The sequence below is a fragment of the Myzus persicae genome, unplaced genomic scaffold (genome assembly GCF_001856785.1).
Source record: "Myzus persicae strain clone G006 unplaced genomic scaffold, MPER_G0061.0, whole genome shotgun sequence".
Classification (NCBI taxonomy): Eukaryota; Metazoa; Arthropoda; class Insecta; order Hemiptera; family Aphididae; genus Myzus; species Myzus persicae.
The window spans coordinates 254,689-365,559 of NW_019100493.1; the positions used below are offsets into that span (position 1 = coordinate 254,689).

Genomic DNA, 110,871 nt, shown 5'->3' on the forward strand with positions numbered 1-110,871 from the left:
CAATAATGAACACTTTACAAGTTTAATATGGGAACATAATATTATTATACACTCCTGTACCTCATCAAAAAAATAGTAGTCACTCAACGAAGAATAGCGTATTCTGTATATTTTTCAAGCTTGAACCTACCTACTTACTTAAGTTCTTTTATAATGTTGATTTTACAAAATAAATACATTATGCAGTTAAGACAGATATTTTATTTCATAATAAAATGGATATTAATTGGTTTTTTTTTTTATCAAACTTTTTTCAGATGTGACATTATAACATTTTATGCGTAACATATAATATATGATATAGTATACGTATCTCGATCTCTCGATTACATAAAAAAAAAATATATTTTGTATTATGATTAAAGGAGAATTTCCTGTTCATATTATATTATAACCTGTCTAAATCATACTTTAGAATTGTTTGATTGTTATGACATGTACCTATAATTTATAAAATATTTATGCATTTCGTAGTTTGGTATAATAGCAATAATTGAGAGTACCTATAAATAATATTAAGTTTATTATAATAATTATAATATGTAGGTACATCATAAAGACGGTTTCTCTCGAATATTTAGGTACCCACTAATTTAAATTGGTGGTGTGGTGAAAACTTCATTATCCCAACTCTTTAAATTAGTAAATATTCGGGACATGCCTTACATACTATAATTACTAAAAGCGTTATCTACAGTTAGAACTATCTACTGTAATAAATTCTAAATAATATAAAAATGTCTCTTATTGCTAAAACTGTGTACATATAATTAGGATGAAAAGTATTAGTGTAGTAATATTATTTTTGTTTGATTTTATATAGTTTCAAATTTCAAATATAACGCATAATAATTATATATATATAATATACATAAAAAAAATGAGTACAGTAAATTGTATTACGAATGAAGCACATTGTAGTGATATTTTTAATAAGGAAATTATAGTTTACGGCTAATTTTGATTATATGTCATTAAGATATCGAACGATAATGTTGTCCTAATTAAAATTTGAAACCGACGGATGATAATTAGTTGATTGACAACCATCTGCTTGTGTGAACAGACACATCAAAGTTATTACTAGTTTGAACTAGTAATAATTTAGTATAAACAATTCATCATTTTGTATTATATCTAGGCAATTTATGAATTACACACTTGATTAGTGATTTTCTTATAAACACGAAAGACCAACATAAGTATTTAAAATATCGTAAAAATTGATACCTAATTAAAATTAACATTATTTTATTTTTACTAAGCATTTAAATGTCTACTGTTGTGGAGGAGGGGGCAAGTATATCAAGATTAGCTTATCCTTGAGTTATAAAATACTAATTAGTCATTAATTTTTATATTATTATTTATTTTATAAAGATAATCGTTACTTTTTATCAAAAGTGTTTTTAACCATTTTATTTCAATAAATAAATTATGCCCGATTAAAAAAACAAAAAGTATAAATTATTTTGATTACGCCTAAATCCTTAACAGCGAATATATTAAAAAGAAATCCAGCAAAATCATAGGAAACGGTTAATGTTATAAAATGTATTATTTTTAAAGGATTATATAGTATAATATACCTTTAGCGAACGAGTCTTATTCGTAGAATATTGTAGAACACGATTTATGATATTTTTTGAGTGACGGATGGTTAAAAATTAAAAACTAAATATACCGCGGGCCCATAAACTATTAAAAATATTTCGGGATATGACTACCGATGGCTTGATTTAAGATATTATTCTTACTCCTTATTTGAAATTCCTGAGCACGTCCTGGTACGAAAAATTAATTTATTATGGGACGTGGTATTTTAGTAGGTACCTATACTAGCGGCAGGACGTACTACTCGCCAACGTATATGTATCGTAGGAATACGATTCGTAGACGTGGAAATTTAAAACGATATTATACTGTTATGTTCTCGTACCTCAGTTAAAAGTAAAAATAATTATTCAGAAAATATTATCTAACTAATATCCCGGGATGCACGAAATCCAGTATTGTCCTATACGTGATCGCATTTAATAGTACATTTAATGACCTTATTATTTATACATATTATTATTATTATTATCATCATTATTTTATGATCTGCCAGGGAATAATGTTATGAACACATAATAAATAGGTAATACGTAGAAAAAAACGATAACCACAAATTTCGATTACTTTAATGTTTGAAATTTTGTATAGGCTGCAACATATAGCGATGCGAATGGGTTGGAAGAGGAACACGGAGTGGTTCAAAAGTGTCATTGAGGTTAACCGATCATAGGAATATATATGTTATATATATAGTATATTACCTATATAGATTATAGATATATACAGATATGCCTACTTTGTAATCTCCGATATAATAGAAATAATGAGTACCCACCTAATACCGTGGATTTATTATGTAATACCAACGAATTACGATGTATTCTGCTGACCGTATGATGTGTTTGAGCAATCGGTGATGAATGATGGTAAATATTACCTATACGCGTACACATATAATCGCTTATGCTGGATGACAAATTTTGTGGGGAATAAAATAGATATTATAGACATTAAAGATTATCGACGACCTACACTTATCGCGGATGATATGGATGAAATAAAAATCTGATAATATTATGTAAAAATCAATATGCGTTCATTCATTATAATATATTCGCATTTTGAGATTGTATCTTAATCTTAACTTATACATAATGTCTAGCATAGACGTTCATAAATATTATAATTATTACGTGTTCACAACACGTAATTGTGTGTTAGAGAAAACTATTTCGAAACGATTTCGCTACCTATGTATAGTCAATAACTTATCACTGTTTTCCGTTTTGATTGTATGCGCATACAGGTACCTGTAACGTTAAGAAGAGTTAAGACTGAAAATAGATAATTTCACACATCGTAATGCATGAATGTTGAAGTTTATTTTATTCAGACGAAGTGGTGTACTCGTGTAGTCGTGTGTATGTTGGTTTTTGGTTATGGGGTATTGGGGTGGAAGAATATCTGATTATGAAACAAATAAGAAGTTGAAGAATACTAAACAGGCATAACAGAACTTAATAGGAGTTCGAAACATGTATTAGAAAATTTAGAAAATTAGTATTATTATTACACAGTAAAGTTGCATATAATGGATTTTCATTCAACAACATTTTTTAACAAAATTGTTTTGGGAACCGTATCAGTTTTTTACAAAATTAATTAAATTATATTCAACGAATTTCTCTATAATATATGAATTATTTTTGTTGCCCAAGAGATTGTATAATATACGAGAGTTTCATTGTATTACCCTTATATATGTTACTAGGAAAACAATATAATATAGTAATAATTGTACAATGATAACCAGTGGCGGCGTACACAGTGTGTGTGTGGGAGGGGGGAGGGGAGTGTATGGTGGGGTATGGGTGTTCAACTACTCCCCCTTTAAGATTTTTTTTATTTTATGCTTAGACGTATAAAAATTAATAAAATAAAAAAATATTTTGAATAAACATAATTTAAATATAATAAAATTATATAATTTTTATAATATTTTTATGTACATTTTATTATTTTACAACGACGTGTGGGGGATATTTCAAAAATAATTAAATATTCTAATTTAATCTAAGGGTTAGTTTGGTCAATAATTAGTCTAACCCGAGATTAAATCATTTTTGCATGCCATTTTTACAAATATGTAAGACCACAGCTGAATTGATTATTTCTTTTTGAGGTGCCCGGTGCTGGCTATTTATTAAGGAGCAAATTATTAGCAACCTAATTTACATATCGTTTTGGCGTCGCACCGTATTGTGAGTATGTAATAGTGTACATGGTTATTAGTGTGAGTTCGAAGGTATATAAACATTGCTGGCAGGTGTCATTAACTTACAAATAAAAAAATATTTAGTTGTTCGTTTTGGACGTTTCGGCGGACAAAAATGACTTCAAGGGAATATAAATAATTCGTTGAAAACTGAATAGTTTCAAGTAATTTTATTTGAATTAATAAACAGCAATATTACATTAAACAGTTCACATTAAACTCAGATATTTCATCTCATTTTGAATAATGGTATAAAATATTTTGTAAAAAAAGCTGAAAATTATCATTTTTTTTAAAGACTTATTATTAAGCTATTGAGATTAACATATTGAAAACAAAAGTTCGATGCGGGCTGTAAAATATTTTGCTATATCAATTCAAAAAAAAAAAAAATTTGGTTGATTCTACAGGGCAGGATCATTATCCCCCTTAAGTGTGTTTTTGAAGACAAAAATCACATTAACACCGGTCGCCTTAACTTTACAGGTCATACTATAATGTTGTATTAACCTGTTAAATATTTATAGTACTTATTCATGTGCCTATAGCTTTGAATAATTAAATTCTTTGTTTTATTCTATTTTGAGATTATTTTTTTCTTTATGAAGTTTAGGTTTTTATGATATTGCCTTTACGTCCAACGCAGTGTTTTAAAATTCAAATTAATTTTCTTAGGGGATGATTTTACACTGGAGAAATGTGTAGTTATAGGTAATATTAGACTGTTACGAGTATTTGAGTTAATACAGTCAATTCAAATTAAACTCGGATGTATAAAAGAATATACCTAATACTTAATAGTGTATTATAGTGTCGATTTCAATTTTATCAAATTTACTTACGATAATCAGTATGACATAGATGAACACTATGTTTGCATCTCATGTGCTAAAAGTAAATATTAATTGTGACTTGAGGCATTGCAGGGTAATGTCAGTCAAACATTAAAATATTTAAAAGCACGTTGTGTACTCGTGTCTTAATATTGTATAATTTTATACTCTCATTTCATATAGAATTTTAAATTGTTTACTGTTCTTTGTGCACGTGCTATGAGCCAAATTCCCCTTCATAAATATTTTGAAACTACGTTGACACAAGAATAATCATTAGCGACATGAGCCTATAATATAGGCTCTAGTACCTCTGTCCTCTTGACAGAGGTGTTTAACTTACACTTTCATAATATTCTCTGATTAAAATAGTTTTTAACGAATTTTCGTAATATTTCGTTGCTTTTATAATATCATTAAAAAAAGTTGTCATACTTCAATTACATAGCTGATCATTTATTCAATTGACTTAGGTTTATAATTAAATTATAAAATTCATTAATAGATATTTCATAATTAATGGTTGTGAGATAAAATTTAAGTAGGTATTTTCAAGCTTAAAAACTTATTACACATATTATAATAAATTATTAGATTAGATTTTTTATTAATATAACTGGATACGTAAAAAAAACGTTTCATGTAGACCGTAGATAGATTACAAAATAACAAATTTATATACATATTTGGTTTAAAATATTATATAGTTTTTTTATTGTTCCGTAAACACAGTTTTTTTGTGACACATTTTATTTTTCAAGAGTTTTTCAAAAGACATGAGTTATTCACTCGAATAATACAATGTATTTTTTTTATGTAGGTACTTTTTCTTCAATTATTTTAATTTTGAACAAAGTGAAAGGATTTATTCATTGTATTTTAATGGTATATTTTTTCTAACCTAAACGTTTAAGATTTTTGTTTACAATGATTTGTATCTATCTCATACATGCGACATAATAATATATGATATTACCTATTTCCCGCAGTCATCAAATAGGATAGCCACACGGTAACATTTAAGTACATTAAAATAATAAATTATGCATTTGACTTAACTGTAACTTAAATCTTATAAGTATTCAAGAACGAATGATTAAAATTGGCCAACGATTCACCTGATGATTAAATTTAATTCGATCAAATATTATAATTTACCTTATTTAAAAAGAAAAAAAATTTAGAAGTATTTTAAGGAGTCGTTAGCATGTATCAAATACCAATGACATTTATTGTGTTCAGCTGTTCTAAGACAATAATGACGGAAAAGGCTCACTTTGGACATTCCATTTATTATCTTTGGGCTTATAAAAAACTGAATAGGCACACTATTTTATACTTGAATATCGAATATAATAATTTAGTGTTAATAATAAAATAATTTAAATATTTTCAGTTGAGTATATCTACCCTGTCTTGTCTTGACGCTTTCTTGAAAATTTTTAAGCTTAAGTCGTCTTTTGAAATGCATAACTAACATAAAATAATACTGTAGTCGTTTTAATTTGAAGCTTAAAAAAAAATATTAAGGGCATGTTTTGATTTTTTGAGAGATTAACTTAGTATTAATTATTTTTGTTTCAAAGTGTACAAAAAGTTTTCGATCATAATAATTGTTGTTGAAGTATTTAAACAAACAGTTTTGTTTTCACGTTTATAATTATTTTTAATTGACGGGATGCTGGTAGGTACATAATATAGTGCAGATTTGAATTATCCGAACGTCCACGTACCACTATTCATGTCTTTCCCGTCAAGTCTCAAGTGTGACTCACGTCATCCGCGGCTTAATATGTAAAGACTTTACTATTATGTATACGGGTAGGTACTTTCAAAGTTGAAACCGTATACAATATCGGCGGATGGATTCCTGTCCAGAAGGACCAAACTTGAAACTATATATATATATGTACATATATACACCGAAGAAAAACACCCGTCGCGGCGCCTTCCTCTCTCACTTTCCCTCAGACTTCTCGGAAGAGTCAGCAAGTCGGCTATAGGTATATATTGTTATGTGTTTAGTTGTATATACATACACACAGAAGGTCACACACTTGCGTCCGTCTGCGGCTATATCCATTACTAGTATCGTTTTCCCTCGGCCTTTGCGCGCGCATTACCCACACAACAATACGGAATTTATTCGAAACATTTTTATTATTTTTTTTTTTCCCCGGGGTTAGATTTTGACGTCACGGATATGCCATATTGTCTCGGCGAATAATGCACTATAGTCTTACGCCGCCACACACATTCGCACACCTATAATAATGCACACGCACACACACCCACACACGCACACACACACGTACACACACACGCACGCCGACTAGGATCTGATACACAATTACACTAGATGTGCACCGGTGTAGTAGTACAGTGGCTCCGGTGAGGGGCAGAGCTGGGGCGGCGACGACAGGGCGGCAAACGGTTTACTCCTGGCAAAACCTCTTGTCAGATTCAGGATCGATCCTCCTCCCCACCTTGGACGCCCTCTGGTCGTCATGACCCAAAGTAACCGTCGCCGCCGCCACCGGGGGACGCGTTCATACGTCACCACCGTCTCCTGCTTTTTCGGCCGATTCATGTGCCGCCTGGCTACCGTGTGATCTGGCCGCGTGTTCATCCGCCGCCGCCGGACCGGTCACGATCGTCTCCCCTCGGATGCGAGCTCTTTTTCGTCCGCACGCAGAGTGCCACCGTCAAGTACGTATTTTTTTCCACATTGATTATCACATTTTTTTGCCTCATTTTTCGATTGATGTGTCATCATCACCATTATAATATTATGGTGTTCCATCGTTACTCTAATTTTTTTAGAACACGACTACGAAATTTTAAGCACGTGCTCGTAGACGATATTTTTGACTCGGTGGTTTCATATGCCTGCAAGTTTAATGATAATATGTTCTAATTGCAATTATAACACCTATGATATTATTACCTATACGGCTATACGTACCTATAATTTTTTTCTAAATATTTATTTATTGTTCAAAAAATGACAATTTCCACATACAAGCAATAATATAAATACATTGATTAATTAAATCGTATAAAACGTATTAAATCTGGAAGAAAATAAAGGCACACATCAGAACATTTTTTTTTTCGTAAGTAATTTATTGGTCGAACCTTTTAAACTAAAGTTCACTCCATCCCGATAGAATATATTTATATATAATGCGTATTTAATTGATTTTATGGTTATTGGTCACTCATTAATATTTAATGGTAAATGATTAGACACACATAGTAAGAAAATATAAATTAATAGATTAAATTACGTAGTTTAAGTAAATCATTGCATACACATACTACATTAATAAATCATAGTGTTAAAGCTAAAAATTATTTTTCGAATTTGATGTGAAATTAAGAATTACTATTTTATATTATAAGTCAGTTATATAATAGAAGTTTGTTTAAAACTGTTGTTCTATGTAAACAAAAGTTTACGAATCGTCTTGACTTATAGGTACATTATATCCTTTGTGTTAAAAAGTTATTGTTTGAAAGCATTTTGACCGAGAACCGAGAAAATTGATGAAAAAACTACCTTTCATTGGAATTTGACATATAGTATCTTGGAAGAGTGCTGTTTTGAATTTAAATTTCATCATCTGTGCTTGTTTGGAATATATTCTTAGAATATGGAGAAACTTCGTCAAATTTCTTAGGATTGGTGTTATTAGTGTTAGCATGTAAAGGAATCATCAGACCAACTATATGGTATTTAGATACATTAAAATCGTCTGATCCACACGATTATTTTAGTACAGAATCATATGTATGATAATAATATTAAATATATTTGGAAATATTTTATTTTTTAATCAAATTCAATATTATGTCCCCTAATTGCAGTATTAGACCGGATAATGTATTTATTTTTACAGTAGAACTAAATATTTTATCAAAATATTATATACTTAAATAAATAACTTATAATGAATATGTTGAAGTATAAAACTATATAAAATTAAAACAACATTTTTTTTTAAATATTCCTATTTGATAATCAGTCAATAAACTTATGAAATCAATAGTGATCCATGAAATGTATACAATTTGTTGTTTGTTTAAAGTTTGAAAAAAAGTTAAGATTAAATTAGCTATTGTACGTGTAAAATAATATTAGTAGTGATTATAATATTAATACTTAAATGTTTTTATTTTCAACCGATATTTGTAAAATCATTCAGATACTAAATTGTAGTCCCAACAATTTATTTTAAATGAAATGTAACTAAGATATAAATAACGAAATGGTACATATTATTATATTAAAAATTATATTTCTAATAATTTTTTAATTAAAATAATTATATATAAGAAAAAAAAAAACTACATAATGTTTTGTACTGGGATTCCATAAATACCTGCTACTAAGAATATTGAAGTGATCCTATTTTATATATTCATTATTTAATATGTATTAATTTATGTTAATTAATTAATTTAAACTTAAATTAAATATACAGAGAACTCTGAATTATTGTAAATTGTAATTAATCTAGTAATGTTTTGGATTAGAAATAAAATTTGTTTTTTTCGTCTGAGGGCACTTTTTATGATAGATAAATACAGCTGACTTCAAAATGAAGTTTTTGGCAGCAAATTAGATTTAGTTTTTACTTTGATTTTTGGTGTAGGGGATGGGGGAAGAGGTCAAAATAATCAATTTCACAGTGCTTATAAAAAATATACTCGTAAACCAATATATTTGTTCCAATCTGAATGTAATATACACAATTATTAAGTTATTGAAAATATTATTAATTTATAGTTATCATTAAAATGCATGCAGTAAAAAATACAGATAATAAGTTCCAAAATTAAAACGTTGGAGAAACCTAAAAGTTTAATCAGCTTCAAATTAATTACAACACTTGGAAACTCTTGTACTTTGCCCGTAGCAAAATTACTCTTAACCGAAGTTTTCTGACCGTATTTGGGTCATTAAACAAACACCATTTGGTTGTTATGTCCGTTGAAAAAGAAATATTGTACATGTGGTAAATGGATTTTGTATGTCTAATAATTAAAAACACTTATTAATTATGCTATTTTTACTAAGAAATAATTAATAAATGTTGCAATTCGTGTTAATTTTAGATTTATAATGAAACCTTGTGATGTATTGGTTTGAATGGTTCTTTTATTGTTGAATATATATCCTATTCTCTAGATGTTCTTTCAACTTTGTTCCAAAAAATATTATTATTTTCTTTTGATACTTTTATATTTTGCATTGAATACCATAACGAATAATTAAGTAATTTTTTTTCAAATTGAAATGCACAACATTGCCTATCCGGTTTTTAGCGTTAATATGAGAAAAATGTAGTTGTAAGATTGCATTTTTCAAATATTTTATTGAACACCAAAATAAAAAATTATAAAAACTTTGATATAGTTTCAAAATAAAAAAACTGTGGAGAGTTATAACACTATTTTGCTAAATATTAATTTGTGGTAATTCATAGTAATTTTAACGAACATTCGTTGGATATTAAAATAAAATTTATACATACAACAATTATAATATAAATGCTGCCAGAAAATTGGTTAGGGTTTAGTTTGCCTGAGAAAGTGCTAGCCGGAAAAAAATACATCATCGTAAGACTCGTGCCGCCCAGAGTTTAAAATAAGCGGAATTCGAGACGTAATTAATTAATTAAATATACACTTTCTTCTTAATACTTTTTATACTTTTCTGATGGTAAAATATTTTACTGTATTTCAGTAAGTAGTAAGTACAGTACCTAAATACTATGGTGCTTAATTGTAATTTTATTACCATAGATTTTTAGCACATCGCTCAACCTATTCCAAGTGGTTAAAATGATAACATCGGATATTGCTTTACTGCTTTAGTCTATTATAGTACGGTCTACCGACCGGATTTTAGTGCTATATTGCAAAACCGAACCCTATTAACCAGTCCAGTGCTTCACTGTAGGTATTATAGTTCTATAAATAAACTAGAATACGGTTAGTTTTTTTATTAATTTATACACACCGTACTTCAATTATTATTTTCAAATATAAGGGCGAATTAGTAAACGCAAAACGATGTTACGCGTAAATTGAATAACATAATACAAAGCAGTTGCAGGGTATGCATTATGGAATTCTAAATTAATATTTTTCGTTTTCAGGAATCATGAAAATCACTAGATATTTTTCATTAGTTATTTAATATCTTTTTTAATAAATTTCACATTCCAAAACAAAAAATATATTAGTTTACAAACAATAATAATTGTTTTATTTATATCTCCGTGGCTTTTGGTTGAAATCGGAAATCGTATCGCATATATTATCAGGTATTATAGTGAGGCCATGGTATCATAAAATTTAATTGATTTTTAAAACTGTGTGAATGGATAATAGTACATCGGTGTAACGATCTATAGATAAATATTGTATAGGTACATTAAACATTTTCTCCTGTAGCTGAATCATTATAAAATATTATATATTTTTTCCAATTTTACATTCGATTATTAAATATTTTATACTTAGATTAGCTCACAGATAATTAAACATGAGTTTAAATTAGATTAGTTAAAATGACATATGTGGATGGTTATAGTGTTTGCTGGAATTGAATTTTTGAATAATTGTAAATTTTAGTGTAGGGTATGCTTTTAAATATTCATTTTCTATCCCAAAATTTGTGTTGCTGACAGATAATTTATTATAATTTATGACAGTATTATATCATGTGATATATTTACAAATGTTGATAGAGCTCTTGTTTTATGAAAACATGAGTTATTCATTTTTAACATAAAACTTCATTATTTTTCTGGAACATTTCTCATATCTATTCAATAACAACGTATTATTTTTATTTTGTTGGTGTTATTTGTTACAAATTGATTACAAACTTTTTTTTATTTCCATTATATGCACACATATGCTATAAATCAAAATTAATGTTGTAGAATGTCTTAATGCTGTTAATTCTAGTAGGTATAATAATAATATGTATAATGAATGTTAGCACTTTTGTTTAAAAATTGTTGTTTTCAAATTTGGTGTCTATATTTCTCGTGGACAGATATCTTTCTTGATAAATTATTATTAATTTAATGTGTTAATCTAAGCATAATAGTATCTAGAATCTACAGAACATTATAGGTCACATATGTGTTAAATAGCTTGCAATAGTTAAAAACCGAATAATTGAGTTGTAAAAATAAACAAAATGACTTGTCGAATATGGTCAGTGAAGTGATTTTAACGTTTTACCAAATTACAATAATCTTTGCACCAAGACAGAGATACCGAAATTTTTTTTTTCGATGGGCCACCCAATAATAGGAACTCATATTAATCAAAAAAATGATAATTTTAATATTTTAGAAATGATTGTTTTTTTTTAAAGAAATATTTTATTTTAACTTATACATTTTCTGTGGGCTAGGTTAGGTTGATGCCTCATTGCATTTTGATATCGATATAAAATCGTCAAATCGAGAAGTCTCACAGAAGCTATTCACTATGTTGACTATATTTTTCTAAATTTCTCGTTGAAAAGATGATACTATTTGAATTCTTCAAAAATTCCTTAGATATGGATCATGTTATTATAAGTCATTTTCAGGTTTTTTTTAAAATGTATGTGTTCAATAACTGAACACTGTTCATATTTAATATTTTTCGAGAATTAATGCAGCATAAATTCTAATAGAGATTTAATATAACTGCAATTATTAGTTTTTTCATTACTATTTACTTAATATGTATTGATGTATATTTCCCCACATTATTAGGAATTTAGGATTTACTAGGTATTTAAATTATATTACGATTGTCAAATATATCATGACGTACATTATTAAGTGTATGCCATTGCCATTGCCCATCATATTATATTCTACAGAAAACTAACCAGAAATCATCCTTCCCAAACACAACTATTTCTACTATATCTATCAACGTACTTCCACACAGATGAATAACATTGTTGAGTTATGTTCAATGGATTGATTATTATTTTATGAATTATCTTAGACGTTAAATAAATTGTAGAGAATGTTCTTGATTGTAATATTATAACATGTCATTCTATATAACCGATGATTATATTCGTGAATGAATTATTTTAATGAGAAAAAAAGTTAATTTGTGAATGTAAAATAAGATCAATTAATAAAGCTCGTCAATTATATAAGTCTAAATCTTTCTAAAGTATTTATTGCGCTTAGTAGTGCAACAAAGTGTCATTTAAGTACATGTGTGTGTGGGAATTATGGCACTATACCTTGGCCGTCGAAGCTTTATCTTCACCAATATAATATTCAGTAATAGGTAGGTAGGTGTTAGGTATACATGTTTCTATATTATCGATTGGTGATTTACTATAGCTGTATCGAACTCAATAATGACAATTATACTACTCAGTCTGGAACATGTTTCTTATGTATTTTATAATAATTATAAATTCTGTTTACGATAGATTGATACAAATTTTAATCTGAAAGATGTTGATATTCTTATTAGTTATTTACGTCAAGAATTTATGACGTAATTTCGTGATGCATTCATTAATAATATGAATACTAAATAGACATTTCATTTTGAAACTTTAATGCTGCATAAATAATTTACAGCAACAATATTTTACATAATAAATAGGTAAAGTTGTTTACGTTGTATAACATAGATTTTACATTCATAGTGCAGTGCAGTTATAGGTAGGTAGGTATCTATAATATCTAACATCCTATAGTTTTATATTATATGTGCATTATAGTGTGCATGCTGCACGTTCTGCAGTAGAGTATAAACTCTATGTCATTAACATAAAATAAATATTAAGATGATAAGTACCTACATGAACTAAGATTCTTAGTTCTTGGTACCTATTATAGAACAATTTAATACAATTTTTAATATCCACACGCAGTTCGATTAGTAAGTACTAAGTTGGTACAATGTGATATTTTAAATTTATTGACACTTATTGTTATATAATCATTAACTGTAATGTATTCAGTGTGATACTACACAATATAATATTTCGTATTTCTGTTATGATTCTTCTTTTGATTAAATTTTTTGGCAGTCGGCCACTATTATAGAGTTTTATTATGAGTAATACGTAAGATTATTATTTCGCGTTTTAACAATCGATTCAGAACTTGATTTTCAGAAGATGGTGTTAGCCACTGAAGTTCGAACGACACTGTATGTATACTCGATAAATAATAAAATAATACTATGGATTTAGCAATGTAGGGCATACCTAATATTGTTGTCATAAAACTATTGTTGTAGAACTATAGAAACAATGCAGTTTAATATGTATTATAATAATATGTTCATTATATACGTATAGTATTGCATATTAAATTACTTGAATTAACTTAATAAACATGTTTCCAAAAATTTTTCAAAATATAAATAATTTAGGTAAACATAATTATTATGATTATAATATTTACAAATTTTTTTTATTTTGGATTATGTTAAAAAGGTTATTTTATTTTATTGTTTGATTGATTAGTATAGATACAACCTGGCTTATGTCAACGATATTATTTACATAAAAATGTATTATAAAATATAAATACACTTTATAAATATACTTTATTCGGTTGTGTATGGAGTAAGTTTTTTTTATTTAGGAAAATTTTAAATCTGTATTTAATAACACGATAAGTTAAAAATGACGGATACAAACACATACATAATAAAAAACGACACATGAAACAAAAGACGAGGGAAATCATCCAACGATGGAACTCTCCAGTAATTTCTTAAACCTTTAATGGAGTAAGTTAAGAGCTTAATTACTATTATCATGATTAACATATCTTGATAACTATGTATTCATCCATAATTATTAATTATATTGATGTACATGAAGTTCCTTTTTTCTTAAGTCAACAAGTCATAAGTGTAACGAATCATTAACGATACTTTATCACTATGATATAATTACAAAAATTATATTATAATAAATAATAATCATCTATATTACATATTTCTATAAATTAATATTAAGTATGAATCTAATACCAAAAGAATAAAATTCATTTATTAACAAAATACTTAGTAGTTAATCTCAAATAATAACATTTTATTTCTAGATAGTATTACCTATTTGTTAGTAATAACCATTTAAAATGTAAAGAAAATGTAAAATCTACAGGTCTTTATGATTACTTACATAATACATCAGAAAAATGTATGAACAATTAAAAAATGTTACGTAAAGTTAAGTTTTAATTTTTAGTTTTTAGGCACTTATATATTTATAATTTACATTACATGTTGAGTAAATATTTTCTAATCAATAAATCAAACGGCGTTCTGGGGCTTAAATTCCCTTGATTAAAAGAGAAACAATTTTTGAGAAGTTTTCCGAATATCTCGAATCGTTCGTCTCGGAGTCCCCACAGACGTTGTCTTTAATTTCGAGATCCAAACCTTTCGCTATGAACGCATTAATCTTTTACTCTAGAGATCAGAATTATGGGTCGAAATAGATTAAAAAAATAAAAATAAAAATTGTGACGCACTTGCTTAGAAGATATCTTTACGATACCTGAAGACCTAATTGTTTAATCCATCTATTTTGATTCGACCGTCCAGTAATATTTTAACATCATAGGTAATTATTCTCAAACATTGTGATCTTAGTTAACTAACCGACCCGAAGTGTCCAAAACGATCGTCTGCTATATAATCTTAATGATTAACCATTGTAGTTCGTATACGTATGATAATTTAAGATTTATGTTATGTAATCTTAGGGAAATAATTGTTCAAAATAATGAAGTTAAATAATATTTTACAGATAGTTTTACCTTATAATCGAACGACGTCTCTATCGCGATTCATCTACATAAATATATGATAAGCACTTATAATTGAAATGGAATACCTACTATTCGCTCAATTTGTGACCGATAGCTTGACTATCAATACGTTGATCGAAAAATCAGACGAAAGTTCCTAAACTATTTTTAACATTAACATAGCTATTTTCAGAAGTACCTACATAATCCATCACCGATTTTAAGCAGAGCATATAATATTTTCTTCTAAATTTTGATAGCCTCGTATCCAAACTCCCATGGTCGGTTGAAGTCTTTTGGCATGCTTCCAAACTTTTGATTTTATTATACACTTTTTTGTAATATCGGCACGTGTGCCATTTTAGGTACCACTGGTAACGCTTGCCTGAAATCACCGCGGTATTTTCTTTTAATCGTTCTCCCTTACAAGATCTGTTACGTCAAACCTAATTTCAGACATACCTACGTATACTCGAATTTATTAGTCGTGTGTTCCTTTGAGAGGCACTTTCCAAATTTATAGTCCAATTTAAATCCATCCTGAAGTTTTTAAATTAAATCCGGTCGAACCTACATACAAAGAATTTTATGAATTAGTACTTATACGTGTCTTATCTAGAAGATATTAAAGTAATTATTATTGTACTTAAAAACACTTTTAGCAAAATTATATTTGAGGACTTTTTGCGATTTCTTTTAAAAAATAATGGAATTTGTATCATAATTAAATAAAATCAACAACATAAATACATTCAGATTATATGAAACGTGAAATTGTTGATGCATTAGCATAGTCTTTAACCCCTAAGGGTGTTTAAAGGCTTGAAATATTAACTATTACATAAAGGATTCATCGGATATTTATTTTTTAGTCTTATTCAAAAAATAATCCAGAGATTATACAGTTCCATTAATTTAAAAGTATTATCTAATTAAATTTGTTCAATCAATATTTTAACTTTGGTAGAACTTTTGTGTAACTTTTGTTAACCCAATAAGTATTTTCTGAAACAAATATTATTTTACTTTATACTTTCACTTTCTTCAACGACTTGGCCATTAGTGTTCCATACAAGTATATTATTTTAGTTAAATATTATTTATACCTTTAAAATATTTTTAACTTTTTAAGTCATGTGGATGAAAAATAAAAGAATAAACTGAATATTGTAAAAAAAATTACATACCTTTATGAAGTTGGAAGTGATTATTAGTTATATACTTGTATTACATTACAATACAAATAATAAATACACATGGAATGAATGGTTCGCATAATAAAAATAAATGTAAATAAAGCAGTTTAATAAATTAATCATTTTTATAATATTATAACTTTGTTTGTATAACTTTTATCTCTGATAAACTGGAGTGCTCTCACTTCATGTTTACAATGGCCTTGAATGGTCTTTGCTTACATTTTTTTGAAAATATTTATAATTACTTTATGCTTAATATTATAAGCCAGCTACAATTTGTTTTTCCGGCAGCATGAAAAACTTTAAAATATAATATTTAAGTAAAACATGGTGAAAATAAGTGTACGCGTGCTCTAAAACTATGGCTCTTTTTGGAATGCATTTTTGGCATTATGCATAATATATTATACACCGTATTGGTTGTTTTTCGACCACTAAAGCTTTTCAAACAACTAGGTACTGTAACTCCATGAAGTACGTCATCAAATATATATTATTTATATGGCAAAATGGCAAGCTATTTTACACTTTTAAATCAACTAAAAAAAAATCACAATACAAAAAACTCTACTACAGTCTAGCCGGGAAATCGATTTGTTCAGTATGTAATTGGAATAATTCTATCCAATATTAATTAGTCAATCGGCTAACCGATAATATATATTGTCCTTGTATGGCCTAAAAATAAATGTATTCAAAGAATTTTTTATAAAAAATGTTTTATCCTGCTATAGAGACATCGGTCGCGGACGGGGGGCGGGGGCAAAATTTCGTCTGAATTAGTTCACTTTTGACGCTGCTCAATAGTGCTGTATAATTATCATTACGCATTTGTATGCTTACAGCCTTTAGTTATACGATTAATACGATTTAAAATGTTTAGTTCTCATTATTTTCATATGATAAAATAAATTCGTATGTAATTCCGCACTTGCATAATTTTTTCAGAAAATAAATTCTTGGTAGTTTTGTAGATACTTGCTCATTTGGTTTTTGACGTATTAGATGTGTTACAACTTTACCTAATTAATATCATTATATTTAGTTGAAAACATGACCTCAAAAAAAAAATTATATAACCAATACTACACGCTTTGTTTCGCTTAGATCTAAAATTAATATTGCCAAAGTCAATGACTTAATTCAGTTGGTAAATGGTTCATTCCCAGTTCTCCGGCGACTGGGGGACAGCGGAGTTAGAATTTTAGTTTGGATTAATTTAATAATAATTTGGAGGGAATATAAAATATAGCTTTTAGTATTCTAGGAATTGTGTTATTGGAATTATATAACTATATGAATGTAAAACTATTAGTTATTTGTTAACATTTAAGCGATTTGGTTCAACTTAAATAATTCAGTTCATAAGTACTCTATATTGCTTAAATTTACGTAAGATCGTTTTTTAAGTTTTGATATGTATGAAGAAAAATTGAAACCGAAAGCAGGATATTGCACGTTGTACAATGATTTCAATTTTTAAGCTATAATAAATTCGTAGGAAAAATAAATTTTGTTCAATTTATCATGTAGATAATTTAATGAAATGATTATCATGTAGATAATTTAATGAAATGATTATCATGTAGATAATTTAATGAAATGATTATCATGAATAAACCTAACTGACCTACGTGAACAGCTTAGAACGTATTTGTTTTATTATAACATCAAAAATATTTCGGAATTGAACGAAAGTTTATAATCAGTAAGCAGAAATTGTATTGTGGATTTTTCTAACTAAATTTCTTTTTCATTACCTAATTACCTATTTAATAATTTTTTTGAATGGCATTGCTCTTGGTAGTTAAAATTCTTCAAAAGTCCCATTTATGCAGTTATCTACCAATACGTTTTAAAATACAAGATCTGTATATTTCGTTAAATCGCATTTGTAGTAATCTTAGTCAAGTTCTACAATACTAGTATTATAAGACTTAAAACGTTGTACAATTTTGTTTATTACATTCCGAATATTTTCAATAAATGTAGAAAACATTTATTCATATTTTTATTTTAACCACCGAAATTTTAAATTTGAAAATTGTATGTAAATTTTTCTATTCTTTTGTAATATTAAAAGTTCCGAGATCTTTTAAAATTTAAAATTATAATATAACACTGAATTATGCCAAAACACTAGTGAAGCAAGTTGAGTGCCCGTCACCTACGATTCTTCTGTATTGTTTTAGTAACTTTTTTGTTTTTAGATCTCATGTGTTTATAGAACAACGCATGTGTTTAATAAGTACAATCGCCCGTATTGTTCTATTCGTACAAAAGTTTTCTGTTAATATGAATAAAACGAAAAGTCAAAACAAATAAATAAATACATGTATATCACATGCTCAATGTGTATATGAACTTTGTTGAACACATAATATGGAGACTATGCAAAACTTCTAAGTAGAATATGATAAACTTGGAAAAAGTTGCTTTCTAACATGTATAATTCAAATTTCAATTGAATTAAAATTTGAATCAATTACATATTATTATGAACTATCTATTTCCAAAATGACCGTATTTTCGTAGGAATGTGATCTTATTCCACGCTGTTGCCAATGTTTCTATACAAGCCAGGTTACGCTGTTTTTACCTCTTCCACCCATAAAAAGAACATTCTAATTAAACGATAATAAACAATGTGTCTAATTAACTGCGCTGACTGTGATATAATTTAGATGTATACACAGATGGGTAGTTAGTTAGACAAACAGATAGGTACATCTACTATATTATTAGGTACGATATTATTTACATTGATTGTCGTTATAAACAAATATTTGAATACCCACGATTGCTACTTACGAAGACTTAAATTATTTGAACAGCGTATAGTCGAAGGGTTACCCAGTAATATTTTTGAAGCGCCACTTTGTTATTTTAATCTATACATATATGATCTAACATTATTTATAATTCATAAAATGTATACATTTACATAATACCTACGGTATTTATACATTTTTGGTTTAAATTTGGATTTTATTTTTTGACGTGAAAAACTCATAATTGATTTGGATTTTAAAATAAATTTTTCGAACTGTTTCTTATTAAATATTTAAACTTTAGAACAGTTCTTAACCGACTGGACGAACTATATTGGAACTGTTATTTGTTGCACAAGATTAGAAACGATGGGTGGAACCTATTTCGGCCTAAGTGAACCTTTTCTTTTTCGGCCAGTGTAACCGCTTAGGGCCAGTAAACTATTCTGGTCACCAATGTAAAATTTAAAAAATAAAAAAAACAAATTAAAAAAAAGCACACATTGTACCTACTTATGTTGATTTTTGTTTTTATTCATTTATTACATACATATCAGTTATGTAAAAATGTAATTTTTTAAGTTAAGTATTAATTTTTTAGTATTCATATTATGTGATTAATAATTTAATTAAAGTTATACCTAAAAAATTTACTTATGTTATATCTGAATTACCGTACTTGAGCCCTTATGGCGTTTGTTTGTATCTCAATAAATAACAATAAATAATAAAAATAATGATAATAATAGTATATAAATAATTCCCTCTTCCAGAGTAGGATATCCTCTCCGCACATAAAATAAATACATTTTGTTATGCAAAAAAAAATTGTAGTTTTTTTTTATAAAATTTTTATGAAGGAATATTATAGAGAATAAATGTCCTAGATTCATAAAGCTTAAAGTTAAAAAAAATATATTCATACAATTAATACCCAAGTGCGATTATTGTATTAAAATAAACACCCGCAGTCGCTTAACACGAGATTACTATACTCTGCTGTGCGTACCACACACTGAAAATCACTCTGCAAGATGAGTAACTTATAAATAAATGGAAATATATCAAACCGAGTACAGAAAGTCCTATACATTACACAAGCATAATATTTTAGAAAAATGATAACCGTATAGCAAACGTCTACATCTAAGATGAGTGACATCATTTTGACGATAAATTAACACCCGATAGGTCAATAATACAATTTTATATTGGTGACTGAAATAGTGCGTAGTTCGAGATGGTACAGGCTGAAAATGGTAAACCTGATGACCGAAAAAGGTACCATCCCAAAGTTTTGTACGGATTTAAATGCAAATTGTATTTTTTTTTTAATGTTCTGAAACATCGCTCTCCAAGCAAAAATTCGTTTTATCCATCAAAAAGAACTCCAATTTTGAATTTTTTTAAGATTTTTTAATTTTTAGAGCATTTTTTGGAGTTCTTAGCGCACTTGTTAAACTCCGAGTACGTTTTACTTATATTACCTCATAAGAATGGATAGGTACAGAGTTTTATAACAACTTAATTTGACCGATAAAAAGAAAAAAAATGAAATAGTTGTTATTTATTTTGTTCAGTCTTATTATTTTTATCACGTATGTTCTTACCAATGTACCAGAGAAATGCAGCGAAGGCTGCGCAACAGTCTGACAAACGACATTTTTGTCCCATGCAAGTAGATAATATACTATATAAATTATAAACCATGGTAGGTACGTAAATGGGTCGTTTTTTTCACGTCTTGTACCAATCGCAACAACGTCAAAGATCGTAAATTTAAATGTTTGAAACAGATTTTTTAGCTTAAATCATTTTTATTTAACTTCAAGTTAAAAACATTTTTTAAGGTTTTCAAATATTACAAATTTTTGTACTGAATAGTATTTTTAAAATCATTTTTCTCGTTTTTTAGGACATACAATTTTAAGTACCTAATTTTAGGTACCTCATCGAATGAAAACATGGAACCTAGTTTGATAAAAATACATACAAATTATATAACATGATGAAATTATTTCAGAATGTGGACATCAATGTAATATAATTGATTGCATTAATTCATATAGTTAATTCAAATCTTATAAAATACTTTATACTCATAGCTAGTTGGACAAAAACATGTTAATATCAAGTACTTTGTATCGTTACTTTTGATAGATGTACTTTTTGTTACAATTTAATACATTTCAATCAATATTGTTTTCATAAAAAGTCATATCTATCCTGGATAATATTCTGTTCAAATACCTAAATATTTTAATATAATGAAGGTAGGTAACTATTGTTATGTTACATTTTTGTTACTTGCATATTTATTTTCTAATGTTATTATAGGTACTATTATAGAATATTTTCCAATGCAACTTAAAATTTGACAGTTTTAAAATAATAATTACTTGACATATTTTGTTGTAAGTACCTGATTAATATCTCTACAACTCGAATAAGTACAGAAATGCAAAAATTCAATAGTTAGAAATGATATCCAAAATATATCTTGTATTTATATTTTGTTGGGGTGAAATAAGTAATAGGTAACGTTAATCACAACAAATAGTAGGTAAGTATATACCAAAATATAAAGATAATGTTCTAACAGATATCAGATCACATACATTCATACAATTAATTATTGATACGATAAAGCATTTTTAAAACAATATATGTAGGTACGTACTCTAGATCGATATTTTTTTTTTGTATAAGATTGCCAAAACATTTGATCATACATTTTATCTGGCAGTTACTGATTTAAGCCATGACTCATAAAAACATGTCAACATCAAAACCCTTTATCATTAAGACATTTTATTAAATATCTGGTACAACATTAATAATATTGTAGTTCAGTTTTATAATAGCATCAATATTGAAATCGTTTTATCTTCATTTTAAGAATGGTACTCTAAGAATGAAGGTTACTTTATTAAAAAACCGTAATTCAATTATTAGGGCTAGAGTTGAACAAAATCGATTTAATATAATGTGTACTTTTATATAATGATATTTTACGTTGTAGGCATGAGTACAATTTTAATTTAAAAATAATCTGAATTGTAAGTATTTGAAGTAAAAACACATTTTGTAGGATTAATGTTTTATTTAAAAGTTTGTTATTATTATAAATTAAAATACGGTTATGACATAAATATAAATAAATATCACTGTTTATATGGAGTTGCAAAACGTAAACTATAAACATATATCGTACGAATATGTTAAGAGAATAACTAATAAGTTATATTAGACAATTTTACTAAGGATTATGACATTCTGATGTTTATATTATGAAATTAAATAAACCATAAATTATATTTTTAATATTTGTTTATGTGTGATTTTAGATCCTAATTATCGTTCGTAATTTATTTTATTTTGGTTAAAAAGAAAGATCTTTAATGTTTACTCATATATGTAAGGGTGTGGAGGGGGAGGGTAGAGATTGTGTTTTTAAATTAAATAAGAGGTTAAAAAGTTAAAAAGTTAGAAATTCAGTTTATTGAATAACTTTCTGGCACATAATCTGTTTTTATGTTTTGTAATAATTAATTAATTACCTAACGTTCATTCAAAAGGACTTTTGTTTTTATTTTTATTGTTAAATTTATCTGTAGTGATAAGAAAGTAAATACTAAACATTTTCTTAGAATACATAGCATTGCCAAAATAATATACTATAAATTTACTATAGAAACTTATACTTTTAAATCTTCCAACACAAGTTATACTTAAGTGTATTTAAGATTTTGATCAAAGAGAGGTATGTGTAGGTCACATACAAATATGTGTTTTTTTTTCATTTACATATTTTTTGTGTATGACATAGAAAATTTGCTTCAGTTTTCAATATTTGAGATGGTTTCTGAAAGAAAATCTGGTCTAGTTGTATTAGTAAAAAGTAGGAAACTCCCTTACTATTCTCTCAATTATTAAGAAAATCTAAACTAGTAAAAACACGTCAAAATCACAAAATTGTGGTTGTTTTATACTCGTTGAACTGTTCAGTAATATTTATCAATATTATAACAATGCTTAATTAGTAGGTAGTACCGAACATTACTTTTATTTATTTCAATTCAATTTAAAGTGATTTACTGCATTTTACGACATAAAAATACCAAAGACAAAGCATAATTAAAGTATTTTTTTTTTATAATTGACCATACGTATCAAATATAAAATATTCCTTCATTATATGAAATTTGTAATATAAACAATAATTAAAAATAAGGTGTATGCACCTACTTTGTTTGGCAGTGATAAATCCTTCCTAAAATAACTTTAAGTACATCAAAGGAACTTACAAATTTAGTAATTTAATAACTGTATGGACGAGTACAGCCTCAAAGATTTAGTCATTACTTTTTATACCACTCACCAAATATATTATTTAACTTTTTCGTACATTTTTTTTATTATTAAACTTCCAACATTTAACAACGTTTAATAATTATTGTAAACCTGCCCTAATCACTAGCCGAAATACTCCACAATCACCTTCTCAATCCATAACTAACATCATCCAATTCATCACAATCGCCAATCTTCAAACGAAAATTTAGAATAAGTACACATAATAATATGTTACCGATTTAAATTATTTGTAAACCCAATTATTGCTCATGTCATCGAGGGCTTGTATCAATAATAAAAATAAAAAAATAATAATGAATATAAATCGTTATTAATTAATTTGTTTTAGTAGATATATGTATAATAATGCATATTCTAATGATTTATAGACTAGAATATAAACAATGATACAATAGTTCGAATAAAGGCTTATACTTATATTAAAAAAATGTTCGTAGTAGGTACTAATATATAATTATAATATCTTCATTACTCATTATTATTTATTATTCATACGAGTATTTAGAAAACTGTATTACATTTTGAAATAGAATATAATTGTAATCAAATAATTAAAAATTCTTATTACCTAGATTGTCTAGAATTAACTGATAGTTTGATCTTAACATAAAATACTAATATATTTGTACATAAGCTTAACTCTATAGTAAGCTTAAGTTTCTGACTTAAATGTACACATTAGGTAGATATTACAATAGTATTATTAAATGTAACTTAAGTAGCATAATAAATATAGGACCGAATATCAGTACATTTTTTGAGTGAATGATAAAAATAAAAATACTTAGAATTGACTGTATTGCTTTCGTTGCTATGTTATACATTATAATAGACAATATAAAAAACTTCAAAAATGTATCGTCTAAAAATATAAATTGTAAGTTATAACGTATGATTAAAATTATCTTTAGTAAAAAAAAATAAATCCTATTTGTTTTATTGATGTATCTTTCTGATAAAGTACCTAATATAAACAAAACATTAGCATTTTATAGAAAGACTTGACTATATCATCCTTTACATAATCACATCCCTAACCTCATTATGGCAGCTGAAAGGTTAGAAAAGCTATATGTGACAATGACCCAAAACTATCTTGATTAACAAAAAGGGATTGTATTCAGTGTTAACTTATAATTCAAATTAAGTGAAATATAGTAAAACTAATAATAGCGTCGTTGATCATATACATGTACAACCAGTAACAGCGAGCATTATCATTATTAGTTTTTAAACTAAAAACGTAATTTAAGTTTAAGTTTGTTATTATTCAAATTTTTGCTTTTTGCACTGGGTTTGTTTGGTAAACATTTTTCAGCCAAGAAAATGTTTATAAATTAACTTATATTTTTCCTAAAAAATTCGTTGATAATTTAAAACCAAATTAAGAATACAACATTTTATTCAACGAGTCATCATCATAATATAATAATAGTTATACATTTTTTTGGTATAGATTATTATTTATTTTATAATATAAAGTATTATGGGCAAAGTTTCGTAGATTATCACTATTATTTTTATTTTCGACATCTCATTCAAATTTATCGACATAATTTCTAAAATTATATTTTAGTATTTTGAATTTAACAAGAGCTGCTTAAATTTATTCAGTTTTAAAATAAAATCTCTAATTTTTTCTTATTTTATAGCTTGATATACATTTTGTAGACGAATTACTGACGGAATAGTGACAACATATTTAGTGGGTACCTATATGGCAACCGCTCTTCCAGTGAAATGTAAATAGCTTCAATATATTATTATGTATTTAATCTGAATACGAAACTTAAACACCAAAGTCAATAGAAATTTAACACACATTAGTACTTACATTACTTAACTTCTAAGTATCTATTGGTTAATGTTTGCTAGTATTTTATTAAAATTGAAAAGAATTTTCCAGTAAGTCCATTTTCATATTTAAAAATCAAAACTAGAATTGGTTATTTATTCGGTAGGTTCTTCAAGTGCTGTAATATATTATGGTAATTAGGCAGATAGATTTAATAATATTGTAATTGCATTTCACTGTCCTACTGTGTTGTATAGTCTATCAAGTTTGGTTAAAAATATTAGAATTATATAAAATATAAGCCGATTTTAGTTTTAAACTTATTGTTCCTTTATTTCATGTCCCTATGTACGTTATTCACACGTTTGAACTGTCATCTTTTAAAATATCGAGACTTTAATAGGTACATTTGAGATGTTTTGCCATCTAAACTCTGAAGTAATTACATCAGTTTTCCGGGTTGTTATAAACACTGTTTTGTAAATAAGTTTTTTTTTGTTTCTAATAGTTTAAAGGATAAATGTTTTAAACATAAACATATTTTAGTTGACATTTTACAAACTTTTTATTCGCTAAATGTATTTTACAAAGATATGTATCTCCGAGTAATATATATATAGTCAAGCTCATCCTAATTAAGTTCTATTACGTTTTTTTAATGTTTATATATTATGTTTTATAATATCACTCCTTTAGCTCTATAAAATATTTTAACTCTTTCGTTGCTGTATAAATGTATCAATAAGATGCTGATATAACAATGATAATATTATTCATCGATTGACCCATAAAATGTGTCAACCTTAACGTCTTAATTTGACAGTAGAATCACTGCCCTCGAGGTAAACATTATAACTTGGTTAGGTACCCAATTCATGTTTCGATACAGTAACTATCTCTAAAAAAAACTGTATAACAAATATCTATGTCCGCAAACCGAACATTTTTACAGCTCAATTAGTATTTTAAGGATGTACAAAAATAAAAATTAGTACTCCCTCCAAACCAGAAATATTGCTATCGCCGTTTTTCGACTTGGCGGAATCATCAAAAGCACCATTTCTCGATATCGATGAAATTAAAATTAAAACTATACATTTAGTTAAATTTTAAGACATTTTTGATATGATTTTGTAAACAGCTTATTTTTAAATTTTTAAGAAAAGCGTTTAATTTTCTATGATTTGTTATAACACAAAATAAAAAAATGTTAAAAGCAATTCTATAAAAATATCAAAAGCATGAATAAACAAGTAACCTATATTACTCTCAAGTCTGAACCTTCGAGGGATTTACAGATGTCTCACGGTGTGATGACAAGCAATTGTTTATTTTGCCAACCAACAATTTAATTAATTTTTGACAGTTATTGAACGTTTTTGAAAACTACAATTATGGGTAGCGATAATTTGCTCACCAATTGTTATTAAAATTTTCATATTATTTATTAGGCAATATAAAAAGTTCAAACCATTATATTTTTATATTTCGTGTCTATAACTGATTGATAACTTGATAAACGATTTATGAATGATTTCCGATTATTTTGCGCTTATTTCAAACACATAATTACAGTCAAACCTCTAAATACAGGACATTTCAGTCGCAGAAATTTTGTTGACTATAATTCTATAATTTATTTTGTAATTTAGGTTCCCTTATTTTTTCTTGGACTTGTCATGTAAATTTATAATAATAATAGACAAATTATATTGTTTGCAAAAAAACAAATTATCTGAAATGTATAAATGTTTATACAATTATTTGCCCCTCATATTATTTTGAAAAGATTTTTTTTATTATTATTAAGTTTAAGAATTTAACTTGTTTGGTAAGTATATTTACTTCATATATTTACTAAATAATTACAATTTATTGTAGAGCAAGCGATACGATTTCCACACTACATATTACACAGTTGCAATTTAAATAATAGTAATTCGTGGGCTATTAGTTTTTAATTTATTTTCCATTGCTGTCAGTAGTTTTTGGATGTGGTTAAAAGAAGAGAACAAATTAACATCGTCGAAGGGGGTGTAAAAAGTTCTCAAATAACTCGAATAAATACAGAATACTGATGCTGAACAAAATAGGCAATATTTTTTCTCTTTATATTAATGTGACATCTAAATTGATTAAACATTTTATGTACATAATAATATATATTTTTTATTGAATTTTAATGTACAACCTAATAAATTGCATTACATTTTAACTTTGTTATTTAAATAGGTCTACGGTTAACCACAGAACAGTTTAAAAAAATAATACATAAAAAACACGTTTCATTGTTAAATATGTTATAGCTTACCGCAGGACTACACGTTTTACTGCCGGCAGTATCAGTTAATGGAAACATTATTTTTAAGTTTATATTTTTTAGTAATATTTTTATGAACTAAAATTAGCTTACAAACAACTGAAATAAGTCAAATAATCAGGCACATGTCCATAATTAAGAATTGCATAATATTTTATATTTATATTTATATTGATGCAGTTTTATATTATAATATACACAATATTACCTTATTATTTCCAGTATAATTAAAACTTTTAAATTATATTTTATTTTTATTACAACCAAATATTTTAAATTTAATAAAATCTAAAGTATAGCTTGAAATAATAATTAAAACAAAGAATGATTCATTGTATAGTGTTATAGAGTATTTAGTGAAAAATAAGTAGAAGGTGCCAAGTGTTTTTTTTTTTTAGGTACTTACCCATTTAATTGCTGCTGTCTTTTCTTTGTGATTTTATAAAATCATTATATAAATAATACACAAAAATAGTTCAGTGTACATATCGTTAGTGTCATTGTGTTGTAAATTATTTTTTTAGAGTCGCTGTATGGTCTTAACATGATCCCAAGGCTTTTTGATGAATTGGACCTTTTGGAATTGAGGACGGGTAGATTAATGATGTTCTAAATTTCAAGAGAGTTTCAAGTTTTTACGACTGTGTTTGTGACATTTTTGTCGTTTGTGGAATGGGCAGATCTGACACATTTAGTTGTTGAGGTTAGTAACTATTAGTTAGTAGTTAGTTGTATTTTATACCAATCATATAATATTGTAATATAGTTTTGAATCGATTTGTATCAATATTTTCAATGTAGCAGGGGATGTTCAAATAATAAATAAAAAAATATTTGTTTTCAATAATAGAATTATTAATCAACAACGTATTTTGTTTACATTATTATATAAATATTATGTAGATATCATTATAAATTATTAAATTAAAAAAACAAACAAATATCTTCATGAAAATATTTTAGTACTTATGTTTTACTGATTTCATTGTCAATATTGAATTCACTTTTTACATTATTCTTGTCGAAGCTACAAGACGTTAGTGATTAAAACTAAAAAAATTGCTTTGTAAAGTTTGTTGTTTCAGGTCAATGGTTATTTATATTAACAAATTCATCTTGTAGCTCGGATACTTCATAAAAAAAAAACCAATTCGTATATTCTGATTTTTATTTTTGGTTTAAAATAATGTTATATCTCAAGTTTTAAGGTGGTTTACGTCCCGACATTAAATTCTGATTGATATTTTTTAAATTTGAAAACAAAATCTATTTAATATGATTTTTGAATTGCTAGTGTTATTTTAAGAAATTAAAAAAGTTATTGTTTAATGTTTATAACCGAAGGCTTACAATTTTTATTCACGGGAGCCTGTACAGCTTTAAATTCAAATTTATTTAAGTTTTCTTTTATTTAAATTGCTTGTTGTTAGTTCTAAAATTGTGTAAACTTAGGTCAATTTGTTGGTAAGGTCAATTAAAAATTCAGACAAGATTGTTAATCGGTGAACTACATTTATTTCATTCCTAATTTTAAATTATAATACACTTTTTAAAAAATAGAAACAATATGGGATCTGAGCATGATAAATTTAAAAACTGTCTAATTTCTGTAAATTTGTCCCGAAAAGTCTAATAAATCGATTTGAAATGTTAACCTAACATAATATGATATATATTTAAAAAATGCTATCATTTAATGTTTAGTATTAAAACATTGATTACAATTTCTCGAAAATTTGAGTTTTAGGTATATTCTTGTCTGAATAATATAATATAAAGAACCACACTTATGTTTGTAAGAGGCTGTTTCTTTTGTATTAGTATGTATTTTATGCATCTTGATGTCTTCCACTGTAATATTCATGAATCGCTTACTTAAGTGATTATGTCTCGATGGAAAACCATTCACCATTCACTCTAACTTGAACTTTGTTCATTGTTTTAAATTATCAAGTGACTTTATGCGCTTCCTAAGAAAATCTAAGAGTTGGCTTAGTGTACAGTGCAAAGTATTAGTAATACTTCAATTATTATTTTAACTAAAAATAAATTTCTTTATTCTCTTTATGTATCGGCCTAACTGTTAATAGTATGATAATACAATAACTCATTTTAATTTTCATCGTAAGTCTTTGATTGTTTCTACTAAGTTAATAATATATACTTGATATTACAACAATAAGCTTTATTTAAGGTTTAATAACAGAAAAAAAAAGAAGCATTTAATCCATTGTTTTTTTTTCTTAGAATACATACAAATTCTGTACATGTTACACTTGGAAATTATTATTTTCTTTTTATTCTGAGAATACAAAATTCTTCAACGAATCTATATTAAATAATCTATTTTAAATATAAATTTGTTTGAAAATCAGTCAAAAACTATGGTGTTTTCCATTTTCACAAGTAAATATATTTTCAAAACATTTTCAATCAACTATATTAGATTATCGTATTCGATGATATAAATGTACTTGTCATAAGCAACTAGAATTGAGTCAGTTAACTGTCAATATATTATTGATGAAAACGTGCAATTAATTTAAAAAAACTTCCTTTGCGGATTTCGTTTGAAATTTGGACAAAAATTATATACATAGTTTTATATGACGTATATTTTTAACTTGGTATTTTTCGGGACAATAAAGATTTTTGAAAAACTGCTGAAGTAAACTACGATGAAAAATAATTAACTAAAAATTTTTCTGCGTTTCAATATATAAATCATGAAATAAAATGTTATAATATGCTTCTATACTTTAAATGTAATATAATTTATTACATTCATTTGAAATTGTTATGTTTGAACCAAATTCCATTTTTAATGATTTGAACGTTATTCGTTCTTTTGATTTTAAGTCACAGACGGTATTCACCAACTATTTATTTTACTCAAATATAAGTATCTCGCTATGAATGATGAAATGAATGATTTTTATTTTCATAGTATTATTTATAGTATAATATTTCTCAGGAGCTTTTATTTTTATCATTAAACGGAATAATATATTATTATTATTCACTAATATTTAATTGTATGTGTGGGATTTTCGTCTGTTTGAGTGATTATTTGCAGTCACAAAGTAAGTGTTGTATTTTTAGTTTACCAATTTTTAATGAGCAAACTACTATACCGAGCAAGTGCAATCACATGCTGCAGTATTAATTGAATATTGCATAAGTACATACAAAGCTACAAATGTAATATTTAATTTATTTACTAATACTATTTGTCAAACCATAAATTGTATTTTCACACTTTTCATTAGTTTCTAGATAGGTTTAAAACAAGAGTGTTTCAACTAACCAAACGGGGTTCAATAAAATTACATTATATATTAATTTCTACTATAATGTAGGCGATCAAATAAAGATAATTTAAAATTTTTACAACAGACAGTTATTACTTAAATCAGATTTTCTGAAGATTTAAGTCTTGTGCAAATATCAAGTTTGAATTATACCAAGATGGCTAGAACTAGCTAGGTCTCAAGTTCTTATATAAAATACTTATAAATAACGCAAAAAATAAAATGTACACAATATCCATAGATAAAGATATCAGATAATATGTGAAAATGAAAAAAAAAATGTAATTTATTGATTGTCAATAATACTATACTATGTAATATACATGTATTAAATCAATAATATTTTTAAAATTTTAGGCCAAAATATAGTTAAAAATTGCCTAGAAGTTCGCTTTTACAACGATATATAATGGGCTCAGTAACACATCAAGGACTAATGGCTATGATTTCTAGCACTAAATTCTCTATTTCACTCAAAACATAAAAACTTCCACGTTTCACCAATTCTTTTTGACGAAAAATAAAAGTTCTGTTTTAAAGTTTTTAAGAACCAAATAGATTTGGACTGAGAAATAATACAATGTTCGAAGAAGATTGGGAATTCAAATTGACAACGCAATTATCATCCTGTTTAATTGTTCAGTTATAATATAGTCAGTTAATAAAAAGGCACACAAAGGAATAAAAGACTAAAAATGGTTCTCTATATTATCTATGTAATAGAGTAGGTAGATCCTATACATATAGCGAACTAAATTTAAGAGTTTACTATATTATACCTACGTACATAATACCTCGAGGAAAGAATATTAATATTAATTTAAGTTATTAGAAGATGAAGGGTTTGGTTCAACATATTATAAATGATTTAGATTTATTATTATTAAATTCATAAAGTTGCAGGCTAATACTTATTTTAAAATAAACTCTATTTTTTTGAACAATTACAATAATATATTGAAATAAAATCGCATACATAGCATTTCAATTTAATGAATCTTTTCTCTCGTTTTTTCTTTTGCTAAGAAACTAATATGCGAAAACTACATCATAGTGTTTCTATATACTAAGTACTTTAATACAAAACAGTAAGTATATTTTGAAGGCTTGGTTAAAAAAATTATGGAACATTTTTCATTGAAATCAGAAATCAATGTTCATATTTTACAAGTACATCAATATTTTCATTAAAATCATGTTACCTTAAGTAATTGAAATAAAAGTATAAAATCAAAACAAAAAAAAATTGTATTTCATAACCTACATAAAAGCGACATAACACAATAAATACGAAAATTCGAACAAATTCTTATAAAATGAATAAACTACCTGTTTTAGAACTGTTATTTTTTTTTTATACAGAAGTTAAACTAATCTAAAAACTTCAACCATAGATACTATACCTATAATATATATTTTAAGTTGTGGTATTATGTTGAACAATTAATTGAATTAAGAAAAATATTCAGCGGTAGGCATGTTTTATCTTTCAAAGCAATGAAAAATCGTTGTATTAGAAAAATGATTTATAGAGAAATTATGTTTTAGCTGATTTCCAAAGGTGTTAAAGTTATGTAGTATTTTCAAATTCTGAGTTAATTTGAAATAGTAAACATTGCCGCAAGTGGAAAGGAACATTAGTTTATAAGCCTACTATAATTTATAAGAATAATATTAACAGGTTTCAAATCATAGTCATAATTAATGTTATAATATTGTCTTTTAACTCACAATTTATCAATATCTAGATCTCAAATTGATTTTATTTCTCAAAAATATATGTTTATACTTCCTAAAATTAAAATGCTATAATATTTTAATTAATATTGTCTAATAACTCGACGCTCTGTTTCACATGATAATGGCAATACAATGTTATTATGTAGGTGTAGACCTAAGCTTAATACCAACACAGTGGTGCTCTATGACCATGGCCCATAATTGATTTTCAAGTTTGGTATTGTATAGAAACATATCAGCTGAGAACAACTGTAGTAAAATTGTGTCCATACATCCCCTCAATCGAAAACATATAGTTTCGGATATTATACACTAGTCAATCACACATTTTTTTTTGTGTTTATTAAACGTCTTGCATTACAGTTTTAATCAAGTCACAATTATACATAATTATACATTATAGTAAAATAATATCATTAACTATGGTATCTATTTGTATTAGTTTAGAAACGTATAAAGGCGATATTAAGTAAACCCTAGACTTATGAGAAATGTTGTGATGAGTGACATGTGTCATGAGTGAAACCTCTAAATACCGGTCACTCTCGGTCACTGAAATTTCGTCCACTATTCAGAGGTTTAAGTTCGTAGAAAGTGTTTAGATTTTTGCCATAAAAACTTCTACCATTTTGATGTGTCTGCTATTTAAAAGTGTCCGTCATTGTATTATATTGAATATAAATATATGAACAAATATTTAACCATCTTTTTATTTTTTACATATTATTTTATTATTATAAATTCGGTAGTGTACGTTAGAACAATACGTATTGATACAGGTATGTGAACTGTATTTATTTGACAGATTTTTACTATGATAAACGAAGCCATCATCAGCTATAAATTCAATAAAAAATTTATTTTAGTCATATAAATAGTACATCTAATGTTATGGGTAAAATACAAAAAATCGTTATTTTTATTTTAAAATAATTATTTCATTATTAATAAATAATCAATTACATTGTTGTTTATGTTTTTAATTAATTTCTTGCTCGTTAGTGTGACAGAATTATTTCAGACAGACCTAGAGTAATGGAATTAAGGAATTCACTTCAGACAATTTATATTTTCTTAAAACAGTTAAGAAACCTTTTTTGGGTTTATATTTAACATTAAAACAAAGGCATAAACATATCTAAGCACACATTCACGACATTCCTGAATACTGGTGACAGCGTAGAACCTTCCGAGTTGAAGGATCTTAATTTTCGGAACGCACAAGAATACACAAGAATTCTAAAAATGATAAAGAAAATATCCAAAATATAGAATGAAATACTATTAGAAATAATGATTATTATTTTCGTTAAAACATTTAGATTTTTATGAACCTACCAATATACCTACCTATACACAGGGATATATTATTTTGCGGCAAGGGAAACTTCAAAATATACAATATCAACAGTTTATAATTTTATTTTTATGATCAATATTTTTTCTACTCGTTTGTTGTTTTATTATATTACCTACACGAAAGGTCTATTTTTTTCAGTAGGCATCGTGAGCAATCGATTTACAACTACCTACGACAACGATGGTCTATATACCACGATTTATTAAATTATTGAATGTGGCCCAGCAGCCGGTATATAAGTGAATTCCGTCGAACGTTAACGTCGTAACGGTAATTATTGATGGTATCCTCGTGCAGTATTATATGTTGCAAGTATGTAAATGTGGTCGTTTGGAATGGAAACCGATAATTTTTGGGATACTTGGCAGTCGTTATGGTGGATATAGTGCCACGGTGGATATATGCCCCAATAAGCCCCGAGCGCGTTAGTCTTAAGACAATGGATATTGCGTATTATAGTTAGGTATTCACTGAAATGTAGAGAATATCTAGGGTCGCCCATGAACTCCAAATTTCCCTCGTAAATATATTACTGATAATTTTCAGTCATAATAATAATATCTAAGCTAATATTGCCTTAGTGGTTTAATGTTTATATTTTCGTAAACAAAGAGTTTATCTTTGTCTGTGTAGAATAAATAGGCACTACCTACCTATGTTCATAATAATTAGATATTATATGGTCGTCGGTACAGTTATGAAATATTATACGATAGGCCCCAAATCTTCGGGTGTTTAGACGAATGCAATACGATTTATTTTTCCCAGTTATTGTTTGGTAGATTATTCGCTTAAATTATGGTTGTCACGTTTAAAATACATTAGCACCTGGACAAGAAAAGCTGAAAACCCAAAATCGAGCCATTCTCGAGCATGTCTGTATAATATTATGAGTGCAATCGCCATAAATGTGGCCGTAGTCTTGTACAATACATAAAAAAAAAATACAATTTGAATATTTCGTTGCCCATGAAGTGCGATAAAATAAACAAATAAAATAAAAATCACGTTTGTATGAATTTTAAATCATTATATTTTATGCCAATATAGCGTAGTCACCACGTCTCATCGTGGATAATTTCTTTGAATTTTTTTTCTTCGATTACACCAACTAAAACTCGAACGACAAATTAAAAACAACCAAAACCTAGATCACTATACGACTGTAAAGGGCAATCCCTCTGATTTCACCTTTGGCATGGAAAACTTTGTTAAATGTGTTTCATACTTTAAACCATTATACACATAGGTAATAAACTTTTGTTCATAATAATATATAACATAACGTTCGTATGGTTGATATTTAGCCAGTTTTTTTTGTTCTATTGCCAAATGTGCAATACACCTGAATTTACAATACATTTTATCCGCTATAGTTTTCAGCGAAAACCATGACTGTTTGTTCATTTACAAGTTAACTGAAAGTTTAACGTGATTTATCGCAATTGTTTTATAGGTTCAATTTTAAATTCCCCACGGTGTAGTGAAGAAGCTATTGATTTAATGAATTATGATATAATATTTAATTTACAAAATCTAGGGACTGCAGTACTAGTAGTAAATGTGTAGGCGCATCAATTACCAAATATCCGTGTACTGTAATAAACCAATATCATAAACTGTAAATCAGAGAAAAAAAGTTTGTATTATCTGTTATATAATTTGGAATGAAACTGTACAATAATATATTTTATAATATTATTATTGAATTTTAATCAAAATAATGGTTTCAAAAACCATTACGAATAGTATTGAAGTTGTAATGATTAATTAATAATAATATGTGATATTGGAGTAAAGCGTTACAAAACTGATGGGTCTAAAAAAAAAGCTCGATCCGCCTATCGACTTTTTTTAAATACTGAGATTATGTTATGACACAGCAGTAAATAACTATACAAAACTTGTAAGTAATGTTAATTAAAAAGTAATTAAAAAGTTGATGTGATATTTTCTACAGTTTATTTGTTAAAGTTGTTTAAATTATTACTAATTATTGATGATTAAAATAATTATTTTTATCAATTTGTAATTTTTTATAAATTGGTTGCGACTTTAATCATTTATATTATTGCAGGTATTCATTAATTATAAAAGTAAAAATATTATTATCAAATTGTGTAATTTGAGCATAACTATTTGTTATTTATTTTTTATTACACTCCTCAACTACTAAGATTATTGAAGTTTCAAAGTATGCATTACAATTAAAATGTACATTTAGTTTTGTTTTTACATTTTTTTTAAACTTAATTCTCAATAATATACGTTAGTCATAAATGAATAGAATTAACTGTCGGTTAAATAGTAGAACATGCATTTGAAAATAAAATAAAAATATCACAGGTAGTTTTATCTTTGGGTTTTTAATGACATTTAATATACTTAATAGAAATAATATACGATGTATCGATATCCGTAATTTTAAGGATTTACGTTTATTTTTCAATCCAACGTTTTAGGTTACCAGATACCAAATCCTTTATCTGATGCATCGAAAGCAAGTTTTAGAAACTAAATTTGGTGCCAAAACCGTTGTTAAATGACGTGTTACTACTCTAAGGTTCACATTCCTATTTTTGTTTTTTGACAAGTATACATAAACATAATGGAACTAATAATTCTGGAACTAATCGACACGTTTTTCTGATTTTATTTTTCTCTGAAATTCCTGTATCCGTAAGGCAATAAATTAAGTTCCTGAAAAGAAAAGTTGGTAATTATGATATTTTTTTCTTCGGTCATTGCGGGCACAATCTACGAATGGTCGTCTCAGCCATTTTCTCTGAATCCGTCTCCACAGCCCAATATTGTCGATTGCGTGGCAGTTATTGCAATTTTTTTTCCACATTTTCTATCCAGGAGTAGGTCCGTCGAGCCCAAACTCCAGAATGCAGACTTCAAAAGTGCTATTTGGTCAACTAATGACTGTACAGAAACATTTTGTTTCCGTGACAACTTTTTTCACAAAAAAAAAAAAGTGACAAAACCGTGTGAAGTTTTCAAACCGAACAACAACGGTGGTCTCGGCGTCCCGCAAACTAAGCACACAAAATCTCGAAGTCCGGGTCCGGAAACGAAAAAAGTTATGATGGAAACAAAGTGTTCATTTAGACAATCGACAAAACAGTATATATAATTAATTTTGAGTCGAAATTTCCGGACTGGGGCACTTACGTATATCAGTGGGACTCACTGGGACTACATTTTGGACTCGAATCTCGACGTGCAGTGTTTTCTTGTCACCGTTCGCCGAATTTGTATTGTATATTATAACTAGCCATGTAGACATATGTACCTAGCATATATTTTTGAGTATTATAATATATACAGAGTGGGGCAGTGATACGGTCGGTATCTAAACATACAGGGTAAATCACCCGTTTCACTGACCCACGCTGTATAGGTATACGTGTGTTGTGCAGTGGTGAAACGAGTCTTGACCACTTCCGGCCCGACGATTCGGATTACGCGCCGAGCTTGCACCTATATATATATTTATTTTTTTTGCACAGGAATAGCCGGTTACGTACTTCCGATTTGACTGCGTCCGTTTTTTCCATCACCCGTCACTTAGAAGCGAATGAAATTCTAATATTCTATTTATATTTCATATGATATCCAAACGTTTTGGTTATTCCGATTATCGTCAAAGGATTTTTGGCTAATTGGCCATGATTTTTTACGCTGGTGTGTCCATCATCATAATATTATAAGCCAACGTTAGGGAAAATAGATTATTTATAAACTATTAAAACAAATATTTGCAATTATTTAAGTGTTTACTGTGTACAATCATTGCATAATACATACCAGCCTATATTTAATACACACAGACTTCAGCACTAATTAACCAGATCAAGACTCATAATATCCAATTAAAAGTATCAAAAATAGTGTTTTATATGGCCAAGCAAAAAGATATTTAATAATTCACCGTCGGTTTGAAATATTAAAATTTTTATGCTAGCGAGTTAAATTATTATAACGAGGGCAATGTCGCATAATATAAACATTTTTTTAATCAGTCCAAACGGGTTTTGCCAATTTTTTCTATGTACATGGTATTTTATCTTGTACCTTTTTAACTTATAAGCTACCTGAATCAAAATGTTTAAGTCCAGTTGAAACCACGTTGCAGGTACACGATTCAATTTCTCATTTTTACGACTTTGTTGTACAAATACGATATAACTTTTACAACTTGTAAAAAAAAACATTAAACCAAATTTAATATGTAACCTACACATCGTAGATAACAGTGCATAGAGAAGGAAGTAGCTATTAAAGAATTTTGTTTATACTTTTTACATAAAATAAATGAGTTAAAGAACATTACATTGAATAAAATAGTCTACATTCCCACAAGCTACTACCTAAACTATAGGGTGTTTCAAAAAGAATATCATCGCAATGTGCAAGCAAAGTTGCTCATCATTTTTGAATTTTTACTTACCCCGTTCAAAATGTCCTGAAGTACATTAGAAACACTGGAAGAAACCAAGTTTACTCCGAGTAATTTTTAATTACATTCCAGTTTATATATGATAGTATAATTTGTTATAACCTGTAACTGCATATTGCTGTTATAAATGGATCAGGACGAAGTGGATACATGAATTTATAAATAGTCACATCACATTTTATTCATGAACACTAATTGATGAATTATGTTTACGTCAATCTAAGTTCAACTAGGCAGACTTTTTTTTTTTCAAAGGGATAATTTATCACTTATTTTAAATTGTATTAATTAATAAAACCGTATAGGCACATATATTGCCCTTAGGTGAAACTAACAAAGCCAGCCGAACCTCGATCTTTGCATCTCTTTTTCTTTGTAGACTCTGAGCGGAACAATTAATGTATTTTAAAATATATTTTCTTCATCATAATATGTGTGAAAAACACTATACTTACCCATATTTAATTTTATGCCATTAAATATATCAATATTATTATAACGTATTAACATCATTGTCATGCGGCACTTAATATATTATTTGCATTGTACGTGTACAATAATACAATTATACAAATTATAATAATAAACCATCGATCATAAATAGTATTTATGATATATTTAATGACATACAGCGGAATATAGGTTGGTATAGTTTTTTCACACATTTTATGGCGAAGAAGTTTTATTTTAAAACACATTTCTCGTCCCGTTCAGGGTCTGCAAAGGAAGAGATGCGGAGATCGAGGTTTGTCTCGTTTGGATAGTGTATGTACCTATACACACGGTCGTATTGAATAATAAATTTACAATTAGTGATAAATTATTCCTTTAAAAAAAAAAAAATATCTACCTCGTTGAACAAAGATTGGCGTGTATATAACTCATAAAGTGTTCATGAATAAAATGTGCATACTATTTATAATCAATGGTACCCAATACTTAAATATCGTACAATTGTGCTTCAAGAGTCTTTTTTCAAGAGTCTTTTAAATTAAACGTCCATTCATATAAATTATGAGTGGGTACCTACGTGGTTACAATGGTTACGTAGTTAGTAATCATACGATTGCAAGCGTGATATCGCAGTAAAGTCTAACTCAATTTTAACTTGTATGCGTGTTATATCTGGATTTCGTACAATTAACTAATTAAATATAATATTTATCATAAGCTTAAGGCGCTGCATTTGATATAGGACAATAATAATAAATGTGGTATGGCCAAAGTAACATTATATAATATTGTCAATGTTTAATGCATAAAAGATAAAACCTATGTACTTATTTAGTATATTATCTTCATAGCGGACACGACAAAAATGAGTTTAATTGCGACCCTGGTTCCGACTTACTTTATTCTGCCATCGATTCGCGGTAGCTTAAAATGTATATGTGCGTTACTATATTCATAGCTTTTAATCGTTTTCGTCGGTATCATTATTTAGAAAAAGGGAAGCTCTTGCAGGTCATAAATTATCTTGGTCACTATGCGTTTGCCCAATTGTTAGTGATCATTCGGCTGTTTAACGGTTATTGACGTCTTTAGGTTTCTTGTGTCATTAATCTTGTGGCTCCTCAAGTTCGTTGACCTTTTTTTTAATCTTATTTTTCAATAATTATTTAAGTGACTATTAATTGTTTCCGAAATGATTAATTTAGTTTTGCAACATCATAGTTTGTTATAAAAATATTAAATCGATTTCAATAGATCTGTTTTCAATTTCATAACATTTAATCAAGTATAAGGCTCACCTAAGTACGATTGAAGTGTGTTTTCATGATGATTTTGGAAAATTTGATTCAATTTTTAACACAGATTAGTTTCTGGTAAAATGTTTGATATATTGTATAATTTAGGTAAAAATAAAAGTTCCATAGTAACTTACACAATTATTCGGAAAATCTAACGAAAAATAGTGGGAAAATTCTTGAATATTTACGCAACACTAGCTTTTGACAAAATTGAACGATTTCTTTTTCCTCTTCTTTTTGTTATAATTATTCAGAAAGGAATAATTGTGTAGACCTACACTTTTCATTTTCATTAGAATTTCATAATAGCATTTTATAGAAATGGTATAATTTTAGAAATATCTTACCACGTTTTGAGTTATTTGTAAACATTTAAATTGTTGACTTTTTTTTCAACAATTATTTAATTGTATACAATCTTTCGTTTCTTTTTCAAAAATCTTAACCATTTATTACATGGTTGCTTCTAAGCGTTTTCTTATGCCAGTTGAAAAATATTGAATAGCCACCGTTTTGACAATACTAAATATTCAAAAGTAAAATAACGATTTTTTTTAAATTGTTTTAATTTTTACTTAACTTGAAACAACTCACTATAACTTTTTCCATCATTTTCTGTAGGTGCAACAAAATGAAATTTTTAGACCAACTTAGAGCTATTAATACTAAAAAACTTATTTACACAATTTCACGTTATGTCTTTATTGACTAATAAAGTAATAAGTTATGACTTATGTGCAATGTTTTTATCAAAAATCATATCAACCAATCGAATCGAGGAAATACTAATAATTATAAGATAGATTATTATAAGATAAAACCGCCCCCCTCGCTCCGATTAGCGTTTTTTTGTTTCCAATGATTCACGGTTCTATAAAACATGAAATATAGTCCGATTTCTGGGTGTAAATTAGATTTATATACTTTGTGAGCATAATGAGATACACTTGAAACCTACTTACAGCAATGCTAGTTCCCACTTAATGTTTTTATATATTGAGTTTGTATGCCTATTATTTATTCGTTGAGAAATGCACTGAAATGTGAATGCTCTATTAGGCGTCTGTAACAAACTTCAAGAATCCAATGGGCCTAAATTGCTAATGGACTCTAGGTACCTATACTAACGTTGTTTATATTATTTCATACAATATTAATGTAAATAGTAATGATTCGATGTGACGTAAACTTTTGAAGTCATTTAAATGGTTTTAAAACGTGAAACATATTCTGATTATAAATTAGATAGTACTTTATGCACATATAAATGTGGGAGGTGAATGCAAAACATTTTGTTACATCAAAGTTACTTGTCTGTCTCTATTTTTACACTCTCTAAGTTGTTAGTTTTACGGTTTGAGTCGCTTCCACTTTTATTTCATTTATAATATAAGTTTGTTTTCGTTTTTCTCTCGATTGCTTTACTACACTACTCTAGTATACATTAACATTACAAATTTCAAAGGATCAAAGCTTCTTGAAAAATATTAAATTACATTTCGACGGATTTTACACATGCCTATTTGACTAATTTACAAATGTATAATTTAGGTACCTACATGGATCATAATAAATTATAGACGACTGTTGGGATCATAATAATATAGGTACATGTAGGTACAGTCGAAAAGTGTTTGAAAGACTCTGTAAGATATAAAAATAGTTCTAAACGAAATGATAATTAAATTATTACTGCAGTTCAATTAATCATATAAAACAATAGCAATGTGTACCTACCTATTATTTATGGACCAATTCCAATTTCTGCATATTGTCGGAAATACATATACAGGTATAAGAGGACTTGACCTATTTGCATTCTTATAGACTCATTGTAACAATGGTAGGTACAACTAAAATAATAATTGTTAAATTCAAACAAACATAAATTATTTGGTTCATTATTTGCATAGATTATTTTTCTACCAGCTGTAGGGTTAATAAATAGTAGTTCTTCGTTTTTAGAGCCGACAAGCCTAAGCAATTTTTATTTTTATTAAATAAATTATTTCTATATAATATCGATATCAATACTGTTTACTTTGTCTCCGTATAACTTTCTTTAGATATATTTACGACATTTCAACTACTTAAAAGTATTTCAAAAACAAATTCTTTTTATCTTAAATGTATGAAAATCGTGAAAGTGAGTGGAGAAGAAATCTAGTGTTGAGTTCAAGACTTGCTTTGTTTGCCTTCAGTATGGATTTATTATCATGAGAATTGTTTCGTATAGTTGATTTCGTGGAAACGGAGTTTTGTACACAGCAAAGAAAATAAATACAAATTAAAAATGTAATACTGATGTTTTATTTATTTTTTTTAAACATAGCTAATCAATATTTCTATAAATGGTATATGTACTGATTTCAATATGATTTACTTTGAACTTATTTTGTTGTTTAAAATAAATAATACACATTTTTTTTTAACAGACAAATGATAAACTACGTACCTAATTGATTTTAAACCCACTAGAAAATGGTTCCTATCTGTTAATGTTTCTTGAGAGTAATTTATTTTTTATTTTCGGGATTATTTAAAAATATTGTATTAGGCAACAAATGTTCTTAATTTTAAGTATTTACTCGAACAAAAATGTAAACTAAAAGAGTAAATAACAGTTATTTACAGTTTGCAGCCAATACCTAATTATAATATTTTTTATGTCATTCTTTGTACTCACTACTCAGGGTATATCAAATGTATGTTTGTTTTCTCAAAACAATGTTTGAAATAATTTTAAAGGAGGTACTTTTGAATTGTAACTAAAATAATTTTTATTTGTAAGGCAATACCAGCAAGTATCATTTTAAATTTGTTACTTCTATTGTAATCATATAAATGTTTATTTCTCGGAAACATATTTAAGTATATTAATTTTTAAATTGTAGATATAATGTATACTGAATATACTATATACTGTATTATATACGAACCGCACAAACTCCAAAACATCAAAACATTAATCAAATATTTTTAATGGTAGATGAAATAAAAATTATTTTGGTAGGTTATTTTTATCTTTTAAATTGTATTTATATTTTCAGATCGTTACATTAAACGACCAATTGTTATATCAAAAATGGAATCAGATAAAATACATTGCATAGAATAAATCGGCGGACGTCGTTCAATATTTTTTTCAAAAAATAATTATCTTCGCCGTAATCAATTCCAATTTAAGGTAACCACTAACCATACAAAATATATTTTGATTATTATCTTTTTTATGCAAATCATAAAATATACAATCACCTAAATTTGAATAATTGAGCATGCCGTTTTCATATTTATTTTAATTAATTAGGAATAAAAAAATCTGTATATTTTATGTTTTATATGCGTTAGAACTTGATTTATATATTTATGAAAACATCAAAATTGAATATTCTAGCATGGAATTACTATTGATTTGAAAATAATTTTATAAATTCATAGGTATAAATTTTGTGTTATTAGAGTTAAGTATTCTGTAAAATTGAAAAATAATTATCTTTTGGGTTAATCTAAATTAATATTTTAAATCGATAATCTAAAAATTTACTTTAAAATCAAGAAATAAAATTATTCTTTGGAGGTTTCTGTTATAAAATATTTATAAATTATATAACTGTGTAATTTAAGATGAAATAATGCTGTACAATGATACACATAATATAGTTATCATATAAGATATCATGATTAATTGTAGATAGTTTAACTTGTAAACAATAATATATGGCTTAATTTTTAATGTTAATTAGACATTGTGTACAAGACATTTATGAGTTTGATAAATGCCAGTATACATCATTAAACTAATTCAGTATATTGTCAAAACTTTAACAATAATCAATTTAATTTGTTACGAGTAATCCAAACATAATTCGTGTTGGATATTGTTTGATTAAACGTTTAATGACTAGAATGAAAACATTGGATACCTACCTTTCTATTAATTAAATCAAATATTTTAATTATTTTGTTTAACATTTATATTATTAAAATTATATGGATTCATATGGAATTTAAATTAAATAGAGAAAATCTTAAACGTTTCAATAGGAACAAAAAAAAAAAGAATGTATGTATATATTTTAACTATTTTACAATCGAGCTGTGAAAATGTTATATCTATGATATTTAATATGAGTAATAAATTACAACTTAAATAGGTATGTTTGGACTGTTTGGTATTTCAATATTACAATTTAGATAAATTAGTAGAAAAATTACATTAGGTAGCTTCAAAGATACTAAATACCAAATAGAGTTTTATGGGGATTATATCTGAACTATAGATGCGTTTTGAACTCTTCGACGCACGTCCAACTTAATTTATTATATCAATCTAACTCATGGTAATATGTTGTCAATCGAATCTATTTTAATAGAATAAATAAACTTCCGTTAACCTAAAGTTTCTCTTTCTCCATAGGTACTAAAACAAGTTTCATTCTTCATTGTAAACAAACTTCATATTCATGAATTGTATTTTCTTTAGAGCATATTCATGTTCTCCTAGTTTGATTAATTGGTAACTGAACATTAATTTTAAGATACAGTTGATCAACAATGACATGTTGCGAAATTGTAAAATAATATCTTGTAATAAATAATATATTGTATTGATTATTGACAGTATAATTCAAAACGTGCCAAGAATTCATTACAATTTTTTTTTTAACTACCTATTAAACACTATTTAAAAATAATATTTCGCATCATATTTTATTTCCACACCTTACAATACTTACATCATCGTATTCATTTATGTGTGTATTTTTTTAAACTCGTTTAAACCATACTAATTTTGATTTCCATTTGTTTTCAACCTGATATTTACAAATAACTGTTACATACATAATACACACCTACAAGACAAGCCTGTCAAAATAGTATTCATATTATAACAACGCAGTTCTTATGGTCATAAAATAAAAATTAGTCCAATAATTATTGCCTATAGCTACCAAGACATACACAAAACAAGAAATAGGCTTTGTTTTATACTATTTTTATTTAATTTAGAATATTTTTGTTGGATATAAAATGTATTACGATAAAAAAATGCTCAAAATATAAAATAGACGTCCACGAGTTCAATAGTTTGAACATACAAAAATTCAGTTTGAAGAAGGTAAAATTTTCATCAATTTTAAAATCCCTTCGTATATTTTTTAACCCTTGGTTTTTGGTCACGTATTTTGTCTGTCATTTATTGAGCTGTATTTGGACTTTTAATAAATATTTAAGGTAAAAACTATTTTTTACTCTCAATCTGCGTGACCTGCTAGATTATCTGAACATAAGGCTTTTAGTTTTTGTCTATTTTGATGTTGTCAATACCTACTAAAAAGGTTTTGAGGCAGATTATGTAACATATATTGAATCTATAGACTTATTTTATGTCTTTGAATATGAAAAATTGCCATATTATAATAGAGTTTAAAAATATAATGCACAGTATATCATCGTAGTTTATTTCTCATAGGTAGTTGAATTTATAAGTATAATACGTACAAAGTATTATGAACAACATATTATATTATGAATTACTTTATGAATGATTTTGGTTACCTATCTCACACATTTTACATTATTGTTTTATAATTATTGTCTGAGAGAATAATAAAAGAAAAAATAATATTATAAGTATAATGCAATAAGTATAGAGGTACAAATAAAAAAAATTTAGATTTACTTGAAACTTTATTTTTAATTAAAACTAATTATGTTAATAATATATAACTTCATTAAAATGTATTGAATATAATATTAAGATACTTATAAGTTATAACAAATTCAAGCATTTTAATAGGAAGCTTGAAATGACAGGTGTTAATTTATTCCATTGTAAACTTTTTTTTAGAAATTTAATCGGTGTTTTTTTCCAACAATTTTACAAAGAAAACTAAGATTCTATTTTTTGTGTTAGGTATTTTACACTATAAAATACTTTCAAACTCAATAGCAGGTATTTTTTTTATTTAGAACTGACATCTGACGTATCCTTGAATACGGTTTGTATATCTCCGTTTCAATTTGAATACATTTTTATTATTTTGTAGATGACAGAGATCCTTTTATGACACTTAACGAATTATTTCATGCAATTTGTATTTGTGTGTATTATTATTTTTATTATTGTAAGTCCACTTCTAAATTATATAGTTTGGTATGAGTAGTATTTTTTACAAGCAGAAAAAAATATCTTTACAGTAATTTTGTTAACATTTGCCTTAAATATTTTTATTGTCTCGTACACTGTATAGTAAAATTGTATTGTCTAAGTCTGAATTATTACAAAATGAAAAATAGAAATATCAACTAATTTTTATAATAATACACTTAAATTATATAAATCTTTTGAAGCATATAGTTTTGTCATCATTTAGTAAAGTAAATATTTATATCTTTATGTATTAAATAATATTCAACATATTTTTTATTTTTTTATCATAAACTAACAATATTGTATTATAAATTATAGTTGATGTATAGGTAAATATTAAGGTATTATTTAAGATATTTCTAAATATGTTCAATCTATTGTAAATAATAAATTAAAATGTAATGTATTGTAAATAATAATTTTAAATGTGAAATCAAACGGTATGAAATCTTATATAATATATCTGAAAAAAAATTATCACCGCATAATTAAAAATTAATTAATAAGCCTTTTCAATTTCAATTCAATAATTTAATATAATAAGAGTAATGTAAAAATGCCTGCTGCGTCGGATATAAAAACCCATAGTAATGATAACTAAAGAAATACATAGAGAATTTTTTTATAAACTATATATTATGAATGGCTTAAACTCAATAAATGTTGGACCTTGTCCTGTCAGGTCGTTTAACTAAAAGCGCAAATGGTTTAAGCAATTACAATTGAAATAACAAATGTTGTACTCATCGTTAATGCTCCAAAAAAAGCATGTTTTCTGCGTATGAAATGTATTTAAACTTTTATGTTAAATTGAATGATGTATATTTTATTTTAATATTATGTACCAAAATCATTACTATGTTTTAAAACAACATACATTTGAAATTTGAAAAGCAATGTAATATAAACATAAGTACATACTTAGATTTTTTAAAGAATCAGGATATAATTTTATTTTTCCATATAATTTTAAATAAGTACAATCTTAAGTACCTACCTAGAAGTAGATAAAGTTTATTTATATTATTCTACTGAATCTTACTTATCAATACACTTTTCCTTTAAAGCAATTTTTCACAACGTCGGAGTTAACACTTGATACTTATGGATGTATGAATAATACATTGTTTGTACATTAATGCAATTATACCCAATGTTCTTATTAGTATTTACAGGTACATTTCACAATAACTAATACTTGTTATATAATCCATTTTGTAAAATAAATGACAATTTTTTATAAATGTGGACAATAATTGGTGGTGCTGTAGTTGTAGCAGAGGTACTAGGACACCATGCATTTAAGACCTCCAAAAAATAACATTTTAACCAAATAACATCTGTTGTTTAAAAAAAGACTGAGTTTTGCTTAATGATATTTATATTCATTATTTTTTTTTATAATTTTTCTGAAATAAAACTCTGGACACGATACTGGACTAAACAATTATATTATATACATCAACAAGATCATAATTCATAAGTTCCTGTAACCATCATATTAGGTATGATGAATTTTATAATATTTTATGGTAGGTACGAGGTACCTACCTATTACAAAAAATATAATATGTGTCTTTTTTGTTACTGTTAAATTGTATTTCGTTTATTCTTTTAGTTGAAGTTACTACTAGATAGTGAAGTTCGACAATAAGTGTTAATTCCCATGAGTTGAGTAAAATATGTCAAATAATATTATTTATTTTAATATTAAGCTTAAAAAAAATAACAATCTTAAAATTTAATAATATATGACAATTTTATTTAAAATTAAGACAATATTAAATCTTTATAAGGTACTTACCTATTAATTATAATATTGTCTAAAAGTAAGCCAATGGTATGTTATACTGCAGTAACGTTTATTTCATTGCTTAATTTATAAATTATTACTTAAAGTAAACTTGAAAAACCTTCCATAAAACTTGCAGTAGTTAGAATATTAAGTATTGAATAATTATTAATGATATTATAATATCGTACAAATTACATTAATTTTGCACTTAAAAATAAATAATTCAATATTTAATTCTTCTAAATAATTAAACTATTTCGAAAATCGTAAGACATATCCCATATAGATGTAAGCTAACTGGAACCTAAATGTGTACACAATAAGTGTGTAAATGACGAACTCTGACATTGTTGTTGTTACCATACCACAGAGACTTAAACTGACTGTCCTGTGAAAAACTTTGAGGAAATATATTTAAAAAACTTTTTGTAGCTATCCCAGCATCGAAATACAAGGTTTATCGAATAAATAAAAATGTGGTGTAGTGTCATTTGTTGGCTTATGAATTACTGTCGCAGTATAACATTTTGTCTTCATTGTCATTTATTTTTTTGTATCCAATCGTGCACGTAATAGTTTAATCATGTATAGTGTATACTGTACCTATAAGGATTAGTAATTGAGTTAGGTTTTTTTGGTGGGTTATGGACTTTTATGCGTCAAATCCGTTGAAAAACAGTGTACATGTATAATATTTGAAATGTATAACTTATAAAGTACCTATAACATATTTATACAGATACATTAATCATGATATTGAAACTTTTGTTTCGAACGTGTGATATCGTACAATAATACTCTAGAATCTAGAATCCAAGATTAAGATAGTTAAATTATTTATTTTATGACACTTAGTTACATCCAGTATTTAAAAATAGTAACAATCCACATACTTAGTCATGTTTGATGACTTATTAGTGGCTGATATTAAGCGGAATGTGTTTACATTAGTTCATACTTAAATGGCTATCTTATGATATCTGAAAAAATGTTGATATAGTTCCTATAATTTTGATATGAATTTGAATACTAAATTATTTAAAATGTTTAAATCAAATCAAAGTAAATTAATTAAAATGATTTATATAATTTCTAAAAAAGTCTAATTGGAAATAATTTATAGGATATAAAATGAGCATCTAAATATAATAGTTGGGTAAAAAATGTACTTATATTATAATATTATAGATAGGTTTATTTTATCAAACAGAAATACTAACGCAGGTTGAACTAGTTTTTGCAAAAAAAAATCGCATTTACCTACAAAATATATAATAATTTAATATATTTTTACAAGTTGTTATTAACGTAAATTTAAATATAGCTGGCACATACAATTTTTTAAATAATTTAAATTTGGTAATAATTTTGGCACGTGACATGAGGAGATTTTCCTCTGACCTAACCAAACGTTGCAGAGGGCATAATACCTTGAATAATATGTTACATAGTATAGACATTTTGACGGAATCTCGTAAGTTTATTCCCGCCATTAAAATTTAGAACTGGCCATTTGGGGAACTATTTGGTGAACTACCGTATCCCATATTTATCCAACTTTCAGAAAATTACGTAATTCAACGTTATTGATGTATACGTCACGTCCTAAATGTTGCTACAAAGTTTCAATCAGATTACGTGCTAGTTTAACTAGTTAAATATTTCGTTTTTAGTGGTAGTTTAATTCAACCATTATAATTATTTATTGTTGTTAAATATTATTAAATACAAATTTATGTCTAAGTATAATTTAAATAATAATTTATTTGAACATATGTGTGTTTTATTCATGATAAGTACATATAAAGAATATACACATTATGATAATTACAAAATAATTAACTAAAGTATTGGCAATATGCCAATATTCATATTTTAACTTAAAAATCAAAGTGAACTATCTATGACGATTTGCATTGAAAAACTACTCATAAAAACTCTGTGTAGCTTATATTTTTAAGAAACATAATTTTAAAATTAGATCCATAAATCAAAGACATAAATCATAGAATAAACCATCCACAACTATTTCATTGTAAACAAAATACAATCAATTTAATATGCATAGGTAATTAAATAATTATGTTTTAAAAATATGCGTTTTTAATTTGGTTGAAGTATGTAATATTTTCGGATATTGATTCGGAAATATTAATTAGCATATAAAAACTACTAGCCAAGCAGATCGATGCATATTAAATCGAATTTAACTTTTGTACAAATGTTAAATCTATAGTTTTATTTTCATAACTGCAGAGCTCATTGATTCAATTTTTAATATTATGGTGTTATATTATAATTGATATGAACGTAATTTAACATTTAAATACATTCAATTTTAGTGTATTTTATACTATTGAAAATAGAAAATATAGGGTTCTATCATTTCTCCGTGAACCGTAACTTACACAAGAAGAAACGTCATATTGAAAGTCCATGAATAATTTAAATTACCAACCTCCTTAATCCGATGCATAATTAGTAGCATTTAAACATTCAAGTTGCCGAGATTTCTACACTATGTTCTATAGATTAAAGTATTACCCCAGTTGTATCTATAGTAAAGTATTTGCAATAAATATACATAAGCCTATAAAATTAAGCTTTATATATAATTGGGATCATTTTTAAGTATTTTTTTAGTTTAAAATATTATAAATTATTGGTAATGTAAGATATTCATTTTTGAAAATATTCTTTGTTGCATATACTTATACAGTATTATTACATGTATATTAAATCCTTTGATATTACCTAATTTAAATATAGGTTATAACTTATGACTTTTTGGTATTATTCTAAACTTGATATAATAGTAAAAATAATGTTCCTCAAATTGTATTATTACTTTGGTGCTTAGATATATATTACAGTATTAAATAAATAATAAAATAATAGTGTTAAATCTTTTGTCATTTTTACATAACTATGATATATTATAAGTAATTATATTGCAAAGTTAATAAGCGAATTTACGCATTGTATTTGTTTTGGTTGCATATTTTGTAGCTTGTTAATGAAAAAAGTATGAAGAAGATTTAAGGAGTAATAATTAAAATATATGGTTGCCTACATTCATTTTCATGATGATAAATTCAGTTGAATAGGTTAGGTTTTAACAAAAAAGAAAAAGAAAAAATTGATTATTTAAGTACCTATTTATATTTCAAATATTTGGTATCTATGAACGAAATAATTGTTTACTTGCAATTATTTATTTAAAAAAATAATGTATCTTATATAAAAATTGAATAATTTGTCTACTAATGTAAACAAAACTATATTTAATGCAATAACATAAATACTACATTATCTGTGTGTATAAAATGATAAAATAATATCTTTAACTTTGCCATGCATTATAAGATAACTGGAGTAGTAGGTAGGTATCTATGATAGTGAAATGCATTTGAGTATAAATGCCATCATGTGAAAATAATATACTATGAATTAAAAAACCTTCCCTAACATAAAATAATTATAAATTTAGATTTAATGGTATTTGTTTTCAATTAAAATATATTATAATTATACATAGGTACAAGATTCAATGTTGCTGATGATTGAGGATTTTTCAGAAAGGGTTTCGTATTTTCATCGATGTTGTTTAATTATTCAAAGCTGTGTAAAAGATATTTAAATAATAATACGATTAATTAGATAATAATTATTTTATAATTAGAGGAAAATGAATTAAATTACTAACAAATTTGCAAATATTGCAAATTAAAAACATTCTTCAATCTAAAAAAAGGTATAAATTTATAAATTTGCAGGTTGGTTTTGCGGCTATATAGGTATATGTGTATACTATACCTGAAAGCAATTATTTTAGTTATTGATGATAAACTGACAAGACTAAAAAAATGATTATTACCATATGTAAAAAGATAACTATTGATTAAAATATATACAGCATATTATTTTATCAATGGTACAATATAATTCTGTATATACATAGAATGTAATACCATATTATATTTCCTTAAAACTGATTTTACTTAAATTCGATGTTTATACTTGTATTATTATTGTAGTGAATTGCTACTTTTATACATTTTTAACTTTTTTGTTATTTAAAAATATTTGAAATAGACAATTTGTAGAATTAATTTTTCTGACAATTTAGAACTTAAATGATTAATTCTAGTTTGTGGCAATATTGTATGATAGAGATATTTAGTATAAAATTGTGGACAAAATTAATTATATACTGAACTATTTGCTGATAAAGTGATACAGTATTACACCAAATAACTGTTGGAAAAAAATGTGATTTATGTACTTTAATTTTACATTAAAAAAAATCAAGAAAAAATTGCTGATTGGTGAACTCAAATAGATTAAAATAACACGAATACTGTACAAAACAGTAATCATTTGAAAAAAATAATTGTAATAAAAATAATCCAGATTGAATATTATATTACCTATTTATAATTAATAGTACCTACTCCTACATCATTATGTATTTATGTGTATACATATTATACAACATGTCTTTAACCAGACGTTAATTACTGAGGTCGTGAGCTGCACAGCTGTTTTCCGATAATATATATTAGCAGTATTCTATAGTTAGGTGTATTTTGTTTAAAATAGTTTAGTGTGTTGACATCTGCGCTTGGTGGAAAAAATAATATTGATTAATATTTATATTGAACGCTGCTGCAGGATCACGATAGATGGGACAAACCCTGACGCCCTGACACGTAGTAGACATCCATATTATGGGATTAGTCTAACCTTGTTTTTGGTGCATTGAACCTGAGTACTAATTAAAATAACTATTGTATTACTGTTTATATTAAATAATAACAGTTGGTAATAAGTATCACAACATTATAATTTATATTATATATTGGTCTTGTACCGTAAATTACATCTCTAAAAGCAAAAACAATAACACGAAAGGCTACATAGCGTGTTGCGATCCGTGACGTTTAATCAATCGGTAAGACACAATTTAGAAAAGTGTGATATCGTCGGTAGGAGAGGAGTTGGGTAGGTGACCGAATTTGACAGGGGACACACTAGTGCAACCGAATTGCTAACCTAACCTAACCTAAACGGACGAGGAAGGTCGCTGAGTGGTCGATCGTGGCTGTGAAGATACCTGTTATGTAGATAGGCTACTAGGGTTAATATCGTTCACGTTGAACTTGAATCGGGAAAGCTCGGGAAAGAGGTTGAAGGTCCCTCTTATTTAAAAAAAAATTATTTATGCTTTCCCTTTTTAATTAAATCCTAATGAATTTAAATATTCAGATAATATGCACATTTTTACCACGCTATTGAATCCTCCTATTTTTCTCAATTCAATTACTGCTTATGTCTATTATATATGAAGTAATAACAGAATATTATTTAGGTAATACATTATTATAGCACTTAATCCATACGTGTGTACTCAGAAAATTAAATGAACGAAATTCACGTGTTGGAGATTATATACTATATTTATATTATACAAGTATACGGTGGCAACAAATCAGCTATACTTCACCGGCACACCCCATTAAAATTGATTTTTTTTTAAACCCGGGTATTTTGAGGTTTTAAAAATGATGGCGCAAAACAAAAATTAGAGAAAAGTAAGTTTTTGAATTATCGCCCGTGTGAGAAAATATCTACGAAAATAATGTCTTCTCACCGAAAAACCAAATATTCAAGTTTCAGAGTTTTAAATCTAAGTACCTATTTCTACGTTTCAAAAATGGTGATGCAAAACAACTACCCGGAGACCTGGCTCGTATAATTTAAATCGAAGTTATCCCTCTACACATTATACATAATGAAAAACCACCTTAGGTTGGTGACAGGGTAAAAACAATTATTTTCAACCTCACCTAGGACCTTCAACCTGGTCACTTGCGCTCTAAAAAATATCGTATAAGTGTAACACCGCCATAGTAACAGCGATCGCATTTAGAGCACCGCTGCCATCTCGTCGAAATTCTAACTGTGTTAGGTAATAACTTTTTCGATACTAATTTTTGCATATTTATTTAGGTATTAATTAGCACAAATAAAGTTATTGATTATAAAAAGAAAACATTCCTTAGATGTTTGATGAAGTAGATTTAAGCCTTAGTTCGTGCCGAATTCGGATCCCCCGACTATAATCCTCGCGGTTTTATCCTATTTCACTATTTAGTTATGTGTGTATATAAATATTATGTATATATATTATATATTATGTGTACCTAAGTTACCAATAAGCTTATGTGTATTTATAGCAGCTGTGCCGCATAGATGCTAGTGGCTAGACAAGCGCGACCGCGTCAAAATTAACTATACTGCAGATAAAGCGATATCGTTTTACTCAACCCCAGAGCAACATCAATAATAATTACACAAGAGAGTTCGGAAACAACGCTAGAAAAATAAGGGAATATAGTTATATTAAATAAGAATATTCTCCCGGAGTGCGGATATGATATTGTGTCTTATCGATTTCGGATCAGCAAGGGCTTTTTTTAGCGGTTGGTAAATGCGTATATGTGTTTAAGTGATATTTTTTTAGCATCGTTCAAAAGCCTCTAGAAAGTGGCGGACTTAAAGTATCTGACGTTCTTCATTATGGATTTATAATAATATAGGAGAAAATAAAACATAATACATCATTGCAAGAGAGAATGAAAGTTTTCTAGGAAGATTGGGGTTTGGCTTTTTATTTATTTTTTGTTAATAATATGATAAAGTTTAATGACCATCTATGTTCAACTAAACATACACAATTTTAGAAACCAATGTAGCGAGTACTAAAATTTAAGATTGAAATTATTGTACATAGTATACTTCAAAATCCATCATTATTACTATATTATACCCGGCAGTGAAGAATGATATGTTTTTTCCTCGAAATATTTTTATATACTCTTACTGTTTTATAACTCATTTATGGTACTACCATTTAGTAGAAGAAAGTTCTTCTCTCTATAAATTATTATAATACAGTTATATATACGAATATAGCTTTTTCTTTTTGATCATTCATATTATAACAACATTTATGTTGAAATAAATATTAAATCCATAAAAACTATAAGATAAGTTTTCTATATGAGTTTTATTCTTACCAATATAAGTATTTTAATAGAGTCATGTTTGAGTAAATTTTTAGAACAATTGTAATAACTTAATGTGAAATATGAATAGGTAATATATAAATAAAATATAAATATAAATCTGTGTTTATAGCATACACCTTAACTCTACAGAAAAACTGGTGAATTTAAAGTACCCAGTTTTTTGTATAGTATGATAAATTTGAAAATAAAACAAGCTTACATTAAATACATACTTTATATGTGAAGTAAGTGGTTATTATATTTAGATGACCCACTTTAAAAGGGTGAGCCATTGTGATAACAATTTTATTTTAATGAAGATCAATTTACACAAAATCACATTTTGCGTTCATAGCTGGTAATATTGTTACCATAAGGATTTGGTTAAAAAAAATAAAAATAAAATTTAAAAGAGCTTAAAATGTATCTTATTAATTTTTAAGAAAAAACGTGAGAAAATATCGTGATAAATCCAATAGTAAGGTTGAAAATAAATTATACATTTTACTATCATTTTAAAAACAATATTATTTAATTAAATATAACATTTAGGTATATTTAAAAATGTAATATAACTCATTATTTTTGGTCAACAACTTTTAAAAATTGCAAAACCTTAATGAACAAAGAATTATTATTTCTCGGAACTGTTGTTGTTTGACTGTAAATATAACAAACAACTTACAATATACAATAAATCGTATATTGTGCTGAAACTTTGACAATATTCAAATTTATTTAAACTTTGGAATTATTTTTGAAATAATTAAAGGTCTAAAATTTAAACAAAAGCAATATAATGTACCTCTTGCATTTTTTATCTTTCTTCTAAAGTTCTAACTAATAATCAGAAGTTTTATTAGCAAGCAAATTTAAGTATTCGTTGTTTGTTCGTGTTTCTTATCATATAATAGATTAAACTTGATAGTTAGTTTTTGGTCTTATAGTACATTTGAATGTTTAATATTATACACCACACAGTATTATTTGCGAACTAAATCGTGCTCTGTTTGGTTTCAAACTTGCTCTAAACTTTCGATTTTTGAAATATTTAAACATTATTAAACACTTTTTAGGGATTTATCTTGAAAGGTTTCATGATAGGTTTTTATGTCAGTTTAGTTAAAAATTAAGTGGGGTTTTAGAGCAACAAGTTTCACATTATTTTACGATTTGGGTTGTATGGTGACGTGTTTTCGTTTCAAGTAAATATTATATTCCAGGTAAATATTATCGTTAAAACACTTAACGAATTGATCCATTGGCTTTATGCAAGTTTGTTGTCAACAAAATTTTGTTGTATCAGGAAAATAAAGATTTCATGAGTGCGCTTTTAAAATATTTCTGCTCTAATTGTTGCCCGTGTATTTAAAATAAAAGAGAAACACCGGGAAGGTCAGTCTAGTGTATGTCTGTTTAGTTGTGTAGTGTATAATAGGTGGGTTTCAAGTTTACCTCTTTATTGAGTGAGTATCGTTTCCGGTGTGTTTGTAGGCTTTATTCCTAAGGATATTTTATAATTTATTATTGCATTCGTAGTACGGTTTATTAAACTATGTTTGCCAAAAACATCGCATTTTATTATATTTATTAGCTTAAAAGTCAATAATCGAGTACCGTAAGTCGTGGGTAGGTTAGGTTACCGTGAATAGGTCCATGCTTTCATGGTATACATATCTTAAATTAGTCCAAATATTTTGGAAAATTTATTTGTATATAGAAAAATAATAATGTGCGTAATGGAAAAAGGTTTCAAACCCACGTGATTAATGTTTTTTTAATTACAAAATAATAACTAAAATCGTTAAAGGATAAATCGTTATTTTATACGTTTAAATATTCAATGTCGTCAATATTTTAACTTAAAATGCTCATAATTAATGTATGTGGCTAAAGCCGTAAACTTTTTTTTTTAATTCCTGTAAAAAACTTACGAAGAATCTTGAGTTAAATTATCATGCTTTTGATTTTCAAGTACGAAATAGTTTGCAAAATTTTCAAGATTTTGATGAAATTCTTAAAAATTTGAATTTAGTTACGTACTTCAATTTACCTTACACTTGCGTTAACCGATAATTTTTGTGTGCATATTTTTGGCGTGTAAATTTAGATACTAATTATTTATACACAGTTAATGTAATATTATTTTTGTTATAAAAAAATGTATACGTTTCTAAATTCTAAAATCCTATACTTCTGATTATCAAATAATAACATTGTAATCATTTTTGATGGATTAAAAAACTAATCGATTCAGTTTAAAATTAAATTAAATAACACATCATTTATTTAAAAAGGTGCGCCGTTTTTAAGCTACTTATATTTTATACAACTTACGCATATTCTAATTTATCTGAGGTACCTATCCAATCACTAAAATGGATAAAACAATATCATAGAATATCACAAGAGGTTTTGTTTTTCAAAAGCATTGTATTAAAGTTACTGAACACGTTCAATATTTTAAGCAATTCAAAATTTAGACGTAGCGTTGAATAGGAAAAAAATACCACTTTATTCGTTATTTGAATTTTCACAGCAATTCCCTGTATTTCTCTAAAATAAACAACCTGTGTGAAAATTGAAGTATGAAGCTGAATGTCTGAATAACTAGGTAGGTAGGTAGGTATTCTATTCTTTCCGCTTGCGGTGCTACATCAATCAAAGACAGGCGGGCACCATATTATAGACTCCAGGGACACCCCAGATATGTGACGGGTTTTATTACATTTTTATTTCATTTATATTATTTTCTCTCTCCTCCAAACTAACAAGTGTGACATATAAATGTAACACGAATCGGATGTATACAAACATTATTATTTATATTTTTTATGATATGTATACGGAAAATAGCAATAAATGCATATCAATAAATAAATCATAAATCACCGTATTACACTACGATCGATTGTTTGTAATAATAAAAGAGAGTGTAGTCACAGCAGCTGTACAATTGTGTATATCTGGTTATGATTGTTATGAGTCGTTCGTACTGCAGTGGCACGCGTCGTTCACATGCACGCAGAACTGGACAGCTTAGTAATAATCTTTTATTCTGAAATTTTCTCCAGGGTACTTTACACAGTTTGTAAATCGATTTCAAACTATGTGGAAATTCTAACTTATGTAGTGAAAAATCTTATTTATTTACGAACTTTCAAAACTATATAATATCGCATGTAATAATTGAGCGCAATAAACTTTACCCGAAACTAGACGGAGAATATTATATTTTAGTTTCTTAAAATTATGAATTCTTATGATAATAATAATATGTTGAACCTGTTTAAACTACACTTATTTATACCGAAATTCGGTAAAATAGGAATATCGTAATATTAATGAGTTCGATGTGATCTATACTGTGTCGAAATAATATTTAGTGACGGGCATCGCCCATTACCGCAAAATTGTGCAAAACACGCATAGAACAAAACCACACACAGATTTTAAAATACCGAATATCCGATTACCGCACACACATTTTAGTGTACCAAAGATTCTATAGGAGACAACGGGGCAGTGGTACGAATAAAAAGACTTATGGCCATCCTATTATATACATCTACTATATAGATGCTTTTTTTAATTGTTTTGGCGTAACACGTTTATTTTTGATGTTATGGAATTTGAATTTAATTCTATGTTACATTTTTATGTTTCAATTTGTATTGGTTTTAATAAATTTAGGTGCGGTATTAGAGCCTAAAAGCCTCAAGCGCTCAAGGTTATATATTTTTATAAATCTGTGCGGTATATCATACTATATTTTGTGTGTGGTATTGGTCCATGTTATGCGGTAATGGAAAGCGCCGCCGTTTGTTACACACAGGGTATATTGCAGCCATTTATTTCTTTCTTAATATCAAGTGTGTCGCATGATAACATTATACATATTTTTCAATTTTTGTTTCGACATTTTTAACGTAGGTATCACATATTTATGCCGAAACATAATCACCGGTGTTAAAAACAACTAAACGGGAATATCTTATACGATGAATATTATCGATATTATAATGGATTTGATAATGGTTTAAGCATACCTCCGTAGTGGGTACGCCGTAATAATAATTCGCGATTCACTCCAGTGATTTAAAAATATAATATATTATAATTTATAATGTCCGGATGAGCTGATGTAAATTTTTTTTTTTTTTGCTGTTTTGGTAATCCAATTTCCCTTTTGGTCCTCGCACACATTTATTACAATGTCTTTCAATAATATTCTGATTTTATAATTAACTTTTTTTTTCGTTCTGACAGGAAAATGAAGTCAACGTTCGCGGCGCTGATGACGGCGCTGACGCTGTTGCCGTTCGTCTTATCGCAAAGGTACATAATAATAATGTATTATATAAAATTTAGAATATACTTACCTTTTTCTTAGCTAGCTATACGTCCTGCAGTAAACGCCGCCATTCGTGCGTCTCGTCGGAAATCGATTTTCGCACGACTCGCGATAATGACATTACGCGTCACGTCGTCGCCCGTCGATTATTTTATAATAATAATAATAATAATAATAATAATAATAATAATCATTATACGAAAAACCGTGACCCGCGTTTTAATTAATCGATTTTGTTTTTTCGATTTTCTCGTCTACCGCGAATTCGTCGCTTGCACAGCAACCACGTTTACGTTTCGGTGATCCATGGCCACGACCAAGGTTCACTGTTGCCTAGGACCATGGACAGGGCGATGCCGCCGTCGGTGCGGGTGCTGTACGCCGAAATGCCGGCCAACAGGTTCAGCACGGGCGCCCTGGAAGCAGTGCTCGACCTGTGGGCGAACAAGACGATCGTCGCGTGTCTGCTGCTCATACCCGAACCGGTTGGCTCGATGCCCGCGTTGACAGCGACCAGCTACAGGATACCCGTACTCTGGCTCCCTTCGGTGCAGCGAGTGGACCAGGTGAGTTTGTGTTTATTTATCGCGTTGTATATAATAATATATAAAACCTATAAAGACGAATATTAATTGGACGGCGAGGTAAAAAAAGGGTATAAGTTAATTTTTATAAATAAACAATAAATTACGTTTATTTTGTAGTTAATTCTACGCCGGGTCGACTGGCGACACTTTCATTTGGCTACCTGCTCATCGTCTTTATAACTCGTTCAATTCATTTTGGCCATTGGCGACTGTTACGTACGTTTTCCCACAACTATATAAGATTGAAAAACGTTCACAATTTGTTATGCGATACCAACTTAAATGTTAAATGCAGCTAATATAAAACAAGATTTAAACATTGTCCATCAAACTTAAAAGATATTTATTATAATGAATTATTATTAAATGTAATGGTTATTTCATCATGATGTTTATTACTTACTACCTAATTATTATTTATTAGGTATGAATGACTAGAAATTGGTTATTTTCATATTACGTTGTCGGGAGTGGCTACACTGTTTTTTATAAATATATTTCGGTATTTCATTACCTGTGACGTCAGCCGAAGGCCAAGAAGAACAGGTTGAGTTATGATAATAATATTATAAATGGGATTTCTAACCAAATTTCAGTGTCACCAGTTGACCCCGGCGGCGTAAAGTTATCTAATATCGTCCGAATATTGTCGGTACTCGGGATGCCGCGTCCGGTCGAAACGGCTGTTCGTGGTGCAGCTTATTTCGGGAAGTTGATCGGCGAATGTGATACGAATAATACGCGTGACGAATTTTTAATTTGAAGAAACTTTTATTTGTTTTCTCGGAACGCGGCGCAAGTAACGCGGAGAAATAATATTATATTATCACAGAAGATTTCGCTCGTATAGATATGATTTACTGTACCGATATTACCTATATAGGTACCACGGGTGGTGAACCTTTTTCGGGTCATGCACTCATACCAAACATTTTTAATCAAAATTTAAAAATACTTCCACGTGCCACTAGTACATGAATTTATATCTATAAATATATTTATTTTTTAGTGCTGATCAAAGTTAGGAGGCGGGGTGAGATCTTTTAAAAATCGTGAACAACCAATAACCATACGGTATATATAAGAACATTTTATATTATCTCGTTTATAGTTGGATCTACATCTATATGTCTATCATTATATTTTCAATCTGACTTTCGTTTTTGTTTTTCATTACTCAATAGATCGTTTTTAAATACTATATAACCTAATTATAACCTAACCTATAGGTGTACTACTTCGTTAGTTTTAATGAAACACAAGCAGTACTAACTACTAATTTCATACGTCTAACTTATTCTTATTTTTTGATTTGATCGTATCTACCGCGGAAAATAAATTATCATCAACTTAATGCAAATATTAAGAGTATGGAATATGACACTTTTAAAATTTAAAAATATGTCTGGAAGTGAGTTCCAATTTTTCAACATTTGAAAATTAGCAACTAATAACTATATTCTTATTATCATTATTTAGAAATTATTTTTCATTGAATGTTAAAAATTTAACGATGAAATTCAAAAGTACTTGTGAGTGCAATTAAAATTTGGTCAACATGTGCCATATTTTGCCACTACCAGCACTTGGTTACCCCTCATAATATCCTGTGCTTCAGAATATCCCTCATTAAAAATATTTTTGTTAAAAATATCCCATATGTATAAAATCACCCCATTAATATTATCTCTTATTTCTTATAATCCCAATTATTAAATTTAATTGTATTTAATAAATTAATTTATTAAATCAAACTTATTATGAAATTAAATAAAATTAAAACATAAGTATATTTAAGTACTGAAAATCATATTATCATTAGTCATTACTCATTAGTCCAAGGCCCGGATAATTATGCAAAAATTGTTGTTAAATATGCACATATTTATGCACTCAACTAATTCAAAAATATGCAAAAAATTCTTTATTGCGTATTAAAAAAAAACTGAACATCTTAAAACAATTACAAAATATATAATCACGTGAAAAAATTACAATTTAAATATAAGTATAAGTCTGTTTACAAATGTGTACAAACTATTATACATTTATACCTATTGCTCAATTAAATAAATGCAAAATTAATAACAAAAAGTGTGATATTATTTTTATCACGAGTACCAACATGAAGTTCTGAAATTTGATTTTATTTTTAAAATTTAAAATTTCTACGATTGTCACGTAGCATAGATTTATATTTTGAAAAACTTCTTTCTACGTCTCAAGACCCGATATGTGCATACTTAAAACAAGAAATGTCTTCAGGTGTAAACTCTTCAATACCTTCATTGTTAAAGTTCTTACCATAGTAAAAAGCTACTTTAAGGCACGTACCCCAACGAGTAAGAACGGTATTTTTGGTAAACTTGAGTGGGCACATTTTTTTAAAAGTATTTACCCAAGCAGGTGCTTTTAAAATTATATTTTTTTTGTTAGAAATTAACAAGTTAACTTTTGAGACTTTATTTCTGATGCCTAAAAATTTAATTTTGAAGTACCTACAATAATAGCGTTGACATAGTAAATTAAATACAATTTTAATAAATGCGACCATGTGAAATAAACGTCAATATTAATGGGGATATTTCGAGAGTGCATTCAGCCAACTTTATTTTAAAAAAAATCAGTGATAAAATAATAATAAAATAACGAACATATATGTATAATTATGGTTGACATGATTTGTTCCCTGTAGTTGATTTAATATTTGCAATACCTTTGTATTCATAGTTAGTCCATGTTCTTGTTTGATTATTTTCCAGAAAATAGTAAATATCTACTTCAAAATTTTTGATCGATTTGACATGATTAATTATGATTTATTTGTGTGGGCTATAGATGTTTTCGAAATCTTTTTCGTAGAATGGTTTCTATACCTATCGTTATTCTTATCGTTTCAGAACTCATTCGAAACGCCAAACATGTTTCATACTATTATATAAAGTGGACAACCTTAATTGCCATTCTGCGAACATGTATTAATTTTATTTTGCAAACTTTTCTGTTGTACACCTTTTCTTCTGTAAACGTATTTTTTCCTACCAGAATATTTTGTTTAGCTGTTATTTTAAACGTATTCATTTAAATAATATTAATGTGGTCTTTATCATTTGTTTTGTTAAAGAAACATTACATTTGATCACACTATTGTGTAATAATTGATGTTCAAGTGTCCAATATCATGTATTTTTCACTATAATAATAACACAATAATTGATAATCAAAGTATATAGTTAAATTTATATAGAAGAAGTATTGTTTTTTTTAGTAGGCGTTTGATAATTGTATAGTAGAAATTAAAAAAGATATCAGCAATAAAATAAATTAATCCAATGTAAAACTGTATTGAACGAACGAAATAATTATGTTTTATAAAATTATATTCGATTGTTTGAACAGTTCTCACAAACTAAAAACAAACTTGCATGTTACATTTGTTTAATTATTAAGTCACATCCCACGAGAAGTAGGTACCATTTGTATCTTTTTCAATCAATTTAAGGTTTTTTTTTCTGAACTTTTGAATAACTTATTAGTTATTACTTGTTCAAAAAGTGTTGTTCGAGAAAGTTACAATTTACAACATACAATATTATACATCGCTTAGTGCGAAACCTTAAATTTCACTCGATATCTAAGAATTCTACAACATGTGATCCGATTTACCTAAATATTTTTATTTCAATATTTGAATACAGTATCCATATCGCTTTGCTGTTGATTGATTTCAGAAAACACTGTTATCTCAAAATTGTATTAATATCAAACCTTCAGACATAAAGTGTGGACTTGTCGTTGTAAGAAATGTTTCTGTTGTTTTTTTAGTGAAATACCTTCGATTTCAATACATTGAAATACATGATACAAACATTCACTATATCAATATTTATATTCTGAGAAATTATCTTTATTCATATAAATATTGTTCTTCATTGTTAGGTTAATATTTCGGCGTCATGGAGTTTTATTATAAACCACCCGTTGTGTATTTGTTCAAATCATTCCCCTCCTACGAGATTCTTTTTGAGTTCTTTTGTATTCTCAGTTCAGTTATAAATTTAAATTTAAAATGTATTACATTTTAATATTACATTTACATTTATCTCAAGATATTTAAATTCTATTAACTATTACGTATTTTCTAAAAGGTACTTTAGTCAAGACTCAAGTTATTTAGTATGCAAACATGACACAAGTATAGGTACTCGTAAAATACTGCAAACAACGATAATTTATAACTATCATTCAGAAGTACTACTCAAGCTTCTATTTATATGGAAATACTTAGTATGCTTATAAGTATGGGTAAACATTATATAGCAAGTGTCAGTTAGTTTAAATAATATACGAACATATCAATTTTTGGTGATATCTTTATAAAATCATAAAAACATAAAATATTTTATTCAAACTATTATTTTGAGGTGAATTAATTTACTCACCCATTCAAATATCTATGCAATTTAAATCAGGTGCTTTCGGTGCCTAAATTATTTATTTAATGATCTATTTGGTATTGGATTAGACTAATAATTATACATTGCAATTGTTTATCTTTCAATTTTTATAAAATAAATTAAATTATATAAATTTTATAAAATAATAAATTTCAATTGCATACAACAGCTGCAGACTAATAATTGTGTTAACGTTACTAACGAGTTGTGTCAAAAAATAAAATAGTAGTTACAGTATAATTAACCTCGGGCTTTAGTGAAAATAAAAATGTAGCTATAAAAATTTAATATGCGATAAAAGCTTTGTATTAAATTATAGCATTTGCTGTTTTTATCTAATATAATTAAATAGCATAGTTATGAACTTATGAATCCGAGGAAAAATGTTGTTTCCTAAATGAGAATAGTACAAAATATCTGACTTATCAGTCTATTACTTGTACAAATTATAATCTAAAATTTATTTTGTGGTTCATATTACCGTCTAGTCAATTATAATTTTCGGGTTTATATATTATGTTTATAATATTATAATATGTATATTTGTCATCCTAAATTATCATTTCATATATTTCATATAGTTAAAAGCTATAAGTAAATCAATATTTGTATCAGTACTATATGTATTGAATAATTTGCTCGACATGATGTTGACAATTATTGTATAATTTGATAGTTATTATGACTGTACATTCGGGTAATTGTTTTAATATGTATTGTGATAAAACGGTCATTGGACATGTTGTATAATGTGACGAAGGTTAAATTGAACATCGATTATCTAGGTGTTCGGAAACTACAAATATAGCATTGCATTTATTTTTACTGTTACGTCAGAGTAGATATTCGTGTAAATTGTATTTAGTTTAACCATAAATTAAATTAGACGAATATCCAAACATTTTGTGTTGCTATATTATATACTCTTAAAAAGCAATTTGTTCCTTATGAATCATTTTAGTGATTTATCAATTATTAGATTTATATCGTCGAATTTTTAAGAATTTAAGATCATAGTAAAACCATTAGTGACTTCCTCAAAGATGACAATACAATAATATGCTGAAGATACTTGATTGGACGTTTAGTTCCTTCGTGTGCTGCGTCCATTTATTGAGAAGACTTGTAGATAGCCGTAAAACGTCTACTGCCAAGTGTAATTGGACAAGGCAGTTGCAAGTTCACCGAGAATGACGACCGTTTTATTTCTAGTACTGCGAGACATATTTTTACATATATTTTAAAATGGTGGTTATGAATTGAGAGCTTATCTGATTGTTACATATTCAACAAGTCTACTTACTGTGGTTAATTTTTAAATTTTCTAATCATTCGAATGGATGGTAGAAGATAATTAAAAAAAGATAACAATAAATTGATCGTAATATAATGTGAAAAGACTGAAGAATAACTAGAAGAATAACAAAAAAAAAAAAAACATTTGTTAAATATTATATAAATGAGGTCCGCTACAAACTCAAAAATATAATATTATTATTGATGATTGATGAACTAATAATATTTTACGAGAACAAAAAAAAATCCTAAAAGCAAAGGACCCATCAGCTTTGGCCGTCTCTTGATGTTTACACGGGTTTTTCTCTTTGTCGTTGAACAACTCGTATAGCGGTATGGGGGATATACGTGTGATGTGTTGGTGTTTTAAAATAACTGTTTATTTATGTTATGTGGTGTACTATGTACATACAGGATGATTCACCAAGCATGTTCACCGCCATGTTTTACCCTACATTTTTCTAAAATATTTATATTGAGCATAATAGTTCTTAAAAATACAAAACTTATGTGATAAAAATCTAGTATTGATTATATTTAAAATTGTATATAAGTTATAAATATTGATGGATTCCTACACAATTATTAAAATTTCCATATCCCACTCAATATTTTTCAGAAGTATTATCCTTAGTACATATAGTTAAACGACTGAAGAACTAATTGTTAAAATTTTGATACGTTAAAAAATTCTCAACAATAATCCCCTAAATAACTCACAGTAGAGGGGGAGGGGGTTGTCATTTGAAAAAACAGAAATTTGTATCTCCACCAGACGCTTATTAAGTAGTACAAAGAAATCTCAAAAATTTTAAAATATTATGGTTTTTAAATATATTATTTAAAAATTCCAAACATCAGAATTTGAATAAATTTGTTTTTTGTTTTTTGTTGTGGGCATGCTTGGTGAATTACTCTGTATATGCATGTACACACTCGAGTCTAACTATAGAAGAGGTATATGCGTATTGCGTATACGCACTTACAATGTACACATTGTACACATGATATAAACACTATACTCGGGTATACCATACTACCCGTATGGAGCTGGAGCATTATAGTCGGTTTGACTTTTAGGCATTTGCGTTCGCTTGTGAATATAATATATATAATATGCTTATAGTATATCATCGTCCAAAATAATATAACCGTAAACACGTCGTCGCTCTTGGGATATAAACACTATTCTTGCAGTCAACTACGCCACCGGGACATTGACAAATAGACGAAAAAGAAGTTTTCCGGTTTCAAATGGCATAACTTATTATACGCACGACCCTCAACCACCTTCGCCACTCACCCTCGGGTGTCCGTTTTCATTTATCGCGTGAGGGCGTGGAAACATTCGTACTAGATGTACTCAAACTCACACGCTCTCGCATACTCAAGCACTCTCTTCCTCACACAGATGCACACCTCACCGGTGCCAAAAAGACATGACAACATTTTTCTTGCATGCTTGTGTGAAGTAAGATTCAGACGACCGTTTGTATACGTGTACCTACCTGTAATATGTACAAATATATATTAAGAAAAATGATAAAATGATGATAATTGCAAACAGATGCTACTTTGGACTATTAACACTGTTCAAATCAAAATTAATTTCAAGAATATTTATTTTAACATTGAAGAAAGTTTAGTTAGACCCATCGCACTGACCCATAAGTGTACGTGTCTTAGGCAACTGTTGTAGAAAAAATGAAAACATATTGGGTGCTTTTGAATGAAAAATATTGATGACAACTTGTGGCCTGAAAAAGAACGAAGAATTTTACATTAGGACAAACGAGGAGTCGGAAAGTCTATACGAAAAAACAATTATTACAGGAGCCATGACTTATGAAAAGCAGCAAGATAAGATGGGCCTGAAACGTATGGAGATGTGAGAGGATACTGGGCAACGTTGGTCAGATAGAATAAGAGATCTCAGTACAATTGGAGTATAGTGAACGCAGAAGAAATATCAATGGGCATAGTACAATGAGGAAATGTTGTTGATGAGACGATGGACCACAATCGTGTTTAATAAGCCCAAAAAGAAGAAGAAGAAGAAGATTTAATTGTGTAACGTAGTATTTGGGACGAGGACACGCGACTAGAAGAGGAAGTTGTGGCCATAAATCTAGGAAGAGAGGCTGAAACGCACACTGCATGACGTATACTCACACCACACACAACACACACACACACACACACACACACACACACAAACATGCGCTGCTGAGGCTTTATACACGTCGTGCATCGATAAGCCGCATAATCTTAAAACGTCCCCGAGGTACGCGTATCGCAGACGCCATCTACATCAGCTATCCTCCGCCTCCGCCGCGAGACCAATTCCCTGGGCACGATGATCCGGGAGTGCATAATAATATTACTGCTACTACAACGGCACAAAGTTAAACGAGAAACGACCGTCGACCGTGCGTCGGTCGTCGTGCGGTTTAGAACCGCGCGCGTGTGGTGTATTATTGTAATTCGCGTGCACCCGAGCTCGTGGATATAATATGTAATATATGTATCGAGGGTCCGGAATTGAATTCGCCAGGAAATTAATGGACCCGCTTGTTCTGTTCGCTTGTATACATGTACATACAGACACACAAGAACAAGATGGAGAGTAGTGGAGACGTGGTTTTTGGGGGTGATAGGAAATGTGCGTGTGGGGTTGTAGGTAGAGAGAAAGAGGTTCTCCACACTGCAATATTGTTTCTAACATCTGCAGTGTATATACGCACCCAAATCGCCTACCGACTATCTCCTTTTCATTATCTCTTTCTCTCTCTCTCTCTTTCTATGACACTATACATATATATATATATAATTGTGAGTGTGTATATCTACGTACGACTGTTAGCAATCGAAGAGTTTGAATAGCGAATAGTGAACAGCGAAGTGTCATCGATTATTGCACGGTATCCTAAACACGTATTTTAAAGTGTTGACGGTCAATCGACAAGCGATTCCGGCGGGGACGGTTGGTATTCGCCCTCAAGTTAAAAACAAAGGTGATTTCTTACTCCGAAAACAGGTTAACCTATTCTCTTCTCGATCGATTAGTATAAAACGAATATGTTTTCAATGAAACATTGAACTCGATTTTTCGATGATATAATAGTTTTTATTCATACATCATTATAACGATCCACACATTTTAGTGTGCAAAAACAAAAAACAGACCAAGTAGGTTAAACTGTTGAAATAAATAAGGAAAGAAATGCGACTGTGTGAGACACGCAAAGAGACGCGTAGGTAGATATTATTTTTTAAAATACCGACGCCTCGCTGTATGAAAAATCGAACGCAAACCTCTTCCACCGTGACCACGAATAATAATTATTCCCAGCTTGCTCGAATCTAATTTAACGAAGAAGCATTATAGCTACCAGCAACGATGGCGTGTGCGTACGCATGTCACACATTTCCGTTTAAATAAATAATAACAACGTGATTTATCGACTCATAAATAGCGAGGTATCATAATATATAGGTAGGTGTAATGTACCTGGGGGAAAATTATTTCACGTGCAACATTAATTTTCATTCAACGCAAAATGCAATAGGAAGTTGTGTATAATATAATATTATATAATATTACTACGTATACTATAAGGTGATAACCGCATGTGTTTACGAAACGTCTAACAAAATAAATAATTTACAGCACTTGTTATATAGGTGCATTTGTATAATACATAGGATGGCTGTATAATATAGTTGGGCATTTTTCTATTATTTTATTTTATTTTTCTAATAATGTTTTCGTCGATAACATTTGACACTATGTATTACATTTCGACCATTACTTGACACATGTTACGTAAGCTGACATCTTATTTATTCATGATCTCCTTAATAGAAATATTGATTGTCCTGATTTGTTAAGCAAGATCTGTATTTCTACTCATAATTATTCAATTAGAAACTCAAATTTATTTTCTGTACTAAAAATTTGTATTGATCCTTTTTTTCTCGAGAGTGTTTGCGTTATGTAACCTAATTTGAAATGATGTTGTTTTTCCTATGTCAAGTGAATGTATTTAGAAATTTAGAACGAAAGCTTTGTTTTTATTTTCAAACTATGACCATTTAATTACCTCTGACATGATATTATGTTCAGTGCCTACTTAATTTAAACCAAAGTTGTATATTGTATAAATTTTTTTCTGTTTTGGGCTATAGTTAAGATTATTATATAAATATATGTTTCCGTGTTAAAGTTCTAATCTCGTAAAAAAATTTAATAAATAAATAATATTTAGGCAAATCGAAATAGCTATAGAAATACTCATTTACGTACTATACCTAACTATACCTCCCATTTTACCTTCTGAGAGTATTTGATTGAATGTAAAGTGTGGAGAAATGTCGACACACTTGCACGATTTCAAATACGGCATTATGGCAGTATTGCGTGGAGCACCTAAATCGTCTACGCGTGAAGACAGCTGCAATAGATTGTAAATTGAGTTTAATTTACTAGAAATGGTATATAGGTAAGTTGAACTGTAGTAGGGAAGAAAATGGGCCAGAGAAAATGAAATAATAATCCATTTCGAATCGGAAAATAATCAAACGGATAGAAGTGGAGTGCATGAGATCTGAGAATTTTGTGCTGATAATAATATTATAATTAGATTTTTAAATGGAAAATCCGTCCGAGAAATATATAACCGATTTGGTCACTGAGATGATGATGTATCGTCGCATTTTAAAACTGTCATTTCATTTTAATACATTTCGATCATAATGAAAAAAAATGATTCAGCAAACCATGTGTCAAAGAAGAGAAAAGTTGTTCTAATTTGAAGATAGTTAATGTCAGAAGTATATAAGCAAGATATATATCTGGCTGAGCGAAATATTAAAGGATATGGAACGATTAAGACCTAGACGTATATTAGGCATATCTTAACACTCAAAGGCATTTCTTATTATAATATAAGTTATAACTGAACTACTAATAATTTGAATACGATGTTTCCATTAAATTGTATTATCGAGACATCTTAAGTAATATAAAAATTCAAGAATTTAAAAAAATTATTTTGAGTATATTTAATAATTTTAAAAAATCAAAATTTGAATGAATTCATTATTAAAGGAATAAAAGGGAGTTAAATTTTTGGTGAATCACCCTGTACATTATTATTTCCAGTTTTGTAAATTTGTTTGTTTGAGTAAGGAATATCACACGGACGACACCGTAAATGATAAGTACCGATAAATAATTGTATTTATATGTAACTTTCACAATAGAAGCCCAAACAATTTTAATGTCAAAATGTATTGTTTTTATCGAACTAAAATTACATATATTTTATGTTTATACGAACTAACTTTGTATTTGGTTTTCAAGCATTCATCTGTAAAACAATGTTTCTAAATATTAAAGTAAATAATACTATACATTATCTGTGCTTGTGAGTGCGTGTGTGTTTGTGTGTTTTGTGACTTGTATGTAACATATTATATTTGTTTGGGTAACAGTAACATGAAAAATATTGTAATAATATAATGAGATTTAATAATTTGACTATGATATTATGTTATTTCGTATTGTAATTTGTAAAATAACTGTTTCGATAAAAAAAAAAAAAACTGATGTTTAATCAAAAATTAATACTAAATTACATTTAAATTACAAATAACACAAGAAAATACTCAATTATATATAAATATATTGAACATCGGTTCATATAATAAATAAAACGATGATTTGATTCTATTCGGTTTACTGGCATGTAGAAATTCTCAAGAGATCGGTTTTCATTAATTTTATATTTAATCTAAAACTATTTACATCTACTAATTGATTTTACAGATAAAAAGGCGGTCAATTTATGATAGTAATATTCATAATTCTCAATTGTTATTTGATTATAACTTATTTTTCGAACATTTCCTCAACATTTATCATTGGTAGGCTAGTACCCAAAAGCCAGCCAATGACCTAACTGAATAAATGATTCGGAAAATATAAAATATTATACATAATTTGCATTTCCTGAGTATTAGTATCAATGTTCAATCTATTATTTTGGCTAAAGTTTCTATTATGTTAATACTTCAAGAAAAAAATAGAAATGATCGCAATTTCTATAATTTTGTTTAATTTGAATAGTTAAGATTATCTGAAATTGGATAATGTTTCTTTTCATTTTTTTAATGAAATTTAAAAGTTTTACTTCCTCTTTAAGTACGATATATATATATATATATATACATTCATACAAAATGTAATATTACAGTTTTAAGTTCAAGATAATTATTCTTTGATCATAGTTAAATTTAATCTATGGATTTTAATGAACAATACAACTAATTTACTAAATACTTATTAAGATGTTAGTGTATGTATTCATTTATCTCATAACAAATAATTTACCTTTAAAATTAAATTATAAATTTTAACCATTTCGTATAATTAGTTTGAAAAAAAATCCACCAAAGACAAAGTGGAAAAAATTTCAGAATACTTTTTTTAATTAATTTTAAATCAAATCAATGTTTTTTTTAAGTTCATTTATTTTATTAGGAATCATAAGTAATACCTAAAAACTTACCTCACAATATACACAGTAAGCTTTAAATAAAAAGAATATATCAATGACCTTTAGGTACCCACCTATTCATTATATTTGTATGCAAATATGCAATTGCAGTAAAGACTAGTAGTAAAGAATAGTTCCTAAAAGTCTTTGCTATGCAGTTTTCTTAGATAATACATTTAATCGGTTTATAGAGATAGCCAGTTAATTTTGTTGGTCCGCGATATATCATTTTATCCTAAACTTATGTCTGTATAATCAAATAATATACGATTGCCATTAAATTACTATATTTCGTTGATATTTATCAATAATAATATTACAATATTTCATTTTAATTTCTACTTATAATAATTATAATGGACCATACTAAGGTTCAGTTGTCATGATGATGTTAAAAAAATATAAATTATTTCTTATTCGTATTATCATAAATTATTTATTATTCACTATATGTTTGAATGGAACGAATTAGTGGGTTTAGTATTATTTATTATATTTCTGATTATTTGACGGTTTTATAAATGAGAACTTTTGAAAATCAAAAACATTATTAATTAAATATAAACTTAAATAAGGAGTTATATTAAATCGGATTAAATTCATAGTTTGAAAACAAAAAATAAATAAATAAATAGGATTTAACCCTTAACAAAGAATTGTATCGATTCTTTTTAAATGTGAGGTGAGTCGGTAAACCGTTAGTCTCGGTAGAAAAGTGATGAGAAATGTTTGAATATTTTGCATGTACATATAAGTATTATTATGTATTAGTGTATTAGTGTATTAAATTATGATAATCGATATTATACTGTTCCTTTATAGAGATAATTGCCACTGGCTTGGGAGTTTAGGATATCGAAGGAGAGAAGGAGTAATCTCATCGAAATTTAAACATAACATTGTTGCGTTTGGGTAATAATTAAGTGCATTCTGCAGGAATACCTTCAACAGATTCAGTGACCAATCAAGCCTGGAATATATTATTAGCAAATAATATTATGCACACGTTTACAATATCAGTTGTATAATATAACGATTTTTCATAACTGGAAACATACGGTCTGTTAATCAAATTTGTTGATAGTGTACTTACAAGTAAATGTGTGACGCAATTTTTCATTGCAATTATGTTCAAAAATTAATACCTTCAAATGTTGTTTTAAAACATAGAATTTAGTTCAATGCTGAATACTAATTTATGAACATATTATATTGCCATTTAATTAGTATCAAAGTGTTTCATACCAATAGTTAATTAATAATTACGCGAATTGTATGACTGTGGTGCAGTATAGCGTCTACATGCCCGTTATAATTATATCTAAAGCTTAAGTGTTCATAAGTAATAAACGATGGATAGTATGTTTCTAATAAAATATAGAATGAAACGGTGGTTATACGCTTATACGTCTTATTTATCGAAAGCTATTATAATATTGTTTTGATTCATGCATTACATTGATTATAATACAGTAATACTGCAGTTTTAAAATAAAATCAGGTTTACATAACTATATTCTGGTGTACAATTTCAATTTAAAATGTACTCAAAACAAAAAAAAACGTCGTTTGGCCCAAATAAAATAGTATAATTAATACATCAAAATAATAAATACTTTATTTTATCAAACGAACCGTCGCCAGCCCCGTGGTTTAATCAGGAAAAATTAGATTTCAAATTCTAATAGAATCCACTAGTCGCAATATAATCATGTTATGAGGTCATAGGAATAATAAATTGCTCGATTTCGTCCGATTACTTATGTCACCGGATGTTGTATTGTTACAGGAACGCTGGAACGAGATGGTGGTCAGGGTATCGATCACACCGTGGGAATTGTTTTCCGCTCTTAGGTCATTTCTGTTGCACACAGGATGGCATAAGTTTTACGTGTTGCATTCGATCACGATCGACTCAAGCGTCAAGACGATGCTGAGCATAGCTCCGTTGAGCTACACGTCGGTGCCCATATCTTCGGACTCGTCAGACCTTATGCTGTTCAGGTAAGCGAATCCATATAGTTATTACAGTAACTCTTTTATGATTTTTTTTAGAAGAGGTGTCACAAATATAATATATAACTATATAATAGTATATACTATATTATTAGGTAATTCAAATATAGTACGAGGCCGGGCTGATAAGTAATGCCTCTTATCTTATAGTTATTTTTAGATGTACGATAAAATTGTCATTTGTTGTCAATATAATAGTTTATGTCGTTGGTTTAGTGTGTGCGAAGACGCGATAGTGTAATTAGTAATTAGTAACTCGTAATTAGTAACTCAAATAGTTGATGTAATAAAAGAAATTGATCTTATAAACACCATCGGCCCACCAGGATTCGTAATTATATTTATACTAGGTATATCTGTAATAATACTTATGTGAATCGTAAATCAACATTAATGATATTAATTATTTTATATTTAGTTACAATATAATTTAAATATAACGCCTACCAGCGGAGAGGGGGTGCCATAGCCTTCCAAACACCCCGCTTGTCTTGTAATCTGTATGCGCCACTACATTATCAGTGTTTTTATAATAGTAATATTATTATTACCATGTAACCGCGATTGTAAATTCTATGTTCTTATTTTCTCACGCCCCCTGTCTGAATTTTTGTAAATAATTGTAATTATCAACCCGTTGTTTATTACCTTATTTTCATCTTTTCTATATTATTCTATTCTAATATCACTTGTGCTTATTGTAAACCTTAATTTACAGATTGTACAATTCTCTTGTTTAAAAAAAAAAAAAAAAAAAATGTTCTTATTGAACTCATTAGTTATAGTTCACTTCACAGGTTGAAATAAATGTAGGTAATGTTTAAACTTTAACGGTATAAAAATATATATCTACACATTATTTGAAAACATGTAAACAGTATAACAATGTCACATGCGTGTAATTCGGTTCGTTTGACTGCTTTGCATTGTAGAGAACACTAAAATGTACAAACTTCTATTACGGACATATTTATTATTACCAACTTTTTTTTATCGTTTTAACTTTCTAACTTAGTTTACAATGTTTGTATATTTTAATATCGCAACACTAACATTGACCAAATTTCACCAGAGTCCATCAATAGCAATTGTCAAAATAAAAACTTCAACAATTTTAGGCGTAGACTTAGATATCTCGTGTAATATTATGTATAAAATATTAAAATATGTATATTTTTAAAGCCAGTCAAAATAAATGTTCACGAATAATGACACAATTTATTTGTGTGCTTTTAAATATTAATTAAACTTAGGTAATAGATTCAAAAAAAAAATTAAACATGTATATATTATACTGTTTTTTTTTTATTCCAAAAATGATTCTACTTAAATTAATATTCTATTGATGAAATATGATTTTATAACGATGAACAATTATTGGAATATCAGCCGACAGCAATTAAAACAATATTTTAAAAATTAGAATTTTTTTAAACTAATTTGAGTTTTATATAATATTCATGTTATTTTATTTTTATTTTACATGCGTGAATTTATTAAAAAAGCTATTTTCACAATTCTATAGAATCATTAAAATGTCTGAGTCCTTATTATGATTTTTTCTTTATAAGCTCTACACGGTGCGATAACATGTCATCGATTTCTTATTAAAATTGACCATGTATGTAATATTATTATAATAATATATTTATAATACTCAGAAAATCGTCCAGTGTAATTACCTCGTTGCATCGTTTCCATCGTTTCCCGTGACATTTTAGTTTTACTCGCACACGAACCAACACCCAATTACCATAAATCGTTCGATCGAAAAATAATTTCCCAATACTCCGTTATACTGTATAATATTATTATATAACATTATAGCTTACTACACAAGTGCGGAAGGTATAACAATGAAATAAGGTACTTACTTTCAAACAATGTATGATAATAGTATACTTTATACTAATTTATTATGAACGATAAACCGTTCGTAAAATTATTTCTGCCGTGTTGTGGTATTTACTGTTAATACTTCATGCTGCCACTTATACGCGACGTTTATTACAGGCTTAGAAGTCTAGGCTTATCCAATCATATTCAAAATGGCCTTTTTTAAAAACCATTTAGCATTAAGAACGCAATTAATTTTCGGCTAAAAACTAGTATTTATCCTAAAGAAAATACGATAAATGAAAATACACAGTCTGTACACACTTAACAATAATAATAGAGTTGTAATTAGAATTAAATAAAACTATTTGTCCTATCAATATACAATTTACAAAGAAATCTTCAGTATTTTTTATTTAATCTACGTCTCTTCGTCTCGCCATCTAAAATATTGATAATATATTATGTACTATTTAGTACCTAGAACAAATTTAAGTGTGCATTTTTTCTTTAAATTTTTAAATAAAGCACTGGTGATGTTAATTTTCTTACCTGTTAAAAACTTTTAGTCAATGTGTAGGTACATATTTTAATGTTTTTTTTCTATTGTACTACCTATCCATTTTTAAAACTATTCATAGAAAATACTTTAAAACTATTATAATTGTTTTTTATTACTTGTTTTTAATTGTAATATTTTGTATTAACAATATACTACCTATGTTACCTATGTCTCTCTGAATATTATCATTGAGTAATATAATTAATGCTATTATAATATATCGAAAAACCTACCCACAAATAACTGTATAATTTGGATACTATGGTATAATATTATATTTGTTTAGATCTATGGTGGAACTCTCGACTTCCGAGGCTTCTGTGGTGGTGGTGGTCGGCGACCGGGACTCGGCGCAAACCGTCTGGCGCCAGGCGGCCGCTCTCGGGCTACTGCCCACCGGCAACGTAGCTTGGCTGTGGCTGGACATCGGCAACATCGGCGGCGGCGGCGTCAACGCGACCGGAAAGAGGAAGGGCAACGTGCCGGTGGGAATGCTGTCGCTGCGTCCCGTCGCACCACCGCAGGCAGACAAGCACACCATCAGAGCGGCAGTGCGCGTGTTCGCCGAATGCGTCAAGGACGTGATGGCGGCTAGGTGCGAGGGATGGACGCCCAAGGTTTCCAGGGTCGGGGACTCGTGCGTGGAAGTTTTGCGGGGCCCCGAATTCCCGGGCGATTTGTACAGGTGAGTCGATTGGATTGAGTATATCATATTTTTTTCTCCCCGACTTGCAGTACATAGCTTTCTATCATTATAATGTTGTGATGCAGCTCGTCAAAGTCATTGATGATAATAATATTATAACTCGAAGCACGTAATTGTAGATAGTCGATCAGCAGTGTAGTTATACGTGTTCTCGTATGAGTAACAAAACGAACGGTTTGCTAACTGTTTACCAATATGACACTCTAGGTATTATTATGAAGTTTGTTCATCGCCAAACCTAAAATCCATTACCCAAACGGGTAACATTAAACCTTTGAAAAAGTCGGTTAGCGATAGGAGTAAGCGTTTTAGTAAACAGAAAACAGTTTTGACGTACAATAATTATCTCCAAAACAATTTTAAGCGAACCGTTTGCGAAAACGCGCTTGTTTTTGTTCAACCTATACTATAATCGCGTGACGTTATACTTACGAAGTCAGCAGTCAGACAACACTTCAAACGGTCATGTCATCATTTCAGCGGTACATACCAAACCGAACCTAATAATAAAACATACATCTTAGTGGCAGAGTTCTGAATGATTTGTAAATACTATTTTTTGTAAATACATTTAATACAGTGCTAATTAGGGTATTTTGAATACTTTCTAAAAGTACAATAAAACATAATAGATCTGAATTGTATGTGGTGTTTATTTTATGTATGTTGTGTGGTATGCTACAGATATGCACTGAATGCATTTAAATATATTTAACCAAATGCTACCCATTTGATATTTCATGCTTTAAGGAAATGCAGAATATTGTTTATAGTATCCAGAATGCTTTGAGAATACTATTATCATAAAATATTTAAATCCATTTTTTGATTACTATTTTTTTTTAACCATTTGAACACCCATTCTAAATACATAAAAAAATGTGTTTAACCGAGTATACAGTTTAAGGGGGATTAGTTTAATATTCCCATTAGTCTGAACAGTGTTAGAGGTATAGTAAGGTTCGTAATCTCAACTGCAGAAGCATAGTATTAAAACATAACAAACTTTTTAATCGATTCACAATGACGTTCGTAGTACGATAAACGGTTAAAGGTGTGCCTGCTGCATATTATCAAAATATACGTGTTTGATATTACTAATTCGTTTTTGTACATCAATGTTTATTATATTTTACAATTAATTATAATTTAAAACACAATTTGACGGTAAAATAAAAAATAAGGAACAATTATTTACCAAATTATATTTAATTTTCCGCTAGAGGTACCGGCACTACTGCATTCAGTCGATATACACATAGTTATGATATCATTATATAACCAATAATGTTACTTTACCCGATTGTTATTTGTATCACAAATAAAACCTTAATATAACCTTTTCTCGACTAACAGTTTTCATGAGATACCGAAAACAAACTGCGCGTCCTTGGTGTACCTATACTGCCTAACCAAAGCGCCGTGTTACCACTGTTATATTATTGAAATACTTTAACATTTTTTGACAAGAATGGTGCACAATATTATATAAATATATTGTTATAGTTTTAATAAGATTTTCCAAGAGAACGAATCAATTAAGATATGACAGAGATGCACCTAAACAGTCTTTAACACATTATGATGTATTAAAATCGAGTTTCATATGATTAATAATATTTATTTCACAAATTAAGATACAATTTGTCGGTATTTGATGCTTTGGGAGTTCCAAAATTATATTATGCATTACTAACTCTTCTATATTCATATAATTAAGTATATTTTGAAACGAAAATATTTTTTAGTTTTTGGTTTGATATTTTAATGTACAAAATATAAAAGATGCTAAAGATATATTTGGTTTGGCCGTTATGGGTGAATAAATTGCTTGTAACTATCATAACAGAATCAAAAATATTTATGTTAACATAATATTATAAAACTGTATGTTATTTAACCACCATGTCATCATATTTTACGATTACACTTTATTGTTCTTTTGGATAGTCTTTGAAAATACCTATAAATCTTGAAATATAGCTATATTATAGTATGCATAAAAATATACATTTAAAATTTAATGCCCACAAGTTCTAAAAAAGGATGAAAATACAAGATTCAATAGATAGAAACGGCTCAATGCTCATTCCTGAGCGTGTGTGTGTATAATATACATAATAATAATCGTCTTTAATAATTTGTACGATGCATTAAAAATGCTGGGGACGTTCGTTCTTCTTGTCGCGTTCGACGCGATTTCCAATATAGGTTTGTTGACATTTAATATTATACTGCAGTATAGAGATCAGGTGTGTGGTGTACCTTATATATGCACTGAACATATTTATTATATATATATATTGAGCTGCATCGTAAATTAATTTTGAACGGGTATTGTTATTGTGTTTTTCACGATATTGTGTTGTTTTACTGAAAAGTGAGTCGAAACTAATTAAAAAAGGTAAACATGTCTTTATCCCAAAATGTAATAATGTCTTGTCTTCGTTGGCATAGAGAAGGAAATATTTGATAATTACCAACCTTTAAGTTGTACAAACATTAACTTTTCATTTGTAAATAGTTTTTTATTTCTAAAATAAAAATAATACTCAATTAATAATGAAAAAGGTTACCGATTAATTCATTAGATTATTGTAATTCGAATATTTTTTTGATTGCTTGAGTACGATAAAAATATTTATTTTCGAATATTTAAAGATACCTTGTATAATGTAATTAAACTTTATAAATACGAGTACACAATATTTTTAAATACATTTTGAAAATATCACTATCAATCGATAAATTATACTTGAATAATTTAATGGGTGGTCCTCATTTGCACATAGTAGTACATATAAAAAATAAAATAAAAAAATGGTTCGGAAGCAATTCTAAAACTCGTCAGGGAACGAGTAATCCCAACAAAACTATGTATACTACCCTGAGCATACCTTAATTGTGTATGAATATAAATAGCAAAATTTAAACAAATGCTTATGCAGTCTTCTTCACGCTATTAAATTAGACTGTAATTATGGCCCACAGATGTAAAATATTGTTTGTAAACATTTTTTAAACTTTATAGCTTGAGAAGTGATTAAACATAATATTATACTACTATGAATTATTAATCATGATTAAACTTATGACCATCGTAAATGTACAAAATCATTTACGTTTTTTATACCCGTCATATTTAATGTGAGCCTGGACATGTTCCTGATTTTGTAAAATATGATGCCCGAAGCCCAAAACAAGCTGTGCCTATTATTTATCGTTTGTTTTTTATACAGGTAAAATAATATATATATACGAGTGCATTATAATAAAGCGATCCACTATAATAACCTAATTTATAAGGAAACCAATTTTCCGTTTTTACCGGAGCTATTGAGAATCCTAAAAAAAATATCTGTGTAAAGTGATCCCACCTGTGTACACTTATCAATCGATGTAGAGGCCACTCAAATATTTTATCGACAGTTTTTACTGTTACAAAAACAATTTCAACCATCTATAAATATATAATATATAAAATATTAAAAGAATTAATGATATGCTTTTTAAGTATGGACATTAAGTATATAACTTGTGAAATAAATTTAGTTTGCGCTTTTACGAATTCGCAATATTTTTAGCGTTGTTTAGACATGATACTATTGTGTTTCAACTTAACGCTTGTATTGTCATTATGAATGTATGGATAGGTGCGCACACCTCGGAAGTCAATGTTTTATACTAAAACAAACAATATGAGTGAAACAAAATCATTAAGCACACCTATAGATAAAAATGTAACATTTATATATATATTATATTACTTGCGTTTGCACAATAACATAATTCAATGTCTCAATGTCGTTATGGAGGGTCCCTTCTCTTGTAAAACATTATTCTTATCAAACACGTACCAAACGACTTAATCATATAAATTGACACTGGCAAATGTTCATTACCTCAGCGGAGTTGTGTGTGTGAACGACCGCACTATCTTCACAAGCTCGCGTTGACACAATCCGATTGATTCGGACGTACCATAACATTCCATAATCTAATTTAGTATCTTCACAGTACGAAATGGTCAGGTCGACTTTTAAAATAAACTTTGTGTTTCGTTATTCGTATTTTCCCCTGCAAACTTTCACTTTCATAAAGTCCAATCGTATTAACGTAATGATCAAAGATGTCCAGCCGGTTCCGTGTTCTGTTCCACATACCAGTTCGATATATGTACCGACTATTGGTATTATGTTATGCCGATAAATCCTATCTTTACGCTGATGTACTTAGTGTGTCCCGTTTTAATTTTTTAGGCCATTTGCATAGCCCAAGTATGTCGGTAGTATAGTCTTATCGAAAAATTATATTGAATTTACCGAGTGCGTTCATTGGTCTGTAGCCAAAACTCTTAAGTGACAAAACTGACTATGATAAAACAAAATATTTACAATTATATACGGAATTTTTACAACTACGACTCTGACAATGGTGGGGAAATAGTACTTAATTTTAACTTTGATAATAACAGAGCGCGACTAAGACTCATTTAGGCCAATAAGTGTGAGTAGGTAGTGAACTGATGCGTGAAGTAGACAGTGCCATAATCTACAAGCAGTTACACGTGTTTTTGATTATGAAGTCTCAACGTTTTCAAAAAATGTTAAGTTGAGTAATAGATGATGAACAAAAATATAAATTCAACAAAAATTAGTTTACTCACCTAAACTAGGTAAAGTTTGTGAAAAAAGGTGTAAGCCAAAATAATAAAATAAATAATACTGACTACCCCGTGGTGTACTGGGACGCATTCGAACTACGTAAAAATAGTATCTTTTTTCTTGGGACGTAATATGTTCTCACGTAGTTCCTTATTCCTCAAATCTGGGACATTAAAAGATGTTCATTTCAGAATGCACTCGGAAAACTCAAACGTCTACGTTGCGTGGAAAATCTCCCAAGAACAAATACAATCGACGTTTGGAGAGACGTTCTTCCCAGCCGTTTTTAACAATATTACAATTACCAGCACAGCATTCGTGTAGTGGACATAAACTGCAAAGCTCAGAATAAAATATTATTGTCACGAATCACGGAGAGATATTCGGGTTTTTGTTCATATAAATATTTTTTTTCTCTTCAACGTGAATATTTATGACATTGTTTTGTAACGTAACGATTGTGAAAGACTACTAAATAATATATAGGTAGGCACTAGGCGTATACATTATGCTTGTACGGTGTACCAGTTTAGGTAATGTGTAGGTATATACTTGTCCAATATTTGAATTCTGTAGCGCGTAAAAAACTTTAATCTCACTTATTATACCACTGAAGTATAACACCTTTTGTAATAGCTCAGTTTTGAGTTTCATTCGTGTCAACGAGTAGAGGTCAGTGTAAAGACTGTTAGTGATTTGAATTTAACGATAAACCATTGTATAATATTAAAAAAAAATAATAATATTCTGAGTGAAAAAGACGTCATCGTTAGCTTCTATTCTTAAGAATCACTTTTATTATATTAATCAGATGTTTCTTGATTCAGAGGGTTGAACTAATTTTTGCCAAAAAAATACTATAATAAAAGCCAGTTCTGACGTACCATAGGATGGCTTGTGTATATTCATAGTTTTAAATGTTTAAATACGATACATTTATCAGGGAATAGCTTTCAATTTTTAGTTTTTACCCTTGGAAAACTAATGGTCAATGTATTATAAAAAAAAAATTGTTTGTTGTCATTCGCTGATAAAATCTAGAAGTGTGGCAGTTTTATTTATTGATTTTTCTATTTATAATTTTTTTAACGCCCTTTAGCCGAGGGTATAAATACCTGCTATTATTTTCATCATTTAAAATTATAACTCTAAGCTATTAAATGTGTTCATGAATTAAAACACATTTTTGTAGTTACTTATGTAGAATAATACATTTTTTATTAAAAAACAGCAAAAACATTTTTTTATTGGTATTCAACTCATAGTGAAAATAAGATCAAACAGTTTACTCACAAACTACCCTCACTATTGAATATTGGAACAAATGTTCTTTCCTATTGATATGAAACGTGATGACTATGCATATATAGAATAAACCACACATTTTATTGCAAGACTATTATTCTACTCATTACTCGTTCAGAATCTATAATTAGTTTTTATTTTAAACTACCAGCTACTCCTTGTATCGCATTATGAAGTTTTTTTCAACAATAATTAATTTTATACCTGTGTACCTCTGTTTGAAATATATTCTAATATTATTAAATGATATCTATCTATGAGTTCCATTACAAAAATTATCAGATTTTATTATCCTCCAAAGTTCCAACAATGCTAAAATGTAATATACAACGTTTCATAACAAAATTAATTGTTCATCATACCAATAACATTTAAATATTTTAATTCGAATGAAATTATTTTATATGATATGAAAACGTCTCAGAAACTACAAAATATTTTTCAACGAAATTGTTTAATCCAAATATAAGTGATATTTGACAAATCACTAGAATTTTTCAAAGTGAAAAGCGATATTAATAGTTAATACCAATAAATAGTGTATTTTTATCATTTTAATTTGTATCGTACCTATACTGCTTTGATTTTACAAGAAATATGAGTGGGTAGGTAGAACAAAAAAATAGCAATTTCGATAAAACTTTCCAAAAAAGAGTGGGTTTTATGTTTGATGCATTATTGTCCTTTTTCTTTTATTCACTCTGAAGATTTGTTCTTTATTCAATAATTTATTGACAACTTTCTTAAATGCAATGCACAATAGTCACTGTAAACAATTTTCTGGTAATATATTATAAAGAGTGATTATAGCAATGTTCACATCACTTAGACATACATCGTTTTTAAAACTTCTGCGATTTTCCACATCAAAATAAGTGTCTTTAACTAATAGTAAACTACAAAGCTTTTGTCACGTTCTCGTAGTACTATTCTTGCCTTGAATATCCTTGGGAGAACTTAATAAGTAATTAATAATAACTAATCGAAACTAGGATAATCAATTTAGGATAGTGTTTACTACGTATTCCGAATACTGAGTTTATACTATAGAGTGCTTATAAAAACAAACGACTATAATTATACCTACTTTTTGTTCGTCTCTATTTGCAAATCCAAATAGGTGGGTACACTTAAATTGAGTCGTACAGTTATAAAGGGGTTTTTTTTATTTCCTTTATTAAAACCGCAAAATCATCTTCAAAAGTAAAACAAATAAAAGTATCTTTTTCGTTTTTAAGCTCAACGGCAACATGACTATTTAAAAGTATTATGTTTAGGTTTATTCTTAATAAAATGCATTTGCAAATATTTTTTTACATAATATTATTTAAGTTTTTTTCATTTTTCTACAGAAATTTTATTTTCCGTGCAATATTGTATAATAACATAAATAATAAATGAGAACGTTTGTTTTTCCATTATACATTATGCTTATTTATGAACAAAAATGAAATTCTATAGTATAAAGTATTATAATATTATACTATAAAATCACATTCACCCAAACGAATACGAATGTTTTTTTTCGAGTAAAGTGTATTAGTAGTCAAATTAATTAAAATGTATACACGACACAATGCCACACCATTGTCCTTTGATGGCGCCCTGTAAACTAAAACTGTTCGTGATTATTTAAATTTCATAACGATACGAGGCACACTATCTTGCGCGTAAATAATTTTATGTTTCCATCTACAATTTTTTTCAACTAATTATATTTTTAAGTATTTTAATTAATATTGGTCCGCCACATTTATAAAGTTATTTTGTATATTTTGATAAGTATGTTGCATAAACTCAAAAGTGTATTTATAATTTTTCCCTCATACAATGTTATACAATTTGTGAAACGGTACGTTTATGAATTAGTTTGAAAATTTAAAAGTCGAATTATTGTTTTTCATAGAATCATTTAAGTACTTTATAATGACGATTAATTTTTTTTAAATGTTTTGGAAAAATCATATCACAAAACTCGATGAACATCTGAGATTTATGAATTGCGTGAAAATTATTAAAATAATTTACGAGTTTAAGGACACTAAATTCAAATAAAATGGCACGGCGCGGTGTCACTATTACTCGGTAACTTACTCCGTACCAGTGAGTATAAAAGCATTCCGTTCGAGCTTGATTCCGAAGTTGTGGTTGCCAGCGTTAATGGTGTAGATGGTATATTACATATTATATATATATCAATGACGTTCTCATGATTAATGCTTGAAGTTGTCGCGATGCTTTCATAACTGGTCTTCGCCGTTAGTCCTTTCTCGGCCGGTCACGCGCACATCACGTTGCACGGTCTTTTATGATCGCTATCGTTATTATATTATTGTTCTTTAAGCCCCCGGCAATAACCACGTGTGTAACATCCGAATGATTAATCGGTGTGGTTTCCGCATAATGAATGGTTCCGGAAACGGGACGATTCGCCAGTGATAGAATCGACATTATCTGTTTTGCAGGAAAAGCGACGTGCCGCCGCCGCAGTTGGGGTTGATATTGGTGGTGATTGTGGTGGTGGTGGTGTGTTTGTGTATAGTAGGGTAGTCGTTGGTAGTAGTGGTAGTAGTAGATGGTGGCGGTGGTGCAGTGGTGGCATGACAAAACGATAAAAAAAAAAGAAATCGAACTCGGACCAATAAATAATGACTGTGCCGGCAAAACTTCTGGGACAAAATTTCCGGTATGTCAAATTGAGAAGAGGGGATGTTTACTTTTCCACTGTCTTTCTATCGAACAAAAAAAAAATAAAGTCAATACTGGACGTTTACATTTTTGTTATCCTACATTTAACATGATTGTTTTGATTACTAAAATATAATACTAAAGTAGATAAATGATGGGTAGGAGGAGTAGGAGACAATTATAATAATATCGACTTATTGTAATTTCTTATAAGGATATATTTGATTGGCAAATAATAATATAATAACTACTTTCTACTTTCAATCAATATGACGGATTGGTTATGAACTGTTAATAATCATGATATTTATAACATTATTACCGATTGCTTAGCTATTTATATTTTCTTCTCTCGCTCACTGCGGAAATTCCGTATGTCACCTACTGCTCTGATATATTTATAGATAAATTATGAAAATCTAGTGAGGTTTTACTGAAATTTTTTTTCATGAAATGTATGGTATACATAATATATATGCATAAATACTGTGTGCTTCAATATAAACATGACTAGAGTTAAGAAGTGAAAAAATGTATCACGATGTTAAAAATTCCGTGTGGTCACGTATTTGGGATCTGGATTATTTAACCCCAACTGTATGACTAGAAAGTTCGTCACTGCACCACGTCAGCCTTCTGAATTTGAATTTACTCCTTACGTGATCGATTTACGGGTTTTTTTTTTTAATGTTAAATACATATTATAAAAACACTATTAAATCTACCTCATTGCACAATGCACACATACATAAATGTAACAGCGCTATTTCTTTACGGTTAGATTTATAAGCGAGTTTTAAAATATTTAAATATAGGTACCTCAGTATCTGTATAAAATTGGAAAACATATTTTACAAAAAATAATTTATATTCTTTCATCTATCAAAAGTGTAACGAATTTCAAACAGGCTTTTCACATCAAACTGTTAACTTCTGAATTAGTAAAAATGTAACTTTGTTAACTCATATTTTAATTTTACGATACGTAACATTATTTTTTTATACTCTCCTATAGTATATATACATTTCTTCATAATATTAAACTTGTGTGAGTTAGTAGGTACCTACCTAGTTACTAAGTCAGTTGAAAAAAAATGTGCTAGGTACACTGAAACTTTTTATTTTTCTATAAAAGCGAATTGTTTTTCAACGTCACTGAATTTCTTTTATATAGGTACATAGTAAGACATATTTTGTGTTTTAACTGAATAAGTTATACATTTAATACGAATAAAGAACATACATAAAATAGATAATTAAAATTTTTGTTTGCTTTAATAATATATTTTATGTGATTATTTTTAAAATAATACTTAACTCAAGACGGATTATGATCTTTTTAATATTTTATTGTTTTCAATGAAGCGTTTGGAATTAAAGTTATGGTAGGATGTTTTCGGGTACAACTAGCCAAGAGTAGAATTTAATGCGAATTATGTAGTAGTGAAATAGTTGTCCATCTCTCAATATAGGTAGATTAAATTATTTTACTTTTAGAGTGCATTTTTATATTCGTTAATTAGTTAAAATATTAAATTTATTAAAAATATAGGTACCTACCAATTTAACATTAAATAAATGATTCGTAACAGAATTTTTAATTAATTAGGGTTAATATTATATCAATCATAGTTAGTCATAATTATAACTGTTCATAACTCTTATAAGAATTCTACAACATACTCATTTACATGTGTTACATATCTGCATCAAAATACATTATACATTTATACATATGTGTATCGACAGCGATGATAGAAAATAAATATGTCCATTCAATATCGGAATTGATATTATATGAACTTGACAAATTAATATTTGAATTACTGTGGAGCGCGTATTCAAGCTTATCTATTAGGTTTTATAATTTATTAGTTGATTAGAATGTTGATGTAGTCCGACGGAGAGAGAACTAATGGCACGATTTTAATTACGTTCTAGATGTTAAGTAATATCATTAATATTTCAGAGATGCACGCTAAATAAAATTGTAAATAATTTTGAACAATTATTAAAATGAATTAGTCAGTGTGTACATGGGTCATTGCAAACTAACGTACATGATAATTTAAAATATGTTTAAATATAAATATGTTTATCAGTTTCATTTTAAAACAATATAATAAATTATGTGAACTGTATGATTTGTAGGCTTATAGCTAGGTTCAATATTCTATATAATATGCAGCATGATATAATATAAGTATATGAAAAATATGTTAAATTGTACAGCTTTTATTGTTGTTATTATTTAAATTAATTTTAATACTTTTTAGAATATGTAGTGCACATGTCATCGAGGATTTGATTGACATATTATTGCATTGAGTATGAACGCACTGTATTGGAAAATTAATGTAATATTGTACTTAAAGTATTACAAAATTTAAAAATTTTTATCACTATTTTTTAAATGCTCAATCTTCTAATAGGTATGGATTACAGTATTGTCACTAATGTTTGTTACTTTCTAATATACATTTTTATAGTTTATTAAAAAGTTATGATTGTTAAATTTTACTCAAAATTGAATATTATAATATTAAATATTCCATATGTCCCTTATACAGTATATACACTATTAGATGTAACATTTTTTACAAACTTTTTTTACAAATAAAACGGTATGTAAAAAGGCGTTAATGTAATATCAAATGTGTAGCTTTGTAAATAATAAACTAGTATTGTGGTTTTTATGTATAAAACTAAGTTATCTACCTTTTCAATCATTTGTTTGATATGTTGTACATATAAAATTACATTTTTTTTACATATTTTTATTCAAACCAACCTAATCCAGCTCGAATTCTTGAACATTTCAATAAAGAATAACATTTAACTTTCCCCAAAAATTTCCGAAAAATTATTATTCATATTTTGAATTATTATATAGCATTCTGCATAATGTTACAATGGATAATCCCTGTTTCCACTAAAATGAACAATTTCCCTTTTTTGCTAAATTGGATAACGTTGTATTTTCTTTTTTCCACAAGAAAGAAAATTTTTCCTTTTCACCAAAAATAAAAATAAATAAAATATGTACAGGAAACGGAAAAAGCAGAAATTAAATATTAGACTCGTGAGCGTGATGGAAACACACATATATAGTTGTCAAGAGTAAAAATTAATCATTAGTATATTTTAAGTATTGAAAATATAATGATGTGAATTCAATTCATTCACATCTATTCCGCTTCCATATGGGTACTATATAAAATAACGTACACATTTTTTATACTTATTATTATATATTATTGTGATTTGGTACCTACTTTTTCGTATTTATAATATCAGCACATAATATACGATGGACAATTTTTATAATTATAATAACCATAATATCAATTTTTTGATAAAATATTTCAACCGTCAAAATAAGAGTGCAGAGTTTCATTTTTTAGTATCCATATCTAGTTGTGCAGAAAAATTAAAATCTGCCACGTCCGTTCGACTATAATATTTTTAACATTAAGTGTGATTTATTCTTTGGTAAATGAGCTACGCCGAGAATCGTTTTTTAGAGCGTTTCGATTAATCACTTTCAAACGTAAAATGAAAACACTTCTGAACGCCCTCTCGAATAGATCACACCAAAAACAATAGCTTATTTTTAAGTTAACATATACGGATAACCATTTATTTAAACGAAAAGGTGATAGGATAAAAAAACAACCCGATGTCAAAAAAGTGCACGGATAAAAAATATATGTCATTCTAGAATAATTGAAATACTCTCCGGAGGACACGACATCATTATTCGTGGTTACTATTTATATTATAAAAGCTAATACTATAACGATGCGTATCTATGAATCATTTATCATTTATTATGTCTGCGACGTACGACATAGCAAAAGTTGTGAATTTCGTTCTAACTTCTAGATCTTTGTGTAATTTATCCGATGTTTGAATAAAATAAAAAATGTTTATTTCTCGGCTTACCCGGAGTAAGCGTCACCAACGGTCTCGATATCGATTAGGTAGTTAAAATAATATTGAGGGTAAGCATTATTATTACCGAATGAGTGGTGATTTTGGGAATAACCTTTAAATTGCTTAGTAGCAACTTTACGGATGACATGGGCACTTAGCAACTCGACGCTGATCAAGTTCGTAAACTCAGATTGGTTTACAGCGTGTAACCCGTAAGCGTTCTTTAGCGACAGAGTGAACAACAGGCACGTTATCTAACCAGACCGATCCACTTGAGCATATTATTTTAAAAAACGTGGCTGGATAGTTTTGAATACTCTCATGGACAAAAAAATAATAAATTAAAGTAGTGACCTAAAACACTGTCATCGTTATTTTTATCAATTTAATTGTCGTCTTATACAATATATTATTAAACATAAATCGGTTTTATAACTTACCTATTATAATGTACTGATGTTATATGTACGAGATGTAGTTTTATATTTCTTTTCAACGTTTTAGGGATTTTATACACATTGGGTCGAGTCTTTTTTCGGAATTGCCAAAATTTACTATACGTGTTTAGATACTTGGTCTAATTACATTTATATTTATATAATTTAATAAACAAAAATAAGTGTAATATTTTTCTTTTGATTCAATTATGTTAATGAATTTATGTCTTTGCATACAAATTAACAGTTCTAATTTTGTTATTTCACTACTGTAACTTAATAATATACCTATAGGTATCTTGTATACTCCATTTGAATTAGTTACTTTAGTTTTTCTTTCTAGGATTTTAGGATGAAACTAAAAAATACGATTACGGATTTCACGGTAGAGGAGTCGTCATTGTATGGCATTGGCCTAAATGTATTATTTGTTAAGTTTATAATAGTTTGTATAGACTATAGAATATTCCACATACATATAATAGTAATGACTACTTAACGCTTCAAAACGTATACTAATTCTAAACTCTTGTGCTAACGATGATATAGGGCATTGGTACCTACTACCTAGAAATGTGGATGTGAAATGGTATCATGCGGATAAAAAATTGACCATGGATTAAATACGCTTGAATTATTATTGTTTGACCCGAATCCAGTTCGGAAAAATATAAAAATCACTTCAAGGACTCGTCGTGTATTTGAATATAATAATTATTATACCATTTATACGCTATGTTAATAATATACGCGTGAGCGATGTGCACCAATAGTATAATACTAGTATGTATATGATGTAACCGACAAATATTAAATCCAACCATCCAGAGATATCCTAGGGGAGTTTTATAGAACACAAAAATTGACAAGGACAAATAGTATGGTGTTTGTAAAATGGGAAATGCTTAAAACAAATATTAAGGTAAAACAAATGTTGTATCGTTTTAAGAAATTATCTTCGGGTTGAACAGTGTGTATACTGTACATAGTGTGTACCTTATAAATTATAATCTGTTTATACTTTAAGTATATAACCACCAAAACAACACTATACATATAATCCGATTTACTTTCAGCAATTATAGATATTAAATTATACCGTTTCATAAATAAGGATCATTATATTTTATAATAATTATTTTGGTACGCCTTCTAGATTATTGTGTTATTATCTTTTTATTTTTCTGAACGCAGTTTTGGTTAGAGAGATTGCTCGAAAAGTGACCACTACACATCTGTCGATTGATTGGAACTTTAAAGTGGTAATTTTTTGATTACAAAATGTATCAATAATGTCACTGGGTGTGAGGAAATCCTGCTGAAAACCTTTGAAAATGTTTGAAGTATCGTAGTCGACCTAATTTTCAGAGTCCCATCCAGAATATGTGTTTTCGAATGCGATTTTATTATTATTTTAATATGATTTTCAAATTCAATACTACAACGTACAGCGTTTCTATTTCTATTTACATCATTGTTTTTATCGTTATATATCAACACCGTTGGTATAAAAAATATTCATTTTATATTATTTCAAAACGTTATGATTATTATCAACAGATCAATCATGTGCAATTAAACCAATTTTAGAAACACTACAAATAAAAACAATTATTGACGGGGAAAACAATTTTATTTTATTATACGCATTATTTTTAATAGCATTGCAAGAATTTATTGAGGTTTCACTAAAATAAAAATATAGCGCTCCACAAGCGTATCATTATTAATTATAATTTGTAACAAGTACATCTACACTCATTTTGATTAGTTTGTCAGAACTCGGTTATTATAACGTATATAGTTGATACATTTCAGTGTTTTTTTTTTCAAATTTTTCATTTGTAATCTAAATTAATTTGAATAGATTTAATTAAAATCAATCAAATGTTTTTCTAGAGATATGTAACTATTCAAACTATGTTCTATCAACGTATTATCGTGTTCGTGTACCAATTTTGATTCTAAATTATGGAAATTTCTATATCCGGGAGGTTGCCCCTGGGGGTGATAATATGTTAAAATATTTCTAATGGGATTTGAGGATTACAACCGTTTGAGTGTCGTATATTATAACGTTCTAGTATACAAAGGGTTATCTCGATGCATCGACATGAAATGTATGTTTACTTTTCAAAAGTTGGTGTAAATATTCTAAATTCTTAAATTGTTATTCTTGAATTTGCAAAATTTTTAATTAAAGTGCGTTGTTTGGTGTTATGCTTGAATATATATTATTATAGTCAAATTAGAAATACCAATAGAAAACAAATAATAATTAATGCAAATACAAATTGTAATAAATTATAATATTTTAACGGTATTATACACGGATTATTATACAAATAGTATTTTATATTTTAAGAGCCCAACTTAAGTGTTGAAATGTTTTAACCTTTTTATGGGTTTTTTTTAATGATCTAAAAACATTATCAATGCAAAAATTAATACAAAAATTTTAATAAAACACCATAACAGTATATATATATATTGTATATTCTAAAGTATGTATAGTTGTATAATATATTGTCGGTGGCCTTTGTTAACTGTTTCTGTTTGTGAATTTTAAATACATGATGGACTTTTTAGAACTTTGCCACATAACGTATAACATTCTTATGTTTTTTTATCCCATCATTAACATAGAACGCTAGTATCTTTTAACTTTGAATACTACATTTGAACATTAAAAAAAAAAATCATCCTGGCAAACATAGTGTGGTTGTACTGATTTACTTTTAAAACGATAAATAAAAATGAGGTCTACGAACGGTTAATTGGATAACAGGAGTTAAAAATTTCCATTTTAACTCAATAATTTGTTATTTCATCGTTTTAACAACTACCATGTGCACAAAATGTTAGGAACCTTATTTACATGTGAGTAAATATTTATGCTAAATTTATGCTTAAAATACAAAGAAAAGAGGAAATATAAATAATACACAGTTGATATGCAGGAGCGGTTCCACGATAAACATTTTATTGAGTTCTCAATACAACAGAAGCTTAAAAATGTACCAAGTCGATAGTTTCACAGAAGATACCTACCTATATAATTTTTATTATTAATTTTTTTTATTATTATTCTTTATTCAAACTTTGATCATAAATAATTTATATTACTTTATAAATGGTAACTGATCGTGGCCGGAAATGCTTAGTAAGCGATTCGAGATCCACTTACAAGTCGTTCGATTTAATAATATTAAATAGGTATACCACAATGAAAACTTCGTAAAAGAATTACCATAATATGTTTACAAAATCAAACCAGATGCAATGATAATTTCCTATTTAAGTGAAATGGTTGTACATTATATATAATTATTATGCTTTAAAATTGCTTTAATTTTACTGTGTTTGTTATTATTGTGTATACAATGTAGTACGGTGTATTCTGGTAACTTGTAACTACAGTAATAATTGCAATAAACGTGCATATACAGGAGAACTTCTACAAAGTTTTGTAAAAACATTTATGAACTCGGTTTTCATATTGTTTATAATAGGTACGTTGGTAGTCAAGTACCTACCTACATTGGATTTCAAAGAGCAAACTCAGCGTTGTGCAATTTATCTTTTCTTCGTTACGACCATTCGTTATTTTTGTATAATATATTCAATGGTGTTTCTTTTCACTATATTAAAGTAGAAAACAATCCTTTGATAAACATTGCAAATATATAATTTATTTAATATAGCTACTATAGTTAGAAAAGTTAGGTACATGAAGTTAAATATGAAATTTGTGATTACCAAGTTTCAAAGTGTTGTAATAAATTATACTAGCGAATATTCAATATATTCTAAATCAATGTTTTCGATTCATAGAATGGTTCTTGTTTTGGAAATGTAAATGTCAAAAATTGTTATTTATTATTTTACAATAGATACCTAGTATCGTAAATCGATTTTTCATACATAGAAGTACGCTAATAATAATAATAATAATAATAATAATAATATTCACAAAATATATTATACACAAGGAAGCTATGCAGGGCACAAAAACGGGGTTTTGAGGATTCGTCTTTCTTTGATATCACCTCATCACGACATAACGATATATTATTACTGTATGAAAGCAATGATAAATCACCGAATACGAAAAACCATTTTGACCGTAGCTCAGGTAAAATTGCATTTACTTTAATACTTCTTCGACGTTGCATTTTTCATGGTCGCAATATTTTCTTACGACGACATTGAAAAAGATATTTATAATTTTCCAATAAATGCATAAGTTGACTTTTACAATAATATATTATTTTCTATGGACATTTTAAACATCATTAGAGGGTTCGGGTTTTTAAAATTGTAGTTTTTTTAATTAAATAAATAGTTAGCTACCTAATAGTTTTTTGACAAAAAAAAGTAATGTTGGATACATCGTGATTGTTACAATATTGGATAGAGATAAAAATAATCTTTATACGTTTTTCAAAACGAATCCGCCATAAATTGAATTATATCCGAGCGATTTTTATTATTTTCTAAATACTGGAAATTCATAATTGTGATTATATATATACCTCTACTCTAAACTCAAAAGTGCCACCATGGCACCATCTGTACGGTATTTACAATCGATAAGAGAAACCATAAGAAACAAGTTGGGCACTACTAGCAAAAATAATGTTCATTGACTCGAGAGATAAATAAAAAATGAATTCTAAACGTAATGGGTAGGTACTATATTCGCCCTCGCGCCAAAAATCATAAATCCTTCATTTCGAATTTTCTTTTATCGTCGGAAATCAGAAAAATTTGAGATTTCGTACACCGCAGCATACTATAGATAAAGTATTTCGATATTTGATTTTTCAGCATTCCCATACAATAAAATACATAACAAAAACTATATTCTGAAGTTTTGAACTACAAAATACATTATACATCGAGAAAACTAAATACAATATATCAGGAAGCTAATGTACCGCATACCTATTGCAGGTTGAATGGCTTAGAAATTGTATTTTTTTCGACTCTGGCAATTTGGTCGTTCGCCGAGTCGATAACCGATCAGAGTTTATATTATATTATTATAATCACATACACACGTATAATACCAATAATGTGAATAATGTAATCAAACTCATCTACGTTCCACCGGAGTCCGGACTAAACGAAAATATTTTGTTTACGACCGTAATAATTTGTTTCCATATAATGTTATGTACCAACCTATTTGTTGACACTATACAGTGAAACATATAGACTATTATTATTATTATTATTATTATTAATGTTATGCATATGAACCGGAGCGACAATCAGGATGACGCGGTTGTCCGGAGGGGGAGGGGAGAGAAGGTGTCAAAGAGACGAAATCTACAACGCGCACATGTTTGATACCTACACATAGTGTGGCCGTACAGGTATACGAGTATTATAGTGTACATGATTGAGGTTTAACAACAATATTTGTTTGCATATTTCGTTATTACACCGTGTGTCCGTGTCTGAGTAAAACGCCCTAATACGGCTAAACAATAAAATTATGATTTTTTTCCTCCCAACGCCCATTAAATTCAATTTATTTTAATCAATAATTATTTAGCAGTTGAATAATATAATATAACTAATAGTTGATAACATGTAATATAATAATTATTCGTATCTAACTAGTTATAGAGTGGATACAAAATAAAAACATCAAGAATTATACCGATGTTACCGTAATACACTCGGCGTGTATATAAGATGGCAATAGGTGTACAATATACAGTTCATACAAAATAATATTAAATATATTATTATGTTTGATATTCGCTTGAGAATTATCTCTGTTTACCGCAGTGCAGTTTGTTTTTAAAGATTAACTTTTATGAATATTCGATATTATAAATTGTGTAGTACCTACTGCATTGACAATGATATTTTATTTATTATTCTGTTACGTCAAAACTGCAGCAGGTACCTACCCACACACAATATATTTTTGGGTCGGAATTCTTTCTGTACAAAAACACTGAAGATGATTTTCCGGCAATATACCCTTTTCACGCGTAGGTATATAGTACTCTATATATATACTTAAAAATATATATTCTGGCGGTATTTATTATAATGGCGTGCGTTCTACGATGAAATATTTTTGAAACGCCACGTTGGATGAAAAGTACTTTTTATATATTATACAATATATTGTTGTAATATATAAATATATTAAAACTATTTGTACAATTAATCCCATCGTTATATGGTGATCAATAGGGATTTCTATGCACTTTGCATTGTATTTCAAAGCTAGGTGACACTCGTTTTTATGTATTTTTAAATCGGAATAAGACGTTTATATAATGCAGATTTTTGTTTGACAATTTTAAATTTAAAGGTGATTAAAAAAAAATAGAGCATTTATGGCTTTTGAGCATCAAACATCAAACACTAAAAACTATTTTATTTAAATAATTAACAATTTGCAATAATTTGCTATCTGGGGTTGTATCTAATCGAATATTATTATTTTTAAATCAATTTTTGGAACGAATCTGTAAAAATTGAGATCACGAGTGGCAATTAAATGAGAATAATTTTTTATCAGATTAATTGATCTATATAAAACGCTTGATTAAATTCTGCAGTTCTTCAATTTTTTTTTTTTTTTTTGAGTGAAAATAATAATATTTTTAGTTCAAAACTTGTTTAAAATAGAAAAAAAAATGATTAAATTATTTTGAATGTTTAGGCCGTAACTTTAGGGCATACAGCAAAAAAAAAAATAATGATTTTCTCGCATTTTTTTAGGGAATTTCATTCTGGTTAGGTTATCATATAATTGGTCTTATATTTATTAATTTAAATTCATCAAACTGTCTATGTGTATTGGATAATATATTAATAATATTAATATATAATTATATTGTCATCTTAATTTTCACGGCGGAAGAGCAGCTGAAAGTCGTCTTAATAACACGGCCGAGCTGTAAAACGTCTGTTGAGTCGTAATACAATAACAGTTATTAATAGGTAGTATCCTCAGATACTATAAAATAAAAAAAAGCTAAAATATTATAGAAGGATTGGTCGTTCGTGGAAATCCGCCCCGTGTTACCCAACGGCTTCAGGAAGAGGACATTTTGTTCGCAAACGTCTGAATTCAAAGAACGGAAGTTTCTTGTGAAAATAAAAAAATAAATTAAATACACAACTACGTACTATATAATCTACATCGTTTAATGAAACAGCGTGGTATTTAAATTTTAAATGGTTTACCGCGAAGTTAGTATATAAATACCGTATTGTATTTAAATGTAATTTTAACGAAACCAATATTCGATTACCTGCGGGCTTGGCATTTCTGGAAAGTTTTAATTACTTGCCAACAACCTTCGTATCGTCTTTGTGTAAGTGTACATAATAAGTACATAACCGTTCGGCACATGACATCATCATATTGCCCGGTCTCAACATAAATAAACCAATAACATAATAACAATAATATTATTGAGTCTAGATGAACCGAAAAATGAGCGTAACTATTTAAGTATTATACATCTCCACATATTTCCAAGAATTTTCCATTTATTACAATATCTCGCACAACGTTCCACGTTGTCGGTCATAACCGTAACACTCGTTGTAATCAGTAAACTTTTCGACGTTACCTAACCGTTTTTTTTCTTTTCCGCTTCGCGCTAATATTTTTACAATTACAAAAGCGTCGGAGTCGTTAGCCAATGTTAACGCAAAACAACACCCTCGGGCGACCGCGTCGCAATGCAATGTAATATAATCGCGTAATCGTTTGTCTGTGTGTGTGTATATTTGAAAAGGGTCTCGACTTCTCGAGAGCAAATTCATAAAATATGTGTATGGTGTACCTTTATTATATATATATATATATACTGCATGGCGCAAGCTTTAACTTGCATGTTTTTGTTATCATATTAATAATAATAACTATTATTATTATTATTATTATTATTATTATTATTATGACTTCCTCACGACGACGTCACTAGGTTTTTTTGTGTGTATCAGGAGTCAAGAAAGGATAATAAGGATATATGGATATAAGGATTATAGGAATTAAATAAGAATATCACCATATTGCCTTTTTATTCTGCTTCCGGCTTCAGGGTTGCTGCTTTGGCTTGGAGATTAAAACTAAGCGGGTCCCTCCTAAAAATTATGTACACTTATTTTTTGTCGATATGTTATTTACATATTTATGAAAAATAGAAAATTTATCTACAGGAAATGATTCAAAATATAAAAATTTATATAATAATAAATAAGCACGTACATTTTTCAGTTGTAGGTAACTGATATCTGATATTCATGTAAATAATTCAAATTTGGAGCGAAGCTCTCAAATAAATCGTTGTTGTTTTTCTTTGGATCAATTTAAAATAGGCACCTACCGGTTACGCGGTACTTATTCATTGTATGCTATATAATAATATGTACGCTCTCTCGTTTCTCTCTCACCTTATTGAATCTCGGAGAGAAATGAAGAAATCAGAACGGTTTTTACCATAGCTAGGTATTTATATTATTATGATATTCGCGTCTCACGATATATATTTGTATTTCTCTCACCCTGTCTTAGACATCGTTATTATTATTATTTTTAGTATTCGTGAACAACAGTACAATGACTATATTATATTTTATTCTTTCATGTGTGTTTTTCTATCGCAGGCAACTCAGGAGTGCGGTGCACGACGTGCTTTCCGGCCGGTCGATTGGCCGCCGGGCCAAAGCCAACGCCGAAAAACCGGACCTCAGCCTCGCCGTCCGATTCGACATCATGAATTCGATCGCCAGCAACCGACACGCACCAAGTAAGTCACACACGTTTTTCGCCAGGTAATCCGTCGCCGGACGTTTGCCAATGATAATAATATTATGATAATAAGTTACGCCTATTGCCTTCATATACCATCTCGTTGGTCGATTTGTTGTATGCGACCATCATACATGCGTGCCAGCATACAATACAAGTACACAATTTTATTTTACATTGTACAGTGTTGAGCGTAGTGTTAAAAAACGCATCCGACGTAATAGCATTATATATTATTATTGTGCCTATATACGTTTATGGCTGAATGGGCAAGACGCGAAATCCGAATGAAAAATCAATAACTCCACTCCATCATATCACTCAGACTCTGCATCGCCCGTTCGCACTGCTGCACGTCGAATTGTGCTGGTTCTTTCCCCTGTTAACCTAGAGTGCCTTGATAGAGAGAGTGTGGCCATACGGAGTGATAACATAAGATAAGAGATAAGCCCGCCATTAGTTGGCTAAACTAATATTTCAGTATATACCAGTTATTAAGATATTACTTATTATTTTATAGTTTTCATTCCAAATTGTTCTTATTTCTTCTCAAATATTAATTTTTAAGATTTATTATATAATCTTAATTAATAACATGTTATTGGACACATACTTGTTATTATACCTATTCTAAAAGTATAGAATATTTATTTTAAAAAGAACAGTTACAAATTAGCAAGTAATATAATTTATAAAAAATATTGCAATGTTACATATTATTGCAGTAAGCGATTTATTGTAAATGTTAACATTTAATCAACCGTAACTGATCAAATTATTATTGATAGTGTTAAATGTTTACCATTTTATTAAATGTATAAACAACATTTTATTAAAAAATAGACAAATTAATATAATTTGAAATATATATTTGAATTTTACAAAAGTTTTTTATTTTTTTAGAAAATTGGTGGCTGAAGTGGTCTCTTGCTATAATGTCACATTTTAAATAAACTAACTTATGCCTAGTTGCATGAAAAATGTATTAATTTAATGGTTCAATAAGTAATAAGTAATAACATTTAATGGACAAATAATAGGCCACTAAATCATGTTTAAGGAACCATTAGCTCACTATTGATTCGTTAAAACTTTTGTGATTTTTCATGCAACCCTGCATTAGTGATTGATTTTACAATATATTGTAAAATTTCATATAGATTTAAAATAATTTCTTAATTTATTTTTCTGTAGACCGGTTGAATAGATGAAAATTGCCAATCCATTTCACTCAAAATATGTATAGGATTAGTTATTTATTTAATAAAAATTAAAAACTAAAATTGGAGACTTCTGGATTGATTGAATAAGTAATGACATCCCTCAGTAATTGCACATCTGAAAATTAAAGGAATACTTTAAAACCAAACCAATGTATATAAATTATATTATCAAATTATACATACCTAATACTTCTAGCTTGAAAGCACTATTAATTAGTTGCATTATATTCTTTCAAAAAGTAGAAGAAAATTATGTATAAATTAAATATGAAAGTAAAGAATTTTAAGCAAAACAAAACAACATGTCTAATTAGAATATAATAGTTTAATAGCCAATCGCAAATCAGAATAAAAACAGCGTAATAATAATTATAAGTATAATTTTTAATTACAAAAGCTTAAACCTAAAGATAAAATCTATTTAAACTTAGATGTATTTAAAAAATAATAATATTTCTAAATAAAATAATATCTGCTTGAAATTCAATTTAAAAATAATAATGTTCTATGTATGAGAAGCAATAGATTTGCTACCATATTTATTAAGAAGCTTAAGTTTTTTTTTCCCAGCTATTTTTAAGCGGAAAAGAACAAATCTAGATATAATAGTATTCTTTAAGTTATGGCAATCTGGAATGTGCTGAATTTCAATTTTTTTCATTTGTTCAATAAAAAATGTTTTGATATTACAATTTTGATTTTTCACAGTATTATAGAATTTTCTGAAAATATTTTCCATGGCCAAAAAATAATTAAATGTAATTTCGTTACAAAAAAACAAGCATCCTTTTTTATAGCGTTTAAGTTTAGATAACTTTGCAAAAGAAGCATTGATGCTATTTTTGGAGCCCACTGAACTCAAGCAAGCAGCACAAATTTTTGTTTTTTTTTTAATACTAAATATTAGATAGCCGCATACATTGTAAAGAGAGTTTAACTCACCATTGCAAAGTTTGATATCAGGTTCATTTGTTTCTGATGGCAGATGAATGTTTTGTAATTGGTTTTCAATCGGTTTAGTGTCTAAAGTGTCCAAAAATCCCGATAAAAATGTTCTGTCATCTTCCTCATAACTCCCTGTTGATACTTCCTTTAAATATTGAGATACAGATAACAATTTTAAATTATTTTTCAATTGCAATGCATTAGGTACTACGTTCTTTGATCTCAGAATACTAAATAGATTTTCAAGGCAATCCTGAGTAAATCTTGAAGTCAAGAGAAATTTAAATCCTTTATCAATCAAGTATATTTTTTGAATATCTAAAATTGATTTTGTTGCTAGTATGGAACCAGTTTGAGATGGTTTCCACATTCTTTTATGCCCTACTTCTAGATCCGTCATAATATCTATAAAACTATTTAAAAATTGTATGGTTTCTTCATAAATGTCTGGTTTCAATTTGCTTAAAGCTAAAACTGGATGTCTTGACGTCATCAAAGAAAACCATCTATCTACTAAGTTAATAAACCAAGCAATTGTAAGATATTCTGGCTTATTCAATTCTTCAGATAAGAATCTTAAGGCAGTATATACGTCATGATTTATTACATTTGTCGATTTTCCAACCTTCATTTTTTGAAAATGGTTTGGCATCAAATCTTGTTCAGACAGTTTAGGAACTAATAAGAAATCTAATTTTTCTTGATACTGAATAACATCTTCAATATGATTTGAAGAAATTTTATTTGTAGGAAGATTGTAGAGTTGCTGTATTTTATTGCTAATAAATATTTCTTTATTAATTATTAACATATTCTTAATATTCTTAAAAAGATGAGGAACATCTGGAATAATAAACAATTTCCTATTGTCATCAAGGGGATGAGGTAGAAAGTTTGACAATTTACAGAGACGCCCAGCAGTTATATTCCATTTCCTCCACAAACTTTGGTTACTAGGCCCCATATCCGATATAAGAGCAACAACATTCAATCCTATAGATTCTGTTTTGGAAATTATATCAACTACAATATCATGATAAACATTGCCATTAACAGACTTCCCGGTAAAAAAATATGCTACTGTTTGCTTCCATCTTGTACTTATGCCACCAAGCATAAAAACCAAAACACTCGCGGCTGTTCCTTCATGATGTGGTAAAGTTACTTGTCCAATGTTTTTATTTGAAGACACATCAAATAAATTTGATGGTGTTATAGCCATTTCGTCCATTATTAAAACACACTCTTTTTCATGATCATTTTTAAATGTTTGAATTTTTATTTGCAAAAATTTAAAAACTTCATGTAAAATTCCTGGTTCAAACTTTAAATTATGAATTCTTCTTCGCAATGTTCTTAAAGATGGCAATGGAGTTTTTTGGTTAATTAATTCTTTATAGCCATTGTTACCACAGCTAAATTTAAGTTTTAATGCCTTTGTAATTGTGCAGTTTGACCATTTCATAAATTTTGTTGATTTCCTATTCAACGCTTTAATTTGATCACTATTGAAGACAGAATTTAGGATTTTAGTGTTATTTTCATACATTTCTAATTTTTTAGTCACATATTGAAGGCGATTTTTAAATATATTCATCTTTGCAACAGAATTTTTATACTGTCGTTCATAATTAACCATTTTCTTTAACATACTTTCATAACTAATTTTACTTTGGTTTACCTGGTCTTCCTCAATTATAGTTATGTTATCTGATATATACTGATTTTGTATATTTTCTAATGCATTTTCTTCAGGGATATTTTTCTTCAAAGGAGATTTTATTTTCCTTACTGTAGGGGGTTTTCTTTTTGGTAATTCTTTGGTAAAAAAAAACTTAGTAGGCACTGCGTCACATTTTAACCGTTTGCTACCATCTTCTCTTGTTTTTTCCCACATATGATCTTCAAAATGAACCTTAAAATCATTAATGAATAATATGCAGTTTTATATATCAATACTAACTTAATTATATCTATATGTATTACTTATTAAATAGGTAACTGCAAAATAAAACATCAATAAATATTAAGTTAAACGGACAATCCATATTTTTTACAGCCTATTTTATATGTAACCTACTTAACTAAATTTTTTTTAAGAATACTATTTATTTTATTTATTAATTTCACTAAAAATAAATATATTTTGAAACATGGCAAGTTAAATGATTAAATAAAATATAAAATAATTACTAATATACAATATTATATATGAATAAAATTAAGTAGGTACCTACTTATTATGCACAAAATATATTCTGGTAAATACACATTAAATAATAAATACATATACCTACTTATATTAAACTTTTTTAAATTACCTAACTATAATTAGTTATTTAAATATACCTAGGTAGTCTACTTACTTCACACAAGCATGAGTAATTTGTCGGTACCCAATTACTCCTCTTCATTTTTACAAGCCACATTTTCCTTCTGGCAGCATCTTTAGGGAAATGTTTCATCAGAAATCCTTTTTTGTTTGAATTTGTACATCCAACTGCTGCACACCCAGGCATTTTTCAAATTGTAAATTGTAAATTTTTAAAAAAAATCTATGATTGTGTATGTAAAAGTATCTTATCAAAAATAAAAGTAGCCAACTAATGGCGGTAAAATATTTCGTCCAATCAGAGCTACTCTCCGTATGGCCACACTCTCTCTATCAAGGCACTCTATGTTAACCTATTCTGAGAAATCCACAATTTCTGAAGCGACCGTGTTGTTTTTACTCATAATATACGTCTACCGTCCACCGATTCGGTGAACTTCTATATACCTGATAATGTTTTCACTGCCTAAAATTACAACACGTATTGGACGGTTGTACAGATTTTCGTAAATTTCTGGTCTGCAGATAATGGATTACACTGTGTAGACACGGTTGCATGAAAATTCACTTCCATCTTAATGTCGTACATTTTCACGTAGATCGTGAACCTACCATTGTATGCTACCGTTATAAACTATAGTCGATTCAGATGGAATAGTGTTAAGATTTTGGTTCGAAATCTTGGTATCCATACAGTTTTTTTCGTCTGACTTGTCCATTAAACTCCATAATGTAATATAAAAATTATTGTTTGTGAAAAAAGCCTTTAGAAATTACGGTTTTATAAGACGTGATATGAGCCAACGAGTCTCAAGGTTCTTTATTTTTGATTTGATATACGTATTCTAAATTAAAATTGGTTTTTTTGGGTATGGTACCATCGGAAATCAGGTTTGATTGACACAGTTATGAAAATTTAAGTACATTAGAACTGTTAACTGTAGCCTTAAAATTAAACATGTGTGAACTATGCCCGTTGCTGATATCGATTTACTGTGTAAAAATCGCATTTAAGCAATGAGATTATATCGATTCTTAGTTTGACTTAAACTATTCAATGAATTTGGCCCTGAATTTTAGAGTGGTATAAGTCTTAGGTTAATCCTAATTATAGTGGAATAATGTACTTAATATCGCGCTCAGTAAACTTAATTTTGTTTTCAAAACTCCGCTATTAAGATTGTACGTTAACGCGATGCATCTTTAACTCGGTAGTTTTCATTTTTTTTCTACGACAATGGTTTCAATACCTAAGTTAAAACAATTATTGCAGAATATTAAAACAAAAGAGATTTATATCACCCTCGTGTTATTTGTTGCATTATGCGTTTTAATACCCAGCTAGTACTCAGAAAACTTCTCGGGTGTTTCATACTTCAATAAATATAATAAATGGCCAGGTATTTGTGGTATAGGTTCGAGCGAGGATACGGTATTCGATCGATATAATTACTCGGGGTAGTGTCTCAAATAATTAATAATTATATTATAATTGTTCGCATACGCGTAATACGTGTAGACAAGTTCATAATACTTACCTGAACAAACTATACTCAACTACAGCTCTTAATTATTATTGATCGCGACACGGCGACAGCGGTGGAGGCTGTTTGACGAGAACGTTTCGATTATACCTACCACTCGTCTATGCATATGACGATAATTATTATTATTTTCGCGATTGAAGTATGGTAATATACATATACTTAAATATAGGTGCANTAATGGCCTTAGTCGCCGGGCTTAAGTTCAATAAATAAAAAAAAAGGTATAAACTATAAATATATAAATAAATACAACATAGGTAAATGGAACCCCCAACCGTATCGTAATCTATTCAGATTATTGAAATGTTTTACAACACATATCTATCACATATTCCGATATCCGTATCATAATCTATTTACAAATAAAAGGGAATTCGTTTTTTACAGTATGTTTAAAAAATAATTCAAAAATGATTGAAGGGTAAGCATGAAAAAGTGTTATGAAACAATTTCTACATTTTTAACACATTGAAGTTATTCGATTATTATTATTAATAATTATAATTATTCATCCGAGCGATGAATGTTTTGATTTTACAATGATGTATGTTTTTATATTTATTTTTTTTTAAATTTTTTTTTTCGCGTGTCTTCACGATTTCTTGCAGTAAAAATGCTTCGATTTTCTTAAATAGCACCGTTTCTGATAGGAAAGTGAATCTGGATTCTAGTTGATGCATTCGGGAGGTCAAAATTTGAAATTCCCAATAGTTTCCAAAAGCAACAGGAAAAACAAACAACAAATTAAGGAAAAACGGAAATTTTTAAACAAACAATATTTTGAAAAGATCGATTTTGGTTTTTAGTGTAACTCCAGCAGAAATTACTGTAGATACATGACATTTTTTTTTTTTTTTTATTGATCTTAAGCCCGGTAACTGTGGCCATTAGCTGTAGTAGGTATTGTAGGTTTGTATTGTAGGTTTTTTTTGGCACGGTAGGCGGACACGTGTTTGTGTTTTGGCAGAATTTTTAAGTGAGCACCCTTAGGTACTGCCATGCCCGGGTGGGGGGATGGCGGCAATTCTCAACATCCACCGTGACTCGGCTGAAGAAAAATGCCGCCCAGTGACCGAGAATCGAACCGGCGACGGCTGCGCCGCAACCGAGGCCTAGACCGCTCGGCCACCCCGCCCCCCTCATGACATTTTTACTGAATATTTTTGTGAGAATTTTCTATACACCATAAGACTAATATTTTGATTTTTGTTGAACTATTTATAGGCATATTAAATTTTCGATCATTCGGAAAGACTGCCAATTGTTTGCTTATACCCTGCCAATGGCTTGGTGAAGCAGATGTTAGGCGTCGATGGTCTTGTATGTAGTGTTGTTTGATTTAACACATGACTTCACCATTGATCTCTCCAATTCAAATGGATTTAGCTCTCAATGATAAGGGGGCAGTCTCAGAACCATCTTTCCGGCATCTTGGGCCATCTCGTCAGTTATGTATAAATTGTATCTAAAAAAATACATATTAATAGTGTATAATATGAATAGTTTATATTATTTTAATTATTACCTTGGTTTTAAACGGTCGACGATTTCTAAGAGATAATTTTTGACAAGTTGTGTGGGGTCGATTTCTCCACCTTTAGACACCAGCCATTCTACTATTTGTGCTTTTTCCAATTCATAGTAGGAGTTTTTTCTTTTTTCACGGAGTGATATGGTGCATTATCCAACACCATCATCGCATTGTCTTCTAAAAGAGGCAATATTTCCTAACCTAACCATTCTTGAAATGTTTGACCAGTCATTTCATCGTAATAATCTGATGAATTTTTTTTTGACTGAAAACACAATAGACCACCCGACACGAAACCAGCTGCAGACCCAATGTGTACAAAAATTAACCTAGTACCTTTGCCAGTTGGGTTTTGAGGGCCTGTAGATAGACCTTCCAGGAATGCCTTTCTACTCTAAGTAGCGGTTTGGTCAGCTCATACTTTACTCATACAATCACCGGTGTTAAGCCAAGTTTCATCGAGATAGTATATTGGTCTACCTTCTTCAGGAAAACGACGAATTGAAATTAAATATTTTCTTCTCCATCTTAAAAAGAGCTCTTAACCTTTAAAAAGGCATCTTAACGACTTAACCTAACCTAACCTTCTTTCTGTTAAAATATTATTTCTCTGGTGTCTAGTTTATTTAAGACACAAGTTCTTCAAACCTTTCTGTAACGAGGTTTCCTTCATATTTGGCATCGTATTGTGCTCTTTATTATGCCAAAATAAATGCACTTTATTGCATTACTACTGACTACTGTAATAATGTACCGATGTATTGGTTCAGCCGTCAATCGTCATAGAGCGGCTTACAAATAAAAGTGTTCAGATCGTGAAAACTTATTATCAAAATCATAAAAGTGGTGCTGAGACGGTAAGGCGACTTCGGGCAATATTCGGAAGAAATGAAGCACCCAACAACTAACAAGTCTACAGTTTTGCGACTCTGTTCAAGCTACAGTCACCTGGTCGAATTCGCACTCAACTCAATGTATAACAAATCGCTGTTGTGCAACAAAGTGTAACAGTGAGTCCAGGGAAATCAATTCGCCGAGATATTATTTTTACCACCGGAAATCGGAGATGTTACTAAATGTAAATAAATAAAAATAAATACATTTTGATTGATACACAACTGTGTTATTAATTTTTTTAAAGTTGGGCATTTTATAGGACACCCTATGTCCTTATACTATCGCAAGTCTGGTCCGTATTGACAATATTTTTGTATTTCTAATCATGGGCGCCCATAGGTAACATTTTAGGGGGGGTCAAAATAAAAAATTCCGGTAATAAGGTAATATTGTGGTAATATTTATTGAGCTACAAGTTCATAATATTTTTTTCCAGGAGGGGGGGGGGCAAGTGCCCTGTCTTCTAATACCATTGAATATAAATACTAGTATTTATAATCAATGCTAATAGCTAATTTGTTACAAAATACCATACATAATTTTACTATATTGTGTTAACATTTTTTTATAGTATCAAATTATGGTGAAAATGTTTCGACAGTGGACACTTCAGTCGTCCATCGAGTAGGTAAGTAAGTAGTAGGTAACGACTCCAATTTATTGTTTGCTTATTCCCATCAAACGCCTGCGTTGAAAAAGATTTGATGAACAGGTAAATTCCCAAAAGGCTTCCGTTAAAAAAAAGGTGCCACCAAATTTACCAATTATTCTTTTTTATAATTACATATATATTTTTCTACTTGTTAATGCTAAAATTATAAAAAAATTATTACCTACTCATATACTCATACATTTTTAACATAGTATATTTTTAAATTTTTTATAATTTACATTGTTAAATATAATAATATTTTTTATATAATTTTTATAATTTACTTAAAAATACAATTTAAAAAAAACACCAACAGATTTTTAATCACTCCTCTTTTGAGACAGTCCTAAGCTGAACGAAGTGGTGAGGAATTTGTTTTAAGCCAAAGCCATTAAGGAATTTACCTTTTTGTAAAACGGAATCCCAATGAATTATATGTCCATTTTTAATTGTGTTTTATCTTTTTGTCCTTTCGATATAATGACCACCTTCCTAAAATTTTAATTTCCAGGTCACATCATTTATTGACTGGCCCCAACTTCGCTTACATAAAAAAGTAAATTACTTAATTAAATTTGTTTTAAAATCATAAGATTCTTGACTATATTTGAGTCTACCTTGACAACAATCAGAATAAATATTATATGAAAAAATCCGGTGGTCCATTTTTAAAAAATCTGCAAATAATAATAAAAATTCAATAGCTATAATCGAGCTATTATAATCATTGAGAAACTATTATAGGTACCGCAGCCATCTAGGAAAAAAACGACCAAGTAAAAAACATCAAATGTATAATATTTTACTTAAAATGCACAAATAACAATTTTTCACATAAATGCTGTTATTGCCAATTATACCAATTTGAAAAAAATTCAAAAATTATTGACAATACCAATAGTACGAGGGTTTAATGATGAAATATTTAAATTAACTATAACTGTTGTTCTTGTGTAAATTTAAAATTACAGTTTTGCCATTTTTTAAGTGTCAGTTTTTTTACTTGTTATCACGTCTTAATACATAGGTATGGGCACAGAACAATAGTATGGTAATGACATGGTATGGGTATGGTACTAGGTAGGTATAATATCTATCACCTCAGAAACCAAAACAGCTTTCTGAAACTTATAAATTATCATAATATGTATATCCACTGAACAATGTCATAATGTTTGCTCACTTGAAATTGTCAATATTGTATAACTTGAAGACCCAAAGTAGTCGGCAGTTGTCGATTTACCTTTATCTGGAATATGTAACCATGTCAATATTAATATTGGGTCGGGGAGTGAGTTCAGATTTGTTTATGTAATCACCGTTATCACTCGGAAAAACGTTACTGAAAAAATTATTACTATATAATTCTAATGATTTTGTGTATTGTTAAGGTTAGTTGGTTAGGTTAGGTATAAATAAATAATATGTAACAATATTTTAAAAGATCTCTTTGTTATGTTTTGTTGGACTATTTGCAGTTTTAAAGATAAGAATATTATCTGATTGCCCTGCAGCGGCTGCAGCTAAACATTTACACAAAATGTTAAATTTGTCCAAAACATTCGTAATACAATTTACAAAGTTCAAATGCACACAAATTACTAATGCAATGTGTAATAGATTTAAAAAAAATGTACATTGGCATTATAGTTTAAATACAAGTACCTCCTTCGAGTTATATTATGTCTAAACTGAATTCACATGTCATAAGTAATAATAGTCACATTTAATCACATTTATTTAAAACTTTTAAAATCTATAAATACCTATTTCAGTAACATATTTTTTGCTCTTTAAAATTAGATACTTATATGATTAAACAAAACCAGATTTAATTTGCGGATAATAATTAATACCTAATATAATACAGCGTGTCGTTTACAAAGTTAGACGTCTTTACTTATAGTAATCATAATTCAAAATTACAAATATATCAGCATA

General features: G+C 28.1%; 1 protein-coding gene across 1 annotated transcript; it reads left to right on the plus strand.

The window, feature by feature from the left end:
* The first annotated feature begins 7,242 nt into the window (after window positions 1-7,242).
* On the plus strand, window positions 7,243-100,176 carry LOC111027946. The gene is made up of 6 exons (XM_022306456.1): window positions 7,243-7,374; window positions 59,872-59,940; window positions 60,237-60,522; window positions 74,646-74,860; window positions 77,557-77,955; window positions 99,659-100,176. The coding sequence occupies exons 2-6, from the start codon at window positions 59,876-59,878 to the stop codon at window positions 99,828-99,830; spliced, it is 1,137 nt and encodes a 378-aa protein (XP_022162148.1). The 5' UTR covers window positions 7,243-7,374; window positions 59,872-59,875; the 3' UTR covers window positions 99,831-100,176.
* Window positions 100,177-110,871: the final 10,695 nt, after the last annotated feature.

Coding starts and splice junctions, on each gene's coding strand:
- LOC111027946 (XM_022306456.1), top strand. CDS start 59,876: ATGAAGTCAACGTTCGCGGCGCTGATGACGGCGCTGACGCTGTTGCCG. Junction 59,941..60,236: donor CCGTTCGTCTTATCGCAAAG/GTACATAATAAT, acceptor TCGCTTGCACAG/CAACCACGTTTACGTTTCGG. Junction 60,523..74,645: donor CGGTGCAGCGAGTGGACCAG/GTGAGTTTGTGT, acceptor GTATTGTTACAG/GAACGCTGGAACGAGATGGT.